Source organism: Pempheris klunzingeri, chromosome 2 (assembly GCF_042242105.1).
Source record: "Pempheris klunzingeri isolate RE-2024b chromosome 2, fPemKlu1.hap1, whole genome shotgun sequence".
NCBI classification, from domain to species: domain Eukaryota; kingdom Metazoa; phylum Chordata; class Actinopteri; order Acropomatiformes; family Pempheridae; genus Pempheris; species Pempheris klunzingeri.
This window is the reverse complement of record NC_092013.1, coordinates 31,176,263-31,320,441: the sequence shown is the minus strand read 5'-3', so window position 1 is coordinate 31,320,441 and position 144,179 is coordinate 31,176,263. Positions and strand designations below refer to the sequence as shown.

General features: G+C 45.1%; 4 protein-coding genes across 4 annotated transcripts; all 4 read right to left on the bottom strand.

Moving 5' to 3' along the window:
- Window positions 1-24,118: 24,118 nt before the first annotated feature.
- Window positions 24,119-27,913, bottom strand: LOC139215073 (N-acylethanolamine-hydrolyzing acid amidase-like). Its single transcript, XM_070845907.1, has 11 exons — window positions 27,693-27,913; window positions 26,427-26,591; window positions 26,177-26,300; window positions 25,890-25,980; window positions 25,713-25,798; window positions 25,455-25,627; window positions 25,296-25,358; window positions 25,140-25,206; window positions 24,990-25,018; window positions 24,532-24,601; window positions 24,119-24,391 (listed from the first exon to the last, which is right to left on the bottom strand). The coding sequence occupies exons 1-11, from the start codon at window positions 27,911-27,913 to the stop codon at window positions 24,374-24,376; spliced, it is 1,107 nt and encodes a 368-aa protein (XP_070702008.1). The 3' UTR covers window positions 24,119-24,373.
- A 4,732-nt stretch (window positions 27,914-32,645) lies between these two features.
- Window positions 32,646-36,147, bottom strand: LOC139215801 (class E basic helix-loop-helix protein 40-like). Its single transcript, XM_070846836.1, has 5 exons — window positions 35,794-36,147; window positions 35,624-35,687; window positions 35,422-35,529; window positions 34,939-35,062; window positions 32,646-34,776 (listed from the first exon to the last, which is right to left on the bottom strand). The coding sequence occupies exons 1-5, from the start codon at window positions 35,808-35,810 to the stop codon at window positions 33,914-33,916; spliced, it is 1,176 nt and encodes a 391-aa protein (XP_070702937.1). The 5' UTR covers window positions 35,811-36,147; the 3' UTR covers window positions 32,646-33,913.
- A 4,309-nt stretch (window positions 36,148-40,456) lies between these two features.
- Window positions 40,457-116,029, bottom strand: itpr1b (inositol 1,4,5-trisphosphate receptor, type 1b). Its single transcript, XM_070840588.1, has 56 exons — window positions 115,938-116,029; window positions 113,165-113,235; window positions 107,790-107,905; window positions 107,498-107,584; window positions 106,521-106,679; window positions 105,218-105,316; window positions 105,019-105,102; window positions 104,680-104,826; window positions 104,303-104,431; window positions 103,314-103,468; window positions 100,711-100,810; window positions 100,466-100,626; window positions 100,188-100,329; window positions 99,935-100,093; window positions 99,669-99,841; window positions 99,104-99,257; window positions 98,858-98,991; window positions 98,330-98,581; window positions 98,100-98,241; window positions 97,864-98,011; window positions 97,363-97,556; window positions 97,163-97,274; window positions 96,908-96,962; window positions 96,659-96,824; window positions 96,361-96,528; window positions 96,185-96,256; window positions 95,958-96,095; window positions 95,703-95,828; window positions 95,370-95,570; window positions 94,977-95,228; window positions 93,357-93,482; window positions 93,034-93,162; window positions 91,956-92,076; window positions 91,682-91,866; window positions 86,246-86,394; window positions 85,066-85,177; window positions 77,153-77,222; window positions 75,266-75,450; window positions 68,812-68,982; window positions 68,133-68,273; window positions 67,361-67,561; window positions 65,895-66,005; window positions 65,230-65,325; window positions 65,024-65,158; window positions 64,446-64,553; window positions 63,743-63,935; window positions 60,801-60,923; window positions 52,576-52,751; window positions 51,915-52,079; window positions 50,752-50,941; window positions 50,394-50,486; window positions 49,351-49,499; window positions 47,823-47,988; window positions 46,786-46,946; window positions 42,498-42,659; window positions 40,457-41,219 (listed from the first exon to the last, which is right to left on the bottom strand). Exons 1-56 carry the CDS (start codon window positions 116,027-116,029, stop codon window positions 41,133-41,135), a joined length of 7,893 nt encoding a protein of 2,630 aa, XP_070696689.1. The 3' UTR covers window positions 40,457-41,132.
- Window positions 116,030-128,180: 12,151 nt separating this feature from the next.
- Window positions 128,181-131,404, bottom strand: setmar (SET domain and mariner transposase fusion gene). Its single transcript, XM_070851643.1, has 2 exons — window positions 131,347-131,404; window positions 128,181-129,024 (listed from the first exon to the last, which is right to left on the bottom strand). Exons 1-2 carry the CDS (start codon window positions 131,386-131,388, stop codon window positions 128,227-128,229), a joined length of 840 nt encoding a protein of 279 aa, XP_070707744.1. The 5' UTR covers window positions 131,389-131,404; the 3' UTR covers window positions 128,181-128,226.
- Window positions 131,405-144,179: the final 12,775 nt, after the last annotated feature.

The window sequence follows — 144,179 nt, the reverse complement described above, 5'->3', positions numbered from 1 at the left end:
AACCCTAACCCTAACCCTAACCCTAACCCTAACCCTAACCCTAACCCTAACCCTAACCCTAACCCTAACCCTAACCCTAACCCTAACCCTAACCCTAACCCTAACCCTAACCCTAACCCTAACCCTAACCCTAACCCTAACCCTAACCCTAACCCTAACCCTAACCCTAACCCTAACCCTAACCCTAACCCTAACCCTAACCCTAACCCTAACCCTAACCCTAACCCTAACCCTAACCCTAACCCTAACCCTAACCCTAACCCTAACCCTAACCCTAACCCTAACCCTAACCCTAACCCTAACCCTAACCCTAACCCTAACCCTAACCCTAACCCTAACCCTAACCCTAACCCTAACCCTAACCCTAACCCTAACCCTAACCCTAACCCTAACCCTAACCCTAACCCTAACCCTAACCCTAACCCTAACCCTAACCCTAACCCTAACCCTAACCCTAACCCTAACCCTAACCCTAACCCTAACCCTAACCCTAACCCTAACCCTAACCCTAACCCTAACCCTAACCCTAACCCTAACCCTAACCCTAACCCTAACCCTAACCCTAACCCTAACCCTAACCCTAACCCTAACCCTAACCCTAACCCTAACCCTAACCCTAACCCTAACCCTAACCCTAACCCTAACCCTAACCCTAACCCTAACCCTAACCCTAACCCTAACCCTAACCCTAACCCTAACCCTAACCCTAACCCTAACCCTAACCCTAACCCTAACCCTAACCCTAACCCTAACCCTAACCCTAACCCTAACCCTAACCCTAACCCTAACCCTAACCCTAACCCTAACCCTAACCCTAACCCTAACCCTAACCCTAACCCTAACCCTAACCCTAACCCTAACCCTAACCCTAACCCTAACCCTAACCCTAACCCTAACCCTAACCCTAACCCTAACCCTAACCCTAACCCTAACCCTAACCCTAACCCTAACCCTAACCCTAACCCTAACCCTAACCCTAACCCTAACCCTAACCCTAACCCTAACCCTAACCCTAACCCTAACCCTAACCCTAACCCTAACCCTAACCCTAACCCTAACCCTAACCCTAACCCTAACCCTAACCCTAACCCTAACCCTAACCCTAACCCTAACCCTAACCCTAACCCTAACCCTAACCCTAACCCTAACCCTAACCCTAACCCTAACCCTAACCCTAACCCTAACCCTAACCCTAACCCTAACCCTAACCCTAACCCTAACCCTAACCCTAACCCTAACCCTAACCCTAACCCTAACCCTAACCCTAACCCTAACCCTAACCCTAACCCTAACCCTAACCCTAACCCTAACCCTAACCCTAACCCTAACCCTAACCCTAACCCTAACCCTAACCCTAACCCTAACCCTAACCCTAACCCTAACCCTAACCCTAACCCTAACCCTAACCCTAACCCTAACCCTAACCCTAACCCTAACCCTAACCCTAACCCTAACCCTAACCCTAACCCTAACCCTAACCCTAACCCTAACCCTAACCCTAACCCTAACCCTAACCCTAACCCTAACCCTAACCCTAACCCTAACCCTAACCCTAACCCTAACCCTAACCCTAACCCTAACCCTAACCCTAACCCTAACCCTAACCCTAACCCTAACCCTAACCCTAACCCTAACCCTAACCCTAACCCTAACCCTAACCCTAACCCTAACCCTAACCCTAACCCTAACCCTAACCCTAACCCTAACCCTAACCCTAACCCTAACCCTAACCCTAACCCTAACCCTAACCCTAACCCTAACCCTAACCCTAACCCTAACCCTAACCCTAACCCTAACCCTAACCCTAACCCTAACCCTAACCCTAACCCTAACCCTAACCCTAACCCTAACCCTAACCCTAACCCTAACCCTAACCCTAACCCTAACCCTAACCCTAACCCTAACCCTAACCCTAACCCTAACCCTAACCCTAACCCTAACCCTAACCCTAACCCTAACCCTAACCCTAACCCTAACCCTAACCCTAACCCTAACCCTAACCCTAACCCTAACCCTAACCCTAACCCTAACCCTAACCCTAACCCTAACCCTAACCCTAACCCTAACCCTAACCCTAACCCTAACCCTAACCCTAACCCTAACCCTAACCCTAACCCTAACCCTAACCCTAACCCTAACCCTCTAACCCTAACCCTAACCCTAACCCTAACCCTAACCCCTAACCCTAACCCTAACCCTAACCCTAACCCTAACCCTAACCCTAACCCTAACCCTAACCCTAACCCTAACCCTAACCCTAACCCTAACCCTAAACCTCAACTCTCTAGCTCACAGGGTTCTTCAGTTACCGGCCAGTCTGAGGATCGCCGTTTCGGCGATCGTGGTTATTACCCCCCTTACCTAACCCTAACCCTAACCCTAACCCTAACCTCAACTCTCTAGCTCACAAGCTTCTTCAGTTACCGGCCAGTCTGAGGATCGCCGTTTCGGCGATCGTGGTTATTACCCCCCTTACCTAACCCTAACCCTAACCCTAACCCTAACCCTAACCCTAACCCTATGTCCCACACACACCATTCAACCACCCCTAGGCTCCCCCTAAGCCAAGCTACCCGACCCTAGGATTCCAGCTCCACAGCGCCAACTACTGGACGGCAACTTTTCCAAAAAACACTCTCCAGGACACCCTCCAATCAACTCCAAATGGCCTGAAACGCGCTCCTAAACACTTTCTGGGGGAACTTTTTTCAAAAAAACACTTTGAAAAATTTCACCTCACTCAACTCTATGGGGAATTTTCAAACGCCTATAACTTTAAAACCACACCTCCTAGCGCTTTGCAAACCACTTCCGCCTGCCATAATTCGGCCCTTCTGAACACGCCAGGCTTGGTCCCGTCTCTCTACGACCTTCCCTTCCGGAGATACAACAAAAACAAACTTTTTTTCGCTACTTACGCCCACTTCCCGACGTCACAGCCACTAGGGGGACCCACCAAACGAAAGACAGCCTATGGAAATGGGGGGGTACCACCCACTTTCACCTCTCTACCTCCAACGGTTCGGGAGTTATCACCCAAAAACAGGACCATCAAATTTGATGATCGTGGTTATTACCCCCCTTACCTAACCCTAACCCTAACCCTAACCCTAACCCTAACCTAACCCTAACCCTAACCCTAACCCTAACCCTAACCCTAACCCACTTTCACCTCTCTACCTCCAACGGTTCGGGAGTTATCACCCAAAAACAGGACCATCAAATTTGATGATCGTGGTTATTACCCCCCTTACCTAACCCTAACCCTAACCCTAACCCTAACCCTAACCTGAGTCTAACCCTAATCCTGAGTCTAACCCTAATCCTGAGTCTAACCCTAGGTCTAAGCTCTCCCTCTACAAAACCCTTACCTTAACCACACTCCTTTAGTGCAGCCCTAACCCTAGCAAAAAACACCCTCCGGAACACCCTACAAACCACTCCAAAACACCCCCCAGACAACCCTCCAATCAACTCCAAAACACCCTACAAAACACCCCCCAGATAACCCTCCAATCCACTCCAAATGGCCTATAATGCACCCCTAGGCACTTCCTGGAAACACCTAGGGACAAAAAACACTTGGGCAAATTTTCACTCACTATAGTCAATGCAACTTTTTGTCATAACTCGCCCTAGGAATGTCCCACCAACACCATTCAACCACCCCTAGGCTCCCCCTTACCCAAGCTACTCCACCCTAGGATTGCAGCTCCACAGCGCCAACTAATGGTCACTCACTTTTCCAAAAAACACTCTCCAGGACACCCTCCAATCAACTCCAAATGGCCTGAAACGCGCTCCTAAACACTTTCTGGGGGAACTTTTTTCAAAAAAACACTTTGAAAAATTTCACCTCACTCAACTCTATGGGGAATTTTCAAACGCCTATAACTTTAAAACCACACCTCCTAGCGCTTTGCAAACCACTTCCGCCTGCCATAATTCGGCCCTTCTGAACACGCCAGGCTTGGTCCCGTCTCTCTACGACCTTCCCTTCCGGAGATACAACAAAAACAAACTTTTTTTCGCTACTTACGCCCACTTCCCGACCTCACAGCCACTAGGGGGACCCACCAAACGAAAGACAGCCTATGGAAATGGGGGGGTACCACCCACTTTCAGCTCTCTACCTCCAACGGTTCGGGAGTTATCACCCAAAAACAGGACCATCAAATTTGATGATCGTGGTTATTACCCCCCTTACCTAACCCTAACCCTAACCCTAACCCTAACCCTAACCCTAACCCTAACCCTAACCCTAACCCTAACCCTAACCCTAACCCTAACCCTAACCCTAACCCTAACCCTAACCCTAACCCTAACCCTAACCCTAACCCTAACCCTAACCCTAACCCTAACCCTAACCCTAACCCTAACCCTAACCCTAGTTATCACCCAAAAAGAGGACCATCAAATTTGATGATCGTGGTTATTACCCCCCTTACCTAACCCTAACCCTAACCCTAACCCTAACCCTAACCCTAACCCTTCGGGAGACAGGCTCATTCGCCTTCCCCTAACCCTAACCCTAACCCTCTAACCCTAATCCTGAGTCTAACCCTAATCCTGAGTCTAACCCTAGGTCTAACCTCTCCCTCTACAAAACCCTTACCTTAACCACTCTCCTTTAGTGCAGCCCTAACCCTAGCAAAAAACACCCCAAAATAACCCTACAATCCACTCCAAAACACCCCCCAGACAACCCTCCAATCAACTCCAAAACACCCTCCAAAACACCCCCCAATCCACTCCAAATGGCCTATAATGCACCCCTAGGCACTTCCTGGAAACACCTAGGGACAAAAAACACTTGGGCAAATTTTCACTCACTATAGTCAATGCAACTTTTCTTCATAACTCGCCCTAGGAATGTCCCACCCACACCATTCAACCACCCCTAGGCTCCCCCTTACCCAAGCTACCCGACCCTAGGATTTCAGCTCCACAGCGCCAACTACTGGTCACTCACTTTTACAAAAAACACACTCCAGGACACCCTCCAATCAACTCCAAATGGCCTGAAACGCGCTCCTAAACACTTTCTGGGGGAACTTTTTTCAAAAAAACACTTTGAAAAATTTCACCTCACTCAACTCTATGGGGAATTTTCAAACGCCTATAACTTTAAAACCACACCTCCTAGCGCTTTGCAAACCACTTCCGCCTGCCATAATTCGGCCCTTCTGAACACGCCAGGCTTGGTCCCGTCTCTCTACGACCTTCCCTTCCGGAGATACAGCCAAAACAAAAAAAAATTTCACAGTTACGCCCACTTCCCGACGTCACAGCCACTAGGGGGTGCCACCCATCGATTCAGCATGCCATGGGTACGGGGGGTAGGCACCAACTCCAAAACTCTAGGACCCTCCTATCCGGACTTATCGGCTCATGAAGTTCATGGGTAGGGGTACCCATATCAGTTTTCATCATATAACCTAACCCTAACCCTAACCCTAACCCTAACCCTAACCCTCTAACCCTAACCCTAACCCTAACCCTAACCCTAACCCCTAACCCTAACCCTAACCCTAACCCTAACCCTAACCCTAACCCTAACCCTAACCCTAAACCTCAACTCTCTAGCTCACAGGGTTCTTCAGTTACCGGCCAGTCTGAGGATCGCCGTTTCGGCGATCGTGGTTATTACCCCCCTTACCTAACCCTAACCCTAACCCTAACCCTAACCTCAACTCTCTAGCTCACAAGCTTCTTCAGTTACCGGCCAGTCTGAGGATCGCCGTTTCGGCGATCGTGGTTATTACCCCCCTTACCTAACCCTAACCCTAACCCTAACCCTAACCCTAACCCTAACCCTATGTCCCACACACACCATTCAACCACCCCTAGGCTCCCCCTAAGCCAAGCTACCCGACCCTAGGATTCCAGCTCCACAGCGCCAACTACTGGACGGCAACTTTTCCAAAAAACACTCTCCAGGACACCCTCCAATCAACTCCAAATGGCCTGAAACGCGCTCCTAAACACTTTCTGGGGGAACTTTTTTCAAAAAAACACTTTGAAAAATTTCACCTCACTCAACTCTATGGGGAATTTTCAAACGCCTATAACTTTAAAACCACACCTCCTAGCGCTTTGCAAACCACTTCCGCCTGCCATAATTCGGCCCTTCTGAACACGCCAGGCTTGGTCCCGTCTCTCTACGACCTTCCCTTCCGGAGATACAACAAAAACAAACTTTTTTTCGCTACTTACGCCCACTTCCCGACGTCACAGCCACTAGGGGGACCCACCAAACGAAAGACAGCCTATGGAAATGGGGGGGTACCACCCACTTTCACCTCTCTACCTCCAACGGTTCGGGAGTTATCACCCAAAAACAGGACCATCAAATTTGATGATCGTGGTTATTACCCCCCTTACCTAACCCTAACCCTAACCCTAACCCTAACCCTAACCTAACCCTAACCCTAACCCTAACCCTAACCCTAACCCTAACCCACTTTCACCTCTCTACCTCCAACGGTTCGGGAGTTATCACCCAAAAACAGGACCATCAAATTTGATGATCGTGGTTATTACCCCCCTTACCTAACCCTAACCCTAACCCTAACCCTAACCCTAACCTGAGTCTAACCCTAATCCTGAGTCTAACCCTAATCCTGAGTCTAACCCTAGGTCTAAGCTCTCCCTCTACAAAACCCTTACCTTAACCACACTCCTTTAGTGCAGCCCTAACCCTAGCAAAAAACACCCTCCGGAACACCCTACAAACCACTCCAAAACACCCCCCAGACAACCCTCCAATCAACTCCAAAACACCCTACAAAACACCCCCCAGATAACCCTCCAATCCACTCCAAATGGCCTATAATGCACCCCTAGGCACTTCCTGGAAACACCTAGGGACAAAAAACACTTGGGCAAATTTTCACTCACTATAGTCAATGCAACTTTTTGTCATAACTCGCCCTAGGAATGTCCCACCAACACCATTCAACCACCCCTAGGCTCCCCCTTACCCAAGCTACTCCACCCTAGGATTGCAGCTCCACAGCGCCAACTAATGGTCACTCACTTTTCCAAAAAACACTCTCCAGGACACCCTCCAATCAACTCCAAATGGCCTGAAACGCGCTCCTAAACACTTTCTGGGGGAACTTTTTTCAAAAAAACACTTTGAAAAATTTCACCTCACTCAACTCTATGGGGAATTTTCAAACGCCTATAACTTTAAAACCACACCTCCTAGCGCTTTGCAAACCACTTCCGCCTGCCATAATTCGGCCCTTCTGAACACGCCAGGCTTGGTCCCGTCTCTCTACGACCTTCCCTTCCGGAGATACAACAAAAACAAACTTTTTTTCGCTACTTACGCCCACTTCCCGACCTCACAGCCACTAGGGGGACCCACCAAACGAAAGACAGCCTATGGAAATGGGGGGGTACCACCCACTTTCAGCTCTCTACCTCCAACGGTTCGGGAGTTATCACCCAAAAACAGGACCATCAAATTTGATGATCGTGGTTATTACCCCCCTTACCTAACCCTAACCCTAACCCTAACCCTAACCCTAACCCTAACCCTAACCCTAACCCTAACCCTAACCCTAACCCTAACCCTAACCCTAACCCTAACCCTAACCCTAACCCTAACCCTAACCCTAACCCTAACCCTAACCCTAACCCTAACCCTAACCCTAACCCTAGTTATCACCCAAAAAGAGGACCATCAAATTTGATGATCGTGGTTATTACCCCCCTTACCTAACCCTAACCCTAACCCTAACCCTAACCCTAACCCTAACCCTTCGGGAGACAGGCTCATTCGCCTTCCCCTAACCCTAACCCTAACCCTCTAACCCTAATCCTGAGTCTAACCCTAATCCTGAGTCTAACCCTAGGTCTAACCTCTCCCTCTACAAAACCCTTACCTTAACCACTCTCCTTTAGTGCAGCCCTAACCCTAGCAAAAAACACCCCAAAATAACCCTACAATCCACTCCAAAACACCCCCCAGACAACCCTCCAATCAACTCCAAAACACCCTCCAAAACACCCCCCAATCCACTCCAAATGGCCTATAATGCACCCCTAGGCACTTCCTGGAAACACCTAGGGACAAAAAACACTTGGGCAAATTTTCACTCACTATAGTCAATGCAACTTTTCTTCATAACTCGCCCTAGGAATGTCCCACCCACACCATTCAACCACCCCTAGGCTCCCCCTTACCCAAGCTACCCGACCCTAGGATTTCAGCTCCACAGCGCCAACTACTGGTCACTCACTTTTACAAAAAACACACTCCAGGACACCCTCCAATCAACTCCAAATGGCCTGAAACGCGCTCCTAAACACTTTCTGGGGGAACTTTTTTCAAAAAAACACTTTGAAAAATTTCACCTCACTCAACTCTATGGGGAATTTTCAAACGCCTATAACTTTAAAACCACACCTCCTAGCGCTTTGCAAACCACTTCCGCCTGCCATAATTCGGCCCTTCTGAACACGCCAGGCTTGGTCCCGTCTCTCTACGACCTTCCCTTCCGGAGATACAGCCAAAACAAAAAAAAATTTCACAGTTACGCCCACTTCCCGACGTCACAGCCACTAGGGGGTGCCACCCATCGATTCAGCATGCCATGGGTACGGGGGGTAGGCACCAACTCCAAAACTCTAGGACCCTCCTATCCGGACTTATCGGCTCATGAAGTTCATGGGTAGGGGTACCCATATCAGTTTTCATCATATAACCTAACCCTAACCCTAACCCTAACCCTAACCCTAACCCTCTAACCCTAACCCTAACCCTAACCCTAACCCTAACCCCTAACCCTAACCCTAACCCTAACCCTAACCCTAACCCTAACCCTAACCCTAACCCTAAACCTCAACTCTCTAGCTCACAGGGTTCTTCAGTTACCGGCCAGTCTGAGGATCGCCGTTTCGGCGATCGTGGTTATTACCCCCCTTACCTAACCCTAACCCTAACCCTAACCCTAACCTCAACTCTCTAGCTCACAAGCTTCTTCAGTTACCGGCCAGTCTGAGGATCGCCGTTTCGGCGATCGTGGTTATTACCCCCCTTACCTAACCCTAACCCTAACCCTAACCCTAACCCTAACCCTAACCCTATGTCCCACACACACCATTCAACCACCCCTAGGCTCCCCCTAAGCCAAGCTACCCGACCCTAGGATTCCAGCTCCACAGCGCCAACTACTGGACGGCAACTTTTCCAAAAAACACTCTCCAGGACACCCTCCAATCAACTCCAAATGGCCTGAAACGCGCTCCTAAACACTTTCTGGGGGAACTTTTTTCAAAAAAACACTTTGAAAAATTTCACCTCACTCAACTCTATGGGGAATTTTCAAACGCCTATAACTTTAAAACCACACCTCCTAGCGCTTTGCAAACCACTTCCGCCTGCCATAATTCGGCCCTTCTGAACACGCCAGGCTTGGTCCCGTCTCTCTACGACCTTCCCTTCCGGAGATACAACAAAAACAAACTTTTTTTCGCTACTTACGCCCACTTCCCGACGTCACAGCCACTAGGGGGACCCACCAAACGAAAGACAGCCTATGGAAATGGGGGGGTACCACCCACTTTCACCTCTCTACCTCCAACGGTTCGGGAGTTATCACCCAAAAACAGGACCATCAAATTTGATGATCGTGGTTATTACCCCCCTTACCTAACCCTAACCCTAACCCTAACCCTAACCCTAACCTAACCCTAACCCTAACCCTAACCCTAACCCTAACCCTAACCCACTTTCACCTCTCTACCTCCAACGGTTCGGGAGTTATCACCCAAAAACAGGACCATCAAATTTGATGATCGTGGTTATTACCCCCCTTACCTAACCCTAACCCTAACCCTAACCCTAACCCTAACCTGAGTCTAACCCTAATCCTGAGTCTAACCCTAATCCTGAGTCTAACCCTAGGTCTAAGCTCTCCCTCTACAAAACCCTTACCTTAACCACACTCCTTTAGTGCAGCCCTAACCCTAGCAAAAAACACCCTCCGGAACACCCTACAAACCACTCCAAAACACCCCCCAGACAACCCTCCAATCAACTCCAAAACACCCTACAAAACACCCCCCAGATAACCCTCCAATCCACTCCAAATGGCCTATAATGCACCCCTAGGCACTTCCTGGAAACACCTAGGGACAAAAAACACTTGGGCAAATTTTCACTCACTATAGTCAATGCAACTTTTTGTCATAACTCGCCCTAGGAATGTCCCACCAACACCATTCAACCACCCCTAGGCTCCCCCTTACCCAAGCTACTCCACCCTAGGATTGCAGCTCCACAGCGCCAACTAATGGTCACTCACTTTTCCAAAAAACACTCTCCAGGACACCCTCCAATCAACTCCAAATGGCCTGAAACGCGCTCCTAAACACTTTCTGGGGGAACTTTTTTCAAAAAAACACTTTGAAAAATTTCACCTCACTCAACTCTATGGGGAATTTTCAAACGCCTATAACTTTAAAACCACACCTCCTAGCGCTTTGCAAACCACTTCCGCCTGCCATAATTCGGCCCTTCTGAACACGCCAGGCTTGGTCCCGTCTCTCTACGACCTTCCCTTCCGGAGATACAACAAAAACAAACTTTTTTTCGCTACTTACGCCCACTTCCCGACCTCACAGCCACTAGGGGGACCCACCAAACGAAAGACAGCCTATGGAAATGGGGGGGTACCACCCACTTTCAGCTCTCTACCTCCAACGGTTCGGGAGTTATCACCCAAAAACAGGACCATCAAATTTGATGATCGTGGTTATTACCCCCCTTACCTAACCCTAACCCTAACCCTAACCCTAACCCTAACCCTAACCCTCGGATCCGGACTTATCGGCTCTTGAAGATTATCATCCGGGTGGATGATATCAGTTTTCATCCTATAACCTAACCCTAACCCTAACCCTAACCCTAACCCTCTAACCCTAGGTCTAAGCTCTCCCTCTACAAAACCCTTACCTTAACCACACTCCTTTTGTGCAGCCCTAACCCTAGCAAAAAACACCCTCCGGAACACCCTACAATCCACTCCAAAACACCCCCCAGACAACCCTCCAATCAACTCCAAAACACCCCCCAGACAACCCTCCAATCCACTCCAAATGGCCTCAAATGCACCCCTAGGCACTTCCTGGAAACACCTAGGGACAAAAAACACTTGGGCAAATTTTCAACCACTATAGTCAATGCAACTTTTCAACATAACTCGCCCTAGGAATGTCCCACCAACACCATTCAACCACCCCTAGGCTCCCCCTAAGCCAAGCTACCCCACCCTAGGATTCCAGCTCCGCAGCGCCAACTACTGGACGGCCACTTTTCCAAAAAACACTCTCCAGGACACCCTCCAATCAACTCCAAATGGCCTGAAACGCGCTCCTAAACACTTTCTGGGGGAACTTTTTTCAAAAAAACACTTAGGAAAATTTCACCTCACTCAACTCTATGGGGAATTTTCAAACGCCTATAACTTTAAAACCACACCTCCTAGCGCTTTGCAAACCACTTCCGCCTGCCATAATTCGGCCCTTCTGAACACGCCAGGCTTGGTCCCGTCTCTCTACGACCTTCCCTTCCGGAGATACAACAAAAACAAACTTTTTTTCGCTACTTACGCCCACTTCCCGACGTCACAGCCACTAGGGGGACCCACCAAACGAAAGCCAGCCTATGGAAATGGGGGGGTAGGAAAAACCTCAACTCTCTAGCTCACAGGGTTCTTCAGTTACCGGCCAGTCTGAGGATCGCCGTTTCGGCGATCGTGGTTATTACCCCCCTTACCTAACCCTAACCCTAACCCTAACCCTAACCCTAACCTAACCCTAACCCTAACCCTAACCCTAACCCTAACCCTAACCCTAACCCTAACCCTAACCCTAACCCTGACCCTGACCCTAACCCTAACCCTAACCCTAACCCTCTAATCCTGAGTCTAACCCTAATCCTGAGTCTAACCCTAATCCTAATCCTAATCCTGAGTCTAACCCTAGGTCTAAGCTCTCCCTCTACAAAACCCTTACCTTAACCACACTCCTTTAGTGCAGCCCTAACCCTAGCAAAAAACACCCTCCGAACACCCTACAATCCACTCCAAAACACCCCCCAGACAACCCTCCAATCAACTCCAAAACACCCTACAAAACACCCCCCAATCCACTCCAAATGGCCTCAAATGCACCCCTAGGCACTTCCTGGAAACACCTAGGGACAAAAAACACTTGGGCAAATTTTCACTCACTATAGTCAATGCAACTTTTCAACATAACTCGCCCTAGGAATGTCCCACCAACACCATTCAACCACCCCTAGGCTCCCCTTAAGCCAACCTACCCCACCCTAGGATTCCAGCTCCACAGCGCCAACTACTGGACGGCCACTTTTACAAAAAACACTCTCCAGGACACCCTCCAATCAACTCCAAATGGCCTGAAACGCGCTCCTAAACACTTTCTGGGGGAACTTTTTTCAAAAAAACACTTTGAAAAATTTCACCTCACTCAACTCTATGGGGAATTTTCAAACGCCTATAACTTTAAAACCACACCTCCTAGCGCTTTGCAAACCACTTCCGCCTGACATAATTCGGCCCTTCTGAACACGCCAGGCTTGGTCCCGTCTCTCTACGACCTTCCCTTCCGGAGATACAGCCAAAACAAAAAAAAATTTCGCAGTTACGCCCACTTCCCGACGTCACAGCCACTCAGGGGACCCACCAGTCGATTCTCCAGCATATCATCCGGGGGGGTAGAGCCCAACCCCAGAACTCTAGGACCCTCGGATCCGGACTTATCGGCTCTTGAAGATTATCATCCGGGTGGATGATATCAGTTTTCATCCTATAACCTAACCCTAACCCTAACCCTAACCCTAACCCTAACCCTAACCCTAACCCATCAAATTTGATGATCGTGGTTATTACCCCCCTTACCTAACCCTACCCTAACCCTTACCGGCCAGTCTGAGGATCGCCGTTTCGGCGATCGTGGTTATTACCCCCCTTACCTAACCCTAACCCTAACCCTAACCCTAACCTAACCCTAACCCTAACCCTAACCCTAACCCTCTACAAAACCCTTACCTTAACCACTCTCCTTTAGTGCAGCCCTAACCCTAGCAAAAAACACCCCAAAATAACCCTACAATCCACTCCAAAACACCCCCCAGACAACCCTCCAATCAACTCCAAAACACCCTACAAAACACCCCCCAGATAACCCTCCAATCCACTCCAAATGGCCTATAATGCACCCCTAGGCACTTCCTGGAAACACCTAGGGACAAAAAACACTTGGGCAAATTTTCACTCACTATAGTCAATGCAACTTTTCAACATAACTCGCCCTAGGAATGTCCCACCAACACCATTCAACCACCCCTAGGCTCCCCCTAAGCCAAGCTACCACACCCTAGGATTGCAGCTCCACAGCGCCAACTACTGGACGGCCACTTTTCCAAAAAACACTCTCCAGGACACCCTCCAATCAACTCCAAATGGCCTGAAACGCGCTCCTAAACACTTTCTGGGGGAACTTTTTTCAAAAAAACACTTTGAAAAATTTCACCTCACTCAACTCTATGGGGAATTTTCAAACGCCTATAACTTTAAAACCACACCTCCTAGCGCTTTGCAAACCACTTCCGCCTGCCATAATTCGGCCCTTCTGAACACGCCAGGCTTGGTCCCGTCTCTCTACGACCTTCCCTTCCGGAGATACAACAAAAACAAACTTTTTTTCGCTACTTACGCCCACTTCCCGACGTCACAGCCACTAGGGGGACCCACCAAACGAAAGACAGCCTATGGAAATGGGGGGGTACCACCCACTTTCACCTCTCTAGCTCCAACGGTTCGGGAGTTATCACCCAAAAAGAGGACCATCAAATTTGATGATCGTGGTTATTACCCCCCTTACCTAACCCTAACCCTAACCCTAACCCTAACCCTAACCCTAACCCTTCGGGAGACAGGCTCATTCGCCTTCCCCTAACCCTAACCCTAACCCTCTAACCCTAATCCTGAGTCTAACCCTAATCCTGAGTCTAACCCTAGGTCTAACCTCTCCCTCTACAAAACCCTTACCTTAACCACTCTCCTTTAGTGCAGCCCTAACCCTAGCAAAAAACACCCCAAAATAACCCTACAATCCACTCCAAAACACCCCCCAGACAACCCTCCAATCAACTCCAAAACACCCTCCAAAACACCCCCCAATCCACTCCAAATGGCCTATAATGCACCCCTAGGCACTTCCTGGAAACACCTAGGGACAAAAAACACTTGGGCAAATTTTCACTCACTATAGTCAATGCAACTTTTCTTCATAACTCGCCCTAGGAATGTCCCACCCACACCATTCAACCACCCCTAGGCTCCCCCTTACCCAAGCTACCCGACCCTAGGATTTCAGCTCCACAGCGCCAACTACTGGTCACTCACTTTTACAAAAAACACACTCCAGGACACCCTCCAATCAACTCCAAATGGCCTGAAACGCGCTCCTAAACACTTTCTGGGGGAACTTTTTTCAAAAAAACACTTTGAAAAATTTCACCTCACTCAACTCTATGGGGAATTTTCAAACGCCTATAACTTTAAAACCACACCTCCTAGCGCTTTGCAAACCACTTCCGCCTGCCATAATTCGGCCCTTCTGAACACGCCAGGCTTGGTCCCGTCTCTCTACGACCTTCCCTTCCGGAGATACAGCCAAAACAAAAAAAAATTTCACAGTTACGCCCACTTCCCGACGTCACAGCCACTAGGGGGTGCCACCCATCGATTCAGCATGCCATGGGTACGGGGGGTAGGCACCAACTCCAAAACTCTAGGACCCTCCTATCCGGACTTATCGGCTCATGAAGTTCATGGGTAGGGGTACCCATATCAGTTTTCATCATATAACCTAACCCTAACCCTAACCCTAACCCTAACCCTAACCCTCTAACCCTAACCCTAACCCTAACCCTAACCCTAACCCCTAACCCTAACCCTAACCCTAACCCTAACCCTAACCCTAACCCTAACCCTAACCCTAAACCTCAACTCTCTAGCTCACAGGGTTCTTCAGTTACCGGCCAGTCTGAGGATCGCCGTTTCGGCGATCGTGGTTATTACCCCCCTTACCTAACCCTAACCCTAACCCTAACCCTAACCTCAACTCTCTAGCTCACAAGCTTCTTCAGTTACCGGCCAGTCTGAGGATCGCCGTTTCGGCGATCGTGGTTATTACCCCCCTTACCTAACCCTAACCCTAACCCTAACCCTAACCCTAACCCTAACCCTATGTCCCACACACACCATTCAACCACCCCTAGGCTCCCCCTAAGCCAAGCTACCCGACCCTAGGATTCCAGCTCCACAGCGCCAACTACTGGACGGCAACTTTTCCAAAAAACACTCTCCAGGACACCCTCCAATCAACTCCAAATGGCCTGAAACGCGCTCCTAAACACTTTCTGGGGGAACTTTTTTCAAAAAAACACTTTGAAAAATTTCACCTCACTCAACTCTATGGGGAATTTTCAAACGCCTATAACTTTAAAACCACACCTCCTAGCGCTTTGCAAACCACTTCCGCCTGCCATAATTCGGCCCTTCTGAACACGCCAGGCTTGGTCCCGTCTCTCTACGACCTTCCCTTCCGGAGATACAACAAAAACAAACTTTTTTTCGCTACTTACGCCCACTTCCCGACGTCACAGCCACTAGGGGGACCCACCAAACGAAAGACAGCCTATGGAAATGGGGGGGTACCACCCACTTTCACCTCTCTACCTCCAACGGTTCGGGAGTTATCACCCAAAAACAGGACCATCAAATTTGATGATCGTGGTTATTACCCCCCTTACCTAACCCTAACCCTAACCCTAACCCTAACCCTAACCTAACCCTAACCCTAACCCTAACCCTAACCCTAACCCTAACCCACTTTCACCTCTCTACCTCCAACGGTTCGGGAGTTATCACCCAAAAACAGGACCATCAAATTTGATGATCGTGGTTATTACCCCCCTTACCTAACCCTAACCCTAACCCTAACCCTAACCCTAACCTGAGTCTAACCCTAATCCTGAGTCTAACCCTAATCCTGAGTCTAACCCTAGGTCTAAGCTCTCCCTCTACAAAACCCTTACCTTAACCACACTCCTTTAGTGCAGCCCTAACCCTAGCAAAAAACACCCTCCGGAACACCCTACAAACCACTCCAAAACACCCCCCAGACAACCCTCCAATCAACTCCAAAACACCCTACAAAACACCCCCCAGATAACCCTCCAATCCACTCCAAATGGCCTATAATGCACCCCTAGGCACTTCCTGGAAACACCTAGGGACAAAAAACACTTGGGCAAATTTTCACTCACTATAGTCAATGCAACTTTTTGTCATAACTCGCCCTAGGAATGTCCCACCAACACCATTCAACCACCCCTAGGCTCCCCCTTACCCAAGCTACTCCACCCTAGGATTGCAGCTCCACAGCGCCAACTAATGGTCACTCACTTTTCCAAAAAACACTCTCCAGGACACCCTCCAATCAACTCCAAATGGCCTGAAACGCGCTCCTAAACACTTTCTGGGGGAACTTTTTTCAAAAAAACACTTTGAAAAATTTCACCTCACTCAACTCTATGGGGAATTTTCAAACGCCTATAACTTTAAAACCACACCTCCTAGCGCTTTGCAAACCACTTCCGCCTGCCATAATTCGGCCCTTCTGAACACGCCAGGCTTGGTCCCGTCTCTCTACGACCTTCCCTTCCGGAGATACAACAAAAACAAACTTTTTTTCGCTACTTACGCCCACTTCCCGACCTCACAGCCACTAGGGGGACCCACCAAACGAAAGACAGCCTATGGAAATGGGGGGGTACCACCCACTTTCAGCTCTCTACCTCCAACGGTTCGGGAGTTATCACCCAAAAACAGGACCATCAAATTTGATGATCGTGGTTATTACCCCCCTTACCTAACCCTAACCCTAACCCTAACCCTAACCCTAACCCTAACCCTCGGATCCGGACTTATCGGCTCTTGAAGATTATCATCCGGGTGGATGATATCAGTTTTCATCCTATAACCTAACCCTAACCCTAACCCTAACCCTAACCCTCTAACCCTAGGTCTAAGCTCTCCCTCTACAAAACCCTTACCTTAACCACACTCCTTTTGTGCAGCCCTAACCCTAGCAAAAAACACCCTCCGGAACACCCTACAATCCACTCCAAAACACCCCCCAGACAACCCTCCAATCAACTCCAAAACACCCCCCAGACAACCCTCCAATCCACTCCAAATGGCCTCAAATGCACCCCTAGGCACTTCCTGGAAACACCTAGGGACAAAAAACACTTGGGCAAATTTTCAACCACTATAGTCAATGCAACTTTTCAACATAACTCGCCCTAGGAATGTCCCACCAACACCATTCAACCACCCCTAGGCTCCCCCTAAGCCAAGCTACCCCACCCTAGGATTCCAGCTCCGCAGCGCCAACTACTGGACGGCCACTTTTCCAAAAAACACTCTCCAGGACACCCTCCAATCAACTCCAAATGGCCTGAAACGCGCTCCTAAACACTTTCTGGGGGAACTTTTTTCAAAAAAACACTTAGGAAAATTTCACCTCACTCAACTCTATGGGGAATTTTCAAACGCCTATAACTTTAAAACCACACCTCCTAGCGCTTTGCAAACCACTTCCGCCTGCCATAATTCGGCCCTTCTGAACACGCCAGGCTTGGTCCCGTCTCTCTACGACCTTCCCTTCCGGAGATACAACAAAAACAAACTTTTTTTCGCTACTTACGCCCACTTCCCGACGTCACAGCCACTAGGGGGACCCACCAAACGAAAGCCAGCCTATGGAAATGGGGGGGTAGGAAAAACCTCAACTCTCTAGCTCACAGGGTTCTTCAGTTACCGGCCAGTCTGAGGATCGCCGTTTCGGCGATCGTGGTTATTACCCCCCTTACCTAACCCTAACCCTAACCCTAACCCTAACCTCAACTCTCTAGCTCACAAGCTTCTTCAGTTACCGGCCAGTCTGAGGATCGCCGTTTCGGCGATCGTGGTTATTACCCCCCTTACCTAACCCTAACCCTAACCCTAACCCTAACCCTAATTTGGGTTTACGTTTTAATTATGCCTAACCCCACCCTTTCCTAACCCTAACCATTCCTACCCCTAGCCCATTCCCCTTTTCCCTAAACCTAACCCTAACCCAGACCCTAGCCCTAACCCTAACCACTTAATTTTATTTCTAACCCTAACCCTAAGTTCCTTCCCTTAATCTTAAACCCTTACCCTCTAAGTTTCCCTAACCCTAACCATATAATTTAATTAATTAATTAATTTACTTAAGTTAAAAATTTAAAAATTAAATTAACATTAAAATTTAATTAATAAATTAATAAATAGGCTTAAAATATTTAAAAACAGAGTAAAAATAGGCTAAAATAGTTCATAGTTAAAAACAAGCAGCATTTATAGGGTTAAAACAACTAAAAGCCAAATTGGATAAACTAAAAAGAGTTTCTAAAAAGCCAAAATAGGCGGAACCTATAAATAGGGAAGCAGCTTTAGTTGTTCATTCGGCCGGGGATCTCTGAGGTGGAAACATCTCAGAGCTAAATTTGTTGGGTTTTTAAGATGTGCCTAGCCTGAAGAAGGGTAAAAGAACCCGAAACGTCGCGCAAGAGGCACAGGGTTTATTTGGGGAGTTGTTTTAATTTAAATTTGATTTGATTTGAATTTAATTTAATAGAAGTATTAATAACTTAATAAATAATTTATAAAAACAATTAAAAACCTAAATAATGGATAACAAAGCCCAAAATGGGATAAAAAATAGCCTAACTAATTAAAGAAAAAGAAGCCTAACTAATTGGACTTAAAAAAATTTCAAATTTCAAACTAAAAAACCAAAAGAACCTAAGAACAGGACAATAGGAAAACAAAAACAATGAGAAATAAGCCTAAAAAAGGAAAATGAAAGTCAAAAAGGACGTCCCAGCAGGCTTGCCGTGTTGAAGGACCGTGCACCTCCGTCTCCTTAGGGAGGCGGTTCAATCCCCTTCACCTAACCTCGAAACGTAGCATTGGGCACATTATTTAAATAGTTTTGATAATTTTGATTTCATAAAAATTTAATTTCATAGAGATTTAATTTGATTTAATTTATTTGATAATTCATATTTTAGTAAAATTAACATAATTCATAAATTTAATTCATATCTTTTTATTGAAATTTAATTAAAAAAATAACAAAGACTTCATTAATAAATACAAATTAAAAACAACCATGGCCGATAGAGGCCGCTGGACGCGGGTGCGCCGTGGAAGGCGGCCTGCCCAACAACGGAGGTCCGGGGACCGGGGAGGGAGACCAGCCTGGAGGAAGGACCGAGCACCTCCTGTCTCCTTCGGGAGACAGGCTCATTCGCCTTCCCCTAACCCTAACTAACCCCGCCCTACCCTAACCCTAACCACTCCTCCCCTATGCCTAACCTTAACCCCTCCTAACCCCTCCCCCCACCCCCCACCCCTGTGAGGCAGGCCTCTCTGAGGTAGCCTGCCCCCCCCACCCCTCCTCCTTCCTTTCTCCCATCCCTACATCTAACCCCGCCCTATCCTTACCTTAACCAATCCCCCCCACTATGCCTAACCTTAACCCCTCCTAACCCCTCCCCCCACCCCCCACCCCTGTGAGGCAGGCCCCTCTGAGGTAGCCTGCCCCCCCCTACCCCCCCTCTTCTTTTCCTACAACTAACCCCGCCCTACCCTAACCCTAACCACTCCTCCCCTACGCCTCACCTTAACCCCTCCTAACCCCTCCCCCCACCCCCCACCCCTGTGAGGCAGGCCCCTCTGAGGTAGCCTGCCCCCCCCTTCCCCCCTCCCTCCCCATGTCTGTCTGTCTGTCTTTTTATTAACTTCCCCCTCTTCTCTTTCTTTTCCTCCCCTTCCTTTTCTGATTTTATTTCAAAAACCCAGGCCTCCGGGGAGCAGCCAAGGACTGCACCAGCCCTGTGGCCAGTGCATACCCAGCACCCCTTCGGGGGCGCTGGGAAGACCCAGAACCTAACCCTAACCATTCCTAACCCTAACCTTAACCTTAATCTTTTCCATTTCCTTCCTAACCCTAACCCTTAATTAATTAATTTAAAATAAATAATTTAAAATTTAAATTGGCAAAATACATAAATTTGAATAAAATTGGATAATTGAAAAATTAATTAGGTTAAAATTCATGATTTTTAATTAATTTGGAGAATTAAAATTGAATTGATTAAAATTAGTTCATAAATTAGCTGTAAAAACAATTAATACAAAATTCAAATTACTTACATCAATAAAAAAAACAATTTAAAAATCATAAATATTAAATTAGTTAAAATGTAATAATAAATAGTTAAAATACAAAAAGATAAAAAGTTTTAATTTATTTTAGTCATCTATTACCTTAAAAGTTAGAGAATGGGTTTTAATTTAAGTTAATTCTTTAAAAATATAAAAACCGAATTATAAAAAGGCGCAATTTTACAAGGTATAAATAGGACTCACACAGACTGCCTTCATTCCGAAGCTGACTCTTGAAGAGGAAACACCTTAGGAGCAGAGCTGACAGAAAACATCTAGTGCTTTTTTATTTGTGCCCAGCCTGAAGAAGACTTCTTTTAGTCGAAACGTCGCGCATTGGGCACATTATTATTAATAGTTTGGGTAATTTGATTTCATAAAAATTTAATTTGATAAAAATTTAATTTGATTTAATTTGGTTTGATAGTTCATTTTCTAGTAAATATTAACATAGTTTATACATTTAATTCATAACTTTTATTGAACTTTAATTAAAAATAACAAAAACTTCATTGATAAATAAAAATACAATCATGGCCGATCGAGGCCGCTGGACGCGGGTGCGCCATAGGCGACCTGCCCAGCAACGGAGGTCCGGGGACCGGGGAGGGAGACCAGCCCAGAGGAAGGACCGAGCACCTCCTGTCTCCTTCGGGAGACAGGCTCATTCGCCTTCCCCTAACCCTAACCCTAACCCAGGCTCACTCACCTTCCCCTAACCCTCTTTTCCTAATCTTAACCTTTCTTCTTTTCCCTAACCCTAACCCCTTCTTCTTTTCCTAACCCTAACCTGTCTCTTTTCCCTAATATTAACCCTCCCCTTTTCCCTAACCCTAACCCCTCCCTTTTTATTTTAATTTAATAACCTAAACTAGTTAATTTATAATTCTAAAATCATCTAAAAAAAGTTATTTGTTAATTCATAATTTAATAAATAACAACAAATCAATAATGTAATTTCATAAAAAATAAAGATAAAAAAATTCATATTTGATTTATTAAATATTAAAAATAATGTAAGTTAATATTAAAAATCTATATTAAAAACCATTCAAAATCATGTAAAAATCATTGAAAACCATTTAATTTTATATAAAAATCATTAAAATCTATTCTAAAAACCAATTGGAAAATTCTAAATTAAAAAATATATTCTAAAATCTTATTTAAAAGGGGTATAAAAGATGAACAGCTAAACAGAGCTCATTCTTGCTCTGAACTCCGAAGAGACAACATCTCCTCTAATAGAAGAGCTAGTTTTGCTTGAGATTTTATAATTTGTTGTGCCTATACCTGAAGAAGGCTCCAATAGGAGCCGAAACGTCGTGTGGGCACAGAAATTGATTGGCCATATATTGAAATTGGAATAAATAAATAAATAAATTAGAATTAAAAATTAAAAATTAAAATTTGGAAATTTAATTTGGATTGAATTAGATTAATTGGAATTTGATTTGATTTAATTTGAATTCATTTTGATTTGATTGATTGGTTTAATTATTTGTTAAATAAATAGATTAATCAATTAATTAAATAAATAAATTAGTTAATTAATAGATATTAAAATTTGATTTCATTTGATAAAAAACAATCTAAATTCAATTAATTAATAACAAAGCCAAATTCATGAGCGGATTCGAGGAGGGGTGGACGGCAGTCAGGTACGGCGGAAGACGCCGCCGCCGTCCACCCACCAAATGGCAGAACTGGGGGATGGACCGTGCACCTCCTGCTCCTTATTGGGAGCAGGGTCAGGACACAGCACCTAACCCTAAAGAAGAGACCACATTTCTCCTGTACTGGCTTCTCTTCATTGGCTTCCAGTAAAATCTAGAATAGAGTTTAAAATCCTTCTCCTCACCTACAAGGCTCTTAAGGGTCAGGCCCCATCATATCTTAAAGAGCTTATAGTACCGTACTACCCCACTAGAGCACTGCGCTCCCAGAATGCAGGTCTACTGGTGGTTCCCAAAGTCTCCAAAAGTAGTTCAGGAGGCAGAGCCTTCAGCTATCAGGCTCCTCTCCTGTGGAACCTCCTTCCAGTTTGGGTTCGGGGGACAGACACCCTCTCTACATTTAAGAGTAGACTAAAAACCTTCCTTTTTGACAAAGCATATATTTAAGGGCTGGCTCAGGCTTTGGACCAGCCCCTAGTTATGCTGCTATAGGCTTAGACTGCCGGGGGACTCCTATGGTGCACTGAGCTCCTCTATTCTCTATCCTCCTCTTCCTCTCCATCGTTATGTCTCATGTCAGTCAAATGTCTGCCTCTAACTTGCTATCTTCCCCGGAGCGTTTCTGTGCTTTCTCATCTCTCAGGTTCCTGTTGATCCTGTGGATCCTGGACCACACGGTGAAGACCGCATGGTGAAGACCACATGTTTCTTTGTCTGTGGAACTAGGGACTCCATTCCCCAGTGTCCCCCAGTTTCACAGATAGGTGTGAAATCTACCCTGGACCCAGCTCCACAGCCACCATTGGCCAGAGTGGTACATGTGATTTTATGACCTCAGGCCAACAAAACCAGTTCACTCCCACTGAACTGTCTCTTTCCGGACGTCTCTCCTGAAGAGGAGAGACCAGCTCTTACCTGTGTCTGTCCTGAGGAGGACAGACCAGCTCTCAAGGTTCCTGTGGATCCTGGTCCTGGCCCTGCTGATGTGGTCCTCTGGTTCCTGTGGGTCCTGGTCCTGGTCCCGCTGATGTGGTTCTGTGGTTCCTGTGGATCCTGGTCCTGGTTCTGCTGATGTGGTTCTCGGGTTCCTGTGGATCCTGGTCCTGCTGATGTGGTTCTCCATCAGCCAATGGATGTGTGTTGTCCAAAGCTATAGCCTGTCCGTCCTTGGGAGCTGGATCTCTCCTTCACTGTGGTGCTCCCGGAGGTTTCTTTTTTCCCCACTGGGTTTTTTGAGTTTTTCCTTCCCGAAGAAGGAGGGTCATAAAGGGCAGGTGATGCCTCAGACTGATCCATCGGACTGATCCATTGGCCTCATCGACTGCTGGACTCTTTATTAGATTGTTTGTTCGCTTACACTTGTTTATTTCAGTGAACTTTGTAAAGCACTGTGAGACACTCTGTTGTGATATTGGGCTATACAAATAAAATTGAATTGAATTGAAAATTGAATATGTATATATATGTGTATATGTGTATATATGTGTGTGTATATATCTATGTATATATGTGTATATATGTGTGTATGCATATATTTATATATATATGTATGTATATGTATATATGTATGTATATATGTGTATATATGTGTGTATGCATATATTTATATATATATATATGTATATGTATATATGTGTATATATGTGTGTGTGTATGTATACATGTATATATATGTGTGTGTGTATATATATGTATATATGTGTGTGTATGTATATGTGTCTATATATGTGTCTATATATGTGTATGTATATATGTATGTGTGTATGTATATATATGTATGTATATATGTATACATATATGTGTATATATGTATATATGTATATATATATATATAACTACATGGGCCACACCTTCAGCCTTCTTGCCACTGTCATGTTTCCTACCGTTTGCCAAGCCCACTTTTGTAACACTCTTGGAGGTGAGATTGAATTTCTCAGAAATTCGTTTCAAAAAAGAAACGATCAACTTGTATGATTAGTCCAGTTTGTCCCATTCTACCCAGGGCTTATTTTAACTTGTGCTGTATGCGGTGTCACTTAACTGTTCAGCTAAATCTAGATGTCACAATCATTTATGTCACCAAATTTTATTGAGCTTAACATATAAATTGCAGGTACATAAGATGTCAAGAATTGTCGCAATGATTTTTTCATTCGACGCAGAAAAGCAATATGTCACCCTAAGATGCTTGTGAATGAGTTCACTCCCCTTCATAGTCAATGATTAATCTCCACATGATCAGAAATCTGGATACAAGTGTGATGTTCAGATGCAAAAGGATCCTCTGCTGCAAACATCTGTGTGTTGTTGTCCACTCAGTGCCTGTCAGTTTGGTTGGCAGCCCTTGAAAAAGATTACAAAGAATGAGGTGGAGAGGGTCTCTTTTTCAGTGACATATCATGACTGTGATGCTAATTATTCTTGAACAAAATGATTGAGAAAAACTTACAGTAAAAACAATATGCATTGAAGATGTTATTTACCTGTGGCCTCACAAGTGTGTTGTACTTCTCAGGGCCTGCTGCACTCATAGTTGTTGTGTAGACAGTTATTCTGGGAGATTATCAACATAATAGAAAACAGCCACTATCAAATGCCAGTTTGTACATAAACTTAAATCAAGCTATGCAGAGCTTCTGTAGAATATCAGTGCAAATAATAAGCATATAAATAAGTCTGTAGAAGTGAACATCATGCACTCAAAATGTTTAACACTTGTATTGAGTGAAATTCAGCTATTGCTGTTCTATATGCCACTTGCTATGTGCTGAAGTATGTTATCACACAAAGGCCTACTGACATTACTGCTGAGGTGGGGCAAAAGGAACAGACACTGGTATGCACACAGCTGCCCTGTCTTAGCAACAGGAACAGTCACGTGATTCCTTTAAACAGAAATTACAGCATAATGAATGGATAAGTTAGATAATGTTCTACTTACCCATTACACACTGGATACAGCGACAAAACCTGGAGGACAGCACTCTGTTACAAATCCATATGTTGTCTCTGACTTTAAAAATGCGCAGCACTTTCTCAGTGTCGCCTGGACTTTGTCCCCTGAAATATTGATTTGTTTGTCCATACTTGCCTGATAAAGTGTCTCCATGTTGATGTGATCTTGGCCAGTGGCATTTAGGGCTTTGTTGGCTGCTTCTCTAAAAAATGAATACATGGTAACAGTGTAATAATAGTAACTACAACAACAACGTCATTGTGTGTGTGTTCATCATGCGAGTTGACTCACCTTCGATGATCTCTGGCTGGGGGAGGAAGCCAGTGGTCAAAGTTCGTCTCCACTCTGTACCATCTAAAACAAGAGCGCACAGTTTTATGCTCGAGTCCAGTTGTGCAACACACACCTTTATATATACCTGATTCCCCTGAGGTCCCTTATTTTGCCCACCCTCCATTCACGGGATCCAGTGGCCAGATATCAGCTGGGCCCGCTCGGTCTCTGGTGATGACAGCCCCTTCTCCGGCTCGCACTCCACCAACAATGTAATACACTCCAGTGATGATGGGGATTTTGGACAGACGCATCACTGCATCCTGGAAGTTCTCTGCTTCCTCCAGTGTCTGCAGAGGTCACGTCTAATTGGTGAAGTTTCATTTCCTCATACAGTAAATACCATCATTACACTAACTTGTGTAGCATACTCACTTCCCTGACCAGCCAGCTCACTGGGGATCTCCGAAAAAGGAAAGCAGATATCAAGTTCTTCCACCAGTTCCACCAGTGCTCACTGCCTGATGATCACAAACAAAAGAAGAATTACCAAGTGTGGCTATTGCAACATTTCTGGATAAACATGGCTCCTGAGAAGGGGTGTGGCCTTACCCCGCTGGTCTCCAGAGACGGTAAACTTGTTGGGACTCTGTCCCGTCCACAGGCCAACATACCCAGCAAATGAAGTCCCACGGTACGCCACCTGAATGGGAGTGTCAACAACAAAATCTTACCCCTGGCGCCTCATCATTATACAGCACTTTCATTTTGTATCTGCCAAAACTTACTTTGATCGGCAATTCTTTTATGATGAGATTATTATTAGCTACTCTCTGGGGTTTAATTTGAGGAGGTATCACAGTTATTTAGTCTTTAAATGCTGCGAATACATACTATACCTCTCCATTCTTGAGGAAAACTACGTTGACAGTCAGATTCCTCAGAACAGGATGTGGATAATCAAGGTTCCTGCCGTGGTACACGTGCCCATTTTTGTCCTGAGCTATGATGCTAGTGCAAAATCTAGGAATGCATAAAGTTTGTTGCATGCATGAGATGGGTTTTTACCCATTGTTAGATATTGTGCACCTCTGCATTGAACAAAATGTTCTATTATAAATGTATAATTAGATTTAAAATCATACTTACGCAGATATTTCATAGGCAAAATTGAGAATGATGATGTCTGAAAGGCTTCCTCCAAAGTATGAGGCCATGCCACGGATCTCCCCTGCATACGGCTGAGGAACATACTTTTCCAGGGCCATCACAATGGGTGTAACTGCCTGATGCACCCATTTTGGAACTGTGGTGCTGACAAAAATAAGAAAGTCATGTCAGTCACTACTATGGGAAGACGAGCACGGTGCTCATTAACCCAGAAATTAGTTTACCTGCTGATTCCAGGCTGACATTAAGTTAGTTAGTGGCTGAAAGAATTACATGCTTTCACTATTTGTAATTCTGTCCCTTACGAATGTAATTCTCTCTCTTTGTTCACTGCCACAGAAAATGTAACTTAAGACGAAACCACGCTGTCTGTGGCCTGGAGTTTATTTCCACCCTGACAGTCTGTCCTCTCTACAACAGCCTCCGAAACCCTCCAAGCATCTTTACTAACCCTACTGTAACATGTTCTTCATAAAAAGGTACTGTAAACCTGCACTGACACAGTGCACTAATATCACTGTGTACCTGCACTAATATCACTGTGTACCTGTACTAATATCACTGTGTACCTGCACTAATATCACTGTGTAATATCACTGTGTACCTGTACTAATATCACTGTGTACCTGTACTAATATCACTGTGTACCTGCACTAATATCACTGTGTAATATCACTGTGTACCTGTACTAATATCACTGTGTACCTGCATTTATATCACTGTGTACCTGCACTAATATCACTGTGTACCTGTACTAATATCACTGTGTAATATCACTGTGTACCTGTACTAATATCACTGTGTACCTGTACTAATGTCACTGTGTACCGGTATTAATTCCTGTGTACCATATCGCTGTGTACCTGTACTAATATCACTGTGTACCTGTACTAATGTCACTGTGTACCGGTATTAATTCCTGTGTACCATATCGCTGTGTACCTGTACTAATATCACTGTGTACCTGTATTAATTCCTGTGTACCATATCACTGTGTACCTGTACTAATATCACTGTGTACCTTTACTAATATCACTGTGTACCTGTACTAATTCCTGTGTACCATATCACTGTGTACCTGTACTAATATCACTGTGTACCTGTACTAATTCCTGTGTCTAAATGTGACGGCCGTCATAAAGTGCTCGAGTGCAGCCGCTCCGCCCGGGGCAGATGCAGGGCAGATGCAGACTGTGAAACTTGTTGCTATCGTCTTTGACAAACATGGAGTCTGTGAAAACCTACTCGATGACCTGCGCGGCGGCTCTCCGGAGGAAGTCCACGTCAAAGACTCGGGTCAGCGGCAGCCAGCGCTCCTCCGGGGCTTCGTCCAGGCTGATGTTCAGGCTCGGCGGAGCCACCTCCGCCCGACACCTCGCCACGAGTCCTGGCAGCAGCAGCAGCAACAGCAGCGGCGGCACCGGAGCTCGCACCATCCCGCCCGGTCCACACCGACACACCCGCATCCTGAAAGTCTGAGCAGGAATTACACTTCCGCTCCGAGGATTTCATAATAAAAGCTGGTCAAAACGCAGCCCACACAATTCACACAAACGTGTAGCTTCCGCAAACTAATGGCTTTTAACTTTATTACAATAGCAAAAAGAAGAATGTATAAAAATGCATCATATTTTTTGCTTTTTTTGCTTTGTATGTCAAATCTACTGTGAAAAGTAACCAGTAAAAATAGCCGTTCACTAAGTGTAAACGTGGAGTACAAAGTATTTGATAAAAAGGGAATAGGGCAAGGAAATAAAAAGGAAAATCTCCTTTAGCCTTTAATTTCATTGTATAGAAATACAATGAAATGGCCTCAGTAATGCATTGATGTAGTTAGTCACCTCCCACCACTAAAACATAACTGCCACTACTGGTGATGATGATGATGATGATGATGGTAATCATGGATGATGGTTAACAATAATAATGAACTTAACTAGAAAATTTCCCACAGAAATTTTAGGCAGGGGCCGCCGTGGTGCGTGCGACGTCCGTATTGCTAAACAGACCTCACTTTGAGCGCCACCACAGATCGCTCAAGACGTGTGAGTGAGTGAGTGTGTGTGAGTGAGTGAGTGTGAATATGAGTGAGAGAGTGAGTTGAATGTTTGTGAGTGAGTGAGTGAAAGTGTGTGAGAGAGTGAGTTGAGTGTTTGTGAGTGAGTGAGTGAGTGAGTGTGAGTGTGTGAGAGAGTGAGTGTGAGTGTGTGTGAGTGAGTGAGTGTGTGTGTGTGAGAGAGAGTGTGAGTGTGTGTGAGTGAGTGAGTGAGTGTGAGGTCAAAGACCAGCACAAATTGAAGTTGAAGGATGTACAGATGAACAATCTGATGAAATGTGTTTTGAAAATTACAGGGCTTTTATTTTGAAAAGGCCACCGTGAGTCCAGTTGATTCAATTTGTGCTGGTCTTCGACCAGCACAAGTTGAAGTTGAAGGATGAACAATCTGATGAAATTTGTTTTGAAAAACACTGGGCTTTTATTTTGAAAATCAGACTCTGGCAGAGTTCCTGTGACTGTTGTGAGTCAACACATGTAGTTGTTTGTATGTATGTATGTATGTCTGTGTGAGTGAGTGTGTGAGTGTGTGTATGAGTGAGTGTGTGTGTGAGAGAGTGAGTGTGTGTGTGTGTGTGTGTGTGTGAGAGAGTGAGTGTGTGTGTGTGTGTGTGTGTGTGTGTCAACTTGTGCTGGTCTTTGACCAGCACAAGTTGAAGTTGAAGGATGTACAGATGAACAATCTGAGGAAATTTGTTTTGAAAAACACAGGGCTTTTATTTTGAAAATCAGACTCTGGCAGAGTTCCTGTGACTGTTGTGAGTCAGCACATGTAGTTGTTTGTATGTATGTATGTATGTCTGTGTGAGTGAGTGTGTGAGTGTGTGTGTGTGTGAGAGAGTGAGTGTGTGTGTGTGTGAGAGTGAGTGTGTGTGTGTGTGTGTGTGTGTGTGTGTGTGTGTGTGTGTGTGTGTGTGTGTGTGTGAGAGAGAGAGAGAGAGAGAGAGAGAGAGAGAGAGAGAGTGTGAGTGTGAGTGTGAGTGTATGTGTGAGACAGTTCAATTTGTTCAGTTCAAATCTCTGCTGGTCAACTTTCATCTATCACCTGATTCCCACCAACTGAGCATGCTCAGTGTCTCTGTGGGGCTCAGAGGTCACTCATCACCTGATGGTTGCTATGGTGATGTTGCCTAATGAGCCACTCTGGGGAGACACAGCTCTTTTCATGGAGATTTGGGCTGTGATATGCCTCTGAAAATGAGGGTTTTAATTGAGTGTCATAGCTTTGGCGTGTGGACCAGTGGACAGAGGAGGGTCTGCTGAACACGTACGTGTAGTTTTGAGGTCTCTAACTTGTGAGATGAGAGAGCTGGAGCAGGTTAGAAAAGTGGTTGTGTCTGCCTCCCTCCTCAGATTTGTGCTGCCAGTTAACATGGCACTTAATGCGGCAGTTGGTCTCAACTCCCATCGCTTGGAGGCTCGTAGCGGGAGCTGCGTACATTTCTGTGTGTCCGAAGTCACACCGTTGCGACCAGCCCGAGCAGTCCTACGTTTTGATGTATGAATCATGAGTCTGAGTGACACGCTGTGGGCATGAGAGCGAGTTTTTCACAAAATCTTCAGACGATTTTTCTGTCCCTCTCCACTCTAGCGATGACATCACCCACTCTAGCTCCTCATTCATTTTCTATGGAGCGATTTTTGGTGCACGTTTTGGCGCGCTTTGCTCCAAAACGTGCACTCCGACCTCTGAGAAAAGTCATAGCAACTCGACCGCCACCGAGCCGCACGTTTTGTGTGTGTGTGTGGTGCGAAAGCTCTGGGAGGAGTAGCATGGCAAAAAATCATACGGAAGAAATAAAAATAAGTATGGAGAATAGCAGTGGGCCTTGCGATTATGCTTTGCATAGCTGGCTCAATAGTGGGCCTTGCTTGCAAGCGGCCCCCTAATAATAAGTAATGAACAGAGAGGACGTGAGTTGGGGTACAGGGTTATCAGCCTTCCTATATCGATAGAGAAAGTCAGTTGGAGGAATCAGGGTCACTGAGTTTGAAAGAGGAACTCCCTGCTTTGGTGTGAACATGTTGTTTTACATTTCACAGCTGCCGAGGCCTCGCCATGGTTCTCCTCTAACATGAATTCAGCTGAAGTGGAGGGCATGTCATTTAATAGGCTGTATTGTGGAAGAAGGCCAGAAGAACACGAACAGTCTTCTTTTAGATGAATTTAATTTGAATTAGATTGAATTAATTTGATGAATTTGAATTTAGATGAATTCTGATGTGTGGTTCCAGGTGTCTGTCTCCTGTGACAGTGGGCGTCACTGACTGGATCTTCACTATGTGTTTAGCCTCTCGTATTGATGGCACACAGCTATCACTACGAATCATAGCTTCAGACTTCAGACTACATGAAGCTGCTGCAAACACGGATGAGTGGCCGTCATTACAGTGAAGACGTTCTAAAGTCACTTCTTTGTGCTGCTTGAAGTTACTTTTATGCTGAATGTCAAAACGGGAAAAAAAATCTATTTACAGTAATTAATAACAATAGTAATAATAATTTGAGCCAGCTTTAGGCATCATCAGCTGCTCCACATGTTGGTAAATCTTACTGAGTGCTGCTTCAGGAGTTCCAAGACATGTCAGCGGTCCAGGAGGCGTCCAGCTGCTGCTTGTTCCCATGAGGACACACACACACACACACACACACACACACACAGGTGAAAGTGTTGAATGTCATGTGACAGCAGAACTGATCAGTCCGACTTTGATACCTAGAAAATGTCAATGCATTGGAATTCATACCAAAAATACCCCAAATGTTGATTTTCTTTGGGGGCTGCCACATAACTGCTGCTATTGCAATGCAGATTCATTCATTTAATACTAACAGCCACAATAATTTATTTCTTACTCAAATTCATGAATTTAGAAAGAAAAAGTGTTGGCAGGACCAGCTTTAGCTTTACGTGATGTATTAAGTTTCTCTAAAGCTCAGTGTATACTTTAATTACATGGGATACATTCGGACAACATAAAACCTGGAAAAGATATTTGTAATAGAGTGAACTGTAAAATGTTTTGTTGAGTGACATGAATATTTTGTCTCTGCACTGAACAGTTTGATCCCCTAACCCAAACCGTCAGTGAGCCCTCCATGTGGCTTGATGACTGTATATTATTGGGCATTCTCTCTAAGGTTCATCCTCGTCATTTGACACGTATGTAATCCTGCTAAATTGGTACAAATATATTCTCAGGAGGAGTTAAGGCAGCATTGCATCAGTTGTGGTCTAATGAAGATTTATAGAGTCCCTAGAGAGCACAAATTCCACAAGGTGGCGCTGCTAGTGCATTTTTGAGCACATCAGCACTTCCAACAGGCCTGTGAAGAACACGCCAAAATGCTGCGTTGGAATGATTTCACTGATCAGCAGACGAAATTACACAAATACTGCTGTGATTACGAGGAAAGAGGGAGTGCCATTTCCACTCCTCCCAGGGAGCCATGGTGGAAAGTACAAGATATGAATTTTTATACTCGCTATTACTACAGCAGTGTTACCGCCCAGGAAACGGCACCCCAAAGAACAGACTGGTCTTCCATAGTATTAAATGTTAAAAATTAATCAGATATAAAGTCCTTTTCCTCGCAACCTTAAATACCATTTCCATCCACTGTAGAGTTTCCAGACAGCTTTTGTGCTCTTACACTTTCAGTACTGTTTCAGTGGCTGCTGTACAGTATGTAAACCAAATAAAGTGTATGGGACAGAAATGACTATACCCAATTATAAAAGTCAGATGAATTTGTAGTCCACATTTTTACAGAAACATATAAAGTTATTATCTGTAATTTGTAAACTAATATCAACAGTGCAGGGTGAGCTTTTATTGGTGTATAAAATTTGTGACAGCACTGATTGAGTCTTAAGATTTTTGATCAGCTGAGTGTTGCACTGTTAAAAACAGTAAAGAAGATTTATAAAGATGAGCAAAAAGTCACCAACATCCCACAGGTAATTCCTTCAAAATGCCTTAGAACTGTTTACAGCCTGTCATCTAAGACTTGCTATTGATTTACACAGGCACTGCTGCTTTATGGGTTACGTAAGTGTTACATAAGTACGTGTTGTTCTGAGGAGCTGTCAGGTTGGCTGCCTCCAACACATTTTAGCCATCAGGCAGTGAGACACAAATTCCAGGGAAAAAACTTTATTAATATTTTAATATATATCAATAATACTTTATATACAAAATATGTACAACAACCTTTTGTTACAATTCAAAATAAAAATCCCTAGTACCTCTTTCTATACAAAACTATTATTTTTGTTTGAACTTTACATTCACTCTCTTTGCCATAGACACAACATTTAAAGCGAATACATTTACACACTGCCAGCGTTGTGTCTGCATTAAACAAGTAAAGGCAACAGCATGAGCTAAGGTCAGGCCTTAACTTGATCAGTAATTTGTGGACAAGATGCAAATCTGGTTGAGCACAATGCTAAATACTGCACACGTTCTCTTGGCATCCAGTAAAAGACAACCTCAACCTTCCTCTGGTAGCAATGCAAATACACTCAGCGGGTCACGTATCAAAAATAGAGATGTTCGAGTAGTATAAACAAAAATAACTACAAGACATAACTTCACGGGAACTCCATCTAGATGCACAAATAGTCATGAGTCACAAACTGGATCATAAAAGCATGTATGGCCACATCACTCTTCAGCAGACACGAGTGACACACGGCGAACAGCGACAACGCCCTGAAATCTTTGAACATCGTGAACTCGTGCTCAGTTTGCTCCAAAGTAACTGAAGGGTCAAAGGAGCGATGTCTTTTGTGACGTCACTGGTCAACAAAGGAACAACCTGACGTCGTGTTTTTTGGTAACACTCAACTCAAAACAACTGTTTGTTGCAGCTACAGGAGCAACAAACACTGAAGGTAGATCCTCCACTCACAGATCTACAGCCGGTTATAATAATCAAGCAGCATCTACGGGGGCATTTGTTCGATCTTTACATTCATTACAGACTGGTGTGGGTGCAAAAAGTAGGTCCAAATAAGCTGAGGGTTGTGGGGGTGGGTTTATCCATGCCTTACATTCTGGGTTTACCTGTGACATTCAAGAAGACAAAGCTTGCTAAAGAAAACCCTGTCACGATATGATCATCGTCTTTAACCTGACCATCTTCACAGTGTTCCAGAGCCATGCAGCAGGCAACAGATCTCTGAGCCTTCACATGAGCAAAGTCCTGTTTCAGTGTGCGAGGGGCTGAGGGCAGACGGTGGTGGCCACTGGCTGTTCTTTGCTGGGGTGGGTTTTCTGATTAGTCAAACAGCTGCTGTGGTTTGACAGGATACCAGTGCATTTATGTTTACCCTCGTTTCAGAAGCCCGACCATTCAGCCCCACTAACATTCAGAGGGCAAGATTCCAACAGACTCATCTGTTCAGTCTTTGGTTTCCAAATTCAATGGGGGGGCCTGCTTTAAAGCTTTGTGATGAGCAGAGGAGTCCATGTGATTCTGAGGGGGTACTGGAGACCCTGCCCGCAGGGACATCACCAGAGGGGAGGGGAGAGTATCTGGGGTCATGCTTGCTGCTGAGCCGCTCATGCCCGGGTACATAACCGGCATGCCCCCGGAGTACCAGCATTTCTCCAGCATAGGCAGATAGGCTGCCACCGGTGCAGCAGCAGGGGGGATGAGGTAGAAGGGGAGACAAAACGGGGGCTGATTGGGGGAGAAGCTTATGTAGCTGCCGGAGCCTCCTGCCGTGTGACCAGAGAGAATCTCGTCCTCTGAGGGCTCAGACTTTGACTTTTTGGCCCGAGGCTCATCACCCTCCTGCTTGACGGGGCCGACTGTCCTCTCAGATGTGATGTTCTTGAGCTCCCCCTGCTTCGCATGGCTCTCTGACCACTGAGCTTTAGGGTCACGCTTGTCATGTTCTCCCCCGTAGCCGCTGTCCGTGTCTGTGTCACTGCCGCTCTGCTCCCCCATCCCGTGGGGGTAAGTCCTTTGAATGACGGGAACACAGTTCTTAGCTGGGCCCTCAGACATCCTTTGGGACTGTCCAGCATGTTTCTTCAGTTTCTCAGAGGCTTGTGGGACGGACTTGTCTGGGTGCAGGCTGCTTTGATGCTGCAGGACCTCAGCTGCTACCTTCTGGATGTGGGTGATGACATGGGAGGGAGTGAGGTCCCTGCTGTCCTCTTGGCCGGCCAGATAGTGGAGGACCTCTTTTGCACACAAGTGAAAGCCAGAGCGGAACATCTCCTCGCTGCTGTCTGCTCCGTCGCCAGCATGGTCACCTGGTCAAGGTGAACCAAAGGGTTAGCAATCATCTTTGATGCACACTTTTTCATCAAGTAGACCTAATAGACACAGCTATCAGCACTCAGTCTGTTGATGCTTCGTAAAAAAAACAGCTGTCTGTATTTTACATCTGCATGGCATTACGGCATCAGACTCACTAAATTGCAGGTCTTTCTGTAGCGCCGTAATTTTCTGCTGCTGCTGCTCCAGGAGGCCACTCAGGGCTTTCACATGCTTGAGAGTGAGTTCCAGCACCACAGCTTTCTCCAAATGACCCAGCGTCTAAAACAGGAAGACCTTCGATAAGCATGTTGATCTTTCTTATGTAACACATTCTGCAGCTGAACAGAGGACGAGCCTCAAACACCCTCGAAGTCATGCGATCCACTCTCACACACAAAATCCTCAACAGCAAACTAAAACCTAGAACCTCATTGGAATTTAGACAACAGAATTAATAAAGTCCCAAACGGAGAAAAAAAAGAAATATCTGTCCATTTTGACTCTCTTAAAATCCAAAACATTTATTTTGAGTCTCCTAAATCTAAATCCAAGGGCTAGAGCAAACACACTGCTGGTAACGTGGTGGCTCAGATTCGCGGCTGTTAGCAGACGTGCCATATGTGGAAGATAATACTCACTGTAAGCTTCAGATGTTCTGGCAACAAGTCCTTCAGCTGGGCAATGCACTCGTTGATTCTGTCACGTCTTTTCTTTTCGATCAGTCGGTGTGGCAACTTGTATGTCTCCTAGAGGGTTTGAAATGTTTCCAGTGAAATCCTCTCTGCTTATTTTAGACCGATACATGCAGGAATATTATGCAACTATTTAACTTGTGTTTACCTTGTTTTCATCCCCACGCTTCATGCCCCTCCTCGGTTTGTACACATAAATGGGAAATTCCATTCTTTGGGGAAAAGATCATATAGACAGTTAGTCTGGCTGGGGCTCAGTATTAAGTGCTTTAAATGGTTCAGCTCAGAATAAAACACGAACAGAAATGCGTCTCTTACCCTGACATTTCAGCCATATCCAGTGCTGCGTGTTTTGGCACACAGGGAGGTGGCTGCGCGCTGGTAATCCTCTCCGTCGTCCGATGCTAATACCCGAAAAATAACTTCAAAAAGCCTTCAGCACGGTCCAAATGCGTCTCTGTGGCCGCACTTCAAAACAGAGAGAGACCTAAAAAGGAAGAAAAACTATGTCCTGTTCTGCAGTGAGTGAGTGTGTGCGTGAGAGAGAGTGTGTTCTGGGAGCTGGAGTTGTTCCCCTGAGGTCCGGACGCACTTGTCGTTGTGCGGAGGCTCCGCGGCCGCCCGGCTGATGTGTGAGAGCTGGGCGGGTTTGAGACGACGTGTTAAATAAAGCCTGTGACTGCAGGCACGTCTGCGGGCTGCACACACACACACACACACACGCTCACACACCGTCACATGAGCCTCACGTGTTGTACGGTGCTTTCAACACTCACTCACTCCCTCTCTCTCTCACACACACAAACACACACACACACACAATTATGGAAAGTCCAGCAGTTCAAGACTTTCAACATGTTAACAACAAGTTGACAACATGCAAACAGCACGTTTATCTTTAACACTTTGTCAACAGGTGTTGATCAATCAGTCTAAATCAATCTTTATTTATATAGCGCCAATTCATAACAGCGTTGTCACAAGATGCTTTCCATAAAGAGCAGGTCCAGACCAAACTCTTTAATGCAGAGAGAGACTCAACTATCAGGAATTCTACATTAAGGATTCAAGAACCCCCACATGAGCAGCATCAGATGTCTTATTTAAATTAATTTGTCATAAAACTACAATCCAAACATTTTAATTATACAGACTACACAAAACAGGAAGAAAGAGAAAAAGAAATAAGAGAATCTTTACCATGTTAGACAGGGCCCCCCCCACTTAGAGAAATGGTTTAACCCCACTTCTCCACAGCCAATGGGATCTTATGACACTCACCTGTTCAACAGGGGCATGTGGACAAATGGACCTAGTTTGAGACATAGTTTAAGAGCTGTTAACTTGTGGTTAACATGCTGTCAACGTGTTGTTAACTGTTGTTGATGTGTTGTTAACTGTTGTTGATGTGTTGTTAACTGTTGTTGATGTGATATGAACATGTTAACATGTTACCATGTTGTCAACGCGTTATGGTGTTATCATGTTGTCAACAAGTTAACTCATTTATGTGGTGTCAACATGTTATCGAGTAGTCAGCGTGTTGTCAACATGTTGTTAACTGTTAATATTATGTTAACGTGTTGTCAATGTGGTATTATTGTGCTGTAAACGAGTTATCCAGCTGTGGTGTCAACTGTTGTTAATGTGTTGTCAACGAGTTAATGTGTTGTTATCGTGCTGTCAACGAGTTGTTAGTGTTGCCAACGAGTTGTTTGTGTTGTCAATGAGTTGTTTGTGTTGTCAATGAGTTGTGTTGTCAACGAGTTGTTAGTGTTGTCAATGAGTTGTTTGTGTTGTCAACGAGTTGTTAGTGTTGCCAATGAGTTGTTTATGTGTTGTCAATGAGTTGTTTGTGTTGTCAATGAGTTGTTTGTGTTGTCAATGAGTTGTTAGTGTTGTCAATGAGTCATTTATGTGTTGTCAACGAGTTGTTAGTGTTGTCAATGAGTCGTTTATGTGTTATCAACGTGTTGTTTATGTGTTGTCAACGAGTTGTTAGTGTTATCAATGAGCTGTTAATGTGTTGTCAACGTGTTGTTAATGTGCTACAAACGTTGTGTTTTGAAGTGTTTGGCTTTCCATACACACACACACAGCCAGACATGCTGCTCCCCCTCCTCCCTGCCTGCTGCTGGAGGACAGCCCACTGGTGTAGTACTCCTCCTGTGGGGCCAAGTCCCGTGTACCACCATGCTCCATGAAGACAGGGAGGAAAGTGGAGCAACAGCTCCTCATCAACACATCTGTCATATTACCTGGTAAACTAAGAATGGGCCCAACTTTATCTCCCATGGTCACAAAATAAGGCTGGTTAGTATCAGAACCAACCCGCACAGTACTAGTTAACGGCGACTCCACAGGTGTGTTGTTTTTACCAGGTTAGTATCAGAACTAACCCGTACAGTACTAGTTAACTGCGGCTCCACGGGTCTGTTGTTTCTACCAGGTTAGTATCAGAACTAACCCGTACAGTACTAGTTAACTGCGGCTCCACGGGTCTGTTGTTTCTACCAGGTTAGTATCAGAACTAACCCGTACAGTACTAGTTGTCCAAAGTGTCCTCACTAGTAAAAGGCACAGTACTAGTTGTCCACAGTTTCCTCACTAGTAAAGGGCAACGTTTCACTGCAGGCTGCCATGTGCCACGCGCTCCGTGCAGACACCTAATTTCATACTGTACCCGTTTGCCGTGCGGCACGTGCACCTGGAGCGGATGCCACTGTACTTGTTTTTCTGGATCGCCTTTTATTCCGGCTGCCGTACTCGGTATTAACGCTGCGTGCACGCGGCGGGGCCGGCCAGTCACGTTGAGCTCCGCATGGCCGCGAGACAACCGAGCACATCCCCGTCGCTGACGTCACGCGCTGCCAACCGAGAGCGTCCCCACCGACGGGGGGGCGGACCCGGACCGACGGCTCGGGGGGGGGGGGGGGGGGGCGGGAGACACAGACCGTAGACAGAAACAGAGCGGGAAACAGTGAGTGTGTCAGCAGCTAAAATCCTGAAGAAAATGAAAGTGGTGACTCGTGCACGTGTGGGGAAAAGAACAAGGATGTCAATGAGGGGTCATCACATAAAACCACATTATACAGAATAATAACCAACTAAAACATCATAGCAATGGTACATGATGATCACAAAACCAAGTTGCTTAACAGTTAGCAGGTAAATTGTGGTGTTGCAGCTGGTTGAGCTGGAGCTGATGTTAAACATTTCATACACTGTCGGGTAGTTTGATCTAAAACAGTGCATCATATTTTAGAGGCTGATCAAATTTTTTTGCATAGAAAGTCTTCATCTGAAACGCTAATCATAAAAATAGGTAATAAAGGCAGTGCAGTGAAAAAAGTATCATAAAAAAGAGACTCCACGGCTGCCTCTATTCCCCCACGTTGCTCCTGTATAGTGCTTCATAACTAATAATGTACCCTTTTAGCTCACTGCTCGTTGAAGCCCAGTCATGAGTCCCTGAGTTGAGTTCCATTGTCGCTGCTTACCGTTACGGCCTCCAGATGACTCCATATCAGCACATCTTTAAATGTACGGCAGTGTTTGGGGTTTTCTCACACTGCCCTGGTTTTAGTTGCAAGCCTGTAGGTAAAATATACATTTGTAGAAACTCATGTAGTTGTTGAGTGATCTCTAACTCACTGATTAGCAGCATTGTCACAGTCACATCAGTTTTAGTCGCACAAACTCAAGTGTGAAGTTGAAGGAGGCATATTCATAATTAATAGTTAATATTTGGCATGCAGACTATATTGTAAGAGTCTCTGATTAATGAGGAGTTCTGCATTTTAATTCCACCCAGGAACACACGTTCCTCTTGTACTGCTGCCGTTTGCTGGTTTCACACATGCGTGTTTCCAGTTGACAGACTTAGTTTCTGAAAGCCAAAAGAATCATGGCCTACTTTAATCTCTGAACTGGAAAAAAACTGTCTGAAATTCCTACATTTGACTCATGGAATATATTGTAGGTTGTCCATAGGTGACATTTATGGTTCAGACTACAGCGATGCTGCCAGTATGACCGCCTCTCCCTCAGTTTTCCTACATTTGACAATGTGGTGGGGTTTTTTTTTCTGAAATTCTATCAGTGATATTGCTATGATTTTTATAGTATGTTGATTCATTTGACTTATTACTGAGCTGACAGAGTTCGACACCAGCGTGGCTGATGGGTTACCAGAGTGTAGAAATACACCCTTTTACACAATAAAACACATTAATGATTGTCTCCATATGAATAATTTCTAATGAGAATCCTTAATCCCAACAATAAACAGACACAACATGGTCGTAAAGGATAATTCCATCAATTTTAATAAATTATTCTACTTCAATATACAAATTGACAGTGCTTAGATTCTTAGTTAATCCTAACATTCAACAGTTATTTCTCGTCATTTTCTATACAAAGGCAAAGATAAGCAACAAACGTTATATACACATACAGTAGTAGTCCAAAAAAAGAGACCAATCTATCGGTAAGACAACTAAAACAGTTTAGTGAACATGACCATTAAAGTCAGTAACAAAGTCAGTAAAATGAGGACAAAAACAGGCACAAATGGAACAAGTCTGGAAATTATGCTAACGACACTCATTAGAGGAAAACTTACACAACTCCTGAGCAGGCTGTGACAGCATGAGTGATCCCCAGCACATCATGTGTTAATATATTTGATCGACAAGTCAAACAGTCTAAATGTCTTTTACAACCCTCTTAAATAAGACAGAAAATGTATCATAAAATGCACTGATGCACTGAGATGTGACACCATTGGATTTCCACAGTGAGACGACTATATATATAGATATATCTATATCTATCTATATCTATATATATAGATATAGATAGATATAGATATAGATAGATATCGATATATATCTATAGATAGATAGATATATCTATCTATAGATAGATAGATAGATAGATAGAGCAATATATATATATAGATATCTATCTATCTAACACCTCCTACTGTCTCTACTGAGTGCAGCCGACACTCAAGAAGTGTGCGCATTTTCAAGAAATAAAAGAAAAAAAAGGTTAAATTGAGAAGGCCAGCTTATTAAATATTATCTCTATATTTGCGTAAGTAAAGACAAGCTACTACTCCCTATTTTATCCAGTGGCAACGACAAAAACCTTGGCCCACGCTTTTAAACAAGACATGACTGATGAACTTAAACCAACATACCAACCAGGTTGCATATTTATGTTGATATATTGCAACATAGAAAAATAAGACATTTAATACTGCTTGTTATGCCAGAGATATAAATAGAAAACATTCACAGAAAATGAAATAAGAAAACAAATGGGACTAATTCCTCCTGTCCGGTCAGCTGTATCATGATTCAAGTTCAACCAGTAAAGGCCATGTGTTGTCCATTTTTTCTTACATAGAAAACATTTGGCACCAGCTCCAACTGGACGAAACACAACGAGGTGGGTGGGGGTGGGGGGGTTGGTGCTGCTGTTTGGAGCAACACTAGCGTGGGTAGAGCTACACATCGTCCTATGACTACCTATGGTACACTGTTTCCCTACCGCTCTAACTTACACACAGCCTCAGTACGAGGACTGCCGGCTCCATCCACACACGCAGCCGACACCAGACCTGTTCAGGGCCGCATCCGGCGACCTCACGCAGGCTGCTGGGGGTTGACGTTCATGTGCTGAGGATGTCCCAGCAGGCCAATCCGCTGCTTCTGTTTCCTCTGTTCTGTCATCTGAAGAGCACATAAAAGTCAGATATCACTCCACCTGCACTGGCAGCCTCTCCGCTCCGTAGTCTTCCTCCATTCAACCCTTCATACCACTCTAAAGAAACTAACTGATGCTGCACAAACCCTGCACACGGCTCAGCTGAAACACCGGCTTTTGAAATCCTGCCGGCGCTGCGTCTACTGACGAAAGCAGCACAGTACAAGCCACTAATACTGAAACTCTGTGAAAAGAAATTTCAGAGATCAAGCAAAGCACATGAGTCATAACACAGGTGTTAACCTTCATACAGCAGGAATAAGAACAGGCTCTGTGCTAAGAAATCTTTAAGCAACATGAAAATGCTGAAGATTTGCACCACAGCACTGAAACACAACATTAAAAATGAGAAGACAAAGTGGTTATGTGATGAGTGTACAGGAGAAATAGTTCTGCGTAGAGGGGCAAGTTAGAGAAAAACACATCGAGTGGATAGTTTTAACTAACAGTAGAACCACGGACCGTCTTCACTCGGGTTTTTTAATTCAGCCAACTTTCCAATGAAAGACAAAACACAGAGAACACTTTTTCTTCTTTAATTTAAGCTCATGAAGATTTCACGTCTGCACAAGCAAACGGTTCCCTAATAATATAAGTGAAACAGATGTGGCCTTTAGAATGAAATGTGACTGATGCCACCGTGGCCTTCAAAGCTTTAAAACAACACAATAATCATTTCCCCCTGTCTGGGTCAAAATGTCTCGGTCACATTCACTTCCTCACAGAGAGTTCTCATTTCAAGGGTAAAGACATTTTTACAATTCTGTTTACTAGAAAAACAGGGACTGCAGCATTGTGCAATTGTAGCCGTATTTGCCTTCATACGCAATATCAGCAGAATGTGTTCTTACACAACATAGAGGCACTGAAGCCCATGGACGTTTTTTCACGAATTAACTAACTCACTAACCAGTCTGATGAAAAGCAGTTGTTTTGAAGGAGATCACGTTCATCATTCATGCTCTTGCAAACCAATCAATTAGTAAATAGGGAAGACAAATGACAAGTCAAACATGAGGCAACAGGTCATTAATGAGATCCATAGAGACTAAATTTACTCCAGGCTGAGCCTCATGAGAGGATGTCTCAACTTTAACTCATCATCTTTTGCCTTTAGTAACTCTGCATTTTAAGGGCAACGAGCGGCAAACAAACACGCCTCGAGTGACTGTTCACGTGTGAGACGACAAGCACTCGTCCCTCACTATGAAGTCGAGTCTCTGTCGGCGCTGAGCTGAACCCACCTGTTCTTTGAGCTCGGTCAGCTGGCCTGACAGGTTGGACACCAGTTTCATGGTGGACTCCAGCTTCTCCTGCAGGTTTCTGATCTCATTCTGCTCCCCGTCTGCATCACTGCTGACCAACGACATGGCCCGCATCCGTGGGAACCAGTCCAGGTTGTGCTCCTGGTGGACACACATGGCCAAAACAGCAACTCACAACAACTCTGATCCGTCACATTCTTTTCTGTAATCGACAGTCAGCTGTGCAATTCATCATCATCATCAGTCATTACCGTTTATTCTACATTTAATTCTGCAAATGAGCTGCTCTAATTTTTATCCTTGGCTGCTGCTGAAAATGCTCCACACATTCCAACCGAAATGGCATTGAGGGTGCGTCTGCTGAGCCCAGTTTGATGTGCGTTTTTCAATGTAGGCCCTGTTTTGTATGTTTGGCTGTGTGCTGTGATTTGAAGCTAAAAGTGGAATCAAAGTAATCATGGGGGACTTTCCGTACTAGAATCACATGGGATATGAGGGCATTCTTGAAATCACTTGGGGGGAGATGGTTCACTCATCAGTGATTTGTTTCCCCTCACGCTTAATCACACCACACACACACACACACACACAAGATGAATAAGCAAACTTCCTCATTTGGCCACACACAGACGCTGGAGTGAGGACCTGAGCTGGTGTGAGTCCACTGTGAGACGACAGGTATCACCTGATCACAGCCTGGCACACGGATGTCAGCAGCAACCCCGAAACCTCAAGCTTATACTCCCACATTTTAGCAGTTCTGTTTTTGAGGTTTGCAAAGTGAAGGTGCTTTTAAATTGCCAGTGAATACTCTTAATGCACTACTGTGTCAGTGGAAAAAGATTATTTACGATTTCATTGTTTGTTATTTATGCATGATAAGAAAATCTGTGTCTAAATATGCACAAAATGATTATGGTTGACATTTATTCAGCAATTGCCGTGTTAGTGACAGATTCATGTAAAAGGTCGTCACATTGAAGTCACCGTCCACCCTCGCCATGCTGTATCAGAGCTGTCTGAAGTTATGACAGCTGATTCACATCAGACTTTTTTACTGGCTTTTATTGTGACACAGAGGTTAGTGCACTCGAGCTAAAGCTGCTCATCGAGTGCTGCCCTCAGAATTCTGGGACGTGTAGTATGAAACTGCACCTGCAATGTAACCAAATCAATCAGGATGGAACTGTTAAGGATTATAACCTTAAGGAAAAGTAACTGAATGAACAGAATGATTATGATACAGAAAAAATACTTTATTATTTTTGGTCAATGCATCTCTACATATGCAAAAGTGGCAGAGAAGTGAAACCCAGCAGCTATGACGGGGACGTTGTGCTCAAACAGGGCCGAGGGCTACGCTGCTGCATTCTGTCACGCATCTATATCCTTATTGTGCTCTGTCTGAACCTGCATCTAAATAAGTCATTATTTAATTCTTTACAACACAAACACACATCTGTCATGTGCTCTCAATCAGCAAACTGTCTGTCTAATGCCGCTCCAGTTAAAAGGGAGGATGCTGTAGAGCCACTGAGATCACTGGCCGCAAACAGAACCCATCTGGAAAATCCCTCGGGTTCAGTGGCTGATTTGGAGACATCGGGACAAGTGAGGAGGCCGACTGAACCACAAACTGGTCCTGGGTCAGATGGCAGGCCAAGGGGAATCACACAACACTAAGATAACGAGCAGCATACACTCATTCTGAGAGGAGGAGATGAGCTTCCACTTCCTGAATGCAAAGACACTGAGGCTGTGTTTACCTAGTTCACCTGCCCCCCCCCCCCCCCCAATACACACACACACACACACACACACACACACACACCACACACACAGAGTGAACATGACTGAGGCCGTTTCCTCCTGTAGGGTTCTGCGTGTCGGCGAGAGGCACATGTGTGTTTGTTTGACTCTGACTAGGAGCTGCAGCCCAGCCCTCTTTCCACACTCAGTGTTGACAAATGAAAGCACTTCCAGTAAATGGAGAAGTGCAGCCACGACTCAAGACTCGACATCACGCTGGTTCAATGGAAATGACGGAAGTACATTTTTCATTATTAAAACCGCACGGCCATGACAGAGAAACAGGATGCTGTGTGGTTAAAACAGCAACAAAAAACGTCACAGTCATGCCACAAGCCACCTGACAGCCCCCTCACTCAACACATATGCAAATAAATGCCAAAAGATATTCTGCTATAGTTGGGGAATGACTACCTCGATCAAGTTTTCGCAATGGGCTCATGGACCTGGGGCATCCCAAAGTGTGGAACACAGTAAGAATGACGACAATAAGTGTGAGCCAAGCAGCGTCTTTTACACCTTAGATGTCACACTTCACTCAGAGCCCTTCACCATTGACGTCAGTCCCAGTCATTGTCAGAGTAGTCTGGCTTCTACACCCCCCCCCTGTCCTGCTGCTTCTTCCACGGTACTGTAGCAACAAATAAATCGAAACAGGGTTGGTTAGAAACAGATGAAGACACTGGGCTGACAAATGATGTTTACGATGCAAATCACTGTTAAATTCTGTGAGATGCGTCTGAAATAAACTACACGAAATACAACTGTCATTGTGAGAAACAACAGAGAAAGGACATGGCCTCAAACAGCGCGCATTTAGTTTATTATATTAGAAACACGTCAGAAAAACGTCTGTTGATAAGGCAGCACAGGAGGTATATGTAAGATAAAATACATAAACACGATGTCTGACTGTGATATTACTGACGTGTTTGACATTGTGTTTCTGCCGTCTCGTCTCTATGACCATCAAATAAAACCAAAAGATAATATTACCATTTTTTGAATGAAATGAACAACAAATAGTGCTGAAACCTGACTCAATTTAAAGACGCACTATGATCTCCATGAATGAATGAATGTGTTTCGTGGACAGTGCAGTCTTTGTAGACAGCAGCACAAGGGGGCCAACAGGAAACACTTGCATGTGAAGCTAAAGGATGACTGGGTCAGCTGACAGGTCATCGGGTTCTTTCACACCATGTGCCCTGCTCAACCTGCCGGTCAGAGCACCCCCTCGTCAGACTCATGGAGGCTCAGCGGGGGGTGAGGTTAATGGGAGGGAGGATGGGGGTTAATCCCAAATCAGGTGGTTTGTCACAAGAGTGCAACAGATCAAGACAGAGGGCAGCGAAGTGGGCTAAACGGCATCTAATGAGAAACTGTGTCAGACAGTGACAGCAGCATAAGTGCGTCAGGAAAGCAGCCACTTCAGAAGACGGGGCTTTCCTCTGTCTGCTTTCTGATGCTCACAGGCAACGACTTCCATGTAACCACCAAAACAATCAATTTTCTCTCTGCTTCTCATTTTTAAAGGCACATTTCCACCCAGTTCATCTGGGTCAATCAGTGTGAAAAAAGAAAAGCCAGATTGAACGTGCATGTGTGTATCTGATGTAAAAATTTTAAATAAATATCAGTTTCAATTGTGCTGTCTGAAGTCATGTTTTAGAATTCATCACGGAAAAAGAAAAACTCAAGTAGAATACACAATATGTATATTATACACACGTCAGTGTCAGAAACTGACCGAATCAGGACATAGAATAGAATGGAATGCATAATAACTGTATAATAAAGTAAACTATTGGCTTTTCCAGAAAGCATGCGGCTACGTCCGGGTCTGCCTAAGTGCCTATCATGAGGCAATATGCAAGGCGAGACCTGAGTGTGTGTCTGTGTGTGTGTTTAATGATTAAAGCCAAGCACGGCTGCTTTGGGGGATTAACACATTTTATGCCAATGGCAGACTCTGTCTGAAAGTTAATTCACAAAGCTGCCTGATGTGATAATACTTTGGAAGGATTCAAGGTCACGGAGGCAGAGGTTACATAATGCAGTCCTGGTAATCTGGGCCAGATTGTAAAATATTGGAAAATATAGCCCATCACCAGTGCAGGGAAACAAAAAGGCTGCAGTAATCCACTGTGTCCAGAGCCATGTAAAGCTGAAGGCTGGAGTCACAGGCCTACAGTGTGAAGACAGAATGTTAACCTCATTAATTATTATTAGTACTTCTGCATGTGGAGTCTCTGAGGTACATCAGTCACTGCCTGCAGTGGCAAACAGAGCTGAATTTGAAGGGATGGGAGTGTGAATTGAGGAAAATTGAGGACTGTTCACAGCAATTAGATTTCATTCACTCCAAATATGACCCACTTTTAGCTTTCCTTCGATAGGAGCCGTGGAGTAGATTTGAAGGTTGTGATCGAATGTCAGACGTGAAAATCCTCCTTACCCTGATCATTTCGGCCACGTAGCTCTCAGGCCCAGTGTACTCTGTGGAGTCCTTCACCTTCACCAGGACAATGAAGAACAAGTAGTGCCACATGTTGTGCTCAACTTTGATGTGTTCTTCGAAGGTAACCGTCTTATTGTCAAACTTGTCTCTCTCCAAACCTAAGAATGACAGGATACACACACACACCCAAATAAGCACAGTGCACTCTTTTCTTTGGAGCAGTGAAGGAAAATATGGCATAACCATTCTTGTGACCTTAATGAGAAAGACTGAAAAAAAGAAGAGGAAAGGGGTCACGATGGAACGGGCAGATCCAACGTCAGAGGGCAGATTTGCTAAAAATGTTCAGATACTTGTCACAACAAAGCCCTGTAATCGACTGACATTACTGCTATGCTTTTGCCAAAGAAGAACGAGGCCAGAGCAGACAGACGACTGGTCACATGAAATGCCGATACATGACTGGCTGAGGCTGGCATCTGACTGAGTGCAGAGTCTAACATGGTCAAGGCCCATATGGCAACAGAAGATGTGCTCCTCTTCCACAGCAGCACCTGCCATGACTAACCCCTTCATTCTGGGAAGAGGAGGCGTCTCGTTGTTTATACTACCCAGAAAAACAGCCCCCATTTTGCACAGAGCTCTAATGCGAAGCTGCAACACAGCAATCACACGCTCAGAGCAGAGCAGGCTCAAAGCAGACCACTCCTCTGATTTCTCTTCATTTCATCATGGTCTGCAACCTTAGCATTCACACCTACTGATCACATGACTGATTCTATAGAGCAGTGTGTGACTGCAGCTTAGACCCGGAAAAGTATTTCTGCTGTATTTAGTTCTAAGAAGGTAGTACGACTATGTCACAGTGCTGATGGGAAAAAGACCGGAAAAGATGTAACAAAGGTCATGAGTCACACTCCCCTGATGCTACTGAAACACTGCGCCTGTTTGAACTGCTCAGTAGGCAGAATCACTCAAATGTGATCACGACAACTATTGAAAATGTGTGACAACATCTTCACTCAATTCCTCACCACAAATAAAACATGTCGTCTTTAGGATTTCTTCTTTTTTCTGCTTCTCACTCCTCAGGTCAGCAAATGTATCGATGATGACACCAAAGATGAGGTTGAGGACAATAATGATGACCATGAAGAAGAAGAGCAGGTCGTAGATCACCCTGGCTGCGAAAAGGGGCTCCTGTTGATGCCAAACAGGGAAAAACGGTAAGAACAAGCCCTGGGAATAGACATATCAACAGTGAACTAATACTAATCTAGTATTAATAATTGTCCATTCTCTACTTTGTGTTCTCTAATGGTCACGAATGTGCGACTTGACTAAAAACCACTTATAGGACTTGTTTTCTTTACAATGTTTGAGACGTGGCTGCTTGTCCAAATTCATATAATAAAAAATCACAAACTGAAACTACATTAAAAGCCAGATGTCTAGATGTTACTGTCATTTTAGGTGAGTAAATTTAGTAATATGGACCGGAGATTGGAGGTTACAGGCTCACACCTTCATATACAGCAAAATTGTACACATGTATACTGAGAAGAGAATCTTAGATGCCTTTATAGTACAACTTCACAATAACCCTTACGCAGGATTAACAAATGGTTTGTACTTAGTTTATTAATTAGGTTGTTAATGCTTTATAAATCATTGATAAACTGTTACAACACACTAGATAAACAGGGCACCAGTGGCCTGCTGCTTGCCACATAGTGAGCCTGCATTTATGTATGAAAACTGTGCTACAATTGTTTATTAATGAAATAAGTCTAATCAACCTAATTAATAACCCAATTATACATTTCTCAGTCCTTTGCTGGGGTCGTCTAATTGTGGTCCCACATATCCTGTCCAGATATCAGCTGTCAGCTTTTACTTAAACCTAGAAAAGAAAAGTTGTGTTTATGTAAATATGCGTCCCGTTTCTATCTCATTTTACTACTGTCACTGCTAACACACTGGAGTGACTCATTGTGCATGCAGGGCACTACCAAGCTGTACAGCAGCCGTGTGTGTGTGTGTGTGTCAGAGACACCTGAGGGAGAGGATAAGTGTATATGAGTCATGGCCTCATTGTATGGGTCAATCTGCAGCACATGTTGTGGTAGAGCACAAGCTTCTCTGCATCCTGGAGGAGTACCATTAACGCTTTTTCTGGTATGTTGAAAATGCTCTGCTGGTAGGTCACAGAGGTTGCCACTGTGCACTTACTGTAGCCTTCAACAGTTGGCTTTTTGACATGGAATTGGCTAACCATTCTATTTTAGAGTTAAATCATGGCCTCATTAAAACATTTCATTTTTCAGATGTCTATCAGTTTTCTCCATCCACTTTGATAACAAAATGTAGTACACATCAAACATGCTTGCACAATCCCCTACCACAAAGATTACATTAAGTTGAATTCAATCAGAGCGTAAGATTGTAGCAAGTCATCATTTTGGAAATGTAATGTGTATGTGCTGCCTTTTACACTCTTAAAAAGGCTTCCCTCCTCAAGTGTGATTTATTCTTCTTGTTGCGTTCCTGTGCTGTTTGTACCTCTTTGGATGGCTTCCGCAGGACGTCGCCAACACCTCCTCCACTCCTGAGGCCGTGACTCAATACTGTCACAATGCACATGAGCAGGGAGTCGCACGCTCGCTCCTTGTCCTCTATCACCACCGCTGACGGCTGGACAGTGAGGGAAGCTATGAAGACACACCAGTACTGTCAGATTTTATGAATGTAAAGCTTTGTCTGCTCTGTCAGATGCATTCTTACTACCAGTCAACAAGGCTTTAAAGCTAAATCCACAAAGAAGAGATGTCACTGAGACAACGGCTACCCTAAAAATAAAGGACTTAAGGACAGTCCGTATGCATCTGAAACCTCATTTCATTGTCTGCTATTGGTTTGTTGTGAATTACAGGTCTTTAAGGGCACAACAAGATTGGGAATTTCCTAAACTATGCACACAAAATCAAGTCACCAGACTACCATCATTAGCCAGCATGGTGGTAATAGATAGGGAAGCCTAGACAAGGTCAGGTTTGAGGATTCGACATGGTTGGCTGCTCAATTTCAAGGAGGTTAGGGTTATCTATTCATCTTTGTTAGGAGGCTTTTCCCATTAAGGTCAGCAGGTTTGCAGGAACTCGTATGCAGTGAGATGCTCTCTGCGCAACTGCTGAGTGAACCCATCGCCCTGCTTGTACCTGATGGTAATTAATCCCTGACCTTTCAACCCAGGGGCCCCTTCCCCTGAAGCGCACAAGGAGTCTTAACCCCACCATTTCACAAAGATCCCTGAAAGCTCCCAGTTCGCCCAGCCAGGTTTAATCCATGACCACCCCACTGCCCAGATTTAGAGCTCATGGGATGAATCTCCTCAGGCTGAGTCAGACCTTCACATACTGACACATACAAGCCTGCTCTGAGACAGACACACAGACTGAGGCACATGGTCACACACAAACACCTCAGAGAGGCATGCATGCACAAACACGTACATTCAAACACTTCAACCCTGTTGGCCCTCCCCCTGCACTCACTCACATACACACACAGTTACACAAAGTTACCTTCCTCTTTTTTCAACGTACCATCCATCACAGCCTCAGTAGAACAGTTCTCCCCATTTTCTTTCTGACACACTCCAGAAGAGAAGAACTCTCCCACCATACTGGCTCCATGGTCTGTTCAGTGGGGAAAACAAGACATTATGCCACAATTCTTTTTTCACCATTAATATTCATGCCATATCCCTTAACTGCACTGATCAATGGTGATGCTAAAAGCTAGGTAACCAGAGTCATAAGAAAAGCAAGCTCATCTATATACTTTTAACTGGACAGGGTGAAGACAACCAATGTGTCTGTATTTGTCTTAGTGTCTTGACTGATTGGGTCAGGGAGGGCAAGTTTGTCCCACAGGGGATAAGAACTTTGTACTTCAATGTACCTAGTGTTTTGTTGGGTATCCTGTCGACAGCCAAAATGAAATCGTCTTTGAAGAAGATGTAGCCCACAATGGAGAAGAGGTAGACAAGGATAAGAGCCAGTACTGCTGTCAGAACAATGGAGCGGCCGTTGCGGGTCACACTCTTTATGACATTCAGCAAGGTCTCTTCTCGGTAAACCAGATCGAAGAGCTGGAGGAAGAGGAAGGATGCAGAAATGGGTGCACAATATGTGTGTGGAAATTGTGCAGCAAAACACATTTGTGCTTGGATCATTGTCTTTATTTGATTCTCCTTGCCAACATAATTTAACCACGAGTGAGGGGTCAGGTTGTGCTTGGCAGAGAATAAGTACACCTTTAGCAACAATCACACTGTATCCAAAGCCTCTCATTTCTCTCTGTGTTACAAAATAAACTAGAAAGGTGCACTCTGAAAAGTGCATGCCGGGTGATCTCTACTGAATGTAACCATAACCTAACCTAACCATAACTTAACCTAACCCACAGCTATAACCACTTTGAGCTGTACTACATATTTATTATCTAATGTTGTATTTTTTGCATTGGTCCCCGTGTTTGTGTGTTTAGAGCTGTAGACTCAAATCTTTAACATGTTGTATAATTGTTTCAGAACCATTGAAGACACTGGTGAAGATAACAGACACATGGATTTGTTCATAGGGTATTGTGTGTAACTTTAGTGGATCAGAATGTATCAGGTATGTTATTAATCTGCAGATGTTCACAAACAGACCAAACTCCTCTGTGGACGTCAGTTTCTGAGCTACAAAGGCCACAAAGTGTCCTGAACAGAAGAGCTGAGGCTGTTTTCATCTGTGATGTCGGACTGAAGCAGGTGATGATGACCTGCAGCTCAGACCAGCTGGTTCAGAGGAGCGAGGAGTCAGATGTCAGTGACAGGACTAAACGGGGAATAAAACAGGTTTTTCAAATATACAACTATGAGAGGTGGCTCTGCACTCAGACATGATCCTCTCCAGGCTTACACTGGACGGAGATAATTAACAATGCAGAATTGGACACTATGCCATCTTTATTTTTATTCTGCACATGTTGGACGTTGTTGTCAGTATACCACTGCCTAGGGTGTCTGTGTCCATCTGTCTAGATGTGCATTTATGGGTCAGGGTGTGCTCACGTACCAACAGGCTGTAAAAGAAGACATGGACGAAAACCCCCAGGCCGCAGATAATCAGGTAGAGCAGGTGGTAGAGGAACTCCACATCCATGATCATAGCTTTGTAACCACGTGTGAAGGTTCCACGGTTCCCAACGAAGCTCATCAGGAAGATGACCTTATTACATAACTGAAGAACATGGACAGTGCGAGACAGCAGTCATGTCATCACATTATGAAGGGACAACTTACATAGCAGTAGCAGTATCTTTGGGAAAGGATTTTAACATGCTTTTATTGTTCAAACCACTAAAAATAAAGTGGATGTGGATGACAGCCAGCCTGGTGCATCAACACCTACCAGCAGTGAGTGACACTTCAATTAGCAGCTGTAACGCTCCCTCAACTGTCAAACTAAAGAGTCCACAAGTCCACTCCAATGTGAAATCTGGCTAACCATTTGACGTTGCTACTATGAGCCTGTGTTCCTGCACTGTGTCTGCGTACATGGGCCTGTGCCAACCAGTTTCCTGTTTACTTGGTGTTTGGCATGTGACTGGGCCTTTAGCAGAGGCAAAGTCCAGTCAACCATCTACTGGGCAATAAAGCAAATCTCAATGTGATGCTACTCAAGTTCTGTACAAATGATCATCGCCTGTCTGAACACTGAACTCATGAACTCTTACATTGAAACCCCCTAGCAGGAGCAGTGTGGGCTCCAGGCCCACAGAGAAGATCAGGCGCAGGATGGTGGAAGCAATGAGCGCCCGGATCCCGTGAGGCTGAGGCAAGATGATGACTATAGCCAGAGAAACCAGCATGGCCATCCACAGCAGAGCAGACAGGTGCGGCTCCAGAGTGCCTGAGGGTGAAGGAGGGGACATCAGGCAGAGGTGTGAATGAACTATGTTTTACTGGGGGCTCTGCGTGTTACCAGGACCAACATATCCCCCACTGCTTTCATCAGCCCACTTGTACTCCGTATACCAACAGTTCTTTGCCTCTGTGTGTGTGTGTGTGTTTGTCTTTACACAAAAGCATTCAACATCGTCGTTGTAGGTCAGCAAAGCATTATCACAAGCTCACCAGGCATGAGCTCAGTGCCAAGTCCTGACCAGCATGTAACAGAGCGGCTGCATGTCTTTGTTAATGTTAATCTAATTCTTCTGTGTTAACACACAAATGCATTTATCCACTTGGAATGGTCACTCAGGTTTTCTCTTCACTGAGGCACCAACAACACACTCTGAATGTTCCCCTCATCCCCTCCCTTCTAAGGCCTCCTCCTTCGCGCCTCTCTGTGTACTGATCACATGACAGGTACTTGTTACATAACCCCGGTAGGCTAAAAATACACTTGGCACCACCTAAATTCATGAGGGATGGTCCTGTGTATGGCATCGTAACAGGCTGCCTGGGCACTTGGACTTGGCAGCCACCCCAGACTGAGCAGCTTGTACGTCACACACCTACAGTCTCAGCCATTCATCTCTCAGACTTGCTTACTCTGCAGCTAATAGAAGATAGAGAGACTGACCTTTACATTAAACCGCTTACACTTCATCACGATGGATTCACCACACAGCCTGATGTTTGCTACATAATTAAAATTGAGATTTTATTTTACATGTGTAAGTTTCTCTTATTGTTTGCAGTGTCAGAGCTGTAGCTCCGGTGTCCGTTTCTCCTTGCAGGGTCACTTTTGAGCAGTGTCTTTGATTGGTGGATGCTCTGGCACTTTGACTATTACTGGTCAAGGCTTAACTAACTGCATACAAACAGCTCTCTGACTGGAAGCATAGCATTAACCCACAGAGGGTTTGCAGCCTGGAGTTAATCAGGTTTTTTTTCTAGGACTTCAGCACATCTGGTCACTACAGGGAAATGTTCCAAACCACAGTTTCACTTCAAATAAACCACCTAGAGGAAACATCCATTCGCAGACATGTGAGTGACGTGTGCAGCTGGTAAAATAATGTTTTAAGTTTAAGCCGAAGTCTGCACAATCAGCGCATTAAGCATACCTTTACAGCTAAAGAAGTGTCTCAATGTCAACCTGCAGTGAATGCTTGTCATGGCCACATACAGCTCACTCAAGTAGTTCAGTTTATGCAAGGTTTACAAGAAGTTGGCTTGAATATTAACAAGGGATTTCTGAGCTCATATAAATCCAGGACACAGTGATATATATATATATATATATATATATATATATATATATATGTATGTGTGTGTATGTGTGTGTGTGTGTGTGTGTAGACGTTAAACATTCACCATTGAGCAATTTAACAGTGGCTGAGATTTTTTTTCTGCTCACTTGATAACTGGCTTTAGTTTGAAGCCGACACCAGCGTGTCCTGGAATGAACTGCTAAACTCTCAGAATACCATTGGCTCTGAAAACCACACAGAGTTTCAAGAGCTGAGCTAAAAGCCTCTTTTTGTCTCTTCTATACTGCTGTGAGGAAGTTCAAACAAAAGGGACCTCGCCGTTTGACCCCAGACTGAACAATTGAAAGTCTATGCGAATCACAATGTGCGTTTTCTCTCTGCTACTCTGCAGTTGAACAATGAAGCGGCTTTTCACATCCCCTTAAACATTGCCCTCAAGGAGAACTGAGGGAAAAAAGGAAAGGAATAAGAGACAGCAAAGCAAACAGAAAACTGAAAGTGCATGTAAACACATGTTAAGGTCTGTCACTTATTCATTTGGTTTGTGAAAAGCCTCCTGTTACGCAGGAATTATTTTCAAGCAGACATCCCTTGGAATGACCGCTTTATCTCTGAAATAATCTGTCGTAACCCGTGACCCAACACCAGAGCAGACTTTCCCAACCTTAAATCTTTACACTGAGGCCACATGACATGACCAGAGGTTAATACGGTCCAGGGAACAAGGTCAAACATGTAGATCCCACAAAGGAACTCAATCACCTCAATTCTTTTTCCTTTTGGAATTTCTGGTGAAACAGTTTTTTTAAGCCAAGAACTTAGTTTTCTATTGCGTACACTTAGTTTTGGAGAGTTGTTTAACTCCATGTTCTTTATACAAAAAATACTTAAATGCTTCAGGGTTGACACATTTTTGAAAATGTTTTCTTGCTGTATGATGAAATCCAAATGTCACTGATATTTCAGAGTTGACCACAGATAAGAGCCAATTAATTGATTAAAAAATAGATTTTCTGTGTTCTCAGATTTGGATTTTCAGTTAGGTTATGTAGTCTGATGCTGTGTACAAATCATATGGGACAGAGGGTAGAAGGCTTCCATGTTTACGATTTACAAACGTCCATGCCCCAGCATAGCCTTAAAATAGCCTTCTCTACATTATAGAGTAGCTCTGACCTCCAGAGAAATATAACCAGGTGTAAATTTCTGGAGGAAAGGGTTTGCTGACACTGGGTGAGAGGCGGGGTATAATCGGCCGTCAATCACAGGGCCAGCACACATAAGCCCCTTTTCCATCGCAGGAACTTTTCTCATTTACCCGGGATTTTGAAAAACCTCGGCGTGTTTCCACCAAAATTACCCGGGGAAAAAAACTTTCCCTCAAACCCAAATATTCCAAGAAAAAGTACCTAGTAGGGGCATAGGCCTTTTCAGATTGTTCCAGATTGTTGTTGATTGCGGTGGAAAAGCAAACCACACAGATTACCAGGAATTCTTTTACCCAGGTAAATAAATTCCTGCTGTGAGGCAACAGCGCAAACCACTGTTGGCTACATTTGGGGTGCATGTGTATGTGCAATAGTTGGACATCGCGCGTACCACTTTCGGAGACCTAACGTTTCCATATGCTTCCATTCATGAACCAAGCTCACAAACACTGGCCTATCACTAGGAACTGTAGGATTGAGCCGTACAGCTTGGACAGCCCCTTTCTGTGCCATGGGAACTGCCATGGTTTCCCCGACAGCATCTACATCATTGCCAGAAACCACACTCCAGCAATCTGGAGTCACCAGATTAACTGCTACACTCTCCTCCTGAAGGTGCTCAAGGGTGAGGAACAAGGAGAACTGAGGCAAAGCATAGAGAGACCTCAGAAGGAGTCCACTCCCAATGGAGGAACGTCCCAGTCGCTCATGGAGAACCAGAGCATTTTCTCATGAGGTCAACAGATCCTCTCCGCTCTCCCCCAAACCTGTCCACAATGTTGGAATAAATGTGGGCTTCAGCCTCCACCCGTTTTGAGTTTATTTGTTCTGGATACCATTTGCTATGTATTTAAACATCATTATTAGAGCAAGGGAGATGCTGATATGATACAAGTCAGAGTTGACTCATTCAGTTAAAATGAAAGTAGAATCCCATATTTGGCTGAAAATCAACAAAGAGATTCATTGTGCTGAGCAACGTGTCTATGTGTGTGCAATCTACATACCACCATCAGAATCCCCCTACTACAACCCTGATGTTTTTCTGTTCTTGAGGGGAAATTAAGCATTATAAAACCATGGGACATGTTTTGATCTATGAGGACTTGAACGCCAAAACAGGGGAAAGAGCCGATACTATGAACACCAAAGGAGACCAACACTTACATGGAGTGACCTGCTTCCCCTTCCCTCTCCCTGACTGGCCAACTAGAGATGGCTTTAACAAGCTGACTAATAGCCCAGCTCCTACAGCTCTGCCGTCCACTGGCACTGAGACTCTCTGGACAGTTCCATTTATAGTTCAGCTCTTGGCAATAGCACAGCAAACTTTTTCATCACAGATCTAGACCCGATGTCTCTCAAGGACTTCAGTCAGCCCCCTCACACCTCTCTGGGACCACAGCAGGATCATCGTCTATTTGAAAAGGTCTCAGTGTGACTATGAGGCCCGAGACCCTGTCACCTGTACTAACCCCACTGCTATGTAATGCCCAGGGGTATGAGTGGGGGTATCAGTGAACTTTGTAAAGCACTGTGAGACAACTCTGTTGTGATATTGGGCTATACAAATAAATTGAATTAACAATTGAATTGAGTGGGTGAAGTGGCAAAAGGCACTTTCTTTACAATCAACAAATACATGGTTTAAATTATTCATTTCTGTCTGGAACATTTTCCTATGATAGTTTCAATCCATAAAATTTTTCACTATTTGGCTTTAATATCTCATTTGAACCCCTCCAAACAAAAATTTGAGCAAAGAAAGAATAAAAAATGGAAGGAAAACATTAGGAAAGATATCAAATGAAAAACCAGACCCAGATAACCAGAGCATTGTCATTATGATGACATTCTGAAATAACACAAATCCCTAAAAACACAAACAGAACAACAACACAGGAGGCAGTTCTATGAAACTGAGGAACCCACCCTGGAAGTCCACCCAGTTGAGTGATTCATTGGCAATCCTTGATGGCATTACTTGGATATATCGCTTCAGTTAACTATATTGAAATATTACAAAAAAAAATTAATGACCAATACAGTATATAGACTAAGTGTAAGACTCTGGAGGCTGTGATTAAAAAAAACACACAAAAAAAAAACAGTCGAGTACCCAGTAACAGAACAAGAACTATCAGAAATCATCCAATCTCTGAAAACAAAAAGATGATCAAATACTCAGATCATTAACTCAAACTGACTTTACTCAATATAGTCCTATCAGTAGGCACTTTTCCAGACACATGCAACAAAAGTTTAATAACCCCAATGGTTTTGCATAAATGACAAATTGGATTATTGTTAAATTCCCAAACAACAGAGCACATATTCACCCCCCACACTCTGCTTGATCAAAAATTAAACATAAAGAAAAGAAAGGTCTATGCCTGAATGCTTGGTTTCAGAAAAGCCTTTGACTCCATCTGGCACGAAGTTCCGTCTCTACAGACTACTTGAAAATGGAACTGGGAGTAAACCACCAACAACAACAACGGATTTGGACATGTAAACAAAAAGTAAAGGTGCTGCAAAGATTGGAGACTAACAGCCTTCTCCTCCCAACGGCAGAGGAATGAGGCAGGGCCGAAACCTCAGCCTAGTCCTCTTCAGTCTATACATCAATGAATTCGCAAACCAATGAGAGAAGTCCAGGCTCGGGGCCTCACCCTGAACAATACAGAGATCAGAGCTCTCCTCTGCGCAGACAACCTAGTGCAGCAGCACCTTAAATCCTGAAAAAATAAGAGAGAATGATCCTCCAACACTATAAAATTACAACATACAAAAAACTACACATAACATGGCCTCAACATCACATTCAAAGGAAGACTGTCTCAGAACAATGCAACAATTTCCAAACCACTAACACGTCCCTGACTGTCTCAGGACAATGCAACATGTCCCAGACATCTCAGTACGAGCCCCACGTGTCCCAGAACACCTAAGGACAACAACACCAAGCCATTCAGACCAAACCAAACCAAACGAAAAATACATACATTACATACTACAAAGAATCAACCAAACACAGAGCAATGTTATCTGGCCCTCAAAAGAAACTACACATTAGCAAATTATCTGAGTGCCAGCTAAGAAAAGCCTTGACGATGTCTGGACTCAGTGAACACAGCTTAGCTATAGAGAGAGCTGGGCAGTGTTGGCTGCCAGAGGAGGACAGACTAACTCTGGGTTAGGATAAGGGTAAACCCTCTAGGGTTAGGGTTAGCCCTCTACCCTAACCCTAAGCCTGCTCCTGTGACAGACAGGGTTAGGGTTAGTCAGAGCTTCACCACCTCACCTCATGTCCCAAATACCAGGCTCTGACAAATGACCACTTCCCACATATCATAAAAATACACTCTGAATGTGAAAACATAACAGACAGAGACATATTCACTGGGGGAAATGTGCAACTGTGAAAGCATTGGAGGAAAATGTCTCATCTCCTGTGATAAGCTGAGAAACACAAACACTTTATTTTTAATAGATCAGTCAGCCTGGTCGGTAGGCTCATAAATTATCGGCTCTATTAAAACATGACTGATGGGAATCATTTAATCATCAGACTTACCATGATAACCTGGTCACATATTGGTATACATGTAATATTGTTCTTTCACTGCTGTCAGACATAAATAAATCCCCAACAATGACAAGATCAAGCACATTGTTACTCATTTGTTTTTCTCCTGTGCAATACTTGCAATATACATGTCCTGTGCAATACACACGTATCTATTTTATATTTTTCCTAGATTTGTATTTATCTTTATATTCGTTATGTCCCTTTTTTTTGCAGTACTTCTGTCACTGACACTTTATTTCTGCACCTTGTCTCTTGACTCACTGAAACAAGTGAATTTCCCCAGTGTGGGATAAAGAGATAAAAATGTCTCTTATCTTATTTCTTATCTCTTAATCCTGTAAAGAATTATTATTATGAATATGATTATCATTGTTGTTGTTTTCTTGATTAGACTAGATGTCATCTTTCTTTGTGTTTGTGCTTTGGCGAGACATTATAAATGGCATGCCAATAAAGCATATTGAACTAAATTGAACTGAGAGAGAGGGAGAGCTGCAAACCGTGAACAGCTGTTTCTCTCTTTAGGTGGCACAGGTTTAGGTTAGGTTTAGCCGTAGCAGGGATCATCTACAGGCAAGTACATATGACAAAATAGCTTTTAATTTCGTTACTTTTTAAGAGGAATTAATCATTCAATGAGTTGTGAGGGTAAAAACCAACAAATTTGAGCAGGTCTGTATCTGACACCCCCCAGTCAGTAGCAGGGTATTAAGTTTCCTAGAGGTGGAGATTCTGTCCATTAAAAGGAGACCATAGAATTTACGCAAGTCTGTATGCACACACGCACCTACCTAATTACCAGAAGTGACACATACAGAGAAGATGACCACTCAAGTCACAACCAGTGTGACAATGAGACTAGAAATCTGATAACATGTTAAGTCATGTGTTAGTGTCAAGCTCAGGAAAGGTACAGTATCAACAAATAGGCCAGGACCTAACTAAGAACAAATTCATCTTGGTCTTAAGTGACAGCGCTGTAGTTCAAGATCCAAACCTTCAACTAGGATCAGATTCTCATCACAACTCCTCTTGGTGTGAAACTTACTTTGGTTAGAGGGGTGTGAGGCGACACCCAAACCACAGGCACAAGAGCACGTGGTGTTCTGTAAAGTCTTGTACACATGTATTTCTAACCCAAACACTAATACTCTGTCTCACCGTATGTGATGTGATCACGTGCCAACTGCTATAAATACACATATGTTTGGCAGGATGCGAACACTCAGACCACGTCTGGAGGTGTTCAAGGAACCAGGTGTCTAGAGGGAAGCACATGTTGTCCAGGCTGACCTTCTGAACTTGGATTTTTAGTTTTTTAAGCTGGTTTAAAGTAGATCTGAAGCTGTTGTCAGAGCAAAGAGTCCTTCAATGTGTACTCTATCAATTAAAGATTGTGCTCCTTTAACATTGGTTGGATCATAATTAAACACCTACAAAGGGTTACCCAAAATGCAACTCAGCCACCAATACTTTGGCTACAAATTCTGATGTTTTACACTAGTAGCGGCTAATACCGATACTTCGCTTCTTTCTAGCTCAACAACCCTGATTTTTTCACTGTCAAACATCACTTGAGGACAGAGCTTGCAAAGCTCCTTCTGGAGCCACGAAAGGATTTTTACCTGGTAGCAAGGAGCTGCACCTCGAAAGCGTAACATTATTTCTCCAAACCCTAAAATAGAGAGCATCAAGCCATAGCTCAATTTCTTTTGTTGTTGACCTTTGTTTGTGGTAACGAACAGTATGCACTAGATGCCTCCTGCCCCATCCCTGGCCTTGCCTGAGCAGTAAATATTTGTGCCACTCACTCCCATTTCTTTGTTATTTATTGTGTTACACATACACACAAACACAAGATCACAATCAGCATCCCATTAAACTACTGTGCTGGTGTTGTTTGTGTTAAAGGAAGTTGGAAGTTTAAAAGGTGAACTGACCTCCACGGACACCCTCCAGGGGGTAGAAGAAGGCTACAAGCAGGTTCATGAGCACAGCCAGGTTGAAGGAGATGCTGCTCCAGAAAGACATGTTCCTGGAGCACCAGTACAGGATGGGCTGAGCTGGAGGATGGGTTATTGAAGCAAGTTAACACAGAGCACTATACAGCAGAGAGAGCTCGGCAGCATCCTAACATCATGTAGACATCTCTACATTAACAGTGCAATCACCAATCAAAGTTGACTTATTGAAGCATTGAATTATTACACAGAACACTTTAGTTCACAGTAGAAAATAAAACACACAGTAACTGATCAGTGTTTCACACCAAGGAGGAACAAACTGCTTCAAATTTGTGCTATTAATGAAATGTCCAATGAAGTGAGACGGAAGCTGAGACAGAGGTGAGGATGTAGATACCCCAGATTAATAAGCATTCTTCCATGCATGGTGTGAAATAAATAATCAAATAATAATATTCAAATCAACATTGGAGTCCTTTCAGTGATTTGAGAAATTTGCAACATTTGGGGTGAAACACATGAATCAAACAGAATCAGAAAGGCCTGTGTGGTTTCAAGTGCCAACACTGTAAAGAGCTAAAAACTTCAATCTATTCAAGCACACAAAAAGAACAATAGTCATGCACCTCTCACATACTCTAAAATGTCTACTTTTAGGAGAGTTAACACATGCACGTGCGGACGCTGTGGCCAATGCTATTTTGAGCCTAAGTGTTCATTTGAAAAGTAGAACTGGGTGGGGACTTTCAGCAGCAGAAGTCGCTGTATTTGTGACGAGTGGTTAGCACCAGTGGAGCATGGTGGTCTCTAGCTGTGCCGATACCTTCCGTTAGGAAAGAGCTGGTTGTCGTCACGTGTTATCACATTATAGCCAGGCCATCAACCTGTCGGCCTGACTGTGGACCACAACATGATCCTAAACCAGAAGCGGACAGAACCAGCCAGGGCGTCAACAGCCCTGTTGAAAGGGAAACTCAGGGTAGAGGAAACTGTGTTTTAGATCAACATGGCTGCTTATTTTCAAATGAAGAGGAGTGAGAATCCTCTTGAAAATCCCGCACATTATTTTCTCTGGATGGGCTGTGAACAGCTTCACCTGTCTTGAATTGCTGTCCCTGATCTGCCACAAGCAGATGTGGAGCTCTCCTGTGTCTCCTGTGTAATCCCTTTAAGGTGGGACAGAGGTAGAGTATCGTGTGAACTCAGTCATCACATGTCACATCCATCTTTCCTGGCCCTGTACACTACTCCGTTTTTGCTCCTGATATCTGATGCAGGTACACAAAACAATTAAAGACTGTGGATCAGACATCTCACACTCTTTCAGAGTTAAATCCTGCTGCTAGAAAATGTTCTTTTACCTTTGATGGATAGAAAGTTCCATAAGAAAATATACAGACAAACACAATGCAGGAACCATGTGGAAATTCCAAGGTAAAGAGCATTTTGGGAATGGGCTCAGAGAAAAATGCAACAATTTGCACACTCAGCTGAACTACTGTGTTTATCATCCACAACATCACACTCACAGAGCTGACATCACTCTCTCTCTTGACTGGAAAACACCAATTTACATTTTTATAGAGCATATTTTGACATTCCATCTTAGCCTTTAATTAACTTAAGATATATCCTTATAGAAATAAGTATTTAAAAAAAGTGTCTTATCAAGGTTTACATGCTCTCTCCAATTCCATCCCTCCAGGGTTCAGAGTTCAGGGAGCAGACTACATCCCCTTTCACACATGGAATATTTCTGGCTTCAGTTATCAGAGTCTTTATTTACAATTTATTATGGAGGAGAAACAATATGTGTGTGTTGAGCTCGTTTGTGGATATGTATGACCATTACAGATAGATTTATTCGAATATTTTTTTTTCCAGCTTGCTGAGGTTGATGATACTGCCGTGAATAGTAACCATTTGGAGAAGAAGAACTGATAAGGGTCAGGGTTAGGGTTAGCACACTTGTCCCACAATAGAAATTATCCAAGCACCCAGAATATGTTGGCGTTATTTGGCTATTTAAAGACGTTTCCATTGTAATATCAGAAACAGGATTTCTTTAGTGGCCGAGGCCTTTTAGGTTCTTACTGTGCTGCATGTTATTGGCTGTATGCAATGCCAAAGCTCCAGAGGGGAATTTTTTTTCTCCAGTTCCTGCACACAAATCCCTGAAAAAGTGGTGTTTAAAAAGCTGAATAACTTGCTGACAATTAACTACTGTTCTGATGTCAGGATTTACCACAACACTTTCTGTCAAGTGGATTCATGCTCAGTCAGTGAAGACGCCAACAAGAGTTGTCTCCGAGTGTCATTCTTTGTATTACTGGATCTCAGAGCTGCATTCAACATGGTCGACCACAACATATTAGTAGACCGGCCTATGAGCTGGGTGGGACTTCCTGGTACAGTATTAAACTGGCATTAATCCTACTGGAAGGACAGGGACAACTTTACAGGCCTATCGAAAAGGTCAGACAGCTACAGTTGCATCAAATCATTTCTATCTTACACTGCACTTATTCTTGTCATGTTATACTTGTCTTATTCTATTTTGGCTCGTTTTATTGTCTAGTGTAATGTCCTTTTATAGTGCTTTTCTTTTGCCCATTGTAAAGTGCTTTTAATGTTTTCTCTTAAGCAAATTGAAATGCCTTGTTGGAATGTGCTTTACAAATAAACTTGCCTTGCCTTGCCTAGCCTAGCCTCACACGTGATGTCAACATGCCAGATTAACCTAATATTTATGGAGCGTCTGTACAACAGAGGCTTGAGTATCTGCCTCCCATTCAGGGGGCTTAAAGGCCTGGAGGGATGCCAGAGGACAACATGTAAAACAGGACCTAGGAGATCAAGAGTTGAGGAGAAAGACGTACAAGGAACTGTGTTTGTGTTACCAGTAGCCTCTTGAGTACCTCGCAGCTTCTTCTGCCAGTTCATCTCATTAAAGAGGTCTTCAGATCGCAGGAAGAAGTCATTAATCTTGCTGCCTTGCTCATCCCGCTCTGTGGTGTAGTAGACACGCAGCTTGGACTCTTGGGTGAGAAACTCACAGATGTTGGGCACAGGAAAGACGATCTGCTCCATGGTGCGATCCAGTCGAACAATCTGGACACAACCACAGAGGCAGTCACCAAATCGCAGACAGCCTACATCTGGACCCTACACTGTCTTCTCTCAGGCCAAATGCTTATAGCTCATTGATTCATTTGAACTTGTTACTGTCACAAACGATACTATGCCCTTACCATGTGCATGAGCACTGTTACCAATCAACATTCCTTTTTTCGCATTGAGTGCATGCAGAAAAATGTGCAAGCATGCCAAAGGTGCTTGCCATTCTGTCAAGGTACACCATGTGCCTCAAATGCAGGCCAAGAAAAACACCATCACATGCCTCTAGTCAACTGTGATGCAAAAAACATGTTGCACTGCTTTGCAGCCAACACAGACGTCTTGTTAGAGATGTCAGATAGTGGAAATAGTAGTAGACAGTGTAATAGTAATAGCAATAGTGAAATTGTGGGAATGTATAAGAGTGAAACGTAACAATAAAATACCAAAATGACAGTAGCCGATCCAAAATGACAAAGTGTGGACATAGACCTAACAGCTGACCTCAATCTGAGCTGTGTGTTTGGCGTAGAACTCCAGGGCCTCGTCTCCCTCTCCGTATGTGCCCCCTGGCTTCAACATAGCTTGCAGTTCCTTGTTGTGACGGGCCAACTGAAATGACAACAAACACCATCAAATCAATGGTAAACAGATCAATGGCAGGTAATCATTACAAAGACTGTTTCTGTTACTATCATCAGACCAGTTTACCAATGCTGTGTACACATGCTAACTTAGTATGGAGTGCAATCCTGAGCCAGCATTTCCGGTATTTAACAGAGCAGGCTATGTATTTATTCTTCCCATCCATCCAACCACAAGGCTGCAGGATGTGGACTGACAGTGGGTGTCGTTAACCTAAATGAAGCTCTGAACAGACACCCTGCTGCGCAGCACACAGCCTGCACACTGAAAAACAGGAGATGAGTAGAGGATAGCGGGTATCGCGTGTTTAGCAGCCACAGGAAACGACACAGACAAGCAGTAAGTAACAGTGAGGCCTCTGCAGTGCCACATGATGCAGTACACAGCCAATGGCTTCATTATGTTCACGCTTATTTTACTGAGAGTTGGTGGCTTACTTGATGTGCCAGGATGTAGATATTATGACCAACATTGCGTGGAGATGCAGAGTGCTCCTCCTCGCCATCTTCACCCTCCTGCGGCTCCTCCACCTCTATCTCCCCCTGCATGTAGGCCTTTTTGATCACTTCCACCTGCAAGAATATGGACTGTCAGGTAACACCCATTGTATAATGTCTGATGATTTGGATGGTATCATACGCACCAGCTCTTTAGGCCTCATGTTGTACAGTATCCTCTCTGCATTCTCGCTGTCATGGCGACTCTCCATTATGGCAAGAAGAAGCTTGGAGGCATTGTTCTATGAAAAGATGAGAGCTGACTCTGTTTTGGCCGTTATCTGTACTTTATGGTTCATTTTCTCTACCTGACCACTCTGTTCAAATCCAAATGTGAATATTCTTAGTTTGCCATGTGTCAGTGTCAGTGTAAACTTTATGAGGAGGTATTCGAGTCAATGGTGTTTCAGGATTTTAATCAGTCAGTGAACGACTTGATTCCTGTAATGATTTCACTTAAAGTTATGTAGCCAAGTGGTTCATAACAGTGGGGTAAACTGTGATCGCATTCACTACATGTGAGGCTGCGATGAATGATGCTTCTCTAAAGCTACTGATTCATTTCTCCCTCTGATCGCCATGTATGATGTTTATCATGTATGATGTTTATCTTTTAAAACTCACTAAAGTTCACACCAATCAAACTCTCTTGTGTGTTTCACAGAAATCTCTCACTGTGATGCCATGTGCAGATTCCACAGGAATAACAAACATTATACCATCATGACTAATGTCTCTGCTACGTAACACTAAATCTGCTCTGAAGTGCAGGTTCCTCTTCAAAAGCACTGAACCAACCATTAGCACTCACTTTGAGTTCCAGCACCAGATCCATCCTCTTCTTGCCAAGGGGGTTGATGTCATTGAGGATAAGAGCGATGATGATGTCAATGCCGTTACATTCGTGAGTGGCTATGCAGTTCTGAAATGATTAGTGAAGGTGTCACCAATTTCTGCCAGAAGCAACATTATTACTGAGCCGATAAACAGACTAGCACTCAAAAACAACTAAATATAATATGTAATTTTTCCTGATAGTGCTGTAGTTTTGTTGACATCTAAAAAAACAGTACAGCAAGCTATCATTTTGGCTTTTGATCAGAAAACAAGTTTATAATCTATTGACATGGCTTTGGATGAGCTTTAGTAAGAACACGTATGCATGCTAGCACCAGTCAGCGGGCCAGATATTTGCCATCAAAGTCCAAAATACTACATGATAAATCTTGAGAAAGATCTTTATTTTCTATATAATCTATATCTATATCTATATCTATATCTAGATAGATAGATAGATAGATAGATAGATAGATAGATATAAATATCTATCTATATATATATATATATATATATATATAAATATCTATATTTTAAGTGTTGACTGGAAACGGACAATGATTTAAAAAGGCCTTCTGATGGCCAGTCATCAATCTCAAGCTGGCCTCTGGATAGCACTAAAAAACCATATACAAGTCGAGTTTTGCATATAACACATTGTGTTTTTCGGTTGCTGAAATTTGATCTTTCACAGCAACCTTGATCAAGTTGACTTGCGCCCTATGTCCACGACAGCATTCCAGATTTCAATACTATCTGTCAGATAATTCAAGATTTCATAAACAGGCCTTTCTCCGCCTTAGAAAGGCCTGAGAATTGCTGACCCTAACCTCATCACCATGTGACAGACTATGGTTTCTATGTTTGATCAGTATTTGCTTTGTGCGCACAAATTACTATTGATTTTGCCAAACACGCCAAAACTTAAAAATGTCTTTGGGTGGCCAAATGTTTTGAGCTAGTCCCTTGACACCATTTAGCAAAGACACTTTAAACCACACAAACAAAACACCGTCAAAAATAATTCCAGCACTTGTCTATCTCTTTTCCCTCTGAGTAGACGTGAACAAAGAGCCTTGTTTAGTCTGGCAGTCTGAACTGCTTTCAGTTCCCTCCAACAGTGCTAGGAGGCAACTGAAAACAGTTCAAACAGCCACTGCATTTAGCCACGAGCTTGTTTAGCCATGCCACTTCCACACTTTAACATTAAATGACCTATGACCGCACCCCATCATGTGAGATGACCAAGAAACGCTCATCACACCACAGAACACACAGAGGTGTACAACCCCAAGCAGGATGGTGATACACTGCTGAAGACAGACGACACTCAAAAGTTCTCCCTAGCTTACGTCAAAGTCGCCTTTTCCCTTTTGACAAAACACACTGATGAAAGCACATGTGAAGTGTGCACACGTGGCCTGTATGCACATGTATCACCTGGTTCTCATGGCAGGGACCTTGGCAGTACTCCGTCAGGCTCTCCACAGTCTGGTTGATGAGTCCTACGTTCTTCTCATTGATGTAGAGTCCCAGCAGCCCCAGGCCCCCTGTGGTGCTGCCACAGATACAGTCCAGGAACTGAAGCGTCTCACACACCAGATTGTAGTTGTTCTTGTTATTCTGGTTGCGCAGAAAGTTCTGGAGAAGAAGATAATAAAATATACACCAACTCAGCAAATCTTTCTTCCTTAGGACTTAGGCTGTTCCACTGGCAGTGTGATTTATCTGTCATCAAGACAGTGTCGCTACAAATAAACCACAACTGTCAGATTGGATAATGAGCAAATGTCCAGCACAGTTAAATAAAGCTGACTTGTCATGGTGGCGGAGTTGAGGAGACTGTGTCACAAACACTATTTTAGCCTCTTCTCAGGGAACTTAAAGCAACATTGTCATCATTTCAATGAACTGATCTGTGGCAAGCAGCAAATCAATATGTTGCACCCAGGCTGCGTCAGGATGGAGGAGAGGCAGCTACAGTCTAATGAGGGCCTCCCCACTTTGGGCTGTAAACAGAATCAGATCAAGAAGGAAGTGTTGTGTCTGGGTTCGCCATTACTAAACACCAACACATGCCTCATAGTGAAACCAGACCAAGACACGCCAGATATGGAACCCGCTGCATCAGGAAGTTCTGCAAACTGTGCCTCTTCTCTACATGCTTTCGTTTCTGTAAAACTTCAGCAAGGGTGGGGGGTTGATGGCTGACCTGCAGATCTCTGTTGTGGTTCTCACAGAGCAGCTGCATTAGACGCAAGATGGGCTGCATGATGGTGATGATGACGCTCATCTCGCCTTCCTCCTGGCCCTTATCAGCGGTTGGGACGGGAGAGCCATCAGCAGTCGCCTGCTGCTCTTCGGCTTCGACCTCGCGTCGGTAGGTCGTGAAGGCCTTCTTGGTGACGGCGGTGGCCTCCACTAGCTGCTCCTTCACCTCGTCAGTCACTACTGCCACCACCGGCACGTCTTTGACTGGCCAAGGTAGAGCAGAGCGAGTCAGAGTTATCACAAACACTGACAGGTCAACGGTTCATGTTCTGATTTGTATCATCATTTATCTTTTTTCAGGGAAATATTACCACATCTTATTGTTTTAATTTAAAAATATCTGAAAATAGCTTTAAAAAATCTGACTTAATGACTTCATACAGTATTGACATTAAAGCGTTGCCTGCAGAAAAGATACAAGGAGAAACAAACTGAACAAATCAAGTGGCAGATTCTGTTTGAACACATTTAGAGACTGTTCAAGTCATTTAGAGGCTGTTCAAACGGACTAAACGCCACGTACACAGAGGACAGCAGGGGTTTATTTTACCAGCTTGATGGTCTCATGACAACCAGGACCTGGTGCTCTATCCTCCTGAGCCCTCACCTTTCTTGCGTGCCGGCGTGTCTTTGTCTGGCGGCTCCTCGTCCTTCTTCTTGCTGCCCAGGTCACTTGTGTTGACCGTCACCGTGGCCTTGATCTCCTGCTGAGCCAGCTTCATGCGCTCATAAAACACCTTAAAGAATTTTTCTGACTTGTTGTCCCCCGTTAAACGATGGTAGAACGAGCGCTGGAGATAATGAAGAAAGAAGAGGAAAATGTATGGACAGTGGTTTTAACCTTAGCTATATTCACCTGTGTGTTTTATACAATGGTTACTGGTCAGCTGCTCCAGACGGAGGCTTGACACACCACGTTCTGCTCTTGTTTTGTCAAGTGAAGCTATGCTGCTGATTTCAGGTAATGATGTTTCTTTACAAAGACTTCCTTTATGTCTAAAGGTCACAGGCCATTTTTTTATTTTATTTAGTACCCTCTTGGTGCCACTTGTTATCAGAATCTTGTCTTATGTCTCACTCATGGTTGTGTTGTTAGAAGCCGTTACATAAGCCTCCTCTCACGGTGCCAGGACAAAATGCTGCCAGGCCTCGCTGTGCTCACCTGATTTTACATCATCTGCGCTCTGCTCCCTGGGCAGATCATGGCTCTGAGGACTGCTGGGTGTTAACAGTTACACAGGCAAGCAAAGGCAGAAACAAAGACAAGATTTGGGATTTACATGCAGTCAAGAAGCATGCAGGCACAATTTCACAGCTACACACCCTGCTGAGGACACACTACTGTACATGCTCGTGCATACACACTGACACAGGCGTGCCAACACGTGCAGGTAAACACACACAGCTGTAGGAACATGTTCAAACAACTGCCCTCACTTGCGCTGCAACTACATTTGTGTGATTGATCTAGACCATAAACTTCTGCTTTATGAGCTTTTCAACTATACAACAGTAAAAGTTTGATCCAGCATGAGTAGGAGGTTTGTGGAGTCACGGTGAGGAAGAAAATGTTCTGCCTATAGCTGAGCTGCACAAAGGGCTGTGTTGTCTGAAAGCCTTGAATGCATGGAGCGGTTGTTTTTCTGCAACAGGCTCATATGTTCTGTCCCATTTTCCTCTCGACAATCCCTCCTTACATAAGAGCTGTAATCAGCTGAGTGGCTCCAGTGAGGGCACACAGTGCCTCAGCACTAACGCTGTTACATCAGCCACAGAGGGCGAGCAATGCAGAGACGGACAGCGAGAGGGACAGAGGAAAGCCCTGCCCTACTTCTCAGTGCCAGAACGGCACGAATTGAGCGTATGCCGGGGGGGGGTTATCACATACATAGTTTCTGAGGCAGTTCTGAAAGCCTGTTACATAAGACTCCCTCCAGGTTTAGCTCAGCTTCAATTTCTCAAAGAGGGGAAAGACATGCAAACAGTGAAACTACATGTTGCTTCAGTTTCTGTGACTGACAAGTGACTTTATCTGCTTGGAAAATCTTTGCAGACATTCTCACTAAGTAAGTTTCATATTGTCACCTGACGAATCTCCTCTGGGATGCAGAACACTTCACTTCATTAGGCAAATCTGACTTGTTTTCCTTCTCTCTTTCATGCAACAGTTCATTCTTGCTTGTTTTTCGACCTGTTGTTGACATCATAGGGTCATTCATAAATAATGATCTGATTAGGAGTCCGCAGATGATGACAGGTCGAGGATAGCAGCTTTACTACATCAGAGCAAACAGACCTCATGACTATGGCCATAAAAACTCTACTCCACTGATGTGAAGGGAATCATTTTGCCATCACTTGTCATTTATGCCGATGGATAAAGTAGCAACATGTGACACCTGCTGCAGTTTGCTTTGCTTGCAGAGTCGGTTAAAGTAGGGCTGGGTATCAAAACTCTGAAAGTTTTTGATGCTGCAGACTCATTTTACAAACACTAAAAGCTGACATCAGATGCTTGCTCAGATACGTACTCTCATTTACTTTGATCAGTTTCACACAGGTGTTAATGATGATTTGGTCAATTTCAGTTCACAATTTCAGGTACTGAATGCTGCCTGTGTTTAGAAAATATTTGATAGGAAAAACAATGGTTTTATTTGTCAAAGTCGGGTACTGAAAAAAAGTTAGCAACTGTGCTGAAGCACAGGTTGTGTCAGCACCAGTAGATAATTATTATTTCAATGACAGCCAGCCCTATGGCTGACATAAAAATTACACAAATCAGCAAATGTGACTTTTTAGGTCATTTCCTCTGTCAGTTCTCTAATTTCCATCAAAATGTTTTGATTTTAGACCTGAATCGATGAACTGGACACTAGATGCGTGTCAATAGTCAGGTACACTGACATTTTCTATGTTGTACTTTTGTTTGAAATATGCAGAGCTGACAAGTGATTACATACAGAGAGAAATAGCCATCCATTACCTACACCACTTATCCTGGTCACGGGGAGGCTGGAGCCGATCCCAGCTGACATTGGGCGAGAGGCGAGGTCACCCTGGACTGGTCGCCAGTCAATCACAGGGCCAACACGCATAACCACTCACGCTCACACTCACACCTACGAGGCAATTTAGAGCCATCAGTTAACCCGCCTGTGTTTGGACGGTGGCCACAAGGTAACAACCATTTTGAACAATGTGTCAAATTTAACCCACCGACTGAGTCTTTAAAGAAATGCTGGGGCCCCCTGGGAGCTGATGCTGCCGCTGTCAGTGATGTTCAGCACAGCAGCTTCAGCTCCACTCTTACTCTCACTGTCTGCTGCTCTACACATTCAACTCGGTGGGGCCTCCTGTCTGGTTATTCTCTGCTTCTACTCCTCTCTCCACCCCGGTGCTTGGCATCCACACTGGACACTTATATAAGGCCTGTTTACGCCAGCAGCTTGCTTCCTTTTTATCCGCCTTTCCAGCCTGACACCTCGGTGAGTGACACAGCCATCTCTTTGCTTATTGGGGTGCTCAGGTGGCGTTCTCTGCCACGCCCACCTGGTATCTATGGAGATCTGATCTTTGTTGGAGGATGAAATGAAAAATACAGACACACAAGCACGTGCTTCTGTACAGGCAACAAGCCAAGCCAACTCTAACACTTATCCAGGGATGACTTCACCAGCATCATGATCAGTGCACTGATGTGCTTGGAAGGTGTACAGGGCCGGGCTCAAACAATGAGACTGCTCTGGCAGTCTGACTGGCTTTTAAGTGGAGAACCCCCTGCCCACTCTGTAGTTAGAACAGAGCTGGTATGTTGATGACGCTGATGCCTGGAAACTCACTTTGCAGAAGCTTTTTAAAGCTTTCCAAGAGGCAGCTGTAAAGTGAGTGGGGGGGAGTAAATCATGTGTGGATGGGGCAGAGGGAGGGACACGGCGTGCCACAACAAGCCTACTGAGCGAGCGCTGTGGCACCTGTTTGCTCCTGTGACAGTTAAGGATCTGAGGTCATGAGGACAGTGTCGAGTACATGGACGGTGGGCTGGGAGGAGCTCAGCTTCTATACTCCTTCTCTTACATAACACACACAAACACACTCTCTCCAGCGGCAGCTTTGGGAATGAACTTCCAGCCTCCAAGTGTATTGAGGAGTGTGTGCATGTGTGCGTGCATGTGCTAATGGGGTGGACAGACGAGGATAGAAGTGTAGTTTTATGCTATAATAGAGTATGTGTGCTACATGTCTGCTGAAGTTACACTAGAAGTGTCATTGTGTTTGTCATTTATCACTGAACAACCTGGTTATGGTTATGTGGGTCAGTGACTAATGTTTGACATATGTACTGTGTCATTTATTCAAAGCCAGAGCTTTCAGGGCGTTATCTTCATTTACACAGTGTTCAAGTTTTACTTTGTCTTTTAAATTAAGTTAGAATTCTTGGACTACCTAAGCGATAGTTGCTACTCTGTGACTGCACTGCAGCTCTCGTACCCACAAACAGACCTGCGTTGTAGTATTAAGACTCCATCAGACAACACTTCTTGTTCGCCCACTAGTGACTGTGTATTTATGAGGTGCGCCATCAGAGTGTGATTCTTACTGAACAAAGTTATCAAATATCTGCAGGGTATGACAGACTCTCATGACTCAATGATTTGCATACTGGGGGAGCGTTCCAGTTTTTGGCCTGTGCTCACATTAACTGCATTTACTCCTGGTGTCACTGTGACTGTAACAAGCATGTGTGTGAGTGAAAGATGAGCTGCAGTTTGCTATCACAGCCTCACTAAAGTCTGAGAACAACATGTTTCTGGCTGTAAGGCATGTGACCAGATAAACTGACCAAGGCAATTATTAGGATTTCATGAGCAGGATCAATAAAAAAAGGGATGAGTCCTAAAACTCACTTCAGGGGTCTTTAATATTCTTCCCTTTATGTTACACTATGTGGCGTCATGTTGAAGTCCAGCACATAAACATCTATGGAGAGGGGAGCAGTGGTGGCCTGGTCAGTGTGTGACTCTAACACTTCATGCTGGGAAAGACACTGGAAGGAGCGTGTCTGGACCCATTTCATTTGTGTTCCCTAACACGCAGGGTAACTGCCAGATCAAGTCCAGCTAGGACAGAGCTCTGGGCCCTGGATGAATTATTTCTAAAGCCACCTAACCTCTCTCTGTCTCTCTGTTTCTCTCTCTCTCTCTCTGTCTCTGTGTCTCTCTCTCTGTCTCCGTCTCTGTTTCTCTCCCTGTCTCTGTGTGTCTCTCTCTCTCTCCCTCTGTCTCTGTGTGTGTCTCTCTCTCTCTCTGTCTCTCTCTGTCTCTCACAGAACTTTTGTTGGCTAGGCTACGACCCTGGATTACCTCAAGAACAAGCAGGCTGCTTGGAAAACTGTGGGCATGTTTTTGTCCTGCTTTTCATTTAGACAACAAGAACCCTTCTGTCCTGAAAAGGGGACAGGCAACCTATCATTATGTAAGACAGGGAAATGTGGTGCATCTGCTGATATGTTGTAAATTCACTCTGGACCATGCATGATCCTTCAACAAAGCTCAGTTGTCCCTGTGCCATGCCGAAAAAGGAGAAAAACACTCAAGTTAAATCCTGAAACAAGAAGTTTCTTCATGATTTTCTCTCGTCCTTGTTCAAGCCAATAAAGCGCTCTGCTTAGAAATATCTTTTTGAGGTTCTTTTCAAAAAGCAAAAGTGAAGTGTAGGAAATCTGCCTTGTTTCAGCAGAAGTCAGAGGTGAATATTCAGACAATTACTGTAGAGTCTACACCTGCTCTTTATGGAAAGCGTCTTGAGATAACATTTGTTATAAACTGGCGCTATATGCATAAAGATTGATTGAAACAATTATTTAGTTATTTGAATAGATTCAATCTTTACTAGATATAACAATACCTATGAGTAATGGCTCCAATTCACATGCTAAACCCTCTCAGCTATTCTAATGTGTAAAACATTTACACTCAAACAAGACAAAGAACTTTGCAAACACTAATGGTGGCCTGAGGTGCAGAAAGCTCCACACCCAGTTCAAAATGCATGCCACAGGCTACTTCCAGGCATCAGAGGACATGGAGCTTCTTCTGACCTTAAAAAAGCCAATCAGCACATGAATTGACAGCTAAGATCTTAAGTGAGCCTGTAGGGAAGAGCTTTTCCTCAGGTACCGCCAGAGACCTACTGCTGAGACCTCTGGGGGGGGGTTGTGCTTTTTACTGCCCCCTTTCCACCAGCAAAACATGACCCAGATAAATGTCCGCTTGGAAAGAAGGAGGTGCAGGGCGCCATTCACCTTGGCAGAGAGGCAGGTAGCAACTTATGCAACAGGAGTCACGCGAGTGCCTTTGTGTACACTTTGTGGAAAGTCTGATCTCGACTCACCAATGGAGACGTGGCGTTGACAACACAGTGGATAACAATGTCGGAATCAGATCCATCATAGGATTCCCAAAGACTCCCAACCCCCGTAACAACACTATGCTAATAGGAGCCTATTATGCAACAGGCCTGTTTATGCAAGAGAACACACAAGAGCACAAACAAATAAACCACAAAACCAGAATACACTGATAGATGACACACACACACACACACACACACACACAACCTCTGGCTGGCTGTGGAGATGACATGTTCAGCTGCAAAGCTTTGACCTCTCTTAGCAGTCAGCAGCTTCTCTTCCTTTCTAACTTCCCTTTCTCCTCGCTTTACTTTCCCTTTTTCACAACTCAAAATGCCAATGAGTTCATACGTGTCAGGATGCAGCTGACTGTTAACTGTAGCTTTTAAAATGTGCAACTGATTACCTCTCGTTTTCCCATTTGAAGTCACCCTCAGTCACTTCTATTGAAAAATGGAGGGAAATAACTCAAATTCTTCATGCCACAGCTTTGAACCTCTGAGATAACATCTCCTTGTTGACATTCTGCTCATGCCTCTCTCACAGCACTGCTCTCTGTTGTCCCATCTAATTGCAGGTGTTGGGCCTCATTAACACTTCACACCCACCCTCCTCTGCATCGCTTGTGCTGTGTCCTCTTGAACCCAGTAGCTCACACTCACCTGGATGACCGTGTTTCCACCCTCAAGCAGTGCGATGGCTAACAGGATGCTCTCCTGGAAGATTCGGTCACTGGTAGCGTTCATGATGAGGTCAATGACCAGATCAGAAGCCCCTTCTTTGTCCAAGTGGCACTGGACCTCGGCCAAACTCAGCTCCCCTCGACCTCCGACCCCCGAACTGACAACTACGGGTTAGAGGGGAGGGGTATTAAACATGAGTCTGATACAGTCTGACCACTTTAAAGCTGACTTCAGGCTTTCTGCAGTTTGAGGGATGCCTTTATTCAAAACCACTGCAACCACACCTGAATTGGGTTTCTACAAAAGTAACAAATAAAGTTAGTGTTTTTGTTCTAGCCTACAAATACAAGGAACAAATGTAATTCCAGACTGTTCAGAGGATGCCTACTTAGGATGGAAGTTGACAAAAATGCGGTTATGAATTGGCACAAGAGAAAAATAAAGATTGATTGATTGATTGAACAGTTTATAAACACATGGTAAGAACCACAGGAGTCTTTTCTATAGCGCACAAATAACATCAGATGAGTCTTTTAATCCATGGAGGTACTTTAAGTCCCCCTGCTGCTGCTGCTGCTACCACAGCCAGCCGGGGATGCAGTGGTGAGATAACAGCACCCATCAGAGCCGTCTCTGGCTGGGCGAGCCACTGAATCAACAACACATCCCATTTTAGACAGAGCTTGGCTCTCTGGTCGCCTGGCAACAGCACGGCCCGCAGTACACTCAGTAGCAGCGCTGAGGTCCAAGGGCTCAGTGGAGTACAAGGCCATGGCTGTGAATAAGATACGTTTTTTTTCCTCGGCTCTAAAGCATCAGAGTTGAACGATGAGTCATAGCTGCGATGAGAGACACGGAACGACTGGCTGGCATGAATAAATGTCAAATACCAACAACCTATTACATTAATGAACGTCAGTCTTGACTGAGGAATGACAGAGAGACCTATGGATGGAGAGACCGCTTCAGTCTGTAATACTCGTTTCCTGTACATGTGTACGGCCTTCGGTGGACGCGTTCGTGTGAACCTGGTGCATCTCTGCACGAAACGTCTGCGGCTGCAGATGAACGTGGTGGTGTCCAGGTGGGCGAAGTCGACTTATGTCAAAGTCATTCTGTGTTTACTGCTACCAAGTGGAAACTGTCGGTGACATCTATCACTATGACTAATCAGTCTAAATAATCAACAACCACTGCCAACATGACTTCCCTGTGAAGTTCACACATTGATTTCAAATTATTTTGACCAAATGTTTAGCCAGTACAACGTTAAATAAGAAACTCTCCAGGAGCAGCTTCCTCTATTCTTCTGTCTTCTATTTTGGATAATTCTTAAGTTAAGTTGAATAGCTTGTATGTGAGATTTTGTGCACTGCATGTTGTCACGTCAACGTCTAAATCCATTTGACAAGACAATGGTGAATATCAGCATTCAAGAATTTATCTTGAGATGTTTGTGCCTTTACACAGACTTGACAGTAGCAAGGGTCAAAAGGTTTTCTAGGACTTTTAGTGATTCAGAAAGCTTTAGAAAACAGCTTTTGTGGAGATCGTTTCCTGCTAGTTTAGCCTAGCTCCTATTTTATTTCCTGTACAGTTTGAAAGGCTGACAGGTTTCAGCCTTTTTTATTTATAACTAAACAGACCATCCTGCAGCTGCAGACCAAACTATTTTACTGTTTGATTTAAAGTGCTGTGCTCTCTTGAGCTTGGTGCAGCACTGACACAGTTTCCCAAAGTAGATCTTTTCAAAATCACCTGACCTCATCTTTAAGAGTGTAACCACATTTTTCTTGTTACACACACCTGTAGGCACTTTCCCCTGTGCTCCAGGAGAGAGCGGACCGTTGCTGAAGGTTGTGAGGCTGTCTCTCCTCTGGCCAGGTTTGACGTTTCCATAATATCGATTGACCAAGATCTGCCTCAGAGCTTCGCCCTATCAGTGGAAATGGATGTTAGACCATTAATGTCAGAACACACCTAATCACACCAACACTTATCAGTCCAACATCAAGAAGCCCACAACATAAAGCTGTGACAGGTTCCATGGACATGTAAAAAAAAAATGAAGCTTCTCTGGAAAAACCTGCTCACAGTAAAAGGTTTTAAAATGACTGCAGTTGTATAGAAATTTCATACAAATAAAAATAAAATGAACTAAGCAGAAAACAGAAAAGGTTGAAGTGCCATAGGCTTGAAGGCTGGCTTTGGGTTAAGATTAGGTTCCCCGCTAATTTAGATCAAACAGCACACAGCATCTTATTTGGCCTTTGCCCTCCGACCTCAGTCACTGATGTTCACACTGTGCCCTCTCCCACCTCCCATCTTATTGGTCTGATGTAAATCACCGACATGGTTGCTCTAGGCCAAACATGTCACCAGCCATCAGAGAAGAGATGGACACCCAAAGTGAAGAATGTCCACGGTTTGATGCGGTTCACGCATGGTAGAAGTGATGGGTGTGCGTGGGTGCCATGCTGACGCAGCAGTGTGACAGTGAGGCAGCGATCAGCACCCTGGACCAGACCAAAGTCAGTACCTACCCTCCTCTGATCCTCCAGTTGCTTCTGCGGCTGGTTGGGATCAAGCTCCTTAAAGGTGACGTGAGTTAGCAGAATGCAATAAAATAGGAAAAATAAAGAAACAAAAAGGTTGGAAAAAGAAATCAGAAAAGAAAATATGGTGTTAATACAGTGCAAATTAGTTACTTTTCTAGCATGCAGCAAATTGGGTGCAAAATAGATCATTAGTAAGAGGGAAGTGGTTGTGTCAGGGGAGATGTGAAGTCATGCAAGGCTTCATGCAAGGAAGGACTGATATTCATCCTAAAAGATGCAGAGAGTTCAGTATTCTGAAAACATCTCAAGTTTAAATCTTATTTCAATGATCTCACCTTTACTGTCAATCTCTTCATCTTAAAAAAAACTCACTCTTGACTGTCCAGTGTGGGAAACTTAAAACATTTCCAAACACTGTAGTCTTTGGCATGTAGTGCCTCCATCATTACTTTACAGTCAGTGGCAAATGTTTTATATAAGAGAACGATAGGGCTGCCGGAGTGGGAGACACTAGCCATGAGGAAAGAAAAAAAAAGCTTGGTCTGGGTTACATAATGTAGCCGTGAGCTACTGACACACACTGTAAGCACCAATCTGGCATGGAAAAACACCTCACCCATGACTTAACCCCCCACCCCCTACTAAAAGCAGGTCAGGAAGTTGGACTTTGCACAGAAACCTAGAGGTGGAAGGAAAGACGAAGGAAAAGCATGAGGGAGGGGACCGGTGGGAGGCCATGCACAAACAAGGACCAACATGTAGCATAATTACGAGGGGGGGTGGCGGGGGGAGGGGTGTTTGGGGGCCGCCTCAGAAGATGAATTGGAACATGGGGATGGGTCGTGACTCTTATCCACTTGGATGAAGAGATGTTTAAGACTGGACACAAGGGTTCAGGGTTTGAGTTGGTAAAGAAATATGACAGCAGTGACCCATATCACCCACACTCATGTGGGTCTTAAACACACCTCGGCAGGGACTTCAGGCTCGGGTGGAGGTGCCAGCTGATTGGAAATAAAAGGATGATGTTAGTCAAAGTTTGAAGATGTTGAATTAGTTAATGTTCCTTCTGTTTCCCTAAAATCTCTAGCTAACCGTAAAGGCTGCTACTTATCAAGCATCTAGCGTTGACTACGATCACTCGTCACATGCACTGCACATCACAATGTGTGAGCCAGGGGGCAGGGAGGAAGCAGACAAAGACGCAAGTTCCTCTCTGAGAACCTGCTGATGATGGAGCTGGTGTGCTGGCACACGGGGATGACACGCAGCATTAACCTGTGTGTTCACCACTCCAGAGATCTCTGGCTACGCTGCTGCACTGTGGTGTGTTTAGTGTGCTGTGGTTCACTTTTAACCACCTGCTGCACAGTGCTGCTGCTGCTGCTGCTGCTGTTCCCCTACATGAAAACAAAAGCCTGCACACTCATCTGAGTAGCAGCACATACGTTCATCTGAACGTGCATAATGGTCGCTATAAAGGCCGTCAGAGAATTATTTGTAACCCAGCTGATTTTTGATCTGGTGGCACCACACAGTTCAGTTTAACCACCGACACATTTTCACTGGTAAGTTTGTCATAACAGTGACTCAACAGTGGTACACATTTAAAAAAATCTTTCCCTTCGAGCCAAAAGCCACTTTCCCCCCAAACTCTGATTATAAGTACAGTTACCAATAATAATATTTAATATTGATTTCATATTTGTGGATTCTTGTCTTCTGGGTAAAATAAACCACATTAAATAATATTAGAACATTTTAATTCACAACCAAATATTGAAGCATAAATAAAAGAACTCAACAGTTTCTTGGCACAATAACTAAGTCCCTCAAATCATGACAACAATTTAAAATGAACAGAATAAAATCAAATTTGATAGTAGCCTATAGAGCAGCGAGGCGTTCACAGTCCAGTTGTTCAATAAAAGTAAACAACTCATTTAACTGACAACATTTACGGGGAAAAAAATGTACGTGCACACACACACACACACACACACACACACACACACACACACACACACAGCGAATGTGAGAAGCTGAAAAGCAAACATGTAACCTAACATGGGCATACAGCTCCTTCTGTAACCCGGTCACTGTGGTTTAGGCTGATTAATAGTGCAACTGGGCAGGAATTTCCCAACAACAAGCCCCCTTTACGTCAACACTTGGATTTCCACAGAAAAAAAAAGATGATGCATCACACATCAAGCTGTACTCAACATCCATCACTAACGGCCTCTAATTCTGTCTGAAACATAACTGCTGTGCTGGCTCGTGGTACACGATAACGATCTCAGCTCATCCGCTCTGGTACCACCTGCGTCACGCGCTCGCCTTTAGTTTTGGCGTGGAAAAAGATGCATCAGCTGGACAGCTTGGACCCATAACTGTCTGCATTGCTTTCACTGGTTGTGCGTCCCAGAACGTGTGATAAAATCTCCATGAAGGCGATGCCAGACAAACACCACAGTGAGGTTCTGGACGCTGGCGAACACAGAGACAATAAAGGCCATATGATGATCACATGATCACACTGACCAGGAAAATACCCTAGATATCCCTCCAGTGCTGTTGCACCTTTCAAGGGGGCTGCTACAACAACATGACTAAGGGCCTGAATGCAGAGCACAGCTCCCTGCCCACGGCATGAAGCCAAGCGTCTGTTCATAGTGACAGAAACGGTTTCTGTCCCTCTGCTGACAAAAACCTGGCCTGTAACAGTGGCACACCTCACATAATTAACAAGTGTTATTTTGGCGGACATGCACACCCAGCTCCCAAAGTAAATCCCCAGCTTTTCCATGCACCCCCCCACCCACCGTCTCCCCTGCTGCTGTCTCCTGCCTCCCTATTATCCCTGCTGCACCCTTATTACCAATTACCACTGAAGGTCGCACATCAGTGGAGAGTTTAAAATTCCAGGAAAATGGAGAAAAAGAGACAGAAAATTTGCTGGCTCTTATGTAACAGCTTCCTGGGAGCTGGCTGGAGCCCAACAGCCCAGCAGCATTAAGTTAAGGAAACTGGGACAGTGATGTGTGCTGATGAGGAATGTCTGCAGCCCCCCCTGTTGACCAAGTACTAAACTACGGCCCAAAGTCTCCTGACTTCACCCCCGCAGCAGGCAGGAGGATAAACCAGGACAAGCAGAGTCTTCCTGAGCTCTGGCACAGGGAGTGATGGGAGTGGCAGCCGGATATGTTACACACTGGCAAAGCGGCAGAAGAGCAGACAAAAACAGCATGGCTGGAAAGTGAAACTGAAATGGCCAAAACCATAAGAATTGTGAAAGTGTCATTGAGGTCAGGAACATACAAAGGCAAAAGAGGAAACAATAACACAGTACTCTCCAACTAAACAAATAGGAATTGGTCTTGATAAAGAGGATACGATCAGGGCTGGAATAAACACAAATCACTCAGGAAACACACACACACGCATATGAGTATATAACTTATAGAACGGTTACTACAGCAGTTACAAGCTCAGCAGCATCCTCAGCAAACTGTATTACCAGAATGAGCCCTTTTACCCCCCACCAAGTCACAAACAGAGACGTTCATGTGTGTGTGAAGGAAACAAACACTTGCAGGAATCCATATGATCAGGCCTGACAAAGAGGGGGGCGGCCTGCTCATGTCCCGTTTTCCCCCAGCTCACATTTTATCATGTTTCTATTTCTGGAAGAGTGAGATAACCTCTGCTAATGGGTGATCTGTCACTCCACTTCATCCTGCTCTCTCACCACACACACACACACACACACACACACACACACACACACACACACACACACACCTTTGTGGGGACTTCCCATAGACACGATGTATACTGTAACTAAAAAACACTAACCTAACCCTGACCCCATTAAGTCTGTAATATAAGGACACACACACACACACCAAGTAGCAGTGTGACGGGGTCGGTCTGCCAGCAGTGGAGCTGAAAGCTGCTCTCATTCCACCAGATCTCTGAGTTTGGGTGTCACTGTGGGTCTAAGGATAAACTCTGGGTTACATAACACCTATCATGGCCGCTTATCTTTGCTGCTGTTGAGGAGGCTTTCGACCAGCACGTCTTCTACCTGAATGTATGCTGCTGCTGGTACGAGCGTGTGCCTGGATGAGTGACATGCAGCACATGCTGCGGGGGTGAGGGAGTATGTGTACATTCTTCAGATGCATTTGGGAGGAGCTGAAGGAACAAAGTGCTGCTCTCTGAGAACAGTGCTGTTTTTGTGGAAGCTGGGGATTTCCACTGCTACAGCACCAAGCAGCGTGTCTAAGGAGGGAGGGAAGGAGGGAAAACACAGAGACACAACAGAGAAACTGAGCTCGCTGCTTCCTGTCCATTCTGGAAAGACCCTTTTGGACAATTTCTCCATTTCTCCATTGTTCACTTCTCAGCACTCGGCACACTCTTGATTTAGTGACTCGTCTCTCACTCATAGTTTCAGCACATTTCAACAGAAACTGCCAGGAAGGCTGCAAACAATGAAGGAATGAAGCTCGTAAAATTATCCTAACACAAGGTCCACTCACTAGCTTTGAAAGCTCCAGAGCTTTCAACCACTTTATACTGTTAATGGACAGAGTCTGAGTCTACTCAGCTGTCATGGAGATGATGTCCTGACACATGAGCTCAGTAGCTGCTGAGATGTTACCCCCTGCACCGTTGGGGGAAAAAAAGCTAGTAAGCGGACCTTGACTTGTGACTGTGTTGTCAAACTAAATAGAGCCTACACGTCAGCTCCACCTGCTGATGATCATCTGAAAGCTGCAGAAAAGAACTCAGCCGACTATAAAGTAGGATTGATGGTGTAACGCGGTGAGTGCTTTACAATAAAGAAAGGGTTTAAGGAGCAAAGCAATGGCAAGGTGACCAGAACCAAATGTAAGACAGACTCCAGATTAATGTGAGGGAGAGCTGATTTTATAAGGGACACGGAGTCATTCAGGCAATCAAACGAGTACCGTAACTCTATCCAAGGTAAAACTTGCACATGGTGGGTAAAACTGATAACTTTTACTAAAAAAAACAAACAGAAAAGAATACAAAAAGATTCAGTGTTCAGAATTTTACAGCTCACTGAATTGAAAAATAATAACATAATTTAACAACATCATCATCATCATCATCATCATCATCATCATGTGGGTATGCAAAATATGTGACAGTGTTGGATGAAAAAAAAGAAAAGCAACATCTGTCTCTTTCCCTCCAAAGACACTCGAGGCCTTAAGGTCTCACAGTTTGTGAAGAGCGGTGTTGGCTGCTGTCCCAGGACAGACTTTGAGATGAAGCTGTTAAAATTAACTAGTATTTCTTTAAGAGCGCTCTCCAGCACAGTAAGTGTGGACATGAGCACACACAGACACAACACACAGTCATGTTGCTGAATGTGAGCCGGACATGTTAGCAGAGTGCTACAGATCACATGGAGACGGGGGGGTCACAAACAGGGAGGGACGGACTAAGCTGCCAACAGCCGACACTGATGACACTACAAGATGTCTACCTGCAGCACAAGCATGTCTACGTTGTTAGTGAGACACAAACCAAATGTACATGGCAATAGTAAGTAAAATGATCAACCTCAGCCACATCCATTTCATCATCAAAGGCAATCAGCTGCAAGAGAGAAAGTACAGGGGCACAGAGTTAGTTAGCAGTGAGTCATAGTGAGTTAAAGCTCCGTCACAAACAAACAAACACGCTGCATGTCACGTTTGTGGCAACAGTGGAGGACAGCATGCTAAAGCTACATGAATTCAGTGAGGGATCATTGTAGAATCATAGACCATGGGGTGGTGAGAATCACAAACAAGCTTGTTTGACACCGACTTTATAGAAAAAGATTGAAATGAATGGTTGTAGTGTTTCCCACCTTGAGGTGTTTCCCACCTTGAGGTGTCCCCCCCCTCCCCATAATAACAGACAGACAGAATGATCCAGAAAGCCTTGGGGCTGCCTGAACCATGTGATGGATAAGATGATTATTGTAGATTCTGGGTTAGATTGTAACGAGACCGCTGGTCTATTCTCATATTGATTGAAAAGCACTTAGTTCATTGACATATGCTCTGTGATTAATTAGAAAAATGTATTTACGGGGCAGCTGTGGCTCAGTGGTAGAGTGGGTCGTCCCTCAATCAGAAGGTCGGGGGTTCGATCCCCAGCTCCTATGGGTCAACATGTCCAAGTGTCCTTGGGCAAGACACTGAACCCCAACTTGCTCCTGAAGCAGCTTCAGTGTGTGAACGTGTGTGAAAGAAAGAATAGTCTCCTCCAACTTAGATCCCTCCTGAATGAATGATGTGTGAATGGGTGAATGAGGATGTGATGTAAAAGCGCTTTGAGTAGTTGAAATGACTAGAAAGGCGCTATACAAATACAGACCATTTACCATTTTTAGTGCATCCATTGAGGTTAAAAACACTGATTTTGGTTTCAATGTTTGTGTGTCTTTGTCTGTGGCATGCATGACAGAAAAAGAGGAGGGGCTTGCTCATGCAAGCATTCTCCATGGTGTCCCTGCTGCTCAAATACTTTTAAAACACACTGCCAGTCTCTGCATTAAAGGCTACAGTGCCTCTACGTTAATGTATCAGAGTCTAAAGTCCAGCTGTGGGTGGCCTGTGAAGTCCTGCTGCTGCTGAAACAAGCTGCCCGAGGTGAAGCAGAGGTCATTGGTAACCATTCAAGATTCAATGTGTTTGCAATGAATGCCTAACAATTTAAGTATAAATAGTAAAAGAAGATCAAATAAATAAAAGGCAATAAACGCATGAGGCGTCCAGTGACAGAGTCAAAGCATGCATGTTGTTAATAGTGTTAATAACGCTGCCATCTGTTCCTTCAATCATTTGGATTTCCTGTGTTACTTTGGGGAAAAAGCGATGGGGGAGTTTATTTTTCATTCAATATGTACCAGTGAGTGCCAAACATACAACTAGACGTGGCAAAGAGGATTCAGAAAGCGTCTGGGCTGGAATCAGTTCAAATAACAGACTTGATGACATGTGTTTGGATGTTTCCAGTCTGAGGTGACAGAGCAGAGCTCAGCATCTTTACCACTGTTTTCTGGTCTCCCAATGAGTCTGGTGCTGTGGGACGGGGGCACTGAGATGTCAGTTTTATTTATCTCACGTGTGGGTCAATGCTGAGCTTCCAGCAGAAGAGATGATGAGAAACAGAACAGCAGAGGGTACGTACCTTCTCCCCATAGCCCCGGTCTTTAGTCATCATTTCCCTCAGTGTCTGCAGCACTTTGATGCACAGCCGCTCCTCATTCTCCTCCAGTAGCTGCTTGGTGTGTTTGATCAGTCTGCTCAGGACAGAACAGAGAAACACAGGGGCATAACTCGACTCCTGTGACAGTCACATCATATTACATTCCCATCATCCACTTTTCTTCTTATAGCCCAAAACAACACAAATGGAGGACGAAGGCCTGACAGCATCCATTGAGCACACACACTGTGGTGCAGCAGTGGTAGTAGTAGTAGTAGTAGTAGCATTAGTAGTTGTACTGGTAGTGGTGGTACAGTAGGACAATCCCTGCAACAGTAATGGCTCCCTGTTTCCCACCAAGTTCTTTGTAATCCAATCAGAGCTCATTTCAGGCACAGCAGCATCAAAACCGTGTCAAAATGACAAAATGTTTGAAAAGGCTAACCCTAAGCTAAACAGAACAAACCAAACCCAACACCAATCTAGGCACTGGCTGCCCCAGTTCAGCGTCTCAGTTCACGCTTCCACCTCGGCCCCATCCCACTTTACACTGGCAGAGCAGAACTCCACCGGGGGCCAGATTATCCACAGAACTACAGATGATCCTATTTAACCTGTTAGCATACGATCTACAGAACCTGCTCAGTGAAGGGTAACCAGCCTCACCCTCTCCCCTCTGTCAGTCTCTCTCTCTATCTCTCTCTCTCTCCCCCTGTATGCATCTCCCTCTCTCTTCCTCTGTCCGTCACTCCTTCTGTCACTTTCTCGCTCGGTCCTTCTCTATCCTTCTGTCTCTCTCTCCCCCTCTATTTGTCTCTCTCTCCTTCTGTCTCTCTCTCCCTCTATTTGTCTCTCTCTCCTTCTGTCTCTCTCTCCCCCTCTATTTGTCTCTCTCTCCTTCTGTCTCTCTCCCCCTCTATTCGTCTCTCTCTCCCTCTGTCTCTCTCCCCTTCTGTGCATCTCTCTCTCCTGTCTCTCTCCCCCTCTGTGCATTTCTCCCTCTTTCTGTCACTCTGTCTGTCTGACCACAAAGTAGGAGAAACAACACAAAGGACGTTGTACATCTGAAGGTGCTCATTCACACAGTGTATAAACCAGTGAATTCAAAGTGTAAATGTCCTGCGTTAACAGAGACACCTCAGTGGTGGACATCTACACTTACTTTGATATGAATCCTCCACTTTCACATTTCTTGCGAGCTTCGGTGTTCTCAGGAAAGAGCAGCTCTGGACGATGCAGGACGTCCACCAGCACAGAGAGCTCGGCCTGGACCAGCGGCCTGAGACGGTCCTCCAGTGCCGACACTATGTCCTACAGAGGACAGAGACATCCGACCAGCGCTTAGACTGACCACAGACTGTGACTTTACCACAAAGGTTCAGAGGATGTCGTCTTCATGTTGACACGACTAACTAAGCCACACAAATAAGTCGTGGATGATTTATCTGAAATGTAAGTTAACTTCTCATGACATCAGAAATATAGTGGATAATAACTAAAACATGAATAGTATCCAGTGTTTCCCCTAGGTTTACAGCTTTGGGGGGGCGGGGGGTAGCACTTGGGCTATTTTCTGTACTTGGACCTGGAGCACGAGAGCTACTCCGGCTGCTACTCGCAGGAGAGCGAGTGTTGCCATCTTCACCCGCCTGCGAGCGTTTAAAAAACGCAGATATTTTTGTCTGCTTTTTAGGTGGTTGACACGACATATTTTCCGATGCACGATCTCTGCCCGCTGGTGGGAGGGTGCTCACCTGTGTGTGTGTGTGTGTGCAGAACTCAGCCGTGCAGACAGAAATGACGTGCCGTCATGTAAATAAGATAAATAACATAAGGCTATTTAGTTTGTTTAATAACAGAACAAGGTATAGGCCTGTTCTATAGGAAAGGTAACCCTAAATGACTTCTGTTGTGATCTGGCACTATAAAGAAAATAAAATTAAATAAAATGAAGGGGGGGCTGGGGGTGCCGTTGGGGGAGGCGGAGCGCCCCCCTAATATAATAGTAGGGGAAACACTTGTATCAGTTATTAAGGAATCAAGACAAAAAAAATGCCTTTTTTCTGCTGTAACATTTAGGACATGTCCAATCACATACAGTGGGGCAAAAAAGTATTTAGTCAGCCACCAATTGTGCAAGTTCTCCCACTTAAAAAGATGAGAGAGGCCTGTAATTTTCATCATAGGTACACTTCAACTATGAGAGACAGAATGGGGGGAAAGAATCCAGGAAATCACATTGTAGGATTTTTAATGAATTAATTGGTAAATTCCTCGGTAAAATAAGTATTTGGTCACCTACAAACAAGCAAGATTTCTGGCTCTCACAGACCTGTAACTTCTTCTTTAAGAGGCTCCTCTGTCCTCCACTCGTTACCTGTATTAATGGCACCTGTTTGAACTCGTTATCAGTATAAAAGACACCTGTCCACAACCTCAAACAGTCACACTCCAAACTCCACTATGGCCAAGACCAAAGAGCTGTCAAAGGACACCAGAAACAAAATTGTAGACCTGCACCAGGCTGGGAAGACTGAATCTGCAATAGGTAAGCAGCTTGGTGTGAAGAAATCAACTGTGGGAGTAATTATTAGAAAATGGAAGACATACAAGACCACTGATAATCTCCCTCGATCTGGAGCTCCACGCAAGATCTCACCCCGTGGGGTCAAAATGATCACAAGAACGGTGAGCAAAAGTCCCAGAACCACACGGGGGGACCTAGTGAATGACCTGCAGAGAGCTGGGACCAAAGTAACAAAGGCTACCATCAGTAACACACTACGCCGCCAGGGACTCAAATCCTGCAGTGCCAGACGTGTCCCCCTGCTTAAGCCAGTACATGTCCAGGCCCGTCTGAAGTTTGCTAGAGAGCATTTGGATGATCCAGAAGAGGATTGGGAGAATGTCATATGGTCAGATGAAACCAAAATAGAACTTTTTGGTAAAAACTCAACTTGTCGTGTTTGGAGGAGAAAGAATGCTGAGTTGCATCCAAAGAACACCATACCTACTGTGAAGCATGGGGGTGGAAACATCATGCTTTGGGGCTGTTTTTCTGTAAAGGGACCAGGATGACTGATCCGTGTAAAGGAAAGAATGAATGGGGCCATATATCGTGAGATTTTGAGTGAAAACCTCCTTCCATCAGCAAGGGCATTGAAGATGAAACGTGGCTGGGTCTTTCAGCATGACAATGATCCCAAACACACCGCCCGGGCAACAAAGGAGTGGCTCAAGGAGATCTCAACCCCATAGAAAATCTTTGGAGGGAGTTGAAAGTCCATGTTGCCCAGTGACAGCCCCAAAACATCACTGCTCTAGAGGAGATCTGCATGGAGGAATGGGCTAAAATACCAGCAACAGTGTGTGAAAACCTTGTGAAGACTTGCAGAAAACGTTTGACCTCGGTCATTGCCAACAATGGGTATATAACAAAGTATTGAGATGAACTTTTGTTATTGACCAAATACTTATTTTCCACCATAATTTGCAAATAAATTCTTTAAAAATCAGACAATGTGATTTTCTGGATTTTTTTTTCTCATTTTCTCTCTCATAGTTGAGGTATACCTATGATGAAAATTACAGGCCTCTCTCATCTTTTTAAGTGGGAGAACTTGCACAATTGGTGGCTGACTAAATACTTTTTTGCCCCACTGTATGTTCATACGTCACCGAGGTACTACTCTAAATGTAGTAGATACTCACAGTAGCTAACATTTCTGAGACTTTATTGAATGACTGAGAGATTTACTTTAGCCAGACTGTTCTCCTCCTACAACACTCCAGCCTCTGAATATCTCTAAATATCTTGTGTACACACATCAGTTATCTGACCTCAGAGATCCAGCTGCTGTAAGTCTCTAAATACACTATAAGGACAAAAGTATTTGGCCACACCTGTTAATTATCAAATTCAGGTGTTTCAATCAGACCCCTTGCCATATGTGTTTGAGTCAAGGCCACGTAAAAAAATCACAGAGCGGGGTCAGCCGATGCTGGGGCGCACAGTGCGCAGAAATTGCCAACTTTCTGCAGAGTCAATAGCTACAGACCTCCAAACTTCATGTGGCCTTCAGATTAGCTCAAGAACAGTGCGTAGAGAGCTTCATGGAATGAGTTTCCATGGCCGAGCAGCTGCATCCAAGCCTTACATCACCAAGTGCAATGCAAAGCGTCGGATGCAGTGGTGTAAAGCAGCCGCCACTGGACTCTAGAGCAGTGGAGATGTTCTCTGTCTGCAATCCGATGGACGAGTCTGGGTTTGGCGGTTGCCAGGAGAAAAGGTACTTGCCTGACTGCATTGTGCCAAGTGTAAAGTTTGGTGGAGGGGGGATTATGGTGTGGGTTGTTTTTCAGGGGTTGGGCTTGGCCCCTTAGTTCCAGTGAAAGGGACTGTTGATGCTTCAGCATACCAAGAGATTTTTGACATTTTCATGCTCCCAACTTTGTGGTAACAGTTTGGGGATGGCCCCTTCCTGTTCCAACATGACTGTGCACCAGTGCGCAAAGCAAGGTCCATAAAGACATGGATGAGCGAGTTTGGTGTGGAGGAACTTGACTGGCCTGCATAGAGTCCTGACCTCAACCCGATAGAACACCTTTGGGATGAATTAGAGCGGAGACTGAGAGCCAGGCCTTCTCGTCCAGCATCAGTGCCTGACCTCACAAATGTGCTTCTGGAAGAATGATTCCCATAAACACACTCCTAAACCTTGTGGAAAGCCTTCCCAGAAGAGCTGAGGCTGTTATAGCTGCAAAGGGTGGGCCAACTCCACATTAAACCCTACAGATTAAGAATGGGATGTCATTAAAGTTCACGTGCGTGTAAAGGCAGACGACCGAATACTGTTGTCCATATAGTGCATCTGCCAGACTGCTGTATGAATGAATGCCAGAGTGCCCGAGGGGGACATTTCCAGCCCTATGCACACTCAGCCTGCTGGTGTGGTGCAGATGGCAGTACTGTGTGGGCTGTCTGCTGAGCCGCAGAACAAAAGGAGGTGAAAGAGCATATGAGATACAGTGCACACATTCTGAGAAATATCCTCTAAACACAGGTCAGAACATGGACAGGTCGTCTCAATCTGGGAAAGGGTTGGTTAATGACCCCAAACACCGCTCCTGTTCAGAGCAGGAGTGTGAACAGTTTAATCTGACACCAGTTTCCTGAGTAAAGAGAGCTGAAGTGGACCAACAGGTCAGAGATTTTTCACACTGGAGAAAACAGGGTGGAACAGCGAGGCTCTTGACTGAAAACACTTGGTTTTCCTGAGACGTGACCAGGAGCCACTTCTACAGTATTTTGTAAGCTTACATTATCCGAAAGAACCACGTAACTATTGGCATATGACCAACTATTAATGACATCTTGATAGGCCCATGGTGCTCTCACACACACCATGTTTTCATATGGATACAAATCACAGGCAGATGTAAAGTCAGAGTGTTCTGCCATGGTACGGAAACCTCAGCAGTACTAACTGGTACCCATATGACCACAAATCAAAAGACTTAAAAATTACAAGAACCAACAATCAACTGTCTGCACAAGGAAAAGTGTGGAGCCGATCAGTTGAACAAAGACTACAAAAGGCCTTGCGACAGTAGAAAACATACTGGTGTTATATCTGGTTTTCACAGCAGTCAGCGGAACGTCACTACGTACGTAGTACTCCGAAAGAAATCCGATAAATGGACTGAAACATGTGAACCAGGGTTTTTCAATTATCGCATTTCTGAAGTGCATGTAAACGCATCAGATCCAATTATTACAATTATCTGATTACTCCCAGTTATTGGATTTTGATGGTCATGTAAACGGGCTCAGTGTGGCTTTGTGTTGGCTTCGAGTTTTTCTGAGTGAATTGTTCACAAAAATGTTTCAAACAGCATCTTTGATTTGATATTTTCTCTACCTTCATGTCAGACTCTGCACGAGCATTATTCCACACACAGAAATAATTGTATTCCTTCTAAAGGGACAGTATTAGTAGAAACAGAAGACTGTTGGTCATGTGTGTCATCAGCACTGACTCAACTAACAGCAGGAGCCTGTGCATGCTGAGTAGCTGCTGGTTTAAAGTACTTACACCTTATTTATTCCAATTGGAGCTCCTTTCTAATGATCAGCGTAGCACTCCTGACAGAAATCCATGTCCTGTACCACTTTCCCCTCAGATAAGTCACTAATGCACATACACAGCTGACCGCCTGATACAAGGACAGGAAAAAGTACATCTCCAGGAACATTTTAATTAACAGCTGCTTTTCAACCAGTGGATTATTATTTCTAAGGTTGTGTATCAGACAGACACAGTGAAGAGGCAGACAGGAAATGGAGGACAGACAGGGGGCAAAGACGAGTCTGCCTGCTTGAATCGAGCCGGTGAGTGCTGCAACCACGCGACATGTGCTGTAAGCATTCAGCTATGAAGGCGCCCCAAGTGTCATGACTTGTTTGCGTTTTGGTTTTTGCCCTCCAACTGCCTTCCTCACTGTTACACTGTCTGCTTAATTATTACATGAAGAGAGAGGAGACCTCAGTGAATCCCAGTGAATTCTGCAGGAAAGGAGAGTGTGTGTGGTTCCCCACCTGTAGCCTCTCTATGATGTTTCTGTAGTCTTTGGACGTGGCCAGGCCCGAGTCTCGTCTGGAAGTGTTCTTAGCAGATAATCTCCAGCTCAGGATGCTCTTCTGCACAACATTATTGGACTTGACAAACAAGTTGTTCACCTGACTGTCCAGGTCCACTGGGATGGCAATGGCTCTGCTCTTAGCTGGCCAGAGGGAAGAATGGAGACGTTCAGTGCTTGAATTATGTGTCACTATGGCCCTCTTGGTGCCTGGTGGCCGCCCAGTTACTTACCAACGTCTGAAAGCACTTTAATGCAAGCCTCCACCGAGGCCTTCTGAACAGGGTTCAGCCAATTACAGTGGTACACCCTGAACACTCCCTGAAGCAGCTGAACGAATACTGGCTGACGAGTCTGGAAGACAGAGAGAGCAAATGATGAGGAAGACGTACTGAGAGAGAGGAAAGAACAAAAGGAAAACACAGACTGTAAAGGACAGACAGAGGAGAACCACCGTGAGAGAGAATTTAATCACCAACTATGGTGTTCCATAGTGACTAGGTGGAAGTCCTGGCCGAATATGTGCTACACATGTCAGTGTGGGGGGCTAAAACACTGATGGCCGACGTGTCTACAGCTTTAGGTCCAGCAGGTCAGTCCCAACACGTCACACCAACCACTCATTTCTACCACCACGGCCAAAGAGCAATCTATGAGCTGCATACAGCCTTAGAGGACAATAAATACCTCAGTTATCTTTCCAAAAATGGCGGCCTGTTGCAAGAGAAAGAGGGTTGTGATGTCATAGTGGTAAACCTCAGCATGCACACTTGTCACAATGTGCAAAAGCTTACAAAAACCAACCAGCTATTTCCACTGGCACCAAATTGGACCAAAACAACTCCACATGACAGGGAAACGGGGTGTCAAGTGGGCATCTGGACGTAACACCACAGCACACGGTTACTGAACGAGGGCTCTGCAGTCTATGAGGCTACTGGTCATGGTTTACTGGGGAAGAAGTGGGCGGCAGGAGTGACCACGAGTACGGTGTTCCAGGAAAACCTCGTGCACCACACCCACATATCTGGGAACAACAGAGTGAGAGTGTGTGTGTGTGTACTTACATACACACGGCACGCCATCTATGCAGAAGAACGAATCAGATCGTATAGAACACAAATATACATATATGTATATATATATTTATATATACAGCAGATGTGTACATACACACACACACTATATGTGAGCAGGGTTCTGCAAAACACTCAATCGGAACATTTTCATGATTTGTTTAAACTTTAAGTGTCAAGTGCAACACAGCCTGTAATACATGTTTCAGATGCTGTCGTCCACAATCCAGATTACCTGCAGGCTGGTGCTCTGGTCAGAGAACGGAGAGCTAAAGAAACACGTGACAATGCTCATGACCGTCTCGGTTACATAACGCTCCAGTGTGGTATCCGCATGCTTCCTGTCACTGGTGTTGTTGCACACCTAGACAAGGACAGAAAAGATGTTAGCATGACGCACAGCCACTGGATCACACTTCCTGTATGTGGGCAACAGGTAACATATGCTCACTGCATGCTGTGTTGGCATGATCAGACAAAGCCATGACATAATGTGAAGCAGCTGACGACACTGTCTGATAACAACCACTCTGAGATGTCAGACACAGTGCAGCTTACCCTGCAGATGTCCACCAGGAAGTTCTCGAAGAGCTTCCACATGTGGTTGGACGTATAAATCTCCTTCATCTCCACCTCAGTGTCGACATAGCAGTGGTTCAGAAAGTTGATGTAGGCTATCTTCACCTGTTAGGATCCAAACAAACAAACTTAATAAAGGCCCATTTGTCAGGATGGACTGGAGATCCACGGACACAAAATATCTCCCTGAGCCCACTGGTCTGTACACATACACACCTGACACAGGGCCAGACAACAAATGGGACATCACAGAATTGAGAGGTGCACGTCCTGTGTCATTCTTTACATGACTCTTTACATTCAGCCTTGTCTGCTAGTTTAAACAAGGCCTCATTTATTTGTCTTTTATCATGTCTGACAGGCAGAAGCACCTTTCTGCCTCAAAGTTCAACAACCTCCGTGGTCAAAACCTGTTTTATTCCCCATTTAGTCCCGTCACTGACATCGGACTCCTCGCTCCTCTGAGCTGCAGGTCATCATCACCTGCTTCAGTCCGACATCACAGACCAAAGGCTGAAAACAGCCTCAGCTCTTCTGTTCAGGACACTTTGTGGCCTTTGTAGCTCAGAAACTGACGTCCACAGAGGAGTTTGGTCTGTTTGTGAACATCTGTAACTTTAATGGATCAGAACATATCAGGTATGTTATTAATCTGCACACAATACCCTATGAACAAATCCATGTGTCTGTTTATCTTCACCGCCATCTAGGCTTTTTTGTGTGTGTTTGATAAACAGGTTTACTGACACAGTTTTACAACAAGGTTAAGACACCCTGTGTTTACAGCATCACAGGGGTCCTAAAGGTAACAGGTGGAAGTGCTCTCAGTAACTTTGATCCATGCTAAATCAACAGCATGAAGGAAGACAAGCACATGTAGGCATTTGGCTGCACATTCATGCTCTTCTTAGCCTTTGGTCTGCCTGGAGAGTCCACTACAGGAGACTGAAACTTTGCTCTCTACAGAATCCATGTGACTAGTTCCTGTGGCCTTGTGGTTTCTGTTTTCTAATAATGTTGACGTGTAGAGGGACAGGAGACATCTGCCATCACAAGACAACCATCAATTTCATTGCCAAACAGAGTACAGAGTGTACCAAGTATCATCTTTGACCAAAAAATGCAACTTGAAGCATTTGTTGTGGTTCTGAGTTGACAAGAGTGAATCTGTAATGGTCTGGAAGCCGTACACCACACTTTATGATACGAGATGACTAGCTGCACTCCAGAACAGTGCACTTATCAATATTTCTTGATGAAAATGTGGCCTGTTTCTGTGAGGTGTCTGATGAGGATTCGCCCTTTGACTTCTATGTAAACAGGTACGCTGTGGTGTGGATGTACAATATTCAGCTGGTGTCACAGGTTTTGTGTTTTTTATATATTTTGGGTACTTTCCTGTTTGATCAAGTTTTACTCGGGAAGAACAAACACCATGGTTCACTGTTGAATAGTACTGTACCACATAAAAGATCGGAATCTCTCTCACTCACACACACTGACATTAATTATTATCAGTTTGTTTCAGTGTACAAAGACTGAATACTAGATAAGACACATTCCAGCTGAAAAAAAGGGAAACAAGTGCAGAGTTCATACCTCAGGGATACAGTCTTCATGGGTGACCACCCGGACGATATCATCTAGTGGAAGCAGGGAGTTGCACTTGATCTCAGTGTAGACGTTCTTGCCCTCAGTGCAGACAGCCAACAGTTCCACCAGGTGGATGTGGTACATTAGAGGGCTGTTTTCATCCATGCGGTCCCGCTCTGAACGCATCATCTGGACTAGGGTCTGAAAGGAGGCACGATCGTTGTAGAAGACCAGGACGTCCTCGCCTGAGTTCACAAGCTGAATGGGAGGAGAGTCCAAGCAGAGAGTAATTAGTTGTTAGTTACCACCCTAGAATCTCATATTGCCATTAGTATGGTCAGTGGAAATCACTAGCATTACTCCCTCTCTTTGGTCTATTATTGAGATGGGAGAACTGACCTCAGCCATCACAATGTCCTGACACTTCTTGATGAACTTGTTCTCGGCCTTCACAATGGTCTGCAAGAACTTGAGATATTGGACATGTCGTCCATGAGTCTCGGTACAGTGGACAAAGTGCTGAACCACTCGCTCGTTGATCTCACTGCACAGCTGGAAGTTATTCATGAAGATGTGCTGCATGGTGACTGCCTCTAGGATCTGAGACAGTTGGAAAAAGAGGGGACAAAGACAAAGGAATTACGGTAGATTATGGTGTGTGTGGATTTCACATGTGAATATCATGAAAAGAGTATTTTGGAAAGTGAACTATGAGATGGCTGTACTGCGCACCCCGGGGTTGAGAAACAAGTTGATGTGCTTGTGGAGAAGAGCCTGATTCTGCTGGTTCCCTGCGCAGAAGTTCTGCAGGAACTCGTGAGCCAGTTTCATGATCTCCTGCATTCGGACATCTTCACCCTAAAGCAGCCAACGCAGAGCCTTGTGATTTACATTCCATTAATGAGGAACTGGGTAAAAAGCTCTGCAGAGCTTTAGCGCCTCTGAATTGTATTGCATGTGATACAATTTTCAGTGGCAGTGCTGCACCTTCTCATAGGGGATCTGTAGGAGCTCCAGCACCACACTGTGAGCGCCCATGTTCCTCAGCAGCCTCTGTTGCTGCTTCTTACTCTTCTTCCCCGAGCTTCCCTCCTGGACACACAACTTGCTGAGACGCAGCAGGATCTGAACACACACACAGCAGGACAGGGTTTTAATTACAGGCAACAAATGCCAAACATGGGATCGCGAAGCTAAAACACAGATGAGCACACCTCTTTTACAACCCTGTAGTTGTAACTGCTGGTGCTTTCTGTCGTCTTCTTGTCTGAAGACAGCGAGTCTCCCTGTAAAACAGCAATGCGGAGAGGAAGTCTTTAAGCCTCATAGCATTACTATACATCTATAATGAAAACTTTCCATCTTCAAGAGATGTTTCATGTTCTCATACCTTTTTCTTGTTGTCAGACTCTGACGGTCCATCTCCGTCCATCCCGTCTTCTCCTTGCCTCTTATAAACCCACAGCTCAGACTTCTCCACGATAGAGCGCAGCTGGTCCAGATCAGACTTGATCTGCTTGTAGTTATCCACGTCCTGGCTGGTCACCAGCAGCTGGACCTAAGTGTAGGTGAAGAGTGTAGATTTGCAAACTTCCACACATTTCTTCATTATTAGTTTTGTGCCTGTGAGCCCAGATGTGGGTCAGGTCAGATATCAAAACTGAGCATTAAACAGGTGTGAGGCCTACCTGTTTGAAGGCCATGAGGACCTCCTGTCTCTGGCTGAAATGTCTAAACAGCAGGTGAAGCGCTCCAGACACGAGGGGAGGGTAATCATGCATAGTCAGGTGTAGCAGGACCCTTAGGAAGGTACGACCACCGTGGTCATCCAGGTCCAGTGGAGTGTTCTCCTCACTAAAGGGTCATTGCAACTCAAGTTACATAAGCTCTACCTTGCTGCAAAATAGCTTGGGAAAGACAAGCAAACTATGGATTACCTTCCCCCAAAAATACCCTCGGCCTGCTCCTCAATGTTCTCAAAGTCAAGATTTCCTGAAGTAATTAAAAAAAAAAGAAAGAAAATGTATTTCAAAGAAACCAATTTTAACATTTTTATGTGACAAAATGGTAAATAAGGATGAAGCAGGGAAAGCACAGGTGAAACTGATATTGTTAACGATGGCTCATTTCCCAGGCCGATTAAAGTGGCTGTGGCATCATACCTGGCATCTGACCGGGGATGTTATTGGAACCGTTCTGACTGGAAGCTTGGTTGTCTGCTTGTGGATTGTTCTCATCAAACTCCCGTTTGAAAATACAGAGCAGGCAGGAGATCCTGTAGTCAAGCCGTACATTCAGGATGAACTGAAGGAAAAGATGATCAGATTACAATACAAAGAAAAAATATAAAAGTGTTGACCATCCCATAGGAAGCTGTTTCCTGAAGCCCCACCTGTAGAATCTCAATGACCTTGAGCTTCGTGTCCATGACCATGATGTCTTCTCTCTCTGGTTCAGTCTGTGTTTTTACCACGTCTCCTTCTGGCTGATGAGTCGGTGTGGCAGGCAACAAGCCGCCTCCTCGCAGCACTACCTGGGTCATCAGCTCCCCGACTCCGTGAATGGACTTCATCACGTTACTGCCAGCTACGGGACATGTGGAGACAGACCAAAAGTAGCACACAGCTCTGGAGGTTCTGGTCATTTTGCTCTTTAATACGCAACTATGAAGATTTAGCTGTCACTGTGTCGGTACAGGTACTGTATCTCTACATAGCTGCCAAAATAAGAGATTCCTAATGAAATAAAGACAGTCCTGTTCCTGCAAAAGAAAGAAATTGCCTGCTGAAGAGACTTATGACATTCTGGCCTGCCTTTGTATAGTGAGCAAACCACTCCTCAGTGACGTGCAGTAAGGCGAGCTGAGCTGAAGGAGCTGGACGTTTACCTTTGCTCTCCTCTCCCTTTTCCATCTTATTGATGGGGTAAATGGTGCTGACATGGACGCAGTCTAAAATATTCAGTAAGATCTTCGTCAGTCGAAGCAGGTCGCTGAAGTTGTAGAAACCGAAGTATATGAGGTTCCTTGCCAGGTTCACGACCTACGGACGAGAAGATTCAAAAGCATGACTGAAAAATGAATCCGATGTGACTTCTCGTGTGTTTGTACCATCCACAGGGAGGCGTTACCTCAAAGGTGAGCTTGTTTTTCTCCTTGTCAGAGAAGGGAATGTTCTGGGACACCACCTCTCTCAAGTAGTTCTCCACAAAATCCATGGTGAGGCAGAATCGCTCCTTGATCTCATCTCTGGTGGTTCCATCGTTGTCGTAGCTAGATAATTAGAGCCGAATAACATCTAAGATGCTGTGGTGGCTTTGGGATGCTAGAACAAGTCAAAGCATTTATGAGACACACTCACTCATCTATAGCGATCTTAGAGGGGATCTCAGACCAAAGGCGGGCATATTTGACAGGGGTGACCTGCTCCTGAGGGTCACGGTCCACATGCATGTGCAACATAAGGCGACAGAAAGATGCCCGCAAGTCAAACGGCAGATCCTCATCAGACATGCAGCGCAGGATCAAATCCACGTCCAGCTGACCAGAGATCTTGTTGATGGCCAGGTACTGACGGTCGAGACACATCCGGGCAAAGAGGTTCAGCTGGCACCTGGGAGGAAAAAACATTGTTTTTGTTTTTTACACATGCTTTGGACTGTTGTCCTTGAATATTGCTTTGTGTCTGTGTGGTGTTCCAAAATGTTTCCCAATGAAGGCATAGAACACCATTTCAAAATGATGCGTCATGTTGAAATTCAGACGTGGTCGTGGATGTCACCTCACTGTGACCAACACTCCCTTCAGATTAATATTGAAGTCACTCTGATGTGGTTCTACAGCACTATACTACAGTGTCTTCAAATGCATATAATCAAAGGTCGCTCACCTGTAGTAGCTGACCACATCCTGGTCCTCCTTCTGGCCCTCCTTTGCATCCTGGGCTAACTCCCGGATGCTCTTACTCCGAATCTCCTTACAGTTGTCTTTCCAGAACAGCCAGACCTCCTCTTCGTCCTCCGCCTCCACTGGACTCTCTCCATTTGGCGTGGTCTCAATCTCAAACCTCGACAGTACCAGCCTGGTGAACAGCATAAATATTATTTCTAATTGCTCATTTTACTTGTGCAACAACGCTCAATAATAATTCAGAGAAGTGAGAAGCTAACTTGGTTTCGATGAGGATGTCGGCGTTGGAGGGGTCCAGTACTGCGTTACAGATGAGCTCCTGTGTCACAGGGATGGACTTGTGCATTGACACACAAAGATCTGACAGGTAGTCCAGAAACCTGGGTACGGATTATAATACATTCAGTTCTTCACATCGTTTGCATTTTTTCAGGGATTGGAGGAGATAAGACATAGGAGTCGTCAATAACAGATTATATTACAGGCGTACGCTAGGAAGTACAGGAAGTACTCAGCACTACAACAGTTCAGACTGTGAGGGTGTCCTTTGTCCAAACATCTGGATCTGCCTGATTCACATATAATTAACGGCACTTCACACTATCAGCAAATTACCTGCAATGCCACGGTCACAGGCGAGCACCTTCACTCATGTTGCTCTGCTACATTTCAACATTTGCATAGATTTGCATTCCAGAGCAGCGCCTCTACAAACAAATCTGACCCAAACTGACAACAGCCGCTCCTTCTATCCCAGTTATGATATGTGCCAGAATCCCTGTGAGCCTCACCTGGGCTCCCGGTTCTTCCTCACCAGAGTGACAAATGTGTCTATCTCTGCAGCTGTGATGTGTTTCTCCAGCAGCTTCCGGTTGTTATGGAGCAGAGCTGTAATTGTATCTTCTGCCAGCACATCATATCCTATCTGCTTCTGCATGAAGCGGAATTGTTTGGCTATGTATTCCTATAAAGAGAAGAATCGGGGGATGATTACAGCAAAGAAAAGACCCCAGACACCATAATCAGGGCTTGCAGTGGAGTTGCTGTGTCCACTTACCTGGTTCTTCCTGTAATCCTGCTGGGAGTGGCGTAAGACTCTGTAGCAAAGCCTGCAAATATGTCTGAACGGAGCGTGGCGCTGGTCTCCCAGCTCCTCCAGTCGCAGCATGGGACCATCACCACTGTCTGTGAAAGGAGCTTGGAGAAGTTTGAATATCTGAAATGGAGACAAAGACCTTTAATACCCAAAAATGTCCTGAATCATACACTTTAAATCAGTGCACTTACAGTGTCTGAGGTTTAAGACCGACCTGCTTCAGGATGTTCTGCTCTCTCATGAGTTTCTGTCTTTCTCTGTTGGGCTTGTTGACCATGATCTCCAGAACGTCCTGCCCACTGTTCGGGATGTCCACTACAAAGAAGACCAGGTCTTCCAGGAGCTTGGTCACAAACCTGAACATCAACAGTAAGACATTTCAGGCCGCTTTCTCCCAGTGCCAACCGAGTTTCCTTCCATCAGATATTTACGAGCCTTCACAGTAAGACAACACACACAACACAGAAATGTAGCATTTAGTCGCTCACATACCTTCTTTCATTTTGTGTAATGGTGCCCTTTTCAAGTTTGCCAGCGATAGATGCTAACACTTTACTTGCATCATTGGCAAAATCTAAATCACGCACTTCAGCTGGAGGCACTGGTACAATGGCAAAAGCTTCCTTGTCTTCTTTTACTGCTGATGTTCCAATCTGGAAAACACCAATTGTTTGTAGTCAGTCTATTCAGAAAAACCTCAGCAATCTTACATCTTGGCCTCACCAACGGTTACTCACCCGTAACATCACAGGTTTCTCCTCCTCTTTGTCAATGGGGTTGTTGGTGCTGTGAACCCATGTGTTGGTGCACAAGTGTCTCAGCCTCACATAGGAACTCCTGAAAGAAATAGAGGAAACTGTCTGAGTCTATAAAAAATAAATCAATGGAGCTACAGCACAAGGTGTCACCTTGGTGCTTTGGAAATCTCACCAGTTATAAGTTTACGAGGATCTGATCAGTAGATGAATTTAGAGGTCCATTTAAACAGCTACCTCTACCTCCACTGTGCACCACAGTCATGCTCTAAATGAACTCTTTTCATTTAGACACACTCCAAGCTCTCCTCTAGAGTCACCATTGGGGGAAAATATCGGCCAAGCACACGAGATATCTGACCGTTTGTTTGTGTCTCTAAAGCCAGCAGCTGCCGCAAGTCTTGACAAGATGGGCCATGTTTCTGGAGACCACAAGACACGATGATGTCTGTCTCCCCCTAGTGGTTCAAACAGACTCACCACTGACCAACTGATTTGCTGGATTCACTACAGAGGTACTACAACTAGAACATGATGAATAACCCATTTACACACGTGAGGGGGCAGAATGTGATAACACAGTGCAACAGTCCAGCACCATTTTCTGAGGTCTGAAATAATGATGAATGATCAGAAACCCACAGCTCTGTGAAACAGCCCCAACAAAAATGCACATTGCATTAGACAGGTGCAGCTAATAAAGAGGTCAGTCAGTGAATACTGAAGTATTCTCAGAGGTAACCAACTTCCACAAGTGTGAGCCAGCTCTCCTCCATTCAGCTCTAAAACTTCACGCACAGGAAAGTCAGGGCCAACTTCGTCTGTCATTCCTGCTACATGTGTGTCTGTGTCTGTATCTGTGTGTGTGTGTCTGTGTCTGTATCTGTGTGTGTGTGTGTGTGTGTGTGTGTGTGTGTCTCAGACTGTAGCTGTATTCTTGGCAGGCAATATGCAAACGCCTCCTACAGCTAACAGGCTTGTCTGTGTGTACCAGTTCTCCCAGCCATTAACGGCTGAAGTTTGAGGGACAGCTTATTTCAGGTAGGAATAGGAGGTGCTAGCAGTACTAGCCTGCAGCATGTCGACACACACCGACACACGATATGACACATTGGAGGCTTTGACATGAGGTGAAGAGCTTCTGTTTTTATCTGATGTGTGGTGGTGGGGTAACTATTGTATTTTAGAGTTAATCATTCTCTCTCACACAACAAGAACAAAGGAACAAAACAGGTGTACAGTCAAACAGTCTGCTTTCATCCATGTAAAGTCATGAAATATTCCTTCATTTTCAGACTAACTCAGCTGATTCTACAACTGCTGTCAAATAATTTGCTACATCAAACAGATTTCAGAATAGGTCCTTTCCAGCAAACCTGGAAGAAAAGAGCAGGTCTCCTGATAAACATTTATCTGCCTGATGATGTGTTTGAGTGTGAGGCCTTAGCTCAGACACATGACGGGTGTGTTACAGGGCATTTTGAAACGTAGTGTTTTCCCCTCTTGTGCCCACCTCCCACACCTGCTCTCAGCCCAACAACCACCTTGGCTGGCATGAAACCATCCAAACCAACCAAAAGCACAAGTCTATCTGTAAGCCGCACAGAGTGGACTACACACAGGACGTCTGCAGAGGAGCCAAACATGTAGCCAATGAAAACCCTCAGAAGTAATTCACTTTTAAACCCTGCAGGAACAAAGACAATCATAAATCATGAAGTAGTATGAGCAAACACTCTTCCTAACAGTGTCTTCCCCTGCTGTCATTTCAACGTCAAGTCAACAAGTGAGCAGGACAAACAGCTGAGTGGAGACACAACAGACCTTCCAGAACAAAAAGGTTCCTTCATTCACAGCTAGAAAACCAAACAAATACTGCATCCTGATAATGTTCCAACCCCCCCTCGACTCTCTGTCTGAGTCACATGTTTACTGCCACTGTTTGATTTGTTGTCGTCACGCTTGTCTGTCTGCTTAGACAGCGTACTGTGGAGATATCTGTCATTCCATGCACCCCCCCCACACACACACACACACGCACACACACACACACACACACACACATTTCCCAACATCCCTGGTATGATTTCCTCCATAGAAATGCCAGAAAAACATTTCCCCTCAAGGGTTTCTGACACTGTCTGCGTCTGATCCATTAGTATCGCACCTCAGCTGCCTCAGTTTGTACTCTGATGCTGCTCATGTGGGGGTTCTTGAATCCTTCATGTTGAATTCCTGAATCTTTGGGTCTCTCTTTAATTAAAGAGTTTGGTCTAGACCTGCTCTTTATGGAAAGCGTCTTGAGATAACGCTGTTATGAATTGGCGCTATATAAATAAAGACTGATTGATTGATTGATAGATTGATTGATGGTGCTGATGATTAGCATGTTTTTATAACATAAAAAAACCAACATCTTCCTCACTCTATGGCTGCAGGAGGAGGAGTGAAGATTGTCACTGTTTGTATCCTTAGATGTCCTGAAGTCACAGTTTACCTCTGTGGTACGTGACTGTTAACTTTAAGTTAATCTATGGCAGGAGAAGACTGAATGTTTGGTGTGTGGGTTCACTTGTATAATATACCTTGGCACCATGGAGTCCCCGCCTCTCAGGGTAGTAGGGTCCAGCTCAAAGATGGAGGATATGTCCATGCCGTCAGGAACCGGCACCAACGTGTACATGATTTTCTCCTGTGGAGCTCGCAGACGACCTCGTAAAGCTTCGTTATCTGCATCCAACTAGAGCCGGAGACAGAGAAGCAGTGAGAGGAACGAAGACCTGGACCCAACCTGAAATCACCATCACAAAATACACAAACACCAGTGATACCGTGCAAATTTAGACACACAGCCCTGATGAGGAGCTGTAGATATGCATGCATGGTTTCACCTGAACCTATGAGTCACACTAGTGACTCCACTTCAGTCATCACCACAGGTACACACACCATCCCTCTGCGGGCCAGTATGGTCTGTGCAGCACTGCCCCCTAGTAGCGATTTTCAGTGAGCCATACATCAGCTGAAATGAGGGCATGCTGACACCCTGTGGTAATCTACTGCTACTGACATGAGGGCACACACAGCCTAAATAAAGAGTTACTGATGATTACGGCTGCCAAACAGAAACTGGACAGAACAGCAGCAGAGGCAGCATGATGAGTGTGCAGACATGACACCCCAAGCAAAGATAATATGACAGTACCTGGAAATTAAAGGGTGTAAAGTCCACCACCTAGAGCAGAAAGCAAAGATCCAGCACAGAATTGGACACATTAGATCAACAGCAGAGGGAGAAACACTGTGACGCTGCTAAGCACTCAGAGAAGAGATGAAGCCTCACCGAGGACCGCTGCTCAGCGCTCTCCTCCTCAAAGTCTGGATTCACCTGGGAAACACAGATGCATGTCAGATATCCTCCTCAGCATCACTCATTTCACCTGGATGGATGTCTACAGCACAGAGCTCCAGGTGAACACCCTCACAGGGCTCTGCGGATTAAAACTGGATTCGCTCCTGCTACTTCTCATACTGCTGGTGGGAGAGGCAGCAGGTTCAGAAGTCTCAGGGATACAATGGTAGAGAAGATGGTACCCACCTCACCCATCTCAGCAGCCAGGTAGCAGCCTGTGGCCAAGTGTTTAAACCTAAACAGGCTGTTCCAGTAGCCGGCACCTCCCCGACAGGGGTCATGGTGAACCACCTGGTGATGGTGAGACACACGAAGAGAAGACAGAGAGACGTTTGTCAAACAGCTTGAAAGCTGCTTTATTTCTGTCATCTTGTCTTATCTGTGATTGTTCTGTTGCAGTAAAGTAACAAGGACAAGGTCATCTCTCGCTCTTCCAAGGTTACTTCTTTAAAGACCCACCATGTAGTCATCTCATTAATACAAGCACAAAGACAGACACCAAAAAGTGAATCAGCTCGGATCTGACAACGTGAGCTCACCTCCACTTCCCACAGTGCTTTGCTGCTGGTAGCAGAAGTGGCAGATTGCCGGCCCGTCGTTCTCAGAAAAACATATTGCTTCTTCCTGTGGTCGTCACAGGTGAGGAACTTCTCCTGCTCCGCGTGGAACAACCGCACCACATCCCCCTGTCACACACACACATATGAACAAACACACACACACAAAAGGCAGATGTGGTGTTTAACTCATAAAGCTGCACTTTTCAAACACATCACTGTTTTATTGTAGTTTTTAGCGTCTGTGTCACATTGTGTTTTCAGTGTTGCTGTCTGCTCATTAAGAAGAAGATGATGACAGAAAAAAGATGAGGCCCTCACCCCTTTGAGTATCGTTTCCTTGTTGTCACTCCATTTCATGAACAAAACAACTTTCCAGCTTGTGTTGCAGTTCACAGAATTAACCTGAAAGGCAGAGGAGAAACCAGAGGAATCCAAAGGTTGGAGCAGGTCGTTTCATCAGGAGTTTGTCACTTTACCACCGGCCTTTTTCAGCCCCTAATGTAATGTGTTCATGTACCTCGTTACATCCTGGGTTGTCAACGAGCTGGTGGCTGCTGGCATGTAGAGGCTGTCCTGCATTCACTGGGTTCAGGACCACTTTATCTCCAATCACCACCTGCGGGACCAACATAAATACACACTGCACTCAACTAGAATTTGGCTTCGATAAATTCAATGAATTCAAAAGGAATCAAGAAGCCATTCCACAGCGCAATATCAACTAGATAGTGTCCTGTTCAACTGACATCTTTAAAAACGGGCAAAGTTGGTGAAGGGCACTGGAAATATCCAGATGAAACACTGCTGCTCTGAGGGCCACTCCATTTAAATTCCAATCTTTAAGTATGTCACATCCCAAGATAGTAGCCATCAATCTTCGCCAGTGCAGTTCCCTTTGCTCTCATGGTGAACACAGAGCTATGAAAGATCCCATATATTGGGTCATGTTAGCCTCCAGACAAGCACTAGAGGGCGTTGTGGACTTTCTGAAACTAAACATCTTTCACTGGCTTCTTCTTTGTTTCAGAGCAGTGGCCTCATTGATTAATGGCCATGTGAGCCAATGATAACCAATGTAATTATTGACTGCCCTGGACCAAGCCAAAGGACTGGAGGTGGGCACCGGCCCTTGCACACTGCTCGCTCCTTGTTATTAAATCATTAAAAAGCTCAATTCAAGTTGCGTCATGTGAGGCAGTTTAGCACATTTCCTGCAGCCTCCTCTGGAGCCACAGAGATTATGAGGTATTCAATAAATATCATGTCGTTCATTTATCATTAATTGTTTTTGTTGTTACAAACATGGCCTTCATTGTAAAGCCTTTGGAGTTGAAATATTATCTCAGAAGCCTGGAAGAGAACATTCACAGAGCTGAAACATCACTGGTGTTTCCCCAAATACAACGAATGGGCGGTGCAGATAACGGAAAACGTTTGGAGAGGTCGTCTCTCTCTCACGTTACCTTGTTGGGCAGGAAATAAAAATCATTCACACTCAAGCATCTTCTCGGTTCTGTCCCAAACAAACTGCAGAATATTCTGTGGACACTGAGAATACATCCTATCCTTATCTTTAAGCACAGATAACTATCATTTTGTCAGCAGGTCGCCATGCTCGGAAAGTCGAGCGAATGAAACAAAAGGAGCTGCAATCAGAACTGGAGCTCTGGTTGAGCTAATTGTTTTCTATTTTTACTTGCTGTCTTATAAAACTTGACTTCTGTTTTCGAATTCTATGAAAAGTCTAAAAATAATCCTTGATTATTAATAATCTGCCGCTGAACATAATTAAGTTGAGTCCCACACCCCGCTCTACCCACACTGTCTCCCAGGGATCGCAGCTTGTAGAAGGGCTGGATGTAGAACCAGGACCCCTCGTTTCCCGCCGAGTCCAGAGTCACTCTCATGGCATTCTTCTCCAGCAGTGCAGGTAGGCGCTTGTTCACTGTCAGGTATTTATTGCTTTTCAAGTGCAGTAACTGTTGGCGAAAAAGCAGACGGAGTTACATGGTTACACATGGCTGCTGTCAGGGACATCATGCAGACAGCGGAAAGAATGACACAAACAAAAATGGAAAAACGTCTGGCACAACTGGACCCAACGGGAACTAAAAATATGCATCTCCACAGCTGCTGGGGTCTTTATTTCTTCTCCATGATACTGAGGTACTTGAAATATCTTCCTTATCTTAAATGCTTCTCATGATCTCTGGTGCTTCACCCTTTTAACCAGCAGTTCCCAGACCTGCCAAAAATAATGTATAACCCATTAGAACGGAATCATATAAGCTCTGCATGTTTTTGGGGCCCACAGTCAACATAACTAGCCTTAATCTTACAGCGTGATAGAGGTGCATTTTGCATCAAAGCCTCATGAGGTCCAGTGTGTGAGTCACTTCAGACCGACTGGTTCTTACACCATGTACACTCAATATAATGTTACACCATCTGATCTACCTTTGGAATCATTTCCTATGGTACGCCAGGAATGAACTGGGGCTCACTTTATTCCTGGAATGACAGATCACCTTCAACTAGGACATCCTACAGTGCCTGTCTGCAGGATGTCCTTGCTGGTGCTGCCGTCCTGCTGTCTGACCATTCTACTTTGAGGCGACCTCATGTCTGTTTGTGCAAACCATTCCTGGGCAAAGAGCACAGCAAGATACGGGACTTCAACAGCACACCTTTATGCTGTAGCAATTATTCAAAACTCGTCTCCAATTAAAGAGTCAGTTTATCAAGTGCATAGTGTCGGACACACTGCTGCACCTCATCTCGAGGCTCCTGAACACACCTGAATGACATTTCCATACTGGATGACTGTTCCCAGCAGTTTGCGGTTTTCAGACTCATTCTGTTTCTTCTCCAGGTCGGCGGCATGCTAAGACACAGAGCAGGGAGCAGAAATAATTGCAGAAACGGCCAGTTATCAGACAGCAGTCATGTTTGACAAATACCACCTCTGGAAACAATGATGTTACACACTCATTTCACACCAACACAAGACTGTAGGTTTAACTGTCTAACACACTCGTCCATTACATTCATCGTGCTAAAAGTCAAATGAAGGTGAGGAGGACACTCACATGGAGCTTGTTGAGGAGGACTGTGTCAGTGGTGCTGTTGCCTCCGGGTTTTGCTGCCTTCCAGAACTGCTTCTGTGCCGAGTATCTGTTCATAGGACACAGTCTGAAGAGGCAGTCTGTGGAAAGGAGACGAGAGGAGAAACCTCAGAGCCAGACCTCATCAATTAGGTCTTAGTTTACCAGTCTGCCTGACCTCACCTTTAAGAGGTCAAACTCAAAAAGGGCCAACCGCAATGGCAACCTTTCAGGAAACTGGTCCACCAATAAAATTAGTAACAGGGCAATAGACTCCCACATCATCACATTTACCTTCACAGCACTCCACCGTAACACTTCAGTATTCACAGCATACCTATGGCACTAAAGGGAGGGTGAATTTACAGTAAGTGTGCTTCAGTTTGGGTCGTGCACAAATAATAAATCCCATGTGATAGAAACAAGCCTAGAGGGGTCCGCATTCACTCCTGAGCTTGTTTTACAGTCATACACATGTCTGCTCCAGGGGTGCTGGACACCCTCTCCTGAGCTTCTACAAGGTTTGCTTTGTGCAATATCAAATCAATATGACAAGTTCAAACTGTTCTAACTATTTTGCCCTGCCTGCAGCAGGCCTTACGAGACGATGTTGGTCGTTTGTCTCGACAAATACTGGCTGCGTTGGATGAAATTTGTTGCAGAGAATAAATCCAAATGTTTGTGGTAACTTCTTCCCCTCGATTCAAACCGGACGAACATGTGCACTTGTACGTGTTGTAAATATCAGACCCTAATAGAGATGTGGCACTGAGGTTTACGGAGCACATCCATGTTTCATTTCCAGCCCTCTGTCAGCTCCACGCTGCCGCTCCCTTCAGGCCAAAGAATATTAAAGGTGGAAACATCTTTGATGAAGTTGGTCATCTGAACAACACTTTGTGGGTTAACCGGCTACTGGGTCACCTCATTTACAGCCGAAGTCTCACCCACAGTCAGTATGAACGTCACACCTCATCTCACACATCTTAACAATGGAGACAAGACATTAACAAGTCAAGACATTTAATCTGCCTCGTTTACTCACTCAGCTGTCCAGCAATTATTTATATTATATATATATATATATATATATATATAAAATATTTAAACAGTATCTGCCAGAAAGTCTGAAATATGTAAACGTGTCCTTGTTGTGTAGTCCTGCTTCCTCTGCATAGAGTGGAAGAAAAAACACTGACTAGAGGTCACCGTCTACATGCGCATCTACTGTAGCTCCCTGATAACCTGAACAGGGGACCTGATGAGATATAACCAGGGTAAAAATAGCGTCTGTAGCAGAAATGTGGTCGTCACAGTAGTCTCCAGGGCTTAGACATCAGAGGAGGTGGAGGGACAGAAAGAGAGGAGGCCACAGACTGAGGCAGAAAGTGGGGCACTGGGAGAACATCACTCTGCCAGGGATCAGCAGCTGGGTTAAGAGAGCGTCAAGAAGAGAAGGAAATACACTGGGAAGTACGTGGACTTGAAGGGGAGGGAGGTCTAATGTAGAGGGTCCCTTTACAGCACAAAGCTAATGAGTGCTGAGAGAAATAGAGAAGGTTCATTCATGTACTTGTTCAACTCCCCTCAAGGCTCACACTATCAAACCAGGAGACAAATAAAAACCAAAACTACATGATGCACAACTGAGGTGAAATATTGACACAGTCACCAAGAAAAGAACCTGATGCTGCTATGCAGCAGGGAAACATGTAGTTCATCCGTGGTAGGAACGCTGATCTCTGCTCACAATCCCACAATATGTTGTCTTTAACTAATGATAAAGGCCTGGCTCATCCCAATCAGTGATGACAGCTTTATTATTTATGGAGTAGTGAATGAGTGAACAAGGGAGCACTCTGGCACACAGCCGAGGTTTCTAAAACTCTAAATGCTCCGCTCCTCTGCCCACCTGTCCAACAGGTGTTGGCGAGTGCTGCACACATAGTGAATATAAGAGCTTAACTTTAGCATGCGTCACTCTGGCTAATGTGGGAACAGAGCACATGTGGATCTAATAATATTACTGATGTGGTGGCCCCATCCCCTTCATTGTCAGACACACACACACACACACACACACTCGGGCAGGACTGCGGAAACTAAATGGGACGCAGCCATCATTAATGGTATTAGTTCCACCTGTCTGTTTTGACTTTTCAGAGGTTTCACACAATATAATAAATGAGCCTCTCGTCCACCTCAGAGAGCTGTGGTTACACAACGTGAACTTTAAAGTTTGTCCGTCACACTTCAACAGATCTCAACTGAAACTGCTTTGAAACTCCAGAGAGGCCTTGTGTGTTAGCTAGCCGTCACCTGTTGTAATTTACTGACCGTTTCCCTTCTTGTAAAATGTTATCAACTTCCATACAACTCCCATTGTTAAAAAGTATTTATTCCACTGTGTGGACAGCAGCGCATCTCAGTCTGCTTTTCTACTCACTGGGTATCAATGTGTCTCATTTTGGTTGGCCATTTGTTGAGTAATGATGTGACAGTAGAGCAGAAGCCGAAGCAGTAAATCTGACGGATGCCACAATTTAGCCTCATTTAATCTAAAACATAAAATGGCATAACGTAATGTTCTTGTGTCCATTTACGGTACGACTCGCACATCCAGTTTAATTCAAAGTCCATTTCATTTCCTGCCCTGAGTGGGATGTAGCCACTTGGTTTTATTTGACCAGGTTTGGATGTCAGGCTGTGAGTTTTGCATCAGAACAACATCCAGAAACAATCAATATCCTGGTTACTGCTGTCACTGGAGCCACTTCGTATCTGGGAAAACAGCTCCAATCTTGTATTCAATGACCTTTGAATGACTGATCGATTATTAGTGAAATAATGTGATTAAAATTGACATCCTTTTGCACAAAGCTAGCACAATAAGAGGCCTCATAGATATCAGTCTGCTCACACAAACAGAACATACACATCCTGATACACAAGTGAAAATATACATTACCAAGGCCAACACGATAGCTCTGTCACTTTATCATACCATTTATTTAGATTTAGAGAGAAAGAAGTAGGTTTAAAACGCTGTGTAACGAATACTGACTTTTTAAACAGCTAAAGTGTGCTATTAATACTCAACAGGGACATTAGGATTTAGTCCTGGTGCACTTTGCTTCTGCTTCTTAAAGAGGGAGCGAACTACACCCGAACCTGTGCTAGAGTTAACACATCCCCACAGTATAATATTTTAAACATCGACTTAACTCAGAGATGACCAGTAATTTAAGTGTATCTTTCCAAACGTGCCAGAATATTTAATGCATCTGACAAGGTAGATGTGTCACACAAGGTCTACTTTTACTTCTGCATGGTCATGTGATGACCTCAAGGTGATAACAGCACACAGAGTTTAGTCCAGGTTACTGTGCCCTTACTGCTGTTTTATGGTGGTGAACCACAGCTTTGAATATGATTTGAATAGTTCAGTTGGAAGTGGACACATGAAGTTGTTTCTTTGTATCCCCAAATGGAAAGGCGGAGCCATAACACTCAGTTAGTACATCAGCTGTTCATCCAGTGTCCAGACCTCTTACTGCTGGCAGCTCCTCTGCTGATCGGTGCTGCATCGTTCTACTATGAACTGGTCAAATCAGTTAGCGGTTTCCAAAGCAATGAGAGGCTGCAGACAGAGGTTCACAAGGCCAAATCATCTGTGTCTGAACACTGGAACACAGGTGCATCAGTCCAAAAACTGCACAATTACTTTACATTTCTATAGGGGAACAGTCATCCAGACAGTGAAGGACCACAAAGGTGAAGGTGTACGACACTGGCTGAATAATGAATCTATATCTTCATTTTATCAGACAGAAAATAAAATCTACACACGCGTCCGTCACTTAAATCAATGAGAGGAAAGAAAGCTGCCCTCTGTCAATGCTTCACATCAGGATGGTGTTTTTATTGGCTGTGTATTAAGACACACAAATAGTATCACACACACACAAAATACAGTCCAGTGAGTCAGTTAAGCTTCAGTGTTGGCGGCAGAGCAGTTCCTGATAGATGTCTGGTCCTGAGTATCTAGTTTAAGTTAAATTCACCTCTCAGTGCTCCACAGTTTCACCTTCTCTGTGCTCTTGATTTAATGTGTTGCCTTAGTAAAAATGTGATTGTGATGTGAAAATGTGTGGCATGTGATCAGAAAGCAAATTCTGTGGAGGCAGATCATCAATTTGACTGAACGAAGAAACACTTCTTACTTTCCGTGGTTGAAAATGATGTTGTTTTCTCCGTGAGTGAACACACTGTGATTGAGCTCCAGCAGGCCACACTGTGGTGTTGTGTCATTTCTAGGAAAAATCCATGTGTAATAATCCTGCTTCTGATGACCAGTCATACTCTGCACCTGCTGTGACCCATCCAGCAGTGAATAATCACTGGAACCACTAAATCATACGAACAAGGCACAGCCTGACAGACTGTCAGGACAAATCAATACAGCCTATGGCTCACTGAGAACCACCATGTCCATAGAAAGTGGCTAGCTTTGTCCGTCATCACCTGGTCAGTTGATCGCCTGTTTCTGTTGCAACTGATGGCGACGAGTTCGCCATAGTGACAGTACAGGTTACATGTTCATGTCTCCGTCCTGTCTCGTGTCAGACAGACAGCAGCTGGTTAAGTAGCGTACCGAAGGTTTTCTGGATCCTTTCAGTCATGGCTCTACACTTCCAAGTCTAATAGATGCGTCCAGCCAGGTCATATGCCAATACAACCATGTCAACATGGTTTCAGGAGCACAGCTTCCTGCACAGCCTCCAGATTTTAACACAGTGAGGCACGTTATGGTGGAAGAATAGGGTAAGAGCATGGACATGTGGTTTAAGATCTTTAAGCAGGATGAAGCAAAAGTCACTTCAGAAAGTAAAAAACATGCTGCGAGGGGAAAACACCTCAAAGAGTTCAAGCGGTTCTCAAGACAGAAGAGCCTTCTGGGCAGCACAAGCACTAAGTCTGCTCTGACGTCTCAGTAAAGATCTAACAGCTCGAAAAACTGATGTTTGGCGATTAGGCTTCGAAACAATAAAATCAGGACACTTTTCTGGGGCTGTCATTTCTTATCTCGTACCTCGCAAAGCACTTTTTAATTTTAGCCAATCAAATGCTCCAGACGTGCTTCTCAAACTTCTACACAACAGCTGACATTGTCTGACAGAACGCCAACGACCACGTCAGAGAAGGAATAACAATGTACGGACATAAAACTAGAACTTAAAACCAAACTGCTGAAAAGTAAAGCTACCAATGTGACAATAACATTTCAGCTTACTGACTTTTACTGCAGTCATCAATGAAGAGAATCATGAAGAGAGGCACCTGTGATGTTGAGGCCTTACCTCTGAATTTCTTGGGTGGGTTGTTGAGGTCGCCGGTGTCTGGTTGTACCACACAGCGGTCGTCCACAAGCCTGAGGACACAGCCGACAGTATGATGAGTCACCTTCTAAAGCTTTCATTCTCCACACATGAACTAACTGATATCATGATGCCAATGAGGGGACACATTCAGCCGATAGAAACACATTCATGGAGAGTACAATCATCCAAGTAATGTAAGTTAAGTATCGACCTTCTACCACATTCCTCTTGAATAGTTTTGCTCGAAGCAACATGGCCAACAGATACCAGACAGACACCATTACAACATATGTGTCATTACCACAGCGTCCCAGAGGGCGTGCACCGTGCTCACTAAGCCTTCCTCACAGCATTTTGACAAGTCATCGTTTCATAAGGTCATTCATTCATGGCTGCATTCCATTTAGAAGTTCCAGGGCTCTTTCTACCCGACTTAGCAGGTTTGACACGCTGTGGACATTTTGACCATTAGTTGCGTTATGGAGATGGTACACGATTTGTTTGGCACGTGTACATGGGTGAGACGCCCCACAGTCCCGTCATGGTTTCACACTGTTCTGCTGAAACATCAGCACTGACACAGCGAGTCAGCAGTGGAAATCTAACTTTTGTTTGTGGACAATAAATGTCCACCGGGCATGTTGAAAGAAAGAGGGCCAAGGTAGTTCTAACCTTATTCTTCCTGCTGTATCCAGTCTGCTGGGCAAGCTGTAGAGAGCATTTAACCACAAACAGCAGGATTAAGACATACAGTATCACCTGTACTGACAATAAACATTGCAGAGGAGACGCAGGGATGCTCCTGTCTCTCCCATCAGGCAGTCTGAACTGTGGAAACCTTCTACCCACTGACAGAAAACGTCCTCCAAACTAAGAGACTACGTTTAAAAGTGAATATAACAAGGCCAACAGGTTTCCTCCTACCTGACATGAACATATTGAGTATTATTAGAGCCTTCTGAACCATCATAGGACCTGTTAACAAGAACGAGGGCAGACTGTTTCTTAGCAAATGTAATGTACCATGTTTGTCCACATGATAGACTGATGTGTTGGAGAAAGACTTTTGTGACGACAGCACCATCACACTGCGGGGACACCTGGGAATGCCAACACATAGTAGATCAGCACAAACACAAGCCTTCAGTAGGACGCTGCTGCCGTCCACTCAGCTTCATCTTTTTATAGCTCATGCAGCACACAGCGGCCCCACCGTCGGAGCACTGTGAGAATGGAGGAGGGAAGCACAGGGTGGGAGGGGCAGTCTCCTCTAAAGAAACCAACAGCCTTCATCTCTGATGCACTGTTGTGTTAGGGTCCAAAAAGAACAGCAGATTCAGGGGGCATCTGTATCCAAGGTCAAGAAGAAACCTCCTGGTGAATTCTGGGATACGGCATCATGCCTGGAACCCATGTGTCTAGCATCAGGACACTGGGCACATGCTCTCTGGGGCAGCAGAGGTCCAGATGGTCACCGGCGTCTCTCAGGGGTCACGGTCTATTTATAGGCACATTCTCCAATGGGGGGGGAGCGTTACTGGGCATGACAATATGAGATGACAAACTTGACAAATGAGCTCTGTCATGGTTGGCAGTGTTCAAAGCTGTGCACACACTTGTTGCCATGGTGGGTGACGCAGAGCACTGCACGGTGAGAGGGGACAGTTTGGAGGAGGATCAGGAGGACTATGCACGGCTGGAGGTGACGAGGCACACGAGGAAGATTTCAGCACCTCGACACACGAGAAGAGCGCATACGCTAGGCCTATTCTGCCAAACATCCTGAGCTAGGAAATAGAGGGGGAAGAGGAAAGAGATGGCTTCGGAGCCCGACATGGCAGATACGCCGTCAGACACACAGGGACACTTACATCAAGACTGCATCTGCCTCCGTCAGCCCTCTGTTGTTTCTCTGCTCATCAAGATTTGCTAAATTTGCAGATAATGAGACTCTAGTTGCCTACAATTAGGGAGGAGGGAAGATGTCAAGTGCTTCAGTGAACGATGCTCAGCAGGAGAGGCGACCACAGTAGCAGCTGAGCATCAGGACACAAAGCAGAGCCTCTGCTCCTTCAGGATCCGACACTTCTCACAAGACTTAAGGCAAAGGCATCAGATTGAAGGGAAACCAGACATCTGACTGCAGCCGGTCTTCCCTTTGATCAGCTGACCACACGTGAAGCATGTGTCTGTACAAACGCTTCATCTGCTTCTCCTGTCAACTAGGACCTGACATCTGCTGGATACAGAGCTGGCAGATGTCTTAAATATGACTTTCTAACTTCTAAAACGCACCAGATGGAACTACGACAGTCATTGTTAAATGATTACAGTAGAGCACATGGGTTCCACCTATTACACAGTGAGGAGTGAGCTTGAGAGGGAAGACGGTTTGGTCCAGACAGCTGCTGAGGACAAACCTGTTCAGAGATAGAAAGGTGTTCTGTCATCCTCCACTCCCTCTCCACTTTAAACATTAAATCCCTTCTGTCTCTCTGAGCACACATCAGCTACTGGAAACAAGTTCTGAAAATGGTTTCCCTGTTTCACTCACAGATTAGGAGGCCACCAGATTTCATTCACATCAGATCACTTACAATTCAACCTAAATGGAGAGGAACACGTGGGTGAAGCCTAGATCCATCCATGCCCCATCGGTCAGTGGGTGTGCTCAGCAGCCCGGGGGGGCATGAAGCTCCATCCACCCACAGAGCTCACCTGGAACCATGAGGTATGGCAGGTGGGGACTTACCCCAAAGTGCTGATAAATCCACTGGTGGAGCCCTCTGCATACAGGGAGCAAATGTCCCCGATGTGGAGGAAACTGGACATTTTGTCCGACATGGTTCCTCAGGGTCGACTGCACCTGCAACAGATGACAACAGAGCGCTTAAGTTCACTGACACTGCGAAACTTCACTCGGCTAGACGGTCAAATCAACCGTCCTGACGCGTCATCTATCAAACACCTCAGAGCTCTTCAGCTAATTTAGAGGAAGACAAAGAGTAAAGAGCAGAGCTGGGGTCAGGACCATCAGAGGGGTTCAGCCCTCCTCAGAGTCACCTTCAGTGAGTGAAACACTAAAAAAGTGCTGCCAAGGGAGCCAAGTTAAGTCTCTGTGAGCACTGAGCTACTGTCAGAAGCCAACACATGGAGATGTGGAAGCAGGCCAGGGTTCTGGACTGAGAGGAGTCCAGCCTGTGTGAAGGAAGCTTCAAACCAGAGCTGGTCATTTCTCCTTAAGTCCAGCTCCACTCTCCTGCCTGTCTCTCTCTCTCTCTCTCACACACACACACACACACACACACACACACACACACTCTCTCTCTCTCTCTCTCTAGGTGAAGTTGTTTCCTCCGTCCTGTCTCAGTCCTCTCCGCGGGGCCAAACGGACCAAACGTCTCCAGCAGATGGATTCAATGTCAGCGCGCCTCGTTTTTCCATCGCACGAGCTGCAGCGACACATGAGCGCGTGGGCTACTTCCGAGCAGGGATGCTGCTGCTCAGAGACCACATGAGCTCTACGTTACCTGGTGAGGACAGAAGGCGCCAGAGACTGCGGACAGGAAGAGGACAGGTGCGCACAAGTGGGTCAGCTCAGGATCACGTCCTCGGCCGCTGCGTGCTGCTCGGTAAGTCCATGGCACTGAGACGGTCCCGCTGCTCTGACAGCTCAGTGCGTCCTCGGCAACAATCCGCCTCTTACCTCCTCCTCCTCCACAGGAACGCCCCTCCCTCAGCTGCTATGCTGCCGCACAGCACCCTGGGTAATGTCGTTCTCCGGCCGTCTAAACCGAGAGGACCGGAGCTGGTTGTTGTCTAAGATCATTTTGAGATATGAGCTTTTCATCGGGGGGGTCCACTTCAGTTTGTTTCACTTATTGTAACCCTCCTCAAGGTTAGGGTTAGGATGGGTTAGGATGGGTTGGGGTGGGGTTACAGTGGGTTAGGATGGGTTAGGGTGGGGTTAGAGCTAAAATGAGAGTTGGCGGCTGTGGCTGTTCACCCTGAACCCCCAGTCTCTTCCCTGTGGGGGCTAAACACCAACACGTGTCTGAGTGGTCTGATCCAGTGCTAGCTACATTACGTCAGCTGTATAATGTCAGAAGCAGAAGCACACACGGTGCCCTCCACAGAGGGGGTCGTGCTGTGCACGGCACATAGAGAAAGGATGTGAGATAAAGACATCAGTTGTGTGAGAAGCCTCCTGTCAGAAACACTTTGTGATGACCACACGTCTTTGGAGTCTGGAATCCACGTTTGTGTGTTCAGTCTTTTGTTGTTTGACACAGAGGCCGTTGGGTTCGGGGACCTCCAGCTGTCCGACTCTGTAATGTGAGCTTTGGAAAACTCAGTCTCACAACTTTGAATGATCTGGTTTCTTTGCAGATGACCCATTAAAATCACATTGTGACGTTTTCACCGACTGGAAGTGGAACAGACTGAAACAGTCAGTGGCGCTGCACCACGCTGAGCTCACAGATAACTTTCCATATGAATAAAATAAGGTGCAGACGGTCCACCTCCAACCTCTCCATGACAGCCTCACACAGGAGATCGGAACAGGTGAAAACGTGTACAAGCTCGGTTGTTCATGATCACTCCTAATTGTAATATGAATTAGAGACAGAGAGACAGGAAAGGTGCATTTTCATCCTTAAATGGGCTGAGTGGTATTAACGCAGCACTGATGAGCTGTTCATTTGGTTTCTTAGCTACAGACTCAGGAGGGGACAATGACAGGGGAGTAAGTGGGGACACACAAGTGTCTGTTACCATGAAAGTGTTTCTCTTGTCTGTCTACATTCCACATCTGCTTTTCAGTGCACACAGAGAGCTCTGTTAGGTTGGAAAGGGCTGCAGGTGACCTGAGGCCAACAACAGTGGGATTCATGTTTTACTGCTCTGTACTCCTGGTGCTGACAGAAGATCCAGCTCTGGTACGATGCAGTGGACAAAACTCTTACTGTGCACACAACTCCCCCGTCTCACCGCCATCAGTTATCATTATTGAATTATATCCCAGGGATATCAGGCGTCCAGTCAAAGGCACTTGTGTGGAAACAGACCGCGCCCCTCGCTGTTGAATCATGATCAGAATTAAGGACGAGCACTTTGTCATCATGTCAAGTTCATGACGTCACAGGATCTCAGAAACTAACCTTTACTACTACTACTGTAACTATTTCAGGCTTTGCTTAAATCTGACATGAAGTCAAGTCCAATACTCAGTCATGGACACTGTAGCACAAAGGGCTGTGTGTGTGTGTGTGTGTGTGTGTGTGTACATCTATATATCTATATCTATATCTATATCTATATCTATATCTATATCTATATCTATATATCTATATATATGTACACACATATACATATATATATTATATATAATATATATGTGAAGGTGGACACAGCTGCTGGTGTGTCTGTGAACTGCAGCCTGTCCTCTGGGAGAGGGAGACATGAGTGGTTTGATGGACATGATGCTTCCTTCAGTCCTCTGCCCACACCTGAAAAGACTTCCTGTTGCAAGGGGGCCTCATCCCACACAAGACATCAGGAGCCCAACAGGACACAGGAGAGACAGGCGAGGAGGATGGACTGCTTCCTCCCATACTGTAAGGGTTGGTGCGGTGAACGCAGCATCTGCATGAGCCTGAGGATGACAGACTACAGCCACCATGTGTGTGGGTGCACAGAGATCCATCATGTGTTACAGAGAGTATTCTCATGTTCACACTCAGGCCGTCCCTCAGCAGCCATGTGTGGGCACAATGGTTGGTAGTTTTCTGGTCTGAGTGTGGGCCAGGCCTCGCTCCATCACAAATGTCAGAGCACAGCCTCAGATATTAGCAACAATGACTCTCTTGTGTTTTCATTAGTCCTCATTATTTCTTCATTTCATATCGGAGACTAGGCTCCAGACTGCTGATCTGGATCTGGGACAGTGAACCACTGAGGACACGTTGCCACTGGGAGCAAGGACCACAGATAGCTGCTCATAAGTGATTTCAAGCTGAATGTAGAGAGCTCTTTTCTCTTCACTAATCTCACGTTACGGTTGTGTGTGACCATTCAAACCGTGGTGCAGGTGTGACGCCTCCTCAGGGTCACTAAGAACACATGTGGAGGTAAAGCACACTGGCTGAGTACGGCTCCTCTCAGTGGAAACACAGTCATACCAACAACAGCCTGTCGTCCTCTCTGTGTGCTAGCCAGTCGAGTCTGTGGACTGTGTCGTACAGGACCATGATGACGTCACGTCCCTGTGGACTCTGGTCAGGTGCTTCGGGGGGGCACGATACCTCAGTTTACTCAGACCAGGCACAGTGATTGGCCCCGCCCACATGAAATGAGATTTCTCAGAGCGTCCTCTTCTTCTTTTGATCTTATTTTGCAGAACACAGCGAGAAGAACATGCTACAGCTGGAACATCACGCATGACACAGGGACGCACTGCAGAGTTCTGTGTTCGTCCACTTTTAGAAACGTTCAGCCTTTCGGTTGATGTTCGTGCTGAGCCTCCTTTGTAGGTACTCGTAGGTGCAACGCCGTAGTGCAAGGTAGAGATCAAGCTCACTAAAAATAAAAGACAATTATGCTGCTGTAATGACCTGCACATTCCCACAGGAAAGAGTCTGATTAGAGGCGCTGCACAGATATTCTAATTAGGCCTTGGGATTTTGTGGAAAAACTTGTTACTAATATGGGAAAAACAAGTTTAATGTTCTGTGCTTCATCTTGGATTTAATGGGACAGTGTAAAGCATGTTGTGGTGATAGTAGTATAGGATGTGTACGTTTTCACATGTTCATTTCCTCAGGACAGGCTGAGTTCAGAGGGCAGAAGCAATCAGATACCAGCTACTCATTGACACCGCTCGGGGGGGGGGGGGGGGGGGGGGGGGGGGATCGCCTCACCACATGCTGTAGTCACACACACATCGGAAATATGTGCGACCATCATGATGTGCCAGGTGTTTGAGATCGATATGAGGGGACTTTCTTCTCACTGTTTTCCACTGTTTGAGCTAATCCATCTGAAGGAGAACAATGACCAAAGGGCCAGTGGTCTGAACTCACCTATTTAACCTGCACAACATGTTCTGTAAGCCGCTTTAGCTGCAGGTAATCCACCAGGATCAGTTGGGTTGGAGGACTCCTCGCCCCACTGTGGCTACACGTTATGACCTGCCTGGTTCCAAGCCTGTGAACAGGAAAATCTGACTATACACGTAAAAATGAAAATGATCTGAATTACATCCACTCATATTCTGATTATATCACACTTTTTGTGCCTTTAATGGTGGAACAAATCTAAGGAAATGACTTTATTCAACTTCATAATGATCATAACAATAATAATAATATACTGCCTCAGTTCTGGAGTTCAGCTGTGCTGGATGCAACACGGGTGACACAGGAACACTAATGGGATTGTCACAGATTAGCTCGCACAGAAACACTTGGGACCGACTATTTGTCAGTGAGCTGTTGCATAAGGTTTAAAAATCCTCAACTGCAATAGCTCACACACGATTAGTGTCAGGCAGACGTGCACAGGAAGTGTTGTTAACAACTGCAGCACGATGGCTGAGTGCTTTATTAACAAGCCCCACCAAGCATGTATACTCAGTGGGATGATTTCAGTCACGGTGGATCCTAGCAGCATCAGTTTCTTAAGAAAATAACACCTTATATCCACTCTTGACCCTGAAAACATCTTAAAACTAAATCCCATTCAGCCCAGCATACTGACGAGAGATAAGAGCGAGTGTGTGTGGTGAACATGGGGGGAGGCTGTAGCTCAGGTGTGTTCATATGAGGACGTGTGATCAGTGGGAAAGCAGCTGTGGAGGCGGCTGCTTCTAGAGCTCCGGGACTTCCTGCTGAGGCCGCTGCAGGTGTCCTGGGCCAAATTTAACTCAACATCTGTGATGGGAGGAGCATCCTCCTCCTCCAACACAGAAGTGAAGCCGCAAAGTACAACCTGCTCCATTAGACATGCTGTGGGAACAGGACCTGCTGCAGGGGGACCAGTCAGCTCGCTCGCTTCATCAGAGACACAACTGATTTCATACATTATCTACACTCGTTGCCTAAACAGGATTATCTCGTTACTGAGGCTCATTTATGCTTCTTGTTGTCTTTTGTAGTTTACGGACGCCACTCTTGGAAAGCCTTCGAATAGATAGACTTGAACCATATTTCTCCTCCTGTCAGCCAACAGACTCAGAGGAAATGTTTCAAAGGTGTCTGCCAGCTGAGGCCCAGCAGATCGCTGCTGTCTGTCCCCTTCATATACTCCTCATCGGAGAGGTGCTCCAGTTTTGAACAAATGACTGCCAGTAGTCCTTCCTCCACTGGTCACTCCTCCTTCTCTCTCCATTATCATTGCATGGCTTTCATAAGTATCTCTGGATCTTTGGGCCTTTCGAGCTACACATTTAGGTCAAAGTCTTGCTAGTCTAAATCAACATTTAGAACACACACTCTTTACAACAATCCCCACCTGTTCTTGAAGCCACACTCTTTACTGCTGCACAGGAGCACATTGTTTCCTCCTCGGTTTTTAGGCTTATCTTTGCTGAAACAGTCAAATTTTCTGGAAACACGTTTATTCGTTTTCTCATGATAGCTTGATGAGAAGATCCACGCCATTCTCACTGTGGTCACTGTAGCTGGGTATTTAGCTGTAGCCAGTTAGCTTAGCTATACAAACAAAGGGAAGCTGCTAGCCCGAAATCTGATGCCCCGACTGGAGAATGGTTTCGATCTTCACGTCTATCTCTCGATGAGAAAGCAACTGAGCATATTTCCGAAGAGATCAAGTATTGATTTACATTGTACATTGTCTAACCCTAATCCTCACTCCTCATTTGCCTTCTCAATACAAGCAGTGCTGTGTGCATGTGCAACATGTGCAACACCTGTGGTGTGACAGGAGGGCACGGTCATTAAGTCTCACAACTGATTCAATCATTGGAGCTCCAGCCAAAGATGGAACAGCTGGCCATTTCACCTGTGTTTCACCTTTCATCGTTTCACTTAAAGTGATGTTAGCAAGGTGACAAAAGTGAAACATGAAAGTGAATAGATGTCTGTCTGTAATGCTATGAACCATCCTAACCCTAACCAGCCAAACAATGAGGACACGAGGCCGTCTTTCATCCTCATCAACACACAGTCTGTTTCCACTACATGTACCACTGTAAAGCATCCTGACCGTGTGTGTGTGTGATTAGCTGGTGGTTGCTAGGTGACCATCCTGGAAAGGAGCCATTCATTTGCAGCCCAGCTCTTCAGCGTACAGGATTTGATAACAGCCTCAGAACCAACCACTGCTGTCCAACGAGCTCCTGTACACGCAGCCGGTTGCCATGGGGATTTCAGGGACATCTGACTCAAAAATGACATGAGTCACACATTTGAAGACACACCGTTTCTTCCTGTGCTTGTAGTAGATTGCTGAAAGGACTCGGGTTCATCACAAAGGCACAACAATTATGGCCACAAATAGGAAGGATTAAGGGCTGCTTCCTGTCCTCAGATGAAATGTTGAATCTGTTGGTAGCCAAAGCAAAACAGTGGCCCCTAAACTACGAGCACTGCTCTCGTTATTCAGCTGATGGTGGACAGAAAAACCTGTCCCTCCACTTTCTATACGTTTCTATCCTTTGGTTTCAGAAACGCCTGTGGCCTTTTCACTTTTCTCCTTACATACAACAGTTGAGGCTTAATTTCTCCTCAGCTAAGGGATTTACTTACGAGTGTTGTACATTTTTCCTTAAAAGGTTTCCCTTAGTTAAGGAAAAAACTTGAAGTGATTTTACACACCTAAAATTCCAGTTTCCATGGAGACGGACCATTTGCTTGTGATACCTTTTATCACCTCACAAAGTTCGTTAAAAAAATGGAAGACGACGAGACCAATCCCGTCTGCATGTCTGAAGATAACCTATCACGTCATACATGCTCCCAGCGTCTCTCCTCATGGAGATGTGTCTGATGTGGGGTATCACTGCAGGGAATTCATATTTTCCTCATTAATGATGCATTCTCACCCACCTGCTATTAAACAGAGTGTTACTGTCTATGACCCGACCCCCCCGATCTTATACTGTAATGTACTACACCGAGTGTCTGAGCACGGATCAGAACTCCTCTGACTGCTCTCTCTCAGTCTGACGAGGATCAGACAATGAGAATATTGATACCACTGATGTCGGTCTGTTAAATATGATGCTATCAGCAGCTGGTTAGCTTAGCTTAGCATAAAGACCAGAAATGGGGAAAACATCAAGACTCCCAGATGAACCAGTGCTTCATTTTTACTCGTTGGTTTTTGTACAGACCAAACAAGTGAGTTCAGAACGTATCTCCAAACACAAGGGCACCATCAGTCTGCTCATCTAACTCACAGCAGGACAGGGAAATGTGTTCCCCAAAATGTCCACCTAGTCTTAAAGCTGAATGTAGAGCAGATCAGGTGCGATGCAAAAAACAGAGAAATCTCAGGTGACACTCACAGAGGAGAAAATGTGGGTCAAAATAACAGCGTCCTGCACCATTGGCCCCTCCACTACATGACACAGAAACCAGGTGGACGGTGGTCTCCGATCAGCAGAGGGCCTCCAGTCCCCCCACTGTTTCGTCCCCCTCGGCAGTACTGGTCCCATTTCTGGATGAAACACGGTCTCAATCCTAATTAACCCAGATGTGGATATTAATAAGATGAAAGCAGGTCTAGACTAGAAACGGGGCAGATTGGACAGAGAAGGTCCTGATTTCAAATTGGTCTCACTGAAGTGGGACACCTTCGCCCCTCCTTTGACAGGGGAATAAAGTCTGTTTCTATATAAAAATACCCCCCCAGCCCTTTTTAATTGGTCCCACTTCTCTTGAGGTTTGAGAGTGTTGAGAAGAGAGGCTGCATCGCATTGAAGACAGAAAAGAAATGTCAGATTGATGGAAGCATTTGACAGCTGTTACTTTAACTGAGAAGCTGATTCCCAGTAACAGCTGTCAAATGTTCTGTTTGTCATCTTCTTACTACATAAAGCTTTGGCAACTACAAGTGTGCAATGATCAATTTTGCAGCCTATATGGCAATTAAAAGAAACCCATTAAACATCAATCCTCCCATCTGTGTCAGTGAAAATGATGCTTCTGCTCCTTCCAGGTTCATGTGTCGTGTGAGAAATGGAACAAGATGCCAACTGCAAGACTAAATGTGGAGGGAAACGTCCTACACAGAATAAGATTCCCCTGACAGAAAAAACAGATTGTACTAATGAAACAACAGACAGGAACATCAACAAACTCAACAAAATGAAACCTGTTTTTCTTGCCCTGACCCTGTGACCCTGCCCTGGAGACACTGGTGGAACCAAACAGGACACAATGATGGGCACTGATATGACTCCTCCAGTGGTCTGTCTCCACGGAGCCTCCACAGGTGGTACGTAACGATGGACGACATAACACCTCCTGTGAAGCCAAAACATATCGATAGCCCCCTGGTGGCTGGCTGTTAGTGGATGGGACATAGGCCAAACTAAAAAAAGAAAACCAAAGTATCCGTCAAAGACGGTTTCTGACAGTTAAGGTTAATTTTTTTGATCAGTCTGGTTTTAATTAGCTAATTGATGATGTTAAAAAGGGGGTGTGGCGTCTTGATACTAAGGCACCAAATGGTGTAACCAGAGCAAGATGGCATCAACCATATATTGACTCGTCTTTATGAACAGTCTGTGGTGGGGACCAGTCGTCTTTATGAACAGTCTGTGGTGGGGACCAGTCGTCTTTATGAACAGTCTGTGGTGGGGACGAGTCGTCTTTATGAACAGTCTGTGGTGGGGACCAGTCGTCTTTATGAACAGTCTGTGGTGGGGACGAGTCGTCTTTATGAACAGTCTGTGGAGACGAGTCGTCTTTATGAACAGTCTGTGGTGGGGACGAGTCGTCTTTATGAACAGTCTGTGGTGGGGACGAGTCGTCTTTATGAACAGTCTGTGGTGGGGACGAGTCGTCTTTATACAGTTTATACAGTCTTCATATACAGTCTGTGGGGACGAGTCGTCTTCATACAGTCGTCTTTATACAGTCTGTGGTGGAGACGAGTCGTCTTTATGAACAGTCTGTGGTGGGGACGAGTCGTCTTTATGAACAGTCTGTGGAGACGAGTCGTCTTTATGAACAGTCTGTGGTGGGGACCAGTCGTCTTTATGAACAGTCTGTGGAGACGAGTCGTCTTTATGAACAGTCTGTGGAGACGAGTCGTCTTTATGAACAGTCTGTGGTGGGGACGAGTCGTCTTTATGAACAGTCTGTGGAGACGAGTCGTCTTTATGAACAGTCTGTGGTGGGGACGAGTCGTCTTTATGAACAGTCTGTGGTGGGGACGAGTCGTCTTCATACAGTCGTCTTTATACAGTATGTGGAGGAGTCGAGTCGTCTTAGACTTAGACTTTAGACTTTCTTTATTTGATCCCCCATAGGGGGAAATTTTCTTGTTACAGCAGCAACAATATAAACAGGGAGAGTGAAAAAAACAAAGCAATAGAAAAGACAAAAATAAATATAAATATAAATATAAATATAAATATATGGTTGTGATGAAATGAAATAAATATTTACACCATAGGATATTTACACTTTAGACAGGAATGGAATGACATGGATGGTAGGCAGTATATTAACATCAGCCAGTGATGCTGCTGTTATAGAGTCTGATGGCTGATGGGAGAAATGACCTGCGGTAGCGTTCCTTCTTGCAGGGTGGGGGCCTCAGCCTGCTGCTGAAAGAGCTGCCGAGGGCCCCCACAGTCTCATGCAGGGGGTGAGGGTTGTCCATGATGGACTTGAGTTTTGTTAGTGTCCTCCTCTCACCCACCTCCTCTATGGAGTCCAGGGAGCAGTCCAGGACAGAAGCGGCCCTCCTGACCAGCCTGTTCAGTCTCTTTCTGTCCCTCTCCGTGCTCCCTCCTCCCCAGCAGACCACTGCATAGAGGACTGCAGACGCCACCACAGAGTCATAAAAAGTCCTGAGCAGAGTCCTGCACACTCCAAAGGACCTCAGTCTCCTCAGCAGGTGGAGACGACTTTGGCCCTTCTTGTACAGGACGTCTGTGTTGTGAGACCAGTCCAGTTTGTTGTTGAGGTGAACACCCAGGTACAGGTCTTCATACAGTCTGTGGAGTCGAGTCGTCTTCATACAGTCTGTGGAGACGAGTCATCTTCATACAGTCTGTGGAGGAGCAGAGTCGTCTTCATACAGTCTGTGGAGACGAGTCATCTTCATACAGTCTGTGGAGGAGCAGAGTCGTCTTCATACAGTCTGTGGAGACGAGCCGTCTTCATACAGTCGTATTCATACAGTCTGTGGAGACGAGTCATCTTCATACAGTCTGTGGAGGAGCAGAGTCGTCTTCATACAGTCGTATTCATACAGTCTGTGGAGACGAGTCATCTTCATACAGTCTGTGGAGGAGCAGAGTCGTCTTCATACAGTCGTCTTTATACAGTCTGTGGAGGAGTCGAGTCGTCTTCATACAGTCTGTGGAGTCGAGTCGTCTTCATACAGTCTGTGGAGTCGAGTCGTCTTCATACAGTCGTATTCATACAGTCTGTGGAGACGAGTCATCTTCATACAGTCTGTGGAGGAGCAGAGTCGTCTTCATACAGTCGTCTTCATACAGTCTGTGGAGACGAGTCATCTTCATACAGTCTGTGGAGACGAGTCGTCTTCATACAGACTGTGGAGGAGACGAGTCGTCTTCATACAGACTGTGGAGGAGACGAGTCGTCTTCATACAGTCGTCTTTATACAGTATGTGGAGGAGTCGAGTCGTCTTCATACAGTCTGTGGAGTCGAGTCGTCTTCATACAGTCTGTGGAGTCGAGTCGTCTTCATACAGTCTGTGGAGATGAGTCGTCTTCATACAGTCGTATTCATACAGTCTGTGGAGACGAGTCATCTTCATACAGTCTGTGGAGGAGCAGAGTCGTCTTCATACAGTCGTCTTCATACAGTCTGTGGAGACGAGTCATCTTCATACAGTCTGTGGAGACGAGTCGTCTTCATACAGTCTGTGGAGACGAGTCGTCTTCATACAGACTGTGGAGGAGACGAGTCGTCTTCATACAGACTGTGGAGGAGTCGAGTCATCTTCATACAGTCTGTGGAGGAGCAGAGTCGTCTTCATACAGTCGTCTTTATACAGTCTGTGGAGGAGTCGAGTCGTCTTCATACAGTCTGTGGAGTCGAGTCGTCTTCATACAGTCTGTGGAGTCGAGTCGTCTTCATACAGTCGTATTCATACAGTCTGTGGAGACGAGTCATCTTCATACAGTCTGTGGAGGAGCAGAGTCGTCTTCATACAGTCGTCTTCATACAGTCTGTGGAGACGAGTCATCTTCATACAGTCTGTGGAGACGAGTCGTCTTCATACAGACTGTGGAGGAGACGAGTCGTCTTCATACAGACTGTGGAGGAGACGAGTCGTCTTCATACAGTCGTCTTTATACAGTATGTGGAGGAGTCGAGTCGTCTTCATACAGTCTGTGGAGTCGAGTCGTCTTCATACAGTCTGTGGAGTCGAGTCGTCTTCATACAGTCTGTGGAGATGAGTCGTCTTCATACAGTCGTATTCATACAGTCTGTGGAGACGAGTCATCTTCATACAGTCTGTGGAGACGAGTCGTCTTCATACAGTCTGTGGAGACGAGTCGTCTTCATACAGACTGTGGAGGAGACGAGTCGTCTTCATACAGACTGTGGAGGAGTCGAGTCGTCTTCATACAGTCTGTGGAGGAGTCGAGTCGTCTTCATACAGTCTGTGGAGGAGTCGAGTCGTCCATCTTTATATACCACTAACCGGCTGTATGCTGCGGTCCTGGGTGGTGAGACCAACTATGACTTCACATGAATGGAGGAACAAAGAACATGAGGATCACAAAGATCTTTTGTCCATCCTTGAGACATGAATCCACCTCTTGACCTTCAGCTAAAAACATGACATGAGAGTAAATGTAATGATTTCAGTGGAGGATGGATAAATCCAGAGGAAGGAAGCGAGCACAGCCGTCGGCCCCACAGCAGCACTCTTTCCTCTGGAGTCCATGTGTCCCACTGGCCTGCATGGCAGCGCCAGTCTGTGTGGACAGCAGCTCTCCAGGAGCTCGGTTACTGTGTCGTCCTGAGTAGTCAAACGTCAGCTCCTCTTGTGCTTCAATGCTCCTTCCAGCAAACAGTGCCAGTCTAGGAACCACCGAGTGGACACGGACGGGCTGCATGAGCAGGTTGGGCTGGCAGGAGTGGTTGAGGAAGCGGCCTACGTTTCCCACCACAGCCGGGTCCACAAACGTCTCAGTGGTGGACTCTGTACCTGCATGTTCTCTTAAACCAATGATGTAGTTATTGTCCTCAGGCCTCTGGGCGAGCTGTCTGCGTCTGGCCTCCTCGAAACTGATCACCTCCCCTGCATACTCGCACACAAACGTCCCGCGTGGGATTGGCTCTAGAGTCCGTACCCCCCAGCCCCTGTTCTGGGTGCTGTAGACCTCCAGCCTGAGTCTCAGCCCTCTCTGCACCACTCTGTTGGAGCAGGCGTCACTGCAGGTGCAGAGGGCGTTACACTCAAACACAGGTAAGCTGTAACCGGAGTGCGTTGTGCCGAGCTGCAGCAGCGTGCCGGCGCCATCATACGCCCGCCCGTGTGTCTGTAGACAGGAGCAGCTCTCAGCGAGGCAGGAGACGGAGCGACATAAGCATCCAGGAAGGGTGACCTCACTGGGGTCCACAGGACATCCGGGGCCCTGAATGTTGCCTGGAGAGTACTGAAAAACAAAGAGCAGTCAGAGTCCAACAAAGCTGTGACAGATTGAAGTGTGGAAAAGAACAAGCCCACTGGGTCAAAGTACCCAGAATGCCTTAAACTTAAACTTTTACATGTGCAGGTGAAACAACTGATTGAAAAATCGATTAGCAGGTCAACATAAAATTAGTCGTCAGCCATTTTGAAGACTGAACAGAGTTTTTGTCTGTTTTTCCTGTGAGACTCAAACATTCACCACTTTCTTTGTCTCATGTGGAAGCGAACTGAATCCATCTGTGCTCTGGACTGACACCACATGGTATCTGACGACACCAGCATGAACGTTTGGAAACGGTGACAGACATTTTGTAGACTGAACATTTATCCAAGAAAACAATCTGCAATCTACAATCCTTTTTCGAATAACCGTTGGGGTTCCCCAATGATTTACACTGATGGGAGAGCACAGCTTTCTAACCTTCAACAAGAAACCCATCAAGCTACTTTAAAATCCACCTACAGCTCCCCCAGCCAGCCACAGAGTGACCTTTAAACCCCTCACCCTGCATCCTGATGCAGCCTGCAGAGTGAGCGAGCACAGCCAGTCCTGACTCTCTGTGCTCACATGGGGGGCTGCAGCCTCTAAGCGTCTGCTGCCATCTGCTGGTAAAACAGTGCACTGCGTTTGACAGACCACCAGGTTGTCAGAGGTTTTCTCAGCAAGGCAAGACAAACTCATTTGTAGAGCACCTTTCAGACACACGGCAATTCAAAGTGCTTTACAGGGACATAGAACACAATAAAAACAAGACACAGAAACATCAAATTGCATGTAAAAGATAATAAAAACAAGAAAATAAATAGTTAAAGCTTAAGGGAGGATGCATTAAAAGACAATATATTTGTAGTTAAGTTACCAATTAAAAGAAGTTATGTAGCTCTATTATTGGAAAGCCACAGCAAACAGTAATTGATTTAAATGCGCACTGCAGTTTCAACAGAGCTCAGGTGTTCAGGAAGCTTGTTCCACAGGTGAGGAGCAGAGAAACTAAAAGCTGCTTCACCTTGCTTGGTTCTGATTCTGGGGACACTGAGTAAACCTGTAATTTAAACCAGCAAGTAATAGGACTTTAAAATCTCTCCTCTGGTACACTGGAAGCCAGTGGAGGGATTTAAGATGTGGCGTGATGTGCTCCACCTTCCTGGTGTTGGTGAACACCGGGACTCTGGCTGCTGCAGTTGTCTGATCGAGTTTTTATTAAGACCCATGAAGACACTATTGCAACAGTCCAGCCTGCTGACGATAAATGCATGAATACATGTTTCTGTGTCTTGTTTAGACAAACATCCTTTAATTCTGGCTATATTTTAAGGTGGTGGAAGGCTGAATTGATGACTGGAAATTGTTTGGTCCTTTCCCGTCTGACACCTCTAAAGCTGCTGGAGCCCTGAGAGCGTTCTGAGCTTTAGTCTCATTATCGCCCCAGTATGGTTTGAATGAGGGGCCACAGCCTGTTTAGATGAGCATGTGAGGTCACCCACACAGCCCTCTGACTGGGGGGCTCAGGACATGCTGTCTCCTGCTGTCAGTGTCACAGCCGGACCAAAGCAGCACACGTGAGAGAGACAGCTGGCTGAATGTCCTGGTCAGGGGTCCTGACTTGGTCTGAGGTCAGATGTTCTGGTCTGAGATCCCGGTCAGAGCTTCTGGTCTGAGGTCTCGGTCAGATGTTCTGGTCTGAGATCCCGGTCAGAGCTTCTGGTCTGAGGTCTCGGTCAGATGTTCCGGTCAGAGGTCCCGGTCAGAGGTCCCGGTCAGATGTTCCGGTCAGATGTTCCAGTCAGATGTTCCGGTCAGAGCTTCTGGTCTGAGGTCTTGGTCAGAGGTCCCGGTCAGAGGTCCCGGTCAGATGTTCCGGTCAGATGTTCTGGTCAGAGCTTCTGGTCTGAGGTCTCGGTCAGATGTTCCGGTCAGAGCTTCTGGTCTGAGGTCCAGGTCAGAGCTTCTGGTCTGAGGTCTCGGTCAGATGTTCTGGTCTGAGGTCTCGATCAGAGGTTCTGGTCTCAGGTCCCGGTCAGAGGTTCTGGTCTCAGGTCCCGGTCAGAGGTTCTGGTCTCAGGTCTCGGTCAGAGCTTCTGGTCTGAGGTCTCGGTCAGATGTTCTGGTCTGAGGTCTCGATCAGAGGTTCTGGTCTCAGGTCTCGGTCAGAGGTTCTGGTCTCAGGTCCCGGTCAGAGATCACCGTCTCAGTCGCAGCACGCCTCTGACGTCACTAAAACATGGCGGACGGTTTCCAGTCGCTAAACGCGTTAACTTGAGAGAGGCGCGCGCTCCGTAACGTTACCTGGAAGTCGGGTGGCTGCGCCGCGGCTACAGTCCGCTCCATGAGCACGGGGACCGGCTCCAGGTCACGGCTCAGGTCCTCCCCAGACTGTCGGTCCATGTCCGGATCCAGCTTTGCGGCTGCGACCAGCTAAATAAACACGGAAGTCTTCGGTTGGGACCGGACTTCCGGTACCTTGATATCAGACCAGCTCCCCCCAGCGGTGTAGGTGTGTTATTACGGTGCTGGGAGGGTCACCTCCAGGGATTTATTCTAGATAGATAGATTAGCCTTTATTTATCTCACAGTGGGGAAATTCACAGTCAGCAGCAGTTCACACATACACAAATACTGGATAAAAGTATAAACAAATAAGATACAAAAAAAAGGAGGAAAAAAATATAGTATATATAAAAACTGTAATTTGTATGATGAATGAGAGGGAAAAAAGGCTATTGCACATGATATTGCACTTTTTGTTTTTTCTTTATGTTGGGAGCAGGCTTGGTTGTAAAGTCTGATAGCAGCAGGGAGGAAGGACCTGCGATGCCTCTCTTTGGCGCATCGTGGGTAACGAAGCCTGTCGCTGATGGAGCTTTCCAGGGCTCTCACAGTCTCATATAGGGGGTGGGAGACATTGTCCATGATCGATGACAGCTTCGCCACCATCCTCCTGTCACCCACCACCTCCACAGGATCGAGGCTGCAGCTCAGGACAGAGCTGGCTTTTATTTAGTCTCGTCCTCTCTGCTGCCGTGATGCTGCTGCTCCAGAAGACACCATTTGAGTATATTCTATGTATTGTCTGTCCCTCTGGTCCTCGGTCCTTCACCATCATCCTCATCACTCAGCACCAGCAGAGCTCCCAGCAGGACATTCACTATAACAACTCTGATTCCAGAGGCCTCCATCACATCACTGACCTCCGACAGAGGAGCAACATCATCTCGACCAGCAGCAACAACAACACACTGCCAGATGAACTGAATGAGTTCTACGCCCGCAACACTGACCGACGCAGAGAGATTACACCAACAGAGGCAGCGCAGAGCTCCGAGTTCTGAGCGTCTGCTCCTCAGAGCTGGCGGAAGTGTTTACGGACATCTTTAACCTGTCCCTCGTTCACTCATCTGTGCCTACCTGTTTCAAATCCACCACCATAGTGCCCCTCCCCAAGAAAAAAACAGTTACCTGCCTGAATGACTATCGTCCCATTGCACTCACCTCAGTTGTGATGAAGTGCTTTGAGAAAATAGTAATGACACACATAAAGAAGGCTGTCCCGGACACACTGGACCCCCTGCAATTCGCCTATCGTCAGAACCGCTCCACCGGCGATGCCGTCAACACAGTCATCCACACAGCCCTCACACACCTCGAAAAGAAGGACACTTACGTCCGAATGCTGTTTATTGACTACAGCTCAGCATTCAACACGGTCATCCCAAGCAGACTGGCTGAGAAACTGCTCACCCTCGGACTAACACCCCTCCTCTGCAACTGGGTGCTGGACTTCCTCACAGACAGACCCCAGAAAGTCAAGGTTGGCAACAGGTCATCAGGCTGATGACACGACAGTCATTGGCCTGATCACCGGTGGAGAAGAGGCAGGCTACAGGGAAGAGGTGGCTCAGCTGGTATCCTGGTGCCATGAAAATAATCTCTCTTTAAATGCTGAGAAGACTAAAGAGATGGTCATTGATCCGAGGCGGAGGAAAGAGCAGCTTGCACCACTCTTCATCAGCGGGTCTGAGGTGGAGAGGGTGAAAACCTTCAAACTCCTTGACACTCACATCAGTGAAGACCTCAAATGGACTCACAACACACAGCACATCATCAGGAAGGCTCAACAGAGACTGTACTTCTTAAGGAAGCTGAGAAAGTTCGGTCTGCCCACCGAACTTCTCAGCAACTTCTACAGATGTACAGTGGAGAGCATCCTGACCAACTCCATCACAGTATGGTATGGGAACTGTACCATTCAGGAGAGGAAGGCTCTCCAGCGTGTCATTAAAACCGCACAGTACATCTGCGGAGCAGCCTTCACACCACTCCATCACATATACGACAGCCGTGCCACAAAGAGGGCACAGAACATTATCAGAGACAGCACACACCCACAACACACACTCTTCACACTCCTTCCATCTGGCAGACGCTACAGGAGCGCCACCGCCAGAACAACAAGACTGAAAAACAGCTTCTATCCACAGGCCATCAGGCTCTTAAATAAATACATATAACCTGTCATAAGCTGTGAACCACACTACCTCCGCAACCATAAATACTTGCACACTACCTTTTGCACACTATATTTGCACTATCCTTTTAAATTATTCTTCTGTACATTGCCCTCTTTTTTTTATATTTATAATTGTTTTTCTATTTTTATATTCTTGTGTCTATGTGGAGGGAAACGAACAAAGTAAGAATTTCATTGCTCAGTGTCACCATCGTGTTCTTACTGTGCACATGACAAATAAACATCTTGAATCTTGAATCTTGAATTCAGGCACACGCCTGCAGTATTGTGACAAGTCCTGCAGATGGCAGGGCCAGACAGGACAGGTCCGGGCTGATGCTGGGCACAGTGAGCAAGAGAAACAGCAGCACACTGGATCAGTCCGGCACTGTGCCAGACACCTGAAAGGGCATTTAAGCTGGTTAAAGTTTCTTAGCTGCTTAGAAGACTGTAAAGAAGTTTTCTTTGATGATGAAGCCAATTGGCACTTACTTTCTTAAGATCAAGCAAATGAAATACCAAAGTGCACAGTCCTGTGGTCTGCTGTGGTCTCCTGTGGTCTGCTGTGGTCTCCTGTGGTCTGCTATGGTCTGCTGTGGTCTGCTATGGTCTGCTGTGGTCTGCTGTGGTCTCCTGTGGTCTGCTGTGGTCTGCTATGGTCTGCTGTGGTCTCCTGTGGTCTCCTGTGGTCTCCTGTGGTCTGCTATGGTCTGCTGTGGTCTCCTGTGGTCTGCTGTGGTCTCCTGCTCCTCCTGCTGTCCTGCTGTCAGCTGTTGGTCCTGCCGGAATAGAATGGAATAGAATGGAATAGAATGGAATAGAATGGAATAGAATAGACTAAATGCAGACAGATTGTCCAAGGTGAGACAATCTGTTGTGTCTCCACAGCATGCAGGCTGCTGACAGTGATAGTCCACTGGTTATTACAGCCCATTTACAGCACAGACTCTGACCTAGAGAGGGGCAAGTGGAAAAACAGACAAAGGCTATTGATTGGATTGGAAGAATGGAGTGTCTTGAGAGATTCAACATCTTTACAGGCAACGCGCCTGACTGGTATGATTTGTGAAAGCTGTGCATTGATTGCTGGAGATTATGCATTGCAGTTCTTGCTGCTCCTGTAAGAAGTGTTTGGGCGGCTGTGGTTCAGTGGTAGAGTGGGTCGTCCCTCAATCAGATCCCCAGCTCCTAAGGGTCAACATGTCGAAGTGTCCTTGGGCAAGACACTGAACCCCAACTTGCTCCTGAAGCATGGCTTCAGTCTGTGAATGAGTATGAAAGAATAGTCTCCTCCAAATTACATTCCTCCTGTATGAATGGGTGAATGAGGATGTCATGTAAAGCGCTTTGAGTAGTTGAAATAACTAGAAAGGCGCTATACAAATACAGACCATTTACCATTACTTCAGTAACTGCCTGCTGTTCTTATGATAGGGAAAGAACACTGGAGCACACGTGAAGCCTTAAACTGGACCTGAACATGTGTAAACCTGTTTCTCACTGTATGTTTTGTCATTTAATTTGATCATTAATATGAATCTTAATTAACCCAAAATAACTACCACTTTAGATAAACCATGTTGCTTTTTCTTACGCTGACGTAAATGTGAGAAATAACTGGATACTGATTTCTCAGAAAATGATGATCTGTGATAATCTCAAGCGGAACATCTCACAGTCTGTGGAAAATAATGGGTGCCCCTGTGGTCTACACGAATGATAGAACGTATGTGTTCTGTTTTAATAGAGAAATCCAGATTTTGTTTCGCTGTGTACACTCCTGACTAACTCGTCTTTTTGTAAATGTTTATCAGACTTCATTCACTCTTCAAACTTGGAGTGAGGAGCTAAATCTGTTGCCTGCCTCAGGAGGCTGATGAACTCCCTTGACTCCTTGCTTAATTGCTTTGCAAAGTCTTGTCATGTGAGTGAATCATGCTGTCACCGTGGTCGCCCGGCAGCAGAAGGAGGCACCAGGAGTCTCGTGGGATGACTGCTGCAGGGTGCGCCGATGAAGTTAGAATGCAGTGAAGTTTGTGCATTGGTTAAAGTGCTTCTTTCTTTCTTTCTTTCGGTATTTTTCACTGCGCGTGCATCCCATTTGTTTCACTGCCTTTGATGGACTTTGATGAACTCAGTGAAGCAGTCAGAAAAAGCCTCTTGAAACCTCTGGGGTCAGCTCATCATAATCATGCCCACTCAAGCTGACAAAGGCAGATGAGGGAAACCTTTGAAAATTTCCTTTGTTCTCCAGTGTCAGACCAGACAAGAATGCGTCCACCGGGCCATGGAGCAGCTTTCCTCACAAGCCTGGAGAAGCATCCCGGCCAATTTGGGGCCAAGTCAATCAGCGCAGTAGCAGAGGGAGTACTGGACTGTTGTTGATAATCTCCCCTGAGAATATGCTCCTTTGGTTCATTAAGGCTCCAACCAATTGTAGTCCAGTCTCAAAGCTCAGTTCCTTTGTGTTGGTGTGTATATGTGTGTGTGTCTGTGCATTCTTATTAAAGCCAAAGGATCCCTGACAACGACAACTGTGTGAGACCCCCAACAACCTGCTCATCTGGAGCAAGGAAAGCTGTTCCTCATTGTGTCGTCTGACACAATGAGAACCACAGCGTCAAGTCGAATTACATATCCTCCTGCAGGAAAGGCTGCAAGAAAGCTCATGAACAGTGTATTCAGCTATTCAGTTTGGGGACACAACCAAACCAACCTGAAGTCTTCAAATTGTTGTGCTTACACACACTAACATGTACCAACATGCACCAACACGAACCAACATGTACTAGCACATGCTAACATCTACTAACACACGCTAACATGTACTAGCACACGCTAACATCTACTAACACACGCTAACATGAATATAGCACACGCTAACACGTACCAACACACGCTAACATGTACTAACACACTGACATGTACTAACACACGCTAACATGTACTAGCACACGCTAACATGTACTAACACACTCTAACTAGCATGCACTAACACATACTAACACACGTTAACATGCACTCACATGTATTAACATGCATTAACAAATACTAACATGCACTGGCATGTATTAACATGTACTCATATGTACTAACATGTAATATCATACATTAACATGCACTAAAATGTACTAACATGTACTAACACACACTAATATGTATTAACATGAACTAACATGCACTGGCATGTATTAACATCCACTCACATGTATTAACATATACTAACAAACACTAACATGTACTAACATACATTAACATGTACCAACATGTACTACCATGTACTAACACACACTAATATGTATTAACATGAACTAACATGTACTAATATGTACAAACATGTGCTAACACAATAACGAGGCTAAAACCCAATGGGGCCGCCTGCGTTATGGTTGTGCCGCAGCTGTCAGAGCTGCCCAGTCTAGTCAACGCTTTAAAACCCAATGAGAGCACCGCGGCGCGTGTTAGAAGCGTCCCAATAGTTCCCAATAATAAACCCTGGATCACCAGTGACTTTAAGACACTCTAAAGCAGGTTAAGGAGGTCTACAAAAGGAATGTGGAGAGAGACACCAGAGAGGTGTGGAGGGGTATAAGGACACTGGCTACAAGCAGAGAAACATTCAGACAACAGCAGATGAGCACTAGACCAAAGAGTTAAACTCGTTCTACAATAGGTTTGACACAGCAGCCAGTGTCTGTCCTGCCCATGCTGGCACAGCCTCACCCATCTCCTCTCCCACCACTACAGCAGTAGCCCCCCCTCCACCATCTCCTCCACTTCATTGTAGCCCCAGCGCTGTGGCAGCATCAATCAATCAATCTTTGTTTATATAGCACCAATTCATAACAGCGTTATCTCAAGACGCTTTCCATAAAGAGCAGGTCTAGACCAAACTCTTTAATTAAAAGAGAGACCCAACGATTCAGGAATTCAACATTAAGGATTCAAGAATCCCCACATGAGCAGCATCAGATATTAATGGCAAGAAACCTCGAACAGAACCAGGCTTGGGGGGGGGGCTTCTGTTGGGGTCTGTGTTGGGTGGAGAACCAGGACCAGGATCCAGAAGAACCTGAGAGATGAGAAAAGCACAGAAAGGCTCCGGGGAAGATACCAAGTTAGTAACAGACATTAAAGACACATGAAGCATCAGGATGGAGAGGAAGAGGAGGAGAGAGGAGCCCAGTGCATCATGGGAAGTCCCCCGGCAGTCTGAGCCTATAGCAGCATAACTAGGGGCTGTTCCAAGGCCAGGAGAAAGATGGTCTCTTCTCTTAGTTCTGGTCAGAACAGGAGCAGCAGAGTTCTGGACCAGCTGGACTGTCTTTAACGACTTATTGGGGCAGCCTGATAATAAGGAACAGAAATAATCCAACCTAGAAGTGACAAATGCATGGACTAATTTTTCTGCATCATTCATAGACAAGATGGGCCTGATTTTAGCAATATTATGTAGACAGAAAAAGGCAGTCCTGGAAATCTGTTTAATGTGGGAGTTAAAGGACAAATCCTGATCAAAGATAACTCCCAGATTCCTCCCACTGGAGCTGGAGGCCAGAGTGATGCCATCCAGAGAAGTTATGTTGTTAGAGAAGGTGTCTCTAAGGTGTTTAGGGCCAAGCAGAATAAAGTCAGTTTTATCTGAGTTTAGCAGCAGAAAGTTGCTGCTCATCCAGGACTTTATGTCCTTAAGGCAGACTTGAAGTTTAGCCAACTGAATGGATTCATCAGGCTTTATTGATCAATATAATTGGGTATAATTGGGATAATATTACCCAGAGGAAGCATGTATAAGGTAAATAATATCGGTCCAAGCACTGAACCTTGTGGAACTCCATGTCTAACCTTAGTGTGGACAGAGGACTCATTGTTGAGACTTGAGACTTGAGACTTTCTTTATTTGATCCCCCATAGGGGGAAATTTTCTTGTTACAGCAGCAACAATATAAACAGGGAGAGTGAAAAAAAACAAAGCAACAGAAAAGACAAAAATAGCAAATATAAATATAAATATAAATATAAATATAAATATAAATATATGGTTGTGATGAAATGAAATAAATATTTACACCATAGGATATTTACACTTTAGACAGGAATGGAATGACATGGATGGTAGGCAGTATATTAACATCAGCCAGTGATGCTGCTGTTAAAGAGTCTGATGGCTGATGGGAGAAATGACCTGCGGTAGCGTTCCTTCTTGCAGGGTGGGGGCCTCAGCCTGCTGCTGAAAGAGCTGCTGAGGGCCCCCACAGTCTCATGCAGGGGGTGAGGGTTGTCCATGATGGACTTGAGTTTTGTTAGTGTCCTCCTCTCACACACCTCCTCTATGGAGTCCAGGGAGCAGTCCAGGACAGAAGCGGCCCTCCTGACCAGCCTGTTCAGTCTCTTTCTGTCCCTCTCCGTGCTCCCTCCTCCCCAGCAGACCACTTCATAGAGGACTGCAGACGCCACCACAGAGTCATAAAAAGTCCTGAGCAGAGTCCTGCACACTCCACACAAACTGAAATCGATCTGAGAAATAGGACTGTAACCAAATTAATGCAGCTCCTTTTATGCCAGTGAACTGTTCCAGTCTCTGTAACAGGATGTGATGGTCAATGGTATCAAACGCAGCACTCAGATCTAACAAGACCAGGACAGAGAGGAGTCCTCTGTCTGATGCCATAAGGAGGTGGTTTGTAACCTTCACCAGTGTCTCTGTGCTATGGTTCGCTCTAAAACCTGACTGAAAATCCTCTAATAGACTATTAGAGTTTAGAAAGTTACACAGCTGATTGGCTACAACTTTCTCCAGGATCTTGGAGAGAAAGGGAAGGTTGGATAAAGGTCTATAGTTGGCTAATACACCTGAATCCAGAGTAGGCTTTAGAGAGGTTTAATCACTGCTACTTTGAAGGACTGTGGTACGTAGCCTGTTAGTAAAGACTGATTGATCATATCCAGTAAGGACGTGTTAATTAAGGGCAGGACTTCCTTAACCAGCCCAGTAGGAATGGGGTCTAGGAGACCAGCTGATGGTCTGGATGAGGAGATTATTGAATCCAGTTCAGGAAGATCAAGTGGAGAAAAACAGTCCAGATGCACATTAAGCCCAACAGCTGTTTCCATGGTTCCTGAGTCTGAGGTTGGATCAGAGCCTGTTGAGGGCAGGAGGTGATGAATTTAGTCTCTAATAGTCAGAATTTTATCATTAAAGAAGCTCATGAAGTCGTTGCTACTAAGCTCTAAAGGATCACAAGGATCAGTGGAGTTCTGGGTCTTTGTCAGCCTGGCTAACGTGCTGAACAGAAATCTAGGGCTGTTTTTATTTTCTTCTATCAGTGAGGAGTAATAGGAGGCTCTGGCATTACAGAGGGCCTTTCTATAGGTTTTTAGACTGTCTTTCCAGAGTGAGCGGGAGTCTTCATTTGGTGGCACGACATGTCCTTTCAAGTTTTCGCGAATATTGCTTAGGTTCGCCAGTCTGGGAATTATATCAGGGAGCTTGTCTCTTTTCTTTAAATATCTTCTGTTGTAGAGGGGCAATAAAGTCTAGTGTCATTCGCAGTGAACCTGCAGCACTATCGACCAGATAATCAACTTGGGAGGGGCTAAGATTAGCATAGTGGTCTTCCATAGCACAGAGACACACTGGCTGAAATACTGAAGGAATCACTTCCTTAAATTTGGCAATAATTTGTGTAATAAATGTCAGAACAAGGTCAAGGGTGTGGTTAAAACAGTGAGTGGGTTCATTTACACTCTGGGAGAAGCCAGCTGAGTCCAATAGTGATATGAAAGCAGTGTTCAGACCATCATTATCATTGTCCACATGAATATTAAAGTCACCTACTATAATGACTTTTTCTGCACTAAGGACTAAATCTGATAAAAACTCTGAAAACTCAGTTAAGAATTCAGAGTCTGGACCAGGAGGGCGGTACACTGTGACAACTAAGACTGGTTTTAGTGTTTTCCAGGTTGGAAGAGAGAAGCTAAAAACAAGGCTTTCAAAGGAATTATAGTTAGGTTTAGGTCTGGGTTGGACTGTTAAACTAGAGTTAAAGATGGCTGCAGCTCCACCTCCTCGTCCAGAGTCTGGAGGAATATGAGTATTAGTATGACTGGAGGAGTGGCTTCATTAAGGCTAACATACTCCTCAGGATGACGGCTGACGGCTGTACATGGTCTGTTGTGATGTGGAGACTGGCCTCGACGAATGTTAGATTCCTGGCCTTACTAATTATCCCAGTCTGCCCCCATTCAGGTCCAAAGTGACGGACTGACAGATGACCCTTGGCATCCCCAGGGCCCAGCTGTGAGCATGGCTATTAAAACCTGGAGCCAGAGCCCTGACCAGTCTGTCCTCTAAGCTCCAAAAGCCCTATGGGGGAAACCAAGTCTTTTTTTCTCAGCTCTTACCTGACACTTCAGAGCTACTCTGCTATCATAAAAGTTACAAACTGTCTTACAAACAGGCAGTGAGGACTGGCCCGCACTGGCTGCCTCTCATGTAAATCAGTTTGTATGTCAGCAGATGTTTGACCTTTTCAGACCTGCTTTCAAATGTCATCAGTGTGCTGCAGGAAAAGTCAAAAGCAGCAGAAGGCCACTGGCCACTTACTGTATGCACACACACACACACACACACACACACACACACACACACACACATACACACACACAGGCAATCAATATAAGAGACCATTTTACACTGTTTTGATGAGCAGGCAGTCAATCAAGAGATGGAGTGAGCCCCCCTGTGATTGCATTGTCCCATTATTATTTCATCCTCATGTCAGAGTGGAGTGTTTCCTGTCAAACTGTTTCCCATTGAAACAGGAACATGTGCGTTCATTAATGCTGCCTCTTATATATTCTAGGTCTGAATTTAGACGAGCATCCCTGTGGACTATTTGAATAGAGTAACAGTAGGAGTTACGTCTAAGCAGATGGACCTGAGCTTCAAGCTTCTGCATCAGCAGTGAGACTAAACGCATGCTCCCACTTACAGAGAGCTGCAGGCAAAAAGCGAAGCTCTTTAATTGGGCCCTGGGAGAAAACACCAGAACAATCCACCCAACAGTTCGTTATGCATTTAACAGATGAGTAACATCACTGAAATGGATTATTTGCACACTTGTATTGTGATTTTTACCCGTATGCTGCCTCCATTATTCAGATAGTACAGAAGCAATAATCCCATCACAATAAAGGCCTACAAGTAAAAGAGACACACACCACACCACTCCTCCTCCTCCTCTCCTCTCCTGGTTGACTGACTGGGCTCCACTTCTTTCAAACTGAACTTCGTTCTCAGGGAAGACTAAAATAAACACCAACGTCACATATCCAAGCTCTGGATCAGATTCTCTAGGCCGTAGAGAGAAGTCCCACCAGTCTTCACAGAGACATCTCATATTTTGTTTGATCTCATTGTTTCGGTACTGCCGAGACATCATTTGTTTTACTTTCATTTTCATTTCCGTTCTCACTGTTCAGTGACCATTTCTGGAATAGGACATTTGCGTACAGATAGACAAAGCAATAAAAGATGATGAAGGCACACTATGCACACTTCCATGCCTTCTCGTGCCAGCACAGGACACCTCCCAGAAACGTCAAATCCAGCAGTGATTAGCCTTCATCCTGTTTGTTTGCACCACATTTCACTCAAAATCACAACTGTCAACATTATGATGGAGCTTAAGGAAAAGTCAGGAGATCACTAAGTCATGAGGAGGGGACAGCTGTACAGACTTTTATGCAAATTTTACTAGATGACTTCCCCAAAGTCACAAGGATTCACTGTTGGACCATGAATGTCTCGTTTATTTTCATTTCATGGCAGGAGATCCAATCGCCACTAGACATTTCAGTCCTGGCCAAAGTGGTGGACTGGCCCTTAGTGTGGCTCCAATCAACATGATATATATTATGCCATTAAAATGTCAGGTTTGGTGAATGAGAAACAAATTTTTTTGAAAAAGATAGAACTTTTTCTGTTTTTACTGAGTCTTGGCTTTAGCATGATGTCTCTTCTTGCCCTGTAAAGTCATCAAGTGCATGTGTAAGGCCAGTTTTGTCTGGATCTTCTTCTTAAGTATGTCTGCTTGAACTATTACAATGTGAGCTGGGCGCATAAACCCAGTCATAGAGCTAATGGTAGCTATGAAATGAGAAGCCCGATTCGTCAGAAATCGAGGTTTCAAAAATATTAAAACTGGTGTGGTCAATCTGCCCGGTTACCTCTGTGCAAAGCCCAGGTGCTGTTGAAGAGTGGACAACTTGCCAGGCATGGCAACAGTAACTAGGGGGATGGGCTTACTGACTGATCAGTAAGAAGCACATCAGGACCTTCCTACTGTGGCAGCTCCAGGATCAGAAGAGCTGTGTTTCCAGAAGTGTGTGCAGGTTAACTGTAGGATTTCATCTGAATTCACTCTCTCGTGCTCTGAAAGCAGCTCAGGCTGTCAGGCTTTAAGTGGAGGGAGAGCTTCAGGTTCTGGCTCAGACTTCTCCTCCTGTCCCCCTTCTGGACAAAGATTAGCTTTTGATTCATTTCTCTCAGTGACTGCAGCAGGTGTGGTAGAAAGTACCTGAAAATTGAGACAAAACGTCCCCCTGTAAGTTACATGCCACTGGGCGCTCTACGTCCCATCAAAGCATAATATCCAGTAGTATTTGCACCATGACATTTTGCTTCTCGTACAGGAATGGTCTCATCTTCAGCTGCAGTTTTACTTAGACCACCTCCAGTATGTCAGAGGAAGAAGGCAAAAGAGAAAAAAGGCATGGAGCCCAGTGGCACAGCACTCAGTACCATTCGACGTCACCTTCAGTGTAAAGATGCACTTTTTCTCACTCCACACCTTGAAGAGCGTACATGATGTCACAGTGGTTTCCCAGTTGTGGGGTGTTGACCTTGTCAGTTGTATTTCAGGCTCTAGGGACCTCTCTCACTTGGCTGCCTGCACCCGCAGGTGGATGGAGGTAGGAGTTGTCATGGAAACAGGCCACGGGGATGATCCAGCACATGCTTTGAAAAGCTTTCATTGATAGCTGTCCCAGTGAGCTGATTTCCGGTCTGTTTCTAGGCTACCCACTTAGATGGTATGAAGGCTTGTCCACTCTGTGCAGATGAAAGGACGGCAGCCGTCTCAATGTGCACGTTTAACAAATGCTGCTGGACTATTGCTGCTTCGCCGTCATCTGTCTGTCTCTCAGCACAAGACACGGGTCTCCCTAAAGGCTGAATGACATTCACTGACATTTTTCTCCTCACATCTCTATGTGCACACTAACGCAGTGTTAAACCTATTTCAATGTCAGTGCTTCTCTCAAAATCAGTTGCTGACAGTCACGTGAAATTAGAGTCAGTGGGCTTTATGTGGGATGCAAAATATGTGTCCAATAACTTCATGTAATCCCCACCCCAAAGTCCAGTTAGAAGTACTTAAAATCTAGCAATATAATAAACAAATTTTTCATGACGATTTCATGAAATTTCATAGACCAGTTACAGATACTTCAAAAACAGAGTGTGCATGGGGAGGAGCTTGTTGTCGGGGGAAACTAAAAGGAGATGGTTTGATGCAGCACAAGGCCCAGAGCTGTCAGTCTCCAT

Excerpts from the sequence above, each read along its gene's own strand:
- itpr1b (XM_070840588.1), bottom strand. The coding sequence starts at position 116,029 with ATGTCGGACAAAATGTCCAGTTTCCTCCACATCGGGGACATTTGCTCC. Across the intron at positions 96,529-96,658 it reads TCCTCATGGCCTTCAAACAG|GTCCAGCTGCTGGTGACCAG; the intron begins GTAGGCCTCACA and ends ACCTACACTTAG. Across the intron at positions 50,942-51,914 it reads TCTTCTTTTACAGCCTGTTG|CTCTTCGATCTGGTTTACCG; the intron begins GTACGTGAGCAC and ends CTCTTCCTCCAG.
- LOC139215073 (XM_070845907.1), bottom strand. The coding sequence starts at position 27,913 with ATGCGGGTGTGTCGGTGTGGACCGGGCGGGATGGTGCGAGCTCCGGTG. Across the intron at positions 26,592-27,692 it reads GCCGCCGCGCAGGTCATCGA|CACCACAGTTCCAAAATGGG; the intron begins GTAGGTTTTCAC and ends TATTTTTGTCAG. Across the intron at positions 26,301-26,426 it reads TTTGCCTATGAAATATCTGC|ATTTTGCACTAGCATCATAG; the intron begins GTAAGTATGATT and ends ATGCATTCCTAG.
- LOC139215801 (XM_070846836.1), bottom strand. Across the intron at positions 35,530-35,623 it reads AGCGTGGGGATGAAAACAAG|GAGACATACAAGTTGCCACA; the intron begins GTAAACACAAGT and ends CAAACCCTCTAG. Across the intron at positions 34,777-34,938 it reads ACAGAAAGACCTGCAATTTA|GTGACCATGCTGGCGACGGA; the intron begins GTGAGTCTGATG and ends CACCTTGACCAG.
- setmar (XM_070851643.1), bottom strand. The coding sequence starts at position 131,388 with ATGGAGCGGACTGTAGCCGCGGCGCAGCCACCCGACTTCCAG. Across the intron at positions 129,025-131,346 it reads CGCAGCCACCCGACTTCCAG|TACTCTCCAGGCAACATTCA; the intron begins GTAACGTTACGG and ends TTTGTTTTTCAG.